General features: G+C 39.4%; 1 protein-coding gene across 5 annotated transcripts; it reads right to left on the reverse strand.

The window, feature by feature from the left end:
• Positions 1-225: 225 nt before the first annotated feature.
• Positions 226-89,687, reverse strand: NT5C2 (5'-nucleotidase, cytosolic II). 5 transcript variants are annotated; one of them, XM_044240416.1, is made up of 19 exons: positions 89,649-89,687; positions 76,020-76,144; positions 44,844-44,917; positions 18,136-18,253; positions 17,231-17,326; positions 16,878-16,901; positions 12,205-12,296; positions 12,007-12,064; positions 10,861-10,954; positions 10,059-10,112; positions 7,919-8,002; positions 6,843-6,884; positions 5,677-5,784; positions 5,325-5,391; positions 4,286-4,456; positions 2,860-2,911; positions 2,675-2,735; positions 2,369-2,545; positions 226-1,615 (listed from the first exon to the last, which is right to left on the reverse strand). In XM_044240416.1, the coding sequence occupies exons 2-19, from the start codon at positions 76,118-76,120 to the stop codon at positions 1,379-1,381; spliced, it is 1,710 nt and encodes a 569-aa protein (XP_044096351.1). In that variant the 5' UTR covers positions 76,121-76,144; positions 89,649-89,687; the 3' UTR covers positions 226-1,378. The 5 variants fall into 5 exon arrangements, with proteins under 5 accessions (XP_044096351.1, XP_044096353.1, XP_044096354.1 ...); XM_044240418.1 differs by lacking the exons at positions 76,020-76,144; positions 89,649-89,687 and adding an exon at positions 58,328-58,408; XM_044240419.1 differs by lacking the exons at positions 76,020-76,144; positions 89,649-89,687 and adding an exon at positions 49,772-49,791.
• Between the last annotated feature and the right edge of the window lie 48,284 nt (positions 89,688-137,971).

The following is a 137,971-nucleotide window of genomic DNA, read 5'->3' on the forward strand; positions in this document are numbered from 1 at the left end:
TGTTCCCTTCCTATAAAATCATTTTTAAGAAGCCTTACCTCAGTCCTATACCAAAAAACTTTCCACAGAAAAGCTGAGACCTCTTTAGGTACTGTAACCATTACGAGGCATGCCAGACTATTTCCTTTACGAGAATGTCAAACCTGATGTCACTAGCCAAACCTAAACCCACCTGAAGACCAAGAGTTACTACTGTTCTGCTACAGGAAGGGGTCAAAGTCAGTATTAGAAATATTATACTTTATTGAATTCTAGAGCAGCTAATCTACACTCTGTGTTCACCAGTAAGAACGGAAGGAAGATCTGAAGGGTCAAGGACAAGTCTACACTACTGCTGGAACGGCTGTAGGCCACTCTGCGCCTGTGGGGCTAATACCCTAATGAACACAGTAATGATCCATTCTGGTTCAAAACAAGAAGTGATTTCTCCTGGGATTCAGAATTTACTCACACTGATTGTGCCCTGTGCTCTAGTAAGGTTCTAACCTTACAGAGCCCTCTTCCCATCCTCTCAAGCTAGACTTTGAGCTCAGCAGTCCACCCTGGCCCAAACTAAGGAATTCACTCATAATGGAAGGAAGTTCCTCCTCTTCTTTTCACAGGGTTTGCTCCTTTGCCCTCTTGCAGCTAAATTCTTTCTATAGATTGATCCCAGATGAGAAAAAGACAGTTTCTGATACATTTCTGCTGTCAAAAAAAATGTAAGGAAAAAAAAAATGTAAGAGATGAAGACTTGTACCTCAAAACAGAATCACTCGCTGCAGTGCCTTCCAGACCAGCCCTACAGCAAACCAAATACTTACACAAGGCCACTAAAGCCCCCAGTCTGCCCAAAGGCACAGAGGACGCTTCAAAGCTTATAAAAGGAAACTTGGCCTTAACAGAAGACTACATTTGATAATGGAAACAATATATTTCTCCACTGATATACAATACTATGTGATGCACTGAAAATTTCAGGATGGATTTCGGAGTAAGAACACAATTTGTAACACAGCATCATTTTGGATCACCTCTTCCCATCGCCCTTGCTCCACTCGGAGACTCTCCACCACCCCAGGGGTATCCAGCGCACACTGAGGAAACAAGACAAGGAAACGGTGTCACAAGCCACGATGGAGCCATCCTCATGCAGTTCTGCCCGGCTTTCCCCTCGCTTGCTTTCAATACAGACTCCATTACAATTTGAACCATCTGCAAAGAGTGCAAACAAAACTAAAAAGTATCTCTCTATGATTAGAATATTTTAAAGTCTTCAGAAACTTTCCAGATGTACCTTTGACAGAGCTCCCCCACCCACCGCTAGAACCCATCCTTTGCTCCTGTGAGTCCTGCCAGGCTTGTTTAATGGGTGCTCAGTTTTGGTTCTTATTCCTCCTTATTCTTCTTCCTCTTCCTCCTCCTCATCATCATCTTCATCATGGCAGTGTGTAATTTCCTGGGGGGCCAGTGGGAAGAGGTTGGGGGGTTTAATCTCACTAATTGACCGCGTCAACTGGTGCCGCTTGTAGTCGGTATCTTTGAAATCAACTGATGTGCGGTTCCGAGTGGCAAGAGGGGACTCCATTTCATTGATGTCTACATGTGTGTGTTCCACCGTTGACTCATGAGGCATCTAGAACAAAGTCAGAGGTTCAGAAAGCCGGTGGAGTAAAACAGTTTTCTAAATCCTCACCCCTCCTTCTCCTGTGTGTGAGGTGGCTGTGCAGAGGCGTGTCTCCTGATCAAAGGCCCAGCCCATTCCGATACTGAAGCATCTTCCTAGAACTACCTCAAGCTGCCGCCTTCTCCTCTTCCACCCTTAAAACTGTCCAGATCATTACAGCCGGAAACAAGAAAAGATGGGGTAGAAGATTCATAATTCACAGCAAACAGAAGTCCTAAACTACAGATCAGTACATATATATATATATATATATATAGTAACACTAATAAGAGAAACACGGTTTTTATATAAATGCTAATGAAAGAGGAACATCTTCCCTACTCAAACTTTTAATGTAGTACGTTGCAGAGTAAAGTTATATCCTTTAACATCTGATCTTGATCCTACTTTCTCAGAGATGCCTTTTATGCAACCATGTAAGCTATTCATGGGCTTTTGTGCAGTAGAAAGGACGGACCCAGGAACAACTGGGTGGCTCAGCTGGTTAAGCATCTGCCTTCGGCTCAGGTCATGATCCCAAGGTCCTGCTTCTCCCTTTGCCTGCCGCTCCCCCTGCTTGTGCTCTGACAAATAAAACCTGAAGACATTTAAAAAAAAAAAAAAGACCCAAACTCTCCTGTGCCACCCCACAAACCCAGTTGCAGATCTCAGTCTTAAAGAGTGTATCTTAATTATAACTGGCCCAAGACTCTATTAACTCACCAAGACGTGGGCAGCTCTGAAGAGGTAGCTGAATGGATAATACAGCAGGTTGATGAAAGACGCTGCGTAGAGATCAGCATATCGCATCACCTGACTGGCAAAGAGGGTCTGCCGGGAGCCACTGCGAAACAGGCTTCCCATCATCCCATAGCACATGTCCATGTCATGAGTTACTTTCTAAAAGAGAGAAAGGATTGAATTCAAATATTTACTGAGTGCCAGCTATGTGCCAACCCCTATATATAACAGAACTATAAAAAGAAAAACTTGATCTTCCAAGTTTTCTTCCAAATTCCATTTGGATACCTTAATACGTCTCTGGATGGAACTAATGTCTGGGCGCTCGTTGCTGCTGCTGTCAAGATGCCTGGAGATGAAAAGAAAACTCCACTAAAAATCTCTAGAAAAGATGTCTCTTACACCTAGCTAACTCCCAAAGAAGTAGAGGGGTTTTAGGGAAGAAATATTTGTCTTGAAAATGCAGAACTTACTTGTAGAGTTCAGCCAAGAAAATATCCAAGCTCTGAAGCTCTTCAAAAAGTGCTAAAGTTTGGAAGGAAAAGAAAAATGTTTTAAGTAAAGAAGCATTCAGTTTAAAACTGCTGCTAGAACTAAATTAAAAGGCTGCAGATAGGATGGAAAAGTAAAGCTACAGGTGAGTGTACAAAATGGCTTCCTTCTCCTACTTCAGGAAAACCCACTCCTGCCCTGTATGGGATCTGGCAGCAGATGAAAGCCATGATTTCTTCTTTAACTGCCTTTCCTCCTATTTCAACATGGCTGGCTACAATTCTCCAAGTGAACGCAGACTCTGAGCTTACAAAGTGCTAATTCACATGCCATCTCTGGTGTGTAGCAAACATCTGTTAGCTGTTCCATTTTCAGATCAAAGAATGAGGAGTAAATGAAGTGTCCGGAGTCACAAGTCTAGGAAATAGAGCCAAATCAACTAGATCTACAGAATTTCCTAGGTGGAAAGTTGAAAATGGGGATGAAAAGCTAGCCCAAGAATGCCACTAAGGACAAGCAACAGCCAGTATCTGTTGCATGCTTTCGAGGTGTTCCAGTCTTTCTCAACCTGGCTTCTCCAAAGAGAATTAAGCCCTAATGGATTTACTGTATATAACAAATTTTATCATTTTGGGGACAAATGAAAATCATGCAAATCAACTTCTCGGTTCTGTGGCTCAGATGAGGAACTCATGGCTGTTACCTGTATTTTCTTTATACACACATTACACCCCAGTTAAGTCTCAGCGAAGTAGGTATTATCCTCATTTTCACATCTGAGGAAACTAAAGCACAAGGTGTTTCAGAAACTTCTAAGGGCGTGAAGATATTAAGTAGTAAAGCTGGGGTCAGTACCTGAGGCAGTACCTTTCCACGTGCTGTGGGTGATGCTAGCAAGGACTCGCTGGAGAGCTTACATGTCAAACATCTTTACATAACTAGACCTACACCTCAATTCAGCATACAGTTCAGAGAATACAATTTGGCCTCATTCTCAGAAGAGCAGGGGAAAAAAAAAAAAAAAAAGACATATTACCACTCAGAGCCATCAATGCCCCCAAATCACTGATACAGGCTTGTGACAGAGACTGGAACTAGAAGGTGTGGTTGGAAAATATGGGACCACAGAGGAAAGTGGAATTCACAGTTTAGTTGCTACAGTAATATAACTCAGGATAGCAACATTCTGTGCTTAACTAGGAAGGAATTCAAGAAGGCGGAACAAGATAACCTCCCTATTTCCTCAAATTCTGGAGTTCTATACCACACCTGGCTAGAGGGAAGTATTCAAATATCTTGGGACTACCTCTGCCCCTTTCTCCCCACATAAAAAGTAATGAGTTCATTAAAGAGGCCTGATACACAGCTGGTCCTCAGGATATAAAAGTAAGAGTAATGGCTCCTTACCACTCTTATCAGTCCAGACATGGAGCTCCTGTGCAAGTTCAGGAATCACCAAGAAAGTTCGCCAACCTTGCCGTTTCTTTGATTTTAAAATGTCTCCAAAAATGTGATCTCCAATATATAAAATGTCTTTGCCCTTGGCTCCCAACAGATCGCAGACTGTATCCGATGAACCTGAAATGATGGAACGAACAATGGGAAAACAAAAATGTCTCCACATTAAAAACCAGCATTTTAGGTACCATAACCATTAAATACTGTACAAATTTTATTCTTATGCAAGGAACAGACTAGAAAAAGGACTCACTTTTCCTAAAGACCTACCACTATTTTTCTTTCATCATTCCTTTTATTGCCTCTAAGGCAAGGCCTTCAGTTCCACTGTGCGAACCAGGCCTCTCAGTTACCAAATCCAAAAGCAACAAAACTACGTCTCAGTTTTAGTGACTATAACCCTCCAAAAGTACCCACCACCATTTTCTCATCACAGATCTGACAAAGTGGCTTCGTTCAACTATTTCTCACTGAAACAAAATCTGCCTATCTGTGTCCATAAGGGCTCCCTGAGGATCCCTTTGAGAACTGACTCAAATAGGGAAAAGGATGAAAAAAAATTGATCTTTTTAGGAAAATCAAAGACTCATTAAGTTGGGGCGCCTGGGTGGCTCAGTTGGTTAAGTGTCTGCCTTTGGCTCAGGTCATGGTCTCTGGGATGGAGCCCTGCATCGGGCTCCCTGTTCAGCGGGGAGTCTGCTGCTCCCTGGGCCCCTGCTCACGCACACACACATTCTTCTTTCTCAAATAAATCTTAAAACCAAACAAAAAACCCCACAAAACTCATTAGGTCATACTTACAGCTGCTCAAACCCATTCCCCCTGACTCCTTTTGCGTGAGTAGGGGACTGAAGCATTTACCTCCAGCAGACAGTATCTTAAGGATGCTAAAGAGTATGGGTCGCACTATGCCACGAGGACACCAAAGCTTCCACAAAGGAGTCTGAACAAAGACTTAAAACTAAATAAAGGGAAATCTGTGACTCACCTCCTGAGTACACAATGCCATGCTGTAACGGGCCTGTGTAGGTACCAATTTTCAGCTTGCCAGTCTTCTGTGAGGAGAGAAGATGGGACTTTGTAATAATTTATTGTTCAGTCACAATTGCCACCCAAATGTGATTTGGATAGGCAGCTAAATGAACAGCACTTTTGAATTATATTCTTTGGGGTTTATTTGGCTCTCTCAACTAAGATGTTTAAAACTTAGATTAAATTTAAAAAAAAAGAAAGATATGGCTGATCAGTTAAACATACCTGTTTCCTTAGGAAGAATAAGAGTAGGGAAAGGAGAAATACGAAGGACAGGGGCTAGCAGACAGATCACCCCCTCGACTTACAGTATCCACCTGGCGTAGTACTGTGCCTTCTCCAAAAAAGAGTGGCTTCCGTGCATCTACCAAGATCAGGTCAAAGTAGGACTGCCATGGTCGATGGGAACTCCCAGGCTGATGAAGATGAGAAAGAGCAGAAGCCAAAACATCACTCCTAACCTTGAGGCACTAGTATTTAATCTCACTCAGATGTAAGGAATGTAGACATATTAAGTATACCCAGAAAATCCCACTCTTCTGTTAAAAACATCGTGTTCTATTATAAGCCACATTCTTTTGGAAGCAAGCAAGGTAAATACATAAATTAACATATTTTAAATCATTTTATCTACTAATTTTTTCACAGCAACTTAACATATGAAGGAAAGTGCTCACACTCTGAAATGGGCTAACAGAGGCACAAAGGGGACAAGGACAGATGCAAATTAATACTCAAGAGAGATTAAGAAAGGCAGATCAGCATTAGAACTGAAGTATACAAACTAACATGGAACTACTACTAGCAAATTTTACTGGTTATGTTCTCAGAATATTGGCTCATAATGCAGGCTTATCACAGCACTAACCTAGAAGTTATGCCCATTAATCTTATTTCCACCCTGAAACAGAACCATGCTATTAAACTTTTAAGGTCAACTGAAGAGCAGTGCATACTGTGCTTTTGGGCGATCTCAAAACAGATTTACTGATATTTACTCAGGCCTAGTAGTAAAATCCCTCAAGCATGTGACTAAATTGCAATGAGTTTTCCTTAAATCTAAGTGTAGTCCTACTGCAGGAAAAAAGACTTCTCTCAAAGTCCTGTTCTCTTGGCACAGAACTCAGCAATAACTAAGACCAGTATCCAGAAGCTTTCAAGAATATATATATTTTCTGTTTCTTTTAATCAGATGTCTTCCTCAACCTGAAAATTCCTATCTTTGCCACACAAACTTAACAATGCTACATAATGTTATTCTGATCCCATCCCACTAAATAACACAAAATATCTCTTTTATTTCTGTCTGCCTGTTTTTCAAAACTTAGCAATGTTATACTATACTAGCTCCTGCATTATTTCTAATGTTAATCAAGATTTCTAGATGAGTTCTGAATTTCCTTACTCTCAATATTCCAAGATGACTAAACGTATTAGTACTGTAAGCAATGATCTATTAAGTTATATATAGTACCTTGGGGCCATGTGGGAAATCAAACAGGTAAGTCATAATTTTCTGGAAAAAAGAAATCCAACGTAAGGTCCATATACTACTTTTACAAAAGATAAAGAGCGCCTTAAAAAAAAAATCAAACCCAAGTTTTTCATGAGACATGTCTTTTTCAATAAAGGACTCATCACATTCTTGTTTCCTCTAAGTTTATGAAACCGTAACAACTGAAGCCAGAAATTACTGCTTCATCAAACAAAACGGACACTGTCAGTAAGACGTAGGCTTCTTCTGGGATGTATTTTTGTATACTTCGTCCATATACCCTTACCCAGTTCTCCTGGAGGGCTGGAACATACATTTGGAATGGTATCTGAGGTAAGGGCACTGAGAAAACTGCTGACTCATGGGAATAATATACCTTGGCCTCCTAACTATTGTTCCTAGATTAACCAAGCCAATGAGCCATTGGATTTGTTGGCTTTGTAAGACTGCTTACTCCAGATCACTTTTCTAAATCAAGATTTTATATAAAGTGAGTCGGGCGGCATGGAGCTGTCTGCTAGTACTATAAACTTGTAACAGTTTTAGCAAAAATAAGATGAGGGCAAGGAGTTAAAGCAGCTTTTCTACATGCTTTAATCATGGTTAAAAAAAAATTTTAAGTTTTATGGTAGTAAATTTTGATGGGTGAGAGTCAAAACATCTTTGCACCATCTACTGCTGTCTGGCTCCCAACAGCAGGGAGGGCATTTACATATGTACAATAAATAAATGTGTGACTTCTCAAATTTATATAAATGCTGTACCACAGAGACACAGAAGCCATTTTAATCAGCACCAATGTTTTAAATAACCTCCAAATTAAAACTTTAAGTTAGCCAACTGTAATCAGGGAAAACAGTCAAATGAAACATTGAGAAAAATTGGAGAACCACTCTGATGTAGCCCTTATACTATAGAAATATTTTCACTCTGCTCTCAAAATGAAATGGCAAAAAACTACCCTCACTTAACAAACTACTGTCCTCAGTATCTTCACAGTTTTTTAGGCCAAAATAATTCTTCTGTAAAGACAAATAGGAATATTAAGCACTTACATCTGTATACTTATAGTCACTGTTGGTGGCAAGAAACACTTTCCCTACTTCCTTCATTCGGCTCAGAAGCAAAGGCAGTTTTCCCTGCAATGTAATATGATTATGAGTGAAACACTAAAACACAAATACATACTCATTTACACTTGGACTTTTGTCCACTGGAATAAGAACAGAGGATGCCCTTCAAGGGTTGATTGGTTTCAGAATTTTATATTTAAAAGATCACATTAGGGGCACCTGGGTGGCTCAGTGGATTAAGCCTCTGCCTTTGGCTCAGGTCATGATCTCAGGGTCCTGGGATCAAGCCCCACATCGGGCTCTCCACTTAGCGGGGAGCCTGCTTCCCCCTCTCTCTCTGCCTGCCTCTCTGCCTACTTGTGATCTCTCTCTCTCTCTCTCTCTCTCTGTCAAATAAATAAATAAAATCTTAAAAGACCACATTATCACTATGCATGAATTAAGTATTAATATATATAGTATACATGGTACATATAATGTATAGGTTTATTTATAAAATTATACGGATGATATGCTTATTAAAAACACCTTGGGGCACCTGGCTGGCTCAGTCAGTGGAGCACCCAACTCTTGCGCTCAGGGATGTGAGTCTGAATCACCCACTGGGTGTAGAGATTACCAAAAAACAAAAAAAAAATTTAAAATTTCTTTAAAAATAACAAAAACATCTCTACCTTCCTCGTGTCTACCTCAGGAAAGAGTTTAAATTACCTTGTAATCTCAAAGTACACGAATGAAGTATGTAAAGGGTCAGAAAAAGCTGACGTTAAATATTCATGTTAAAGAATGCATGCACAATCGCATGTATTCTCCTGAACCCCTCAATGTTCTCTCTTGAAACAACAGAGTGGAAGTGGGAGTAGAGGGTAAATAGGGGGTACAGACTGAAAACAATTAAGAAATCTGTACCAAAGTACCTCGAAGAAATATTGCATTGTGTTACTCTGTGAGAAAAGGAATAAGTATCTCATCTTGGAGCTGTGTATGTTTACTTTTTATTTTAAAATAATTCCCTGAGCCTGATTGGCATGATCCCAGGGTGCTGGGATCGAGTCCCACACATCAGGCTCCTTGCTTAGCAGGGAGCCTGCTTCTCCACCTGCCTGCCACTCCCCCTGCTTATGCTCTCTCTCTGACAAATAAATATTTTTAAAACTATAAAATAAAAATAAGATAAAATAATTTCAGACATAGAGTGCTCAGGTGGCTGAGTAGGTTATGTGGCTGACTTTTGGTTTTGGCTCAGGTCATGATCTCAGGGTTGTGGGATCAAGCCCCAGACAGGGCTCCATGATCAGAACAGAGTCTGCTCGGCACCCTCTTTCCCTCTCCCATCTCCTCTGTTCTCCCATCCCTTTTCCTTCTCCCATCTCCTCTGCTCCTCCCACCAGCTTGTGGGCACAAACTCTCACTCACTACCACAACAAACAAAATCTTCAAAAATAATTCCAGACTTAAAGCAAAGTCGGGAAAAGAGTACATTCAGTATATTCTTCATCAAGCTTCCCTTAATATTCAGATCTTACATAAACATAGCACAGTGATCAAAACTAAGAAATTAACACTGGTACAAACTACAGATTTTTAAAATCTTCCAAGAAATCTTAAAGCTTTCCTCATTATTCCCTACTGATTTAATTTAAATAATGGTCACATATATGTACATTTTTTAGGTTATCTAGTGCTCGGATTTTGATTTGGATCACATTCAGGTGTGACCTGTGGCCTTACCCCTTACTAACTGTATGAACTTGGGCAAGTTATATAACCTCTGTTCTTCAGTTTCTTTACCTATACAACAGAGGTAACAATACCTACTCTCAGGGTTCTATGGAAGATTAAATGGCATATAATCACTTAGTACAGTGATGCGCACACAGTAACTACTCTAGCTGCTGTTATCATTAGAGCTAAAAGGACAAATGAAATACTAGGTCTTCTTGCCTATGAACAAATAGGAAAAACTGTATTAGGACCTATGTTCTGGCTGAAAATTCCTGGTGATTATACTTGATGCATATTATATATAGACAAAGAAGTATCTTCCCTTGTCCATTTCATTATAATAGGCTTATTATTCATTTCCATGATTTGCAAATCTATTTTCCCCTTTATTACTTACATCTTTGACTACATACTTCTCAAGATTTTCAACTGTCTTTTCCTTAAGGGAGCCCTAGGGGAAGGAAAGAAAAAAACTCAGTTATTAACAGTTTATAAGAAAAATTATGTCTACTATCAACCCAAATGCATTTCTTAAGTATTTACCAAAATGGAAAAGTAGATAAACTAGACAGGGCCATGATAAAGCAGCAGATGTGATTTGCTGGACTCTGCCTCCAAAATGTGTTTAAAATCTAAAACTGTTTTTATTTTGAACTAGAAATCTAAAGGAATTTCATATTTTATTCAGTACAATTTATAGTAAATGTAATATTAGTATTACTAGTCAAGCAGGAGGTATCTGGGAAAAAAAGTCCTTAATCATCCTCAAAGAGTAGGGTTAAGTATAATCTTAACACTAAAATCTCTTCTAAGTTGGGGCGCCTGGGTGGCTCAGTGGGTTAAAGCATCTGCCTTCAGCTCAGGTCATGATCCCAGGGTCCTGGGATCGAGTCCCGCATCGGGCTCTCTGCTCGGCAGGGAGTCTGCTTCCTCCTCTCTCTCTCTCTGCCTACTTGTGATCTCTCTCTCTCTCTGTGTCAAATAAATAAATAAACAATCATTTAAAAACAAAAAACAAACAAACAAAAAAAACAGAAGACAAGAACAAAAATATTCTAGAGAGCTGTCACTAGGGGGCAAATCCCATTTTTTCTTTTTAATGGAGGAAAAATTCTGCTGTATTTGCACTTGAAAATGTAACATCAGACCATAAAACCCACACCATTGAGTGAACAGGTAAAACAGTAGCTCCTAGGTACCTTGTAATGAACCCAGTCGACAGCATCTCTTACATCCTGGAACATACTTCGGTAAGACATGAAGAGGTCCCCATCTTTAAATCCTGTTTCACAGCTATACGAAGATGAAAAGAACATGACAGGGATTCCAAAAGAGAGTAAATAAGATGAACACCAAACACTGCCCCGGGGACCCAAAGGTTCCATTATTACATGGATAAAGGCTGCGGCTAATTAGGAAAATAATTACTCCCTAAAGAAAATCCATTTTGATCATGTAGTATATTGACCATATAGTATATTGTATTCAATGGAATACAATAATTGTGAACAAATATAATGTGATAGAATAATATACTGAAGTGGAAGCTAAAAGGTCAGTTCTAAAAATATCATGTTCTTTCATTCATCACTTTCAAGAAACAGGTTCCCATCAAAGAAACGTTTAAAACTTAAAATCGGTAATTTAGGTTCTCTTCATCCTGACTTTTCTGATGTTGTCTCTAGGTAAAGGTATGGCATATTTTCTATTTAACTTTATGACTTAGTGCTCCACCAGATTTAGTGCCTTGAAGCAGACAAGGCCTGGACAGGATAAGAAGTTAGCAAACTCTGACACACATGGCTGAACTTTTAGCAGTAGTTATACAATTCCCCTAAAAAAGGAGAGGATAACTTGTTCCAGACTTAAACAAAATTTTACTTCAGGGAGGATACACCATATTCACTCCTCAATCAAATCTCACTGGGCCTAGAAATAAAACTAAATTACCACCCCTGAATGGCTCCTGGGCTGCTGCTGTGAAATGAGTTGGGGGTTTCAGTGTAATTCTGCTTGGACAGATAATCATCACACAAACCTCCCACTCAGTTGTCACAATTAGCACCTCTGCTGGCCGTCTTCATTCCCAGGAGAAGCCAATCAGAAGTGGTCCCTTCCAAACACGGCTGCAGCACACTGGCAAGGAGGGGGCCGTGTGGGAGCTGAGAGCCTGCATGGAGCTGCTGCCGCTGTCCCATCTCCCGGGCTGGCAATGTGGCATCTCTCACTAGCACTAAATTCACTTCAGAAAAGCAGAAAAGACCTACAATGGCCAGTTCTCTAAAACCCTGTACATTAATTTCAAAAAAATCAATCGGAAAAATAAAGTTATACCATATACATACCTGGTATATCTAGGACAATTAGTAAAAAAATCTACAAGGCAGGCCAACAGGTAGGTCTCTGAAAAATGAAGAATAGATATTCATAAGCTATAAGTGAGATAATTTGAAGTGATCTCATTGTTTCCCTTGGACAAGGACAAATGATCACGAAAAGAAGGGAAAGCATCCGTAATACACAGGCACGGGGAATGAGTCTACCTGGTAGATTGAAAAGTGTGTTCAGAATGTAAAATCTTTCAGTGTCATCTCGTTGGATAAATTTGTTTGGATACTGCTCTCTAGTTTCTGGTCTGAAAGAAAAAAAACTTTAAATTAACTGACAATCAAGGAATGAACATTGTTAATAGCTATGAGAAATAAGCAACATTCAAAGCTTCATTCAAATATATCGGTGGCTATATTCAAGGAAGGGTTCTAAATATTCTATATGAGTAGCTCAGGTTCCAGCTCTTTAAGTTCTCAGTCTGGTAAGGGAGGTGAGTCACATACACAGTTATCACCAGGTAAAAAAAATCACAACTCCCACAAGAAAGGTGCAGAGAGCTATGAGAAAATGGAGGAAGAGGTAACCATTTCAACTAATGGGGTAGGAAAAAAAGTAAATGTGGGAATAAGGAGAGGAAAGTCTAGGAAGGATTCATGAAAAAGGTGGCAACAGGAGCTGGTCCTTAAAGGCTCGGTAGACCAATTCAAAAACTAGTCCAGCTGGAGAAGAAAGAGGGGAGCAGAGGAAAATAAAACTAGAAAGATGAATTGAGGCAGATCATGCTATTGTTATTTTTCATTCAGGGGCAACAGAGTGCCACTGATAGGTTATGGGGGTTTTTTGGTTTTTTTGGTCTATGTTTGGTTGGTTTTTGCCACAGACAGTTTTTAAGCAGAGGGATAAAACTATCAGAGCAGAATTATAAAAATATTCAACTAGTATTGATTTCAGGATAAAAAGTAGAAAGAAATGTGATTACACTGCAAAAGTGGCTACAAATTCTTCCTATGCATTGTAATGTCTCCCTTTGCAGTTCCTCTGATTAAGAGGCTCGGTCTATTTCTCCATCCTCAAATACAGGCTTGAGTAGTAGCAACAGGGATCCAGGCAGAGGCTTGGAAAACACCTGCATATTCGGGTTTGCCTCCTCTTGCTGCCCTTGCGCCTCTGAGACTACTGAGTGAATGAGCGGTATAACCTGCTAGAAGCTAAAACACTACACACAGAAATGAGGCCCGCCAGCCACAGGCTGCCAAATGCCACACATGTGAGTGAGGCTGTGTCAGAGCAGCAGAGCAGCCCGGGAACTGCCCAGATGACTCTCAGAATTTTGAGCTAAATAAAATGGGTACTGTTTTAAGACACTAAGTTTTGAAATAATTTACTATGCACCAAAAACTAACTGACACAAAGAAATCAGTTAAGTGGTTATTGCAATTGTCCAGATGAGAGCAGTGGGTTCTGTCCTAGAGTGCTAGCACGTTAACGCTTAAAGGGAAGCATTAATCAAGAGAGACTGCCAAGGTAAATCAACGAGACCAGGCAACTGGCTGTGGCAGATGAGCGACATGGAGTCAAAGATGATGATGCTCCTAGGAAGGTGCCTCTGAGAGGGTGAGAGGGCGGTGGTACCCTTAAGAGAAATATGAAAACTGGGTAAGAAGTAGCTGCAAGAGGAATTCTACTTTGGATACATTAAGTTCAAAGTAAACATATTTTTGTAGGCAATGAGTAGTAAAGGTCAAGAACTTAAAACAGAGATTCAGACTTCAGAGAGAACTGGGGTCACCTACACACAGGTAACCGATGAAGTCATGAAGACTGATACAGTAGATGAGGCCACTTGCAGTGCAGGGGGGTGGGGGGGGAGACAGAATAGACCCATGGAGAACATTAAGGAGCAAAACAGAAAAAAGTTGTTAGAGATGCCCAAAAACCTTGGAGAGTAAAATGAAACACTCTAAGAAGAGGAAGGGGATAGAATTAATAAACAAAAACAGTACAAAGAAACCTAAAAACAGAAAAACTAAAATTTAAAAAGGCACAATTCTCAGGGCGCCTGGCTGGTTCAGTGTGTGTACGACTCTGGATCTTGGGGTTTTGAGTTCGAGTCTCATGTTGGGTGTAGAGTGTGATTAAAAATAAAATATTTTAAAAATGCACATTTCTCACAATGAATATATAACTAATCTAAATAAAGGTCATCAACTTTAAAGTTCCTATCAATCTGGGTAAATTCCTACTTGGGTCTGTTAACTACCAGTGGCATAAACTCTAGTTACAAATATAAAATCATATTAGCTCCCTGGCTTAGTCACCCTTCTGAAACAGGAGTTCCCAATAAGGAATAAGTTAGTAGAATATCTCATTTTCTAGCCTTCTAATATTTTCTCTAATGAAAATTAAGGTGGAAGGGAATAGTAATGATATGCTTTCCTCAGTCAGGTTTGTCTCCTTGGATATCCTTTACTATTCCCTCCACTGTTAGAGTAATTCCTTTACATAAGGATAGTTAACAGTTATTTATTAGGCAATTAGAACCCAAACTGACTTATAAATATAGCTAGCAATTACATTTTGTTTAAATTAAGTGTCAAATCAGGCTAGCACATATTTAAAATGAAGAAGGAGGGAATGCTAGACTTGGAAGATGGAAGGAACATAGTGACAATACAGAGTACTGCTAACTTTCTATGATTTGCAGAATAAAGATTTGATCTCAGTATTATCCTACTCTAAAACTTGAAAGGCCTTTGCCTTGTCCAAAAAAGAGGCCCCAACTCATTGGCAAGGCAGGTAGGTTATGCCTCATGCAGCCCTAGCCTTCCTTCCAGCCTTGTCTACCAGTATGCTTCATATCTCACTTTCCTTCTCCGTCCATCCTCAACCTCTCCTTTTGCACAGGCTTTTCCTTTGGACTCCGAAGACAGTACAGTGCGTGTTGTTTGAATGATTCTGCATTACCCATAAATGACTTATTTTTGAAACACTACTAAATGTACTTCCAAAGGAACTATTTGGAAACTTTATCGGTTTATTTGAGGAAAGAAAGAAGGTCTGTGGATCCTGAGTTAGTAAATCTAACTGCAATACAAATTGATAGAACTTCCCTTCCTTTTCTTCTCAAACTACCCCTCTTCGCAACACAAAAACCCCTTTCAGACATTAATAAATACAACCTCGGTTTATCTTCATTGGGATTTTGAATTATGGTACAATATCCACATATAAAATAGCTTAGCTTGCTAGCATTATTTGCAATAGCTTCACATTCTAAATCCTGTCTCCTAATATTCGTGAATCTTGAACAAACCCCTCATGAGAGGAATAGTGAAAAAAAAGCAGAGGGGTGCCTGGGTGGCTCAGTGGGTTAAGGCTCTGCCTTCAGCTCAGGTCATGGTCTCAGAGTCCTGGGATTGAGCCCCACATTGGGCTCTGCTCAGCAGGGAGCCTGCTTCTCCCAATCTCTCTGCCTTTCTGCCTACTTGTGATCTCTCTATATAAATAGAGAATAAATAAAATAAATAAAATCTTTAAAAAGAACAAAAAAAGAAAGGCAGATATAATCACTAGCCTGCTAATGTGCCAAGGTGGGGGGTTTACTTCACACTGTTCTTATTATGTATACTTGGAAATATTCAAGCTGGAAAGTCCTGTATCAGATGCTTCACTTCCAAATAGGGCATTGCTGTGACCTCAGATTTAAAGGATACTCTGAGGGCGCCTGGGTGGCTCAGTGGGTTAAGCCGCTGCCTTCGGCTCAGGTCATGATCTCAGGGTCCTGGGATCGAGGCCCGCATCGGGCTCTCTGCTCAGCAGGGAGCCTGCTTCCTCCTCTCTCTCTGCCTGCCTCTCTGCCTGCTTGTGATCTCTCTCTGTCAAATAAATAAATAAAACCTTTAAAAAAAAAATAAATAAAGGATACTCTTATACAGTCACAAAAAGTGTTTACCAAAAAGATATTGTCTCAGGATGCCTGGGTGGCTCAGTTGGTTAAGCCAATGCCTTCACTCAGGTCATGATCCTAGAGTTCTGGGATTAAGTCCCACATCGGGCTCCCAGCTCCTTGGGGAGTCTGCTTCTCCCTTCTCATGCTCTCTCTCCCTCTCTCAAATAAATAAATAAAATCTTTAAAAAAAAAAAAGATATTGTCTCTTTAAAAATTTCAATGCGAATCCTGTGGTTTTTACTACTTTGAGAATAACATATAGAAGAGTTATGAGAGACTGACACATAATCTGTTACAGTTTTACGAGTTGCTCTGTCCAGGGGCGCCTGGGTGGCTCAGTGGGTTAAGGCCTCTGCGCTCGGCTCAGGTCATGATCCCAGGGTCCTCAGACAGAACCCCTCATCAGGCTCTCTGCTCAGCAGGGAGCCTGCTTCCTCCTCTCTCTGCCTGCTTCTCTGCCTACTTGTGATCTCTGTCTGTCAAATGAATAAATAAAATCTTAAAAAAAAAAAAGTTGCTCTGTCCCTATTATAGTGTCAGTAGTAAATTAGGTAGGATAATAGTGGAGAAAATGTGCAATTGTCAAGCCACAGTGACAGAGAGTGACAAACTGTAATATTGTGATTTTTAAAGAAAACGTTGGGACGCTTCGCCAGAACAGTAGACACCAAATTTTATCTGCTGTTTACTAGGGTGGGAAGTCCAAATTAGTGCGAATAGTGGAAATATACTGGCTATTAAAATAAAGCTTACTCTTACTTGTTTAAATATTATCACCCTTATTCATTTTTAACCCATGCTTTCAAAAATTTTAATCATGTGACCAAATATCTGAAGCTACTCATTAGATTAAAAAATAACATATTAGCTGTTAAAAATCTTAGTCATTTACGCTGTTGTAGTTTTAAATTTTTCAAAGCACTTTTATATACATACCTCTTCTGAGCAGCTACCTGAGAACTGTATTAAAAAGGAGAAAATAAAAATCTTAGAATTTCAAATAAGTCAAAGCCACTACAGTTCTTTTTGGGCAAGTTTCAAGATTAGCTTTGTTGGATGCTGTATATTTAGAAACCACTTAATTTACACAAAATGCAATGCTAACTATATTTATAAGTCAGTTTGGGTCCTAACTGCCTGACAAATAAATGTTAAGTATCCTTATGCAAAGAATTGTTCTTTAATGATGAGGGAACAGGAAAGTATATTACATATAGGGAGACAAGGTGATTTTCATATTGTTTCACTATAAAAACACTAGAAAGAGGCTAAAGGTCCTCTATACTCACCCTCTTATGAAGTTAAATCCATGTGCACAGACCAAAAGGTTCCCATAGGCATCAACTTTCAAAAGATTTCCATATAGTGTGTCAAAAACAAGTCCCCTATGTGAAAATGAAGATGTCATCAGTAATCCAAAAATAACAGAGGCAACAATCTTATGTAGTGTTATTACTCAATCATTATAAACCAATGTCATTTTCTTCAAGCTTTATGACAACCATGTCCCCAAAACAATATATTCCCATTGGCTGAAGTGAATAAATAAATTCTTATAAACTAAACCAAGAGCAACTAAAAAATATTTACTCTGTCCAAATAATCACAAGTGTTTTCTATAAGGAATAAGAGCTTAAACAATGTTGAACTGCTCCTCTTAATACAGTGGTTCCACTAAAAGAGTCTTTTAATTGGCTTGGACAAATGAATTGGCTTATATTTCCCTCTAATAGATGCTATATGTGGGACATACATGATGGGATCTCAAACACCATCTATCTTAATCATAAATCTTCCCTATCAAATCCAAAAACACAAACTGCCAAGAAGGCTTCTGATGACCAAGTGAAGTTTATTATAGTAAAGCATGTAACTGCTCTCCAAGAGCAAATGGTAGGAGTATCTGTGATGATTGCCCATAAGTTTTAATCATCTTTCTCCTTTCCCATAAATAGATCTTCAGTAACAATAAACTAAGCTCAATTCAAGAACACAAAAGATATGATGCACAAGAAAAGTCCATGGTAATTTTAGAATCAACATCAACCAAAAAAAAAACCACAACTAGAAACAAACCAAAGAATCTTTTTTGGTTCTTTTCTTTGAAGGTGAGCATGGTCAGAGATGCATTTGGAATTATTAATCTGGAGGATAGAAGGAAGGATTTTAATCCAAAAAAACTTGTAAAAATTACCTGGTAGGGAATGTAGAATCATAAGCAAAGCTGAGAAGTTCCTGAGGGTAGCCAATAGAAACTAATCTCTCCACAGTAAGCTCAAAGCCAAGGGACTCATACTCCGGGGACTTGTACACTGTACAAAGAAGAGGTTCTCATTATAATAATAGTCAATGAAAACAAAGGGCAAACGAGTGAATTTCTACTCTTTCCTAGCTCCTCCCTCTTCCTAAATAAGCCATTTTCTTCCTCAAACTCCATGTTTTGTACTGCCCCAAAAAGCCACAGAACTCAACTGCTGGTCTGTGAAAACAGATCATTATTTTCGTAGGAGTAAGAGCAACAAGATGAATTACCAGACATTTCAGAATAATTCTTTCATTTCTTAGGAAACTTAATGTTTTTCCCTTTATCTGTTCTTTCATGCTCACAATCTAAAGGAAGAAAAAGGAACTAATATGCACAGCTGTGATATTAACCAGGTAGAGAGGTCTATATACTTTAAAGGTTTCACTGATGTGTACAATTGGTGTAGGAATTCTTCAAAAAAGCTTAAAAAAAAAACAACAGTCTATTTTTGCAATCCCTATTTGGCTTGGTAGTTGCTTTAAACTCCTTCTCTAATCAGCATATAATTCTATTTATCAGGATTAACTTCTTTTCTTATCAACGCTAACAATAATATAAAGCCATCAAAATTGAATTTTAAGTTATTGTTGCAATACCAACCATAAAACGACATGTCTGGGACAATTAGGAAAATCTGGATGTGGACTGGGAATTAGATATTAAAGAATTATGACTGGGCATACAGGCAGGGAGAACTGGAGGAAGGTGATCAAAAGGTACAAACTTCCAGTTATAATAAGTAAGTACTAGGGATATAATGGACAACATGAGGACTTCAGCTAACACCACTCATTGTATGATATACAGGAATGTGGTTAAGAGAGTAAATCCTAAGAGTTCTCATCACAAGGAGAAAAAAAAATTTTCCCTCTATTCTTTCTTTTCATTTTATCTATATCATAAGATGGGTGTTAGCTAAAGCTATCACGGTAATTATTTCCCAATATATGTAAATCAAACCATCATGCTGTATGCCTTATTTTCTTTGTATGACTTATACAGTGATACATATCAATTATTTCTCAATAAAACTGGAAATACACATTAAAAAAGAATTAGGACTCATTTTATGAGATGTGATTATGGGAAGATGGGTATATGCAAGTGTGTGTGTGTGTGTGTGTGTGTAGTTATCTGCCAAAGAAGCCTACTGAGTTTGTTACAGGTGAAATAAAATGGATTTTTGAATATGGGGGTTTCTTTCTACTATTATAATCTCTAAAATCTCCTACAATGAGAAAACTTTTTAGAATCATCATTGCAGTTCAGTTCTCCTTTAAATAGGTCTCCTCCAAATGCAATATTTAGGTATCTTCCCATCAGTCTCTAGGAGTGAGTAAGGGGTATTAAAAAGAAAAATAAAAAGACCTTCAACCTCGCTAAATGCCAAATGAGGCAAAAAAAAAAATCCATTCATTTTTATCTCACAATAATGCACTTGTTGTTGTTATATTATTATTGTTCTTCCATCCACAATTAATAAACACCCTATGGCTCAAACTGATTTTTCACTGCAATCAGTCTGTTGACCCAAATTAGTGCTAATATCTTAATAAGTACTATTCAACTTTTCCCTGCCAAAAGCAATCTTTTAGAATACTTCCGGAATACATAAATAGAAATACATAAAAGAAACCAGTAATACTGGTCATCTCCACAGAAGGGAACTGAGTAGCTAAGAGATAGGGAAGGAAGTACACTTTCGTTTACCATCTGTACTTCTATAACTTGTAACATATTACTGTATATATCTGTATATATCTGTTATTATTAAAGTTGAAATGTTAAAAAAATAAAAAGCAGGATGGGCTTTCAAAATCTTTTAATAAACATGTATCATATTTAAAAAGCCTAAAGTTTTTAAGGCCCTTTAGGAGAAGGAGGGCCCCTGGGTCTCACCTCCTCAGAACAATGTCAAAAACAGCTGTCATTTCTTTTATCATCTCAGGGGTAAAAATAATTTAATGCTAATGCTAATACTAATATTCTCAAAACTGACTATTTATTTTCTCTGTTCAATTCCATCCCCATTATTACCCTCGCCCACAAAAAAAAAAAAAAAAAAAAAAAAAAAACACACACACACACACACAAAAACCCTTTTGGAATCCATGAGTGTAGAATTCTTAAATCTAAATGATATATGCTGTGGTAAAGGAAGTGCTTGTATATTCACACATACTAAAAGAGTAAGAGCTGGTGTATTATAATAAAACCAGGAAAGTAGTACTGACTGATGTCAATCTGAGTTATCCTAAGAATATAAAATAATCTCTCTCACCCAACACTGTGCTTCCTCTCCAATTGAGAAGTAAATCTCTTTTAACAAATTCCCATGAAACAAAAATTTTCTCAATCCTAACAAAGCCCCACTTACTTCAAACAATATTTAATGAAACAAAATCCCAGTACGGTTAAGCGATTTGGCTAATCCACTGACATTCATTCTTATAGGATTTGGCCCATATAAAATGTTTTCAGTTATTAATTTTTTCAGAATAAAACAGAATAATTTGCTGTTTATACCTTAAAAATGGGAGTCAAAAACAAACCTTAATCACCCTCCCCCACCCAAGCTCACCCCAAAATGAGCCATTTTCCCTGGTTAGAGATCAGGTCATTATAATGATGGAGTAATAGTGATTAAAAACCTGTGTTTAGGAGATACTCTGGATTGAAACCCAAATCTAATTTTTCAGAATTTTTAGTGAAGAAAAAGAAAAAAATAGGAGAAGGGTAGATATCTCAAATCCCATTTTGCCAGCACAAACCCTAAAACAGCGGAAAATGAAGCACTACACACTTGCCATATTTATCTTTATTCCAGGACAGAACTTCCCAAGCATTCAACTGAGGTGACTTTCTAGTCATTCCACCTACAGAAATAAATACTTTAAACTTCCTTTTACCTAACGAATTTAGGGTACTTTCCAGAAATACAATGTATTTTCCCCATTTGCTGACCTGAAGTTACATAGCAAGTACAAATGTAAACTTAAACCAGAATTTAGGTCTCCCTGAGTCTCACCCAAAACTCTGCGGAGGGACATACTCCCACTGTTAAAAATCAATTTCTAGATTACATCGGCCATCAAAACTTATGCCTAGGTGTTGAAAGACACTACCCTCCCTCCAATTTCTTTCACCTAGTCCAAAATAAACTGCTCTAGTCACAGGTGGGAATGGATTTAGCAAAGAGAGTTCAAATTCCACTTTGACAACACTATCTATTTCACTAAGCTCTCTATTAATTAGTAAGACCTACAAGCTATTGACATTTTCTCATAGCTCCCGGATAATCATTTCAGTAACACGAATTCCCAGGTCATTACATCATCCACTAGTACAGTACAACCAGGCTGGAGAAGCGCAACTGTAGCTGCACAGATCACAAGTTTAGATGTTTTGTTCTAAGTGTCCTTGGGAATGAACTGAATAATCACACTTCGTTCTGATCTGGTAGCAAAAATGACTAGTCCCAAAGCCTAAAAAGTATCGCCATCCCTTGAGAAATAAATAAATAAAAGTAAAATTCCTTTTTTTAAATTACCAAGCCCTTCAAAGTCAGCCTTGATCTCTGGGGAACCACATGCATCACCTCTAACTGTAGAGCTCTACACCTCTCCACAGCTGCAAAGGCTCTAATTCAATTTCTCTTGCAAAACTGGTGAGTAAATGATGCGTAACTTCAAGCTCAATTCTTACAACTGACTTCCCAAAACGCAACCAAAAGATTCAGAGTAAACATAACCTCACACATTCACTGCTTATTTCTTCTTCAAGAAAGTCCTCAGGCCTAACCTAATTTACCCAATGTTCAAAGACAAAGGAAGAAGTTATTTCAAGGGCCAGAGTCCAAAAAAGAGGAGTGGTTCAGCCATCAGAGCAGCACACGGTGTTCTCAGGTTATATAACTAGACTATAAAGAGAACAACCAAAGCTTTGAAAGCTGAAGCTACTGAGAGCATTTAAAGATATTCTTTTCTCCATAATCTGTAAGGAAAAAACAGTTCTCCAAAAAATATCAACCATGTGTTGTGGGGATGACAGTTACAGGCTCTGTTTTGAGAAATGTTGTTCACACAAGATAGAACCTAAGTTAGAGGAGACCGTCTCTGAAATGAGCCAAAATCATTCTGCAGGGAAGTTTAAAATTCTCATGCACTTGTTACCTTTGCCACCAAGACACACTGTGTATAGTAGTTTATAGATTTTAGAAAAAGGAAGGGCAAACCTCTACAGAGGTTCCAGCCTAGCAGAGTGCTGCTGCCAAAATGAGAACTCACATGAGGCAGATGCAGATGTAGAGTGTCACTCCAGTCTTGAAGGAGTTACACTGGCTCTCCTGTTAAAAAAAACAAAACAAAGCAACAAAACAAAAACAAAAACAAAAACTGGTTTTAAAACTGTTGCGATGGGCTGGAACAGAGAGACACCATTTGGATACTGGTATTTACAGGAGTTACTGCCCTCCTATTTAGAAGCCTCTGACCATCACTAAAATTAGTCTAAAAGGCCGTAACAAAACAAGGGTATTGAAGATTAGCCTAAGTATTGTGCATTATTTAAATTTTCTGACACTCAGCCTGGAATAGAAGCCAAGTCTAATCCTGAATTCTTAAGTTAAAAGATAAACAGAAAAATAAATTCATCATTTTTTAGTGTATTTTCTCTAGCACATTTCAGGTTTATATGACAGAAACTGAATGCAGCTGGTAAACAATATTTAAAATTGGACTACAGTAAGGGAACAGGCTAAATAACGGATACGAGAATAAACCAGAGCAGTCTAAATCTTGCTGTTAAGCACCCATTTAAAGTAAGTCTACTTGTACCTAACTACCTACTTTTCTACCCTTCCAACACCTAAATTTGTCATCTTGATACAGACAAGAACCAACTTCACTGCTAAAAATCTAACCAGATGTCTAAATGTGGAATAGAAGGAAAACTTATTTTGATTCTATCAGTGGTATTTGCGCTCAGTAAGCAGGGTCTTACTATTCTACTTTCATAAAGTTAGAGAAACTATCTAGTCTAGTAAAATAACAGACTTGAAGATACATAGAAGATATTGACACTTTTAAGATACATGTTGTGTTTAACTTTATAGGAAGTCACTTTCCCTAGAGACATTTAGGTTTTTAAAAACACATGGTTTGACTCTTCCAACTTTTTTGTGAAAGGAAGGTGGTATAAAATAATAAAAGAAATAAAAGAGAAAGAATGACCAAATATAATGTCTAAAAGTCCTAAAACATTACAACTAGGAAAAACCACCACTACCAATCACTATGAAAAACAAATATACAAACCAACCACCCAAGAATAGTTACTTGCTTTTATGCTGTGCATGTGATTAACATCAACATTCTCTATTTAAGGTTATGCAATGTTGGTTTTCTGAGACTGTAACTAGAAAAGGCAAATTGATTCATATTTTCATTAAGATTTTAAAATAAAACCTTTTCAATTCTCATATAAACAACAGAGGCCTTTTCTCACTTTTCAAAACTATTTGAAAACCCTAACATAATAATACAGACATAGTAAAAACTTCTATCTCTAAACCAAGAGATCACTAATGATCCTAAAAAGATTCTGAAATTTTCTAAAAATGATCTTAATTTTAATTTACTTAAAATACAAAAGCCAGATGCCATGCAACACTTTGAGTAATATAAAGTAAAACCAACTCCCAAATGGTTAAAGCATGTAAATAAATAAGTGGAATTTGGAAGACTGCCAACTTCAATTCACTGCAAAAGTAAAATTAAATGGTAAGCAAGGGATTTGTTCAAAAATTACTATTTTAAAATAAAACAAAAAACATACAATGTTATATTAGTGTCAGGTGCACAACAGATACATTACGCAGTGCTTACCACAATAAATGTAGTTTTCATTCAGAAAGTATGGTTTTCAATTTAAAGTAGAAAAACTGAAAAATTGAGACTAACTTTAAAAATCCTCTTTAACCAAGGGAGGTGCTTGTAATTTTAAAATTGAAAGAGCTACTATGTAATTTCTTTCACCAAAAGAACAGATCACACTCAAATGCTTTTACTAAAACAAAACAAAAACGCCTGTACTGAAGTTACAGTAATGCAACAAACATTTGGATGCCTACCGTGTACCAGGTACTAGATGCTAAGAACAAAAAACAACCCATGGTCAGTGGCTTGACAGAGCTAAAAGGTTACTACAGGGATATACAATTAGGTAATTATAATAAATTTTAGAAGACCAACTCTATAATGTGACTAGGGAGATACAGAGGGACAAAAAAAAAGGCGGCCAATTAACCCAGCAGAGGAAGTCTTCTTAAAAAATAGGTATGATTGGGCACCTGGGTGACTCAGTGGGTTAAGCCTCTGCCTTCAGCTCAGGTCATGATCTCAGGGTCCTGGGATTGAGTCCCGCATCAGGCTCTCTGCTTGGCAGGGAACCTGCTTCCTCCTCTCTCTGCCTGCCTCTCTGCCTACTTGTGCTCTCTGTCTGTCAAATGAACAAATAAAATCTTAAAAAAAAAAAAAAACTATGTATGATTTATTCAACCTTAAACAGATAGTTCCTTTTTATAGCAAGGTACTTTAAAGTTCACCTGACAAACTCTCTGAGACTCAGATTCAGTAATATGTTCCAAACATCTCCATCAGTGTTTAATTATCATGCAAAATGGGCTAATCATTGGCACATGTCTTACCTAAAGAGGAAGTAGCTATTTTGCTACTCATACTCAGCTGCCCTATGGGAACTAGAGGCAAATGTTGGCAATTGTGTAATAACAACCAGCCTAAATTTTTACTTCTAGCTCTCGATTTTTAACTACTTACTCAATTTAAAAAACCAACAAACTCTATTTGAGCCAACTATAGTCTGTGGTCTGAAATGGGTCCATGAACCACCAGTGGGCGGAGTCTAGCATAGACCTTACTTAGGTTATATACTTCCACATAGGTTTTCCCACCTAATTGAAATGTTTTGACTAGACTCCTCAGCGTCTTGAAGTAAACAGAATTTAGGCACTTACTGAATTGTAAATCCAGATGGAAGTAAATTCATTCTTCAATAACCACAGAATATCCTAGATAATCCTGTTATTCTATTCATCTCAAAGAAAACTGAGAGGGTAGATAAAACAAACTTGGGAAAATAAAAGAATCTTTATGTAGTCACTTAATGTGGTCCCCTACCACAGTGCCATAACAATTACGACAGAACTGTAATTACCTGAATTTGATTCCTTTGTATGACTGTCAAACCAAACAAATGTTCCCAAAGATTGAAAGAATCAGAATCACCTCATGATCTGCCCAGATAACACTCACTGTTAAGAGATCCCTGACCCAGAAGGTTTTTATCCACAAGGTTTAACCTTGAATCTTCATTACACAGCTTGACTCCAGTATCATTTTGTCCTTTTCTCAGTGACCATTAACCCCAGGATAAAGCAAACATTCGGAGAACGTATACACAGAAAAGAGATGATAGATCAAAAATAACTATTATGTTAAGACTCTTTTTAAATTAAAAAAAAAATTTTTAAGATTTATTATTTGAGAGAGAGAATGCACAGGGGGAGGGGCAGTGGGAGAGAGAATCTCGAGGAGACTCCACGCTGAGCCCATCAAGGGACTCAGTCTCATGACTCTGAGATCATGACCTGAGCCATAATCAAGAGTTGGATGCTTAACCGACTGAGCCACCCAGGGACCCTTTAAATTTTTTAATTTAAAAAAATTCTTAATTCCATTATAGTTCGTGTTAAGGCTTTTTTTCTCTTAAGATTTTATTTATTTGACAGAGATCACAAGTAGGCAGAGAGGCAGGCAGAGAGAGAGAAAGAGAGAGAGGAGGAAGCAGGCTCCCTGCTGAGCAGAGAGCCTGATGTGGGGCCCGATCCCAGGACCCTGAGATCATGACCTGAGCCAAAGGCAGAGGCTTTAACCCACTGAGACACCCAGGCACCCCCAACGTTAAGACTCTTAAAACGACTTCAACCTTGTTGAAAATAGCAGGCAGTCTTTTTTTTTTTTAAGATTTTATTTGTTTATTTGACAGAGAGAGATCACAAGTAGATGGAGAGGCAGGCAGAGAGAGAGAGAGAGAGAGGGAAGCAGGCTCCCTGCTGAGCAGAGAGCTGGATGTGGGACTCGATCCCAGGACTCTGAGATCATGACCTGAGCCGAAGGCAGCAGCTTAACCCACTGAGCCACCCAGGCGCCCCAGGCAGTCTTTTTTTAAAAAATAAGATCTCAGTAATTTTCCTGATGTAACTAATACATGTCACTTATTCCAAAAAACAATCTGGTTTACATTTGAATGCTCTTATGACTGGTAATGAAAAGATCAGAAACACTGACAAGTGATTATTTCTATCACCTTGTAATGGAGGAGATGGAATTGGATTTTATTAAGCAACCTTTTAAATTTTCTAATGATCGAAGAACCAACCACGTATTATTGCAATTCAGAGAGATGAATTTAAAATCAGTGAAAACCCTAAATGGGAGACTGAAATGACATAAATGGAATCAGAGCTTGGAAATTAAGTGTAGACCCATATATCTATAATAGGGATGCCTAAAAGTAATATATATCTTAATATAAATAATATATATAAAATATAAGTATGTATCTAAAAATGATAGTCTTGAGGATATTTATCTCAGCTAATATAAAAAGCTTTTATCCACAAGTAATATAATGCAGTGGAGTACTATTTCTTTTAAAATTCTTTCCTAACACAGACCACTTCAAAAGCATACTTGGTTTGTAGAAACAGTTCTTCATTTTCTGAGCTTGTTAGTGTATGAAATCCTTAAGTTTAAGAAAAAGCAGTTACGAATACATAAAAATAAAGATTGTAAGTAAAATGAAAATGAAGAATAAAAAATCTTTATATTTAAATGCCTTTTTTTTAAAAAAAATCACTTCAGGGGCGCCTGGGTGGCTCAGTTCTTAAGCATCTGCCTTCAGCTCCGGTCATGATCCTGGGATGGAGCCCCACTTCGGGCTCTCTGCTCAGCGGGGAGCCTGCTTTTCCCTCTTCCACTCCCCTTGCTTGTGTTCCCTCTCTCACCGTGTTTCTCTCTGTCAAATAAATAAAATCTTTAAAAAATAAAAATAAATCACTTCATTGGCGTTTTGTCAGTTTCCTCTATGGAACTGTGTTGTTTTAAAAGGAGGCTCCACTTCCAACATGGAGCTCGAACTTACAACCCTAAGATCAAAACTCGCAGACTCCACCAGCTGAGCCAGTCAGGAACCCCCTCTATCTAGTTTTTAACTTTAAGAATATTTTTTAATCATATATAAAAATACAGAGAATATTAAATCAGTTGCTTTAAAACTATCACCCAAGCTTTAACAATTATCAGTATTCTGGACTTTTTAAAAAAGATTGTATTTATTTGACAGAGACAGAAAGAGAGCACAAGCAGGGGGAGCGACAAGCAGGGGGAGTGGCAAGCTGAGGGAGAGGGAGAAGCAGGATCCCTGCTGAGCAAGGAGCCCCATGCAGGGCTTGATCTCAGACCTCCTAGGATCATGATCTGAGCTGAAGGCACACACTTAACTGACTGAGCCACCAACTGACAGGTGCATCAGTATTGTGAATTCTTGTTTCATTTAACATTCCTAATCATTTCTCTTCCAATTTAATTACTTTTATCAGATCAAACATTTTTAAACTGATCTTTCATAGAATACTGAAATAGTACAATTATACACAAGTTATCATATACATGCACATGCAAAATTATTAACTAGTTTGGGTGATCTTTTAATTACTGCTTAAATATCCTTCCCACTTAGAGGTCAGTGCCATACTAAAACAGTATTTTATCGCCAGTAGTTATAATAAGAACCTTCCAAATTAAGGAGTGATCAGAAATCTTTTAACTACACTAAGTCTGTCAATTTTACAGACTTTTTTTTTTAAGATTTTATTTATTTGAGAGAGAGAGAGAGAGAACACAAGGATGGGGGTATGGAGAGGGAGAAGCAGGCTCCTCACTGAACAGGGAGCTAGATGTGGGGCTCAAACCCAGGACCCCGGGATCATGGCCTAAGCTGAAGGCAGGAGCCACCCAGGTACCCCAATCTTAGAATCTTGAAGAGAAAACCAGTTCTACCAAAGCATTGCTCTTTTGGTAAGAAAGGACTGATTAGTATCATCATATATTAATACTCTGAGGAAATCAAAGTTAACATATAAGGTGATATGTTGGGCCAAAGAAAATAGAAGTATAAACATGGAAGAAAAATTTTTAAATGGGGATGCCATCAACAATAGCTTTAAAAAAAAAACAAACCGCTAAGTTCAGTTAAAGAAAACAAATAAAGAAGGCAAGCATTTTTACCTAAGGATCAGTAGATTTATTCCAAAATAAGTTCTAAGTTCTCTCTCTCTCTAAAAGACGACTATATCAAAACAGAACAGCCGAAGGCCAGATGGCTTCCCAGAGGAATTCTACCAAACATTTAAAGAATTATTAATTCCTATTCTCCTGAAACTGTTCCAAAAAATAGAAATGGAATGAAAACTTCCAAACTCATTTTATGAGGCCAGCATTACCTTGATCCCAAAACCAAAGATCCCATCAAAAAAGAGAATTACAGACCAATATCCTTGATGAACACAGATGCAAAAATTCTCAAAAATACTAGTCAATAGGATCCAACAGTACATTAAAAGGATTATTCACCATGACCAAGTGGGATTTATTCCAGGGCTGCAAGGTTGGTTCAACATCTGCAAATCAATCAATGTGTTATAATACATTAATAAAAGAAAGGACAAAAACCACATAATACTCTCAATAGATGCTGAAAAAGCATTTGACAAAGTACAGCATCATTTCTTGACCAAAACTCTTCAAAGTATACGGATAGAGGGTTCATACCTCAATATAATCTAAGTCATCTATGAAAAACCCACCGCGAGAATCATTCTCATTCTCAAACTGAGAACTTTTCCGCTAAGATCAGGAACACTGCAGGGATGTCCACTATCACCACTGCTATTCAACATAGTACTAGAAGTCTTAGCCTCAGCAATCAGACAACAAAAAGAAATTAAAGGCATCCAAATCGGCAAAGAAGAAGTTAAACTATCACTCTTTGCAGATAATATGATACTTTATGTGGAAAACCCAAAAGACTCCACTCCAGATCTGCTAGAATTTGTACAGGAATTCAGTAAAGTGTCAGGATATAAAATCAACGCACCGAAATCAGTTGCATTTCTATACACCAACAGCAAGACAGAAGAAAGAGAAATTAAGGAGTTGATCCCATTTACAATTGCACCCAAAACCATAAGATACCTAGGAATAAACTTAACCAAAGAGGCAAAGAATCTGTAATCAGAAAACTATAAAGTACTCATGGAAGACATTGAGGAAGACACAAAGTAAGGGAAAAATGTTCCATGCTCATGGATTGGAAGAACAAATATTGTGAAAATGTCTATGCTACCTAAAGCAATCTACATGTTTAAAACAATGCCTAACAAAATACCATCCATTTTTTCAAAGAAATGGAACAAATAATCCTAGAATTTATATGGAACCAGAAAAGACCCTGAATAGCCAAAGGAATGTTGAAAAAGAAAGCCAAAGTTGGGGACATCACAATTCCAGACTTCAAGCTCTATTACAAAGCTGTCATCATCAAGACAGTATGGTACTGGCACAAAAAACGACCCATAGACCAGTGGAACAGAATAGAGAGCCCAGAAATAGACCCTCAACTCTATGGTCAACTAATCTTCGACAAAGCAGGAAAGAATGTCCAATGGAAAAAAGAAAAAGTCTCTTCAACAAACGGTGTTGGGAAAATTGGACAGCCACATGTAGAAAAATGAAACTGGACCATTTCCTTAAACCACACACAAAAATAGACTCAAAATGGATATGAAAGACCTCAACATGAGAATCCATCAAAACCCTGAAGAGAGCACAGGCAGCAACCTCTTTGACCTCAGTTGCAACAACTTCTTCCTAGAAACATCACCAAAGGCAAGGGAAGCAAGGGCAAAAATGAACTATTGGGACTTCATCAAGATCAAAAGCTTTTTCACAGCAAAGGAAACAGTCAACAAAACAAAAAGACAACTGACAGAATCGGAGAAGATATTTGCAAATGACATATCAGATAAAGGGCTACTAGTATCCTTTATCAAGAAATGGGCAGAGGATATGAACAGGCATTTCTGCAAAGAAGACATCCAGATGCCAATAAACACATGAAAAAGTGCTCCACATCACTCGGCATCAGGGAAATACAAATCAAAACCACAATGAGATACCACCTCATACCAGTCAGAATGGCTAAAATTAACAAGTCAGGAAATGACAGATGTTGGAGAAGATGCAGAGAAAGGGGAACCCTCCTACACTGTTGGTGGAATGCAAGCAGGTGCAACCACTTTGGAAAAAAGCATGGAGGTTCCTCAAAAAGTTGAAAATAGACCTACCCTATGACCCAGCAATCGCACTACTGGGGATTTACCCTAAAGATACAAATGTAGTGATCCTAAGGGACATGTGCACCCAAATGTTTATGGCAGCAATGTCCACAATAGCCAAACTATGGAAAGAACCTAGATGTGTATCAACAGATGAATGGATAAAGAAGATGTGGTGTATTTATGCAATGGAATACTATGCAGCCATCAAAAGAAATGAAATCTTGCCATTTGCAACGACGTGGATGGAACTGGAGGGTATTATGCTGAGCAAAATAAGTCAATGAGAGAAAGATAATTACCATACGATCTCTCTGATATGAGGCATTTGAGAGGCAGAGTAGAGGTTCTGGGGGGTAGGGAAAGAAAAAATGAAACAAGATGGGATCAGGAGGAAGACAAACCATAAGAGACTCTTAATCTCACAAAACAAACTGAGGGTTGCGGGGGGGTGGGTAATGGAGAGGGTGGTTGATTATGAACATTGGGGAGGGTAAGTGAAATGTTGAGTGCTGTGAAGTGAGTAAGCCTGACAATTCACAGACCTGTACCCCTGGGGCAAATAATACATTATATGTTAATAAAAATAATTTTTAAAAAGGGGGAGAGGAAAAGGTGCCCTATCTGGTGTAAGAGGTCTTCGGTGACAGCATAACAATAATATATAATATATAATACTTCTTACTTTAGATTGTATTTTCTCCTTTAAATGCTATTAATGCCGATAAGTTCTGCGAGCATGTACAATGGCTGAGAAACACCATCTGAGTGCCTTGGACTTTGTTCAAGTAAATAGACCATGCAAAAAAGTGTTCATTTAAATATCAAGTAGACTCAATTCCAAAAACAATAATACAAGATCATCCAATGCATTTACTATGCATGACAGGATAAGATGACAGATCAAAGGTCCCGAGATCCTGCTAGGAGGAGGATAATCCTCTAATTTAGCAAGAACTAATGTCTCTTAATTTCTTCCCTGGTACTATTTTAATAGCTTTATTCTAGCTTCTCATGCCACTTTAGGCTTATTAGAGATAATTGGATTTCATCCCTGGTGGCTAGTGGTATGGCCTGGAAAGGAGAGGAGGGCAGAAAAATTCAAAAGGGGAGTCTAACATATATTTTCAATTCCTCCCAAGATTAAAAAAAAAAAGTACAATTTTAGAATTTTAACAACATCTGGAACAGAGTATTGAATCTTGAGGCTTCATTCCCTTACAATTACATCTAAAAATTAAACAAAAGAAAAACTGTGCAAAACTTTCTATATTCTAAGGATAAGGATCATATTCAAACTCAAGACAAAGATGCATCTGGCGTACAGAGAATTTCAGTATTTTTGAAACAAAAAAAACAACAAAGGATGATTTTGTTTACGTCCTTCTCTGGGTTTACACTCCAGCTATGAATCTTAAGTCAACTGCTATGTACAGATTTTTTTACCTCTTGATTTCGTGAACTAGTTGTAAAGTGAAGGTAGTAATCTCCACCTCAGAGGGCCGTTGCGAGGATTAAAAGGTGGTACACTGTACATAAAATACATTTTCTAGCACATAAAGTACATGCTTAATAAATGTTCTTTTCCTCCCGACAATTTCTCAGAAAAATAGGAAAGACTGGACACTGACCATGACACCCACCAGTATTAAGTGGTAACAGAAATAAGGAATTTATTGTTGGACTTACCAAAATGGCTCAGAACCTTAAACGTGTTAGAGCCAGAAAAAAATCAGAATGTGTCTTTCTAGATCTTTGAGCTTAAGAGGGGCAACAAAAAAAAAAGAAAAAGGCAGACTTCTTGATTGAAGAAAAAAAAAAAAAGTAAGTCAAGGTGATTTATTTATTTATTAAAGATTTTATTTATTTGACAGAGATCACAAGTAGGCAGAGAGACAGGCAGAGAGAGAGGAGGGAGCAGGCTCCCCACTGAGCAGACGATCCCAGGACCCTGAGATCATCACCTGAGCCAAAGGCAGAGGCTTTTTTTTCTTTTTTCCAATTTATTTATTTTCAGAAAAACAGTATTCATTATTTTTTCACCACACCCAGTGCTCCATGCAAGCCGTGCCCTCTATAATACCCACCACCTGGTACCCCAACCTCCCACCCCCCCCCCCCGCCACTTCAAACCCCTCAGACTGTTTTTCAGAGTCCATAGTCTCTCATGGTTCACCTCCCCTTCCAATTTACCCAAATTCCCTACTCCTCTCTAACGCCCCTTGTCCTCCATGCTATTTGTTATGCTCCACAAATAAGTGAAACCATATGATAATTGACTCTCTCTGCTTGACTTATTTCACTCAGCATAATCTCTTTAACCCACTGAGCCACCCAGGCGCCCCAGTCAAGGTGATTTAAATGAACCAATTCATAGGGGCACCTGGCTGGCTCAGTCAGTAGAACATGTGATCTCGGGATTATGAGGTTCAAGCCCCACAATGGGTGTGGAGCTTACAAAACAAAATAAAACAAAACAATAAATGAACCAATTTAGAAATAATACATTTTCATAATCCTAAAACCAAGAGTCACCCTTTATCTGTGAAGAGCATTAAGTAATATTAACAAACCCTCTTCCTACCCTACTGTCCCCCTTGGGATAAAGACTTCTGAAAATTTAACAATCGTTTGTATAAAATTTTGATGTTAATTCCATGGAACTTACTGCATGTTTATGCCTTTCATGCAACCACAAAGGTCAACTACTTCTTTTCATGTAAAAGAGTTCTTTATTGTTTCAAAAACTGTTCCCCTTGCAGTTATTAGAAACCTATCATATCAGTGATACCTTTGTCATAAAGAAAAAATTTTAAATTTAAATAAGGACCCTTTCTCAGAAATGATCCTTCCTTCACCATGATCCTGCTAATAAATAACTCTTCACTAAAAACAGTAATTTCTGTGGAAACATGATCTGAAGCCAAATTACTTGACATTAAAAATCTATTCAGAAAAAAAGTTCAACTTTCTATTAAGTTCATCATCATCTGCAGTGCTTAAAAAGAAAATTCAAAAACAAAAGAGTGATGAAAGAGTCCATTGTCTAGCATTCCAGGTTTTTCTACAGCATATAGGAATGTAAATGAATTAAAGGTTGATATTTTTTTCCTTATTCCTTAGATTTTCCCTTACAACTCTAGTTCAGTGTATCAATACTTTTACCACCAGTTAGAGCAAGAGAACTACTTTCATTGCATTCATCATTTTATATATATTATTTCATTTAAACCTTATACCAATAGTTTATTGCCTACCCTACCCTCCCACCCCCAACATACACACCTTTTTTTAAATTTATTTTTTTATTTTTTTAAATTAAATGAAGAAACTGAAAGTAAGATGCTGGTAGCCAAGAGCCAGTACAAGACAGAGCTGGGATCCAAACCAGGGTCAATCACACACAGAGGGTTCTGCTTTTTCTACAACCTCAGAACCTTTAAGGTAAAGATAAAAATAAGACTGGGCCTAAACTCGGAGTGTATAGGACTTAAACTTCAAAACAGAAATAGATTATTCCGGAGTTTTCCTCTTAAGTCACTCTCAAGTTACTTTCAGTAGCGGTTAACTAACATTTGCTTGTTAAAGAAACCACATTTTGCAGATCACCAGTCTGTCAGATATTGAACTACAATAATGAGGAGGTGATTTAAATACTTTATGCCGCTCACTGAATCAGAAAAGAATTTCTCGTTTGAAACCTCAGCAATAAATTTCTGGATATAATATTATAAAACTAAGTAACATAATAAGAGTAACGGAACCAACAGGTAGGTCTCTTTACACCTATTTGCCACTTGAAAAAAGAATTAGCACTAAACAACGGAAAATACATCAATTCTCTCTGTTTTCCATTTTCACTCTACTATACACTATAACAATAAATTCAGCAATGTAACATTTTTAACAGTCCTCTAATACAACAAAAGGCAAGAAATTAACAAATAGTACAGATTATTCCCTTCAGTCTAAGGAGAGGAAGTAGCTGAGTTAAAAACAACTTTCTTGCTCTTTCAGAAGTCCAAAGACCTAATCGTAGGTGGACTGTCAAGATTTTTTGGCTTGATTTGTCCTCGGAAATGCACTTATCAGTCTGATCCATCTGCCTGTCCCATGTAAGCAGAAAAAGCCTAAAGAGAGCTCTCAAATAGAGACCCACAAACTCAAAATTCATTGTTTAGAAAGCACCTACATTAAAGCAACTTAGTAAAACAGATAACCAGGGCACCTAACAGGTCTAATAAAGGAAAAAGTGGTCTCAGGAGAAAAGAAAAACATGTATCTGCAGAGGAAGATAAAAGTGCAAAGGATCACTCTATGATATGTATCATGTGCATGTTTTTTCATGTGCATTTTTTATATAAAACAGTCCACTGCTGGTCAGTGGCTCAGTATTACCCAGAATCTAAACATTGGCTTTCATGTATATAACTAATCTATACTTGGTAGACAAACTGGTTAAAGAATAATTAATGTACATACTTCCATTAGAGAAATAAAATGTTAATCTACAGTATTACAGAGAAAAACTGACATTAGCTTTATAGGAGATTTGAGGATTAAAATTGATTTAGGTCCAAGACAATCAGGAAAAATTAGTTTATGTCGGGCGCCTGAGTGGCTCAGTGGGTTAAGCCGCTGCCTTCGGCTCAGGTCATGATCTCAGGGTCCTGGGATCGAGTCCCGCATTGGGCTCTCTGCTCAGCAGGGAGCCTGCTTCCCTCTCTCTCTGCCTGCCTCTCCATCTACTTGTGATCTCTCTCTGTCAAATAAACAAATAAAATCTTTAAAAAAAATTAGTTTATGTCAATAGGCAAGTTCTTTATTTTGAAATTTTAAAAATTTTATATAAAAATGTCAATCTTACATAGAAATCCAGCAAATAAACTAATAAAAACAAAAAATACATAGCTTGCTATAATTATAGTGATAGCTGATGATAAAGAAGATCTTTTCCGAAAAACTTAGAGGTGTGAGGCAGGCTGGCATTCAGAGGAAACGAAGATGATGAGGTTCCCTAGAGAATGGATTATGTTACTGAACACTGTGGCACACTTCAGAGGAATGAATGTACCAAACTGTAAGCAAAATCATAAAATTCTTTATACAAGTAATACAAGTCATGCCAGTAATTTCTCTTCTAACAAGCAAACAAACAAAAAACCCCAACAATCCCTCAACTTAACTTCATTCTACCAAAGATCTATATAGTTCGGTTTTGGAAAATTACAAGTTTAGAACTGTTATAAATATAGCTTAACATTGTTGGAATCCATGTATGTATTCTTGCCTTAATTGTCCTCTTCCTTATTTATCAGTGACAAATCAAAGTTTTAAATTATTTACCACTAAATCTATCAATCTCAACATCTGACATGATGAACAGCACTTTTAAAACATCAGATTTCAAACAAATGTTCTTATCAAAATGAACTTTTAAAAAAGGTGAATAATCAAAACTAAACAAAACCATGACACCCTTCCCATGAAAGAAGGTCTGCTACAGCCATTTTCTAGTAAACCGAAGACAGAATTAAATCCCATCCCCCACAATTACCATGAAAAAGTCATATACATATCCCATATTTGAAAACATGGTGGGTCGGGAACCAACTTTACCTAAATAGCTGTTTTCTCAGAACGAATTCAGGCGAAGTTTACAGTGTGAAAAGGTAGGCTCTAAACCAATAGCCACCTTCTCTCAACAAATTTCTTTTTGTTTCTCCACTCCAAAACATGACTGCCATTCAAAATGTGATGTCCTATCCAGATACTTCAGAAGCATCAATCCTAGCTTCACTATCAATTTCACTATAGTCTATGAAAACAAGTAATCCATCTATGTTTGCCAGTCAATTCACAGATTATGCCAGATATGCAGATTTATAGGACATCTAATAATTTCATTTCAGATAAAATTAACATTTGTTGGGTTATTCCTTCCCTCAATAAAAAAATCAAATGCTTATTAAATGTCTTCTCTACACTCAAAATAGCAGTATACTAAGAAGACAGCCATTTAAACAGCTAATACTTATTAAGCGCCTAATACAAAACAAGCTAATTTTCAAAAACAACTAAGAAACCAATTCTCTCTGTATCCTCCAAATTCTGAAGTCAGAATATACAGGGAGGAAAAAAAATGAAAGAAAGTACACAGTGCCACATTTCATTCTGCACAGAAATTTGGATTTTCCATAAACACTTGAAGCAAGAAAGTAGGTCAACATAACGTTAATGATACTGTTAGAACACAGAAGGAAAACAAACTTAAAAATTATAATCAGAAGTAAAAGTGGTTACTGCCACTACCTATCTTAAAAAATACAAAGCAAATAAAGATAAGGGTGCTTGGAGTATTTAGGTAGTATTTATTATATTAATTTTATAAGAAACTACTTTTTTATAGTCCACAGTTATCATAAAACCCAGTTGTAACTTCATACTTACATATAATTACTCTAAAATCATCTTTAAATTAAAATCCCCCTTATTCTCATTCTCTGAAACCAAAAGCTGGCTCTTAGCAGATGAAAACAAAAAAATCCAGAAAACTGATTAACCTCTTGCTAGAAACTGATGAAGGGAAAAAAAAGACACAAATTACTAATTTCAGGAATGAAAAAGAGAACAGCACTACAGATCCTAGAGACATCAAAAGAATAATTAAAATATTATAAAAATTATGCCAATAAATTTAAAACTCAGTGGAATGGACACAAATGATCAAAACTGATACAAGAAGAAACAGAAAGTCTGACTAGCTCTATATTTAACAGCTGAATGCATAAATTAAAACCTTTCCACAAAAGTAACTTCTGGCCCAGATAGCTTCACTTGTTAATTCTGTCACATACTTAAGGAAAAAATAATATCAATTCTACCCACACTTCCAGAAAATAGAAAAGGGGAATAGTTCCCAACTCATTATATGAGATCAGCATTACTCTAAAACCAAATGTCTAAACCAATGTCTAAAACAGACATTGTAATACACATACAAATCTGATGAACATGATGCAAAAATCCTCAAAAAAACACTGGCAAATCAAATTTGCCAATATATAAAAAGAATACTATATAACCAAGTGGGATTTACTCTAGGAATGTAAAGTTGGTTTACCATTCAGCAATCAATGCATGTAATTCATCCTTTTAACAAACTAAAAAAGAAAAACCATATGGATCATCTCAACAGAGGCAGGAAAACATTTAGTGAAAATTTAGCACTCATATACTACCTGACTTAAAGATTAACAGAAACCTACAATAATCAATCAAGACCATGTGATATTCACTTTGATCAATGAAAGAGAATGTCAACATACAGACCAACACATATTGATCAACAGATTCACAAGACATATATCTGACAAAGGACCAGTACTCAGAATACATAAAGAACTTCTACAACTCAACAATAAAAACACAAGCCAGGAAACAAGGGCATTTGAACAGGCATTCCACAAAAGAAATATAAATAGCCAATAACCACATGAAGATTTTCAACATCACTAGTTATGAGGGAAGTACAAAAAAAAATCACAATAACACTACACATTTACTAAAATGACTAAAATTCAAAGGATTGATGCTATCAAGCATAGGTGAGGATTGGATCAAGTACAATTCTTATGTTTGGTGGGTGGGACTTTAAAATGTTATCAGTACTTTGAAAAACCATTTGTCTATCTCCTGTAAGGTAAATATAAAATCTTGCAATTGTACTCCTAAGCATTTACTCAAGAGAAATAAAAACATACATCCACAAAAAGACTTGTAAGTAATACGTAGACCAATGTTCATAGTAGTTTTATTCATAATAGCCCTAAAGGGAAACAACTCAAACATCCATCAACAGATAAATGCATAAACAAATTGTGATATAAAGAGCATCCCCCGCTTTTTCAAAGTTCAAGTTATACCATTTAACTTATGAAAGACCTACATGAGTACTTGTTTTTGCTAACTGAAATAAATCTGAAGAGGATTTTTGCTTTTATGAAAAAAGATGAAAATCAAAAATGGCATTCAGCATTTGTTTTGTAAGCAGCCCTTACAAAGGCAGTGCGCACCACAAGCACCAAGAGTGGCTCTGCCACACTCCTTCCCCAGAACTTACACTCAACATCTCAGCATCAAGCCATCAGGGCTCTAAATTATGTCTGTAACCAACTGTGCTTTACCTCAACTTATTTTGTGTATCCATTAGCAAAATGGGTTTCAAGGCATCAGAAAACCCTAAGAAAGAGGGGGAGAGGCAGTCTAGAAATCCTCAGAAGTTTTTCCATATAAATTAATGGTAATTATTTCTTTGCTTTATGACATTTCAGCTCACTAACAGTTTCATAGGAAAGCTCTACTTTCAGATAGCGGGGAAGAAAAACCTGTACCCATACAATGGACTACTACTTGACTTCCCCTCCAAAAAAAGTACAGTTTAAAGAAAAATGTGGTAATTGTATAATGCTGACCAGTTAACATCACTAGTAATAAGACTTACCAACATTATGTACCTCTGGTATTATGCTCTGAGAAGAGTATACCATCTTTGTGGTGTTCTTCACAAATATGCATAAAACTTCAATCATGTGAAAAAGTATCAGACAAATCCACATTGTGGAAGAGTTTACAAAAATATCTAACTAGTACTCTTCAAAAGTGTCAAAGCAATGAAAAGACATGACTGTTACAGAAGACACTAAGGAAATATGACAACTAAATGCAATGTGGGATCCTAGAATGGAATTAAGAACTTTAGTGGGAAAATTTGTAAAAACTAAATAACATCTATAGTTAAGTTAGTAGTTCTACACGAATGTTAATTTCTTAGTTCTTATAACTGTACTGTGGTCAACTACAGTCAGGTACAAGGTCACCATTAGAAGAGAATAGAGGCCAAATATTATTTTTGCAGCTCTTCCATAGGTCTAAAATTATTTCGTAACTTTTTATAGTTTAAAAATGTTAGGGGTAAAAAAAAAAAGTGAATGAACTATTTACTGACAGACGGAACAACATCAACGAATCACAAAAACATTACGCTGAGCAAAAGAGGCCAAACACAACAGTACATACTAGATGATTCCATTTATATGAAATTCTGAAAAGGGCATACTATACTAACCCACAGTGACAAAAAGCCCTGAGGCAAAGGTGGAGTAAAAGGGAGAACGGACTTCAAAGAGGCAATGAGGGAACTTTTTGGAATGATGGAAATATTCCTTATCTTTTTTTTTTTTTAAGATTTTATTTATTTAGGGGCTCCTGGCTGGCTCAGTGGGTTAAGCCGCTGCCTTCGGCTCAGGTCATGATCTCAGGGTCCTGGGATCGAGTCCCACATCAGGCTCTCTGCTCAGCAGGGGGCCTGCTTCCCTTCCTCTCTCTCTGCCTGCCTCTCTGCCTACTTGTAATCTCTGTCAAATAAATAAATAAAATATTTTTAAAAAAAGATTTTATTTATTTATTTGATAGAGACAGAGAGAGATCACAAGTAAAGCAGAGATGGGGCGGGGGGGGCGGAGGAGAGAAGGGGAGGTGCGGGGGAAGGCGCGGAGCTTGATCTCAGGATTCTGAGATCATGACCTGAGCTGAAGGCAGAGGCTTAAGCCACTGAGCCACCCAGGCGCCCCAGATATTTCTTATCTTAATTGTGGTGGTAGTTACACACGTGTATACATTTTGTCTAACTACATACTTAAAATACTTAAATAAACTAAACTAAATACATACTTAAAATGCATGTTTGTGATGCTCATCACAATAAGTGTAATCCTGAATCCCCACTCCCTATTTTTACATTCCTTCACACACCGCCCCTCTGGTAACCAGCAGTCTGTTTTCTACAGTTAAGAGTCTGTTTTTCGGTTTCTCTCTCTTTCTCCTTTTTTCCCCCTTTGCTCATTTGTTTCTTAAGTTCCACATAAGTGAAATCATATGGTATTTGTCTTTTTCTGACTGACTTATTTCACTTAGCATCATACTCTCAAGCTCCACCCTTTCACGGCAAACGGCAAGATTTCATTCTTTTTTATGACTGAATAATATTCCATTGTGTGTATGTATGTGTATCACATATTCTTTACCCAGTCATCGATCAATAGACAGTCAGGCTGCTTCTCTAATTTGGCTATCATAAATAATGCTGCTATAAACACAGGGGCGCAAGTATCCCTTTGAATTAGTGTTTTTGTAGTCTTTGGGTAAATACCCAGTAATGCAATTCCTAGATCATTGGGTGATTCTATTTTTAATTTTTTGAGAAAGCTCCATACTGTTTTCTACACTGCCCGCACCAGTCTGCATTGACCCCAACAATGCACAAGGGATCCTTTTTCTCCACATCCTCGCCAACACCTGTTGTGTCTGTGTTTTTGATTTTAGCCATTCTGACAGGCATGAAGTGATACCTCATAGTAGTTTTATTTGCATTTCCTTGATGATGAGTGATGTTGAGTATCTTTTCAAGTGTCTGCTGGCCATCTTTTGTCTACTTTGGAGAAATGGCTGTTCTCCCCATTTTTAATAAGATTACTGAGTTTTAGAAATTCTTCATGTATTTTAGATACTAACCCTTTCTCGGATGTCATTTGCAAATACCTTCTCCCACTTAGTAGATTGTCTTCTACTTTTGTTGACTGTTTTCTCCCCTGTGGGTAAGTTTATTTTCATGTAGTTTCTATAGTTTATTTGCTTTTGTTTCCCTTGCCTCAGGGGACCTATCTAGAAAAAAGTTGTTATGCCTGATGTCAAAGAAACTATTGCCTCTGCTCTCTTCTAAGATTTTTATGGTTTCAGGTCTCACATTAAAGTCTTTATTCTTCTTAGTTTTTAACTAATTATCTAAGTTTTTATTTTAATAAAGTATAGTGATTAATTCTTCCACTGATTTATTAAAACTTAGGTATCCAAACTGTTCATTCAATATATATTTACCGAGCACCTAATACATGCCACGCTTTAGGCAACACATAGGATAGGATATAAAAGTGAAAAAGAAAGCCCTTGTCCTTGAAGAACTCACAGGCCAATGTGAAGACAGGCAAGCAAACAAAAGCTGCAAATGATATATAAATTGCTATCAGCGAAATAAGTCAATTGGAGAAAGACAACTATCATATGATCTCCCAGATATGAGGAAATGGAGATGCAAGGTGGGGGGTTTGGGGGTAGGAAAAGAATAAATGAAACAAGATGGGATTGGGAGGGAGACAAACCATTAAGTGACTCAATCTCAGAAAACAAACTAAGGGTTGCTGGGGGGAGGGGGGAGGGAGAGGGGGGTGGGGTTATAGACATTGGGGAGGGTATGTGCTATGGTGAGTGCTGTGAAGTGTGTAGACCTGGTGATTCACAGACCTGAACCCTCGGGGATAAAAACACATTATATGTTTATTAAAAAATAATTATAAATTGCTATCAGGAAATGATGTACCAAGGTGTCATGACTGCAGAGAAGACAATGTCTCACATGAGGCTTCAGAACAAATACAGACTCTTTCCAAGAACTTATCCTGTGAAGCTATTACATTTATTCCAGGGATGGTTATTCCAAATACTCAAAGCTTTCAAAAAACTTTTTAATCTTGTCTCTGTACTTCACGGCACATTTTCTGATGAAAAGTCCTTAGCACTTCATGGGTGTGGTTTGTTTTTTAAATAACAAAAGTTATTCTCAGATAAATTTAATGAATACTATTCTGGGAAACAGGAGAGAGTATAAGCCAATAAACTTGTTTCCCTATGTGCTTTATAAAGTGAAAGTAGTACCATAAGAGGACTAACAATGTTTTTCATACAACACTATTTGTGGAAATAATGTATAGTCTCTCAAGGGGGACTCCTTTAAAGGGCATTACCCTTTTGAGTGCTTAAGTCCTGATTGGTTGTTTAAGGAAGGGAGCTCAGTACTTTGAAATTATACCACACTATAAACTGTCATTGTTCAAAATGATAATTTAAACTTACCATAATAATATATATTATATATTACCATATTACCAGAATTATAAATATTATATATTTATAATACCATATTTATAAATATTACCATAATTATATATATATTATGGTAAGTTTAAATTATCATTTTGAACAATGACAGTTTATAGTGTGGTATAATTTCAATATATATATTATATATATATAAAATATATACAGGTGTGCATACACTCACATACACATATAAATGTATACTTAGATTTGAATCTCAGTTCAGCTACATCAAAGTTAAACACTCTTGGACAAAGTTCTTAGTGTCCTAGCATCATCTATAAAACGAAGACCACAATAATATCTGTTTCACAGAGTTTTTGTAAATATTAAATAAGTAGCATGAATGAGATAATCCATGTTTTAAGTGAGATAATCTATTATTAGAACAGGACTTCCTTTGCACATAATAAGCACTTAATAAATGTTAATAATTATTATATTTATATATAAGCAAAGTATATTAGTATCTTCACTAAGAGTAATAAGTATTAAAATATGAAGTGGGATTTAAAAAACAAGTGAAAAGAAGCAATCATAAGGTATCTTTAAAGTTTAGAGACTTTTTTCAGTGAGTTTCTCATTAAACAAGAGAACTCATTTTTTCATTGTTCTGCAGGAACATGTAGTTATCTCAATGCTCAGTAACAAAATGTGCCTGAACACCACAGGTTTTCAGTAAATACTAACAACTACCTCAATACAATGAAATTGTCTTAATAAGGGGTTATTTTTCTTCCCATTAACTTATTCTTCCCATTAACGTATATTTCTGCTTTAGGTAGTATCTCTTTCAGCTGAATTATCTTACCATTACTTTCCCTGGAGAGGTAAAATTCTACAAATGAGAGAGACTGTAGGATTTTCTCCCAATCTGGAAAGATCTACCCTGAGAAAGTATAGTACTTCCAACTTCCTTTCTGAGAAGTGATCCTAAAAGTGGCTGTGTCCAATTAGAAAAATATGTAAGAATAAAAATGCAGCAAAAACAACTTTAAGGCAATAGAAAATGAAATAAACAACAAAGGGTACAGAGGGAAGAAAGGGAAATGTAAACCAAGTCAGTGTAGATTTTTAATATATAGTTTGGTACATAGCATGGCCACAACTATGTGAAATGACCTATAAACTGCATGTGTTCATTTTTGCATTATTCTATTATAATACATATTTACATACATTTATAATACATTTATATGTTATAATGCATATTATTATATTAGCCTAAATTGAACATCAAATTGAGATCTAATTTGAGATGGTCTCAGTTTTCTAATATTGTTATAAGAGGTTTCTAAACATAAGTAAATTTATACATTTTAACATTTTTGTGTAAAGACAGTATTTTTTTAGAGAAAATTTCTGAAAGATTCTTTTTCAAGTGTCAAGACAATACACACATGCATGCACATCCATATATACACATGCACTCAACTCAGTCCTTCATCTCTACTACTTAAGTGACTTTTTCACATCAAAATCAAGGAATTTTTAATAAAAACTTCGTAACTTCTGAAAAGATCTTGCAAATATTAGCTAATCCATTGATGATTTCAAATATATCTCAGAGACAGGAAGGGAAAAACAGTATGCGTTGTGTTTAAAGTCTATCTGATAATGAACAAAGCAAATAGCTCTAATTTTTAAAAAGTCTTTACATAGTGTATTTGTAATCATTTCAATGGAAATAAACACATTTTCCATTTGTCTTAAGAATAACATTAAAATTTTTAACTGATAAAAAAGTTTTCCTTTGGAAAAAAAAAAATAGTTTTCCTTGGATAGAACAAAAGATACAAAACTCCACCATTGAAGAACAGTTTTAGAGAGTAAAGCCAAAAGTGCCCTGATATACACATTAATGTATAATTTCATCATACTATTTCTTACTAGGGACTCTAAAATAATTTAGCACTTGTTCCACTTACGCATCTTATGTAAATCTATCTTATGTAAATCTCAAGGATATCTGGTAATCTCAATATTCATAAATATCAATGGAAGGAGCTTTGATAACAAGAGCTTCTAGTAGCTAAGTATAGGATTAAATAAATGTTTACTGAATTGCCTCCTGTAGACTCACTGTGTTATACTTAAAGCAGTTTTTAAGCAGTCAAAAAGTGCTACTCACCAGCAAGTGTATAATCCATATCAAAACCAAAACACTTTATTTTTTCCATCGCTAAACTTCGGTTCACAAACACCCTAAAAAAAGAAGCAAAAAATGGTCTCTCAATTAACACTGAAGCAAATCCTCCACAAAATTCTTAAGTTTAATATAATTATTTGGTTATCTTTCTAGATTTTTTTCATTTAAATACCAATATTAAGATTCATAACAGGAGCACCTGGGTGGCTCAGGTGGTTATGTATCTGCCTTCGGCTCAGGTCATGATCGCAGGATCCTGGGATGGAGCCCCCACTCCCGCAGCAGGGCTCTGGCTCCCTGCTCAGCAGTGAGTCTGCTTCTCCCTCTCCCTTTGCCCCTCTTCCTATTTGTACCCTCTCTCTCCTTCTCAAATAAATAAATGAAATTTTTAAAAAAGGAATGCCTGGGTGGCTCAGTCATTAAGCTCAGGTCATGATTCCAGGGTCCTGGGATAGAGTCCTGCATCAAGCTCCTTGCTCAGCGAGGAGCCTGCTTCTCTCTCTGCCTGTTCCGGCTGCTGTTCCCTCTGCTTGTGTCTGACAAATAAATAAAATTTTTTTTAATCTTAAAAGAAATTCATAACTAGAATTCTTCAAGTCCTTCTTATAAATGAAATCAGATTATTATATGGAAATATATGTATTTTCTTACTGTGCCATGTGCTAAAGACTTCAGAGAATCAGCTCTCTTTTTCTAAGTCTGAGCCCCAAGACAAGCTTATTTTTGAGGTTTTATAATATATTCATTCATTTATAATTTATTTAAACAGTGTTCATTTAAAGCTTACAACATGCCAGATACTAAACACATAAACATAAATGGATTTGTTCAAACACTGAATGCTTACTATGTCCCAAACAAGGTACATGATACAGCAGTGAATGAACAAGAGTACCAGCTATGGAACTTCTATTTTCATTTACATTCTCTGTCCTTGCGGCATTCAGCCTAGTAGGAGAGACACTTACGAATAATTTTAACAACTCAATAAATGCTACAAAATAAGACAGAGGCAAGAATACCACTTCCTTAGAGACTAGAAGAGATGTATGAGCTGAATCTTAAGCAATCAGTAGAAGTGTTCCAATTGGACAAAGCGACAAAGGCAATCCAGGCAGAATAACCAAGCAAGGACAAGGTTTACAATGAACTATAAAACATTTACTACAGCTGGAGCTGAGGAGTTTTCTTTGGTTTTGATTTTCTGATTGTTTCTGCAAAAGGAGGTTTTCCAGAAGGCAGGGGTAGGGAGAAGGGGCAATAAAAGCTATGGAGCTAAAACGGTTAGTAGGAGTTAAAATCATGAAGACTCTGTATGCCACATTAGAGTCTGGACTTTATTGTGCAAGCAAGGACAAATTATCAGATTTTGAAGAAATGAAATAATCAGATTCAAATTTCAGAAAGATCACTTTTGAAGATACATTATACATTTAGGGAAAACTAAATGTGTAACAGAATGGTAAATCATCAAATGATGATGTTTTGGGCTAAGTTTTAATCATCTCTGAAAACAAAAGTATCCTTTTGGGGTACCTGGGTGTCTTAGTCAGTTAAGTGACCAACTCTTTTGATTTCGTCTCAGGTCATGATCTCAGCATCATGAAATCAAGTCCCACATTAGGGTCTGTGCTGGACATGGAGCATGCTTGGGATTCTCTCTCCCTCCTAACCTCTCCCTCTGCCCCCTCACCCCTCTCTTAAAAACACACTCACACACATCCTTTCTAACTCATCTCCAGCTCGACAGCCAGAATTATTGAATGGTTTATCCTCTTATTACCAAACCTTTTCTTTGCCTTCATTTTAGAAGTAACTATGAGAAATGAGAATGCTACAAGTCACCTAGAAAACTTCTTTAAAAAATAAGATGCCTGAGCTGGGCTCCTATTCATGATGTAGGTCACTAATCTCCAAAGAGGAGTGACTATACCAGTAGATGCAGAAGATGTCACTCGGTATAAAAAAAAGACATCAGAACTTTTACTGATACTTATTTCATCATTTAAATACGCCTAATTTGTATATGTTTTCTACTATATATAAATAAGGACAACAGTACACGAAGGGATGAATGTTCTACGTTTTAACTGATGGAATACTGAGGAGTTTGATAATCACTAATCTGGGTAATGACTCTTCAACAACTCATTTACTATTTCAAATTTTTTTTTATTATTTCAAATTTTAACAGAAAACTTTCCCTCTCATCTCAGAATGTATGCACCAATTTTAAATGCAGACCAAAAATCAAGTATTTGCTTAGAAATATTTTAATCAAGGACTTAAAATCAATAGACCCTTAAATTAAGAATGATTAATCTTCTGAAAAATATGAAAATCACTACTTATCTTAGTGTGTTATGCACACTAGATTAGCTCTATAAAACCCTTAGTTCCTGAGAACTAAATCCTGAGAATTAATGCCAGTATTGGCATTTAGCTCCTTATCTCTGTAATACTGTAGATTAACACTTTATTTTTCTAATGGGATTATGTACATCAATTATGCTTTAACCAGTTTATCTACTAAGTACAGATGAGCTATATATGAAAGTCAATGTTTAGAATCCAGGTAATACTGAGTCTTGTGTATTAGCTTTGCCACCGACTAATGGTGGACTATGTTTTATATTATATATATTTATATTTATAATTCTTCTTACCCTCAAATTACTGTAGGAACAGTCCTTTGGATTTTTGGCTTCCTATGCAGATAGATGTTTTTTTTCTTCCCTTTTCTTGGGACTTGTTTTTCCCTTAATTAGACCTATTGGTCTCCTATTTTAAGTTGCCCTAATATAGGTCCTTTTTAATGGATGGGAGGGAGAGAGAAGCCTAATGCATAGCTGAAAGACACAAGGAACTATAAGGTAAGTGACACCCACCCAAATCTTTTTAAACACCCACAAACCCAAATATGTCACCATGATCTTTCTACCACTTCATCAAAATTTCACCCTCCTTTTACTGATAAAAGCATCTACTTTTACTATCAAACCTTTTCTCAGTTACGTAAATCCTTTTGAAGGCCAAGAGGGGTAAGACACAAAGCAATGGTTCTAACTCTGGAAACCAAATGTTGCCACTGAAGATTATGTTTTTCAAACACACTCTCAATTCAGGCTAGAGGCCAACTGGATCAAATCCTTGATCAGAGCCCAAACAGCTGACATGCCTAAAATATTCTATGGGAATTCAGGCAGGAATGACTGGGAAGATTCTTGTGATACAACCCAGGAGGGATATATGCTGGGATCATATGATAAAAGAAACAGCTTTGTTTCTGATAGAATGATGTGAGCTGGTTTCAGGCACAGCTCAAATCACAGGGTAAAAAATAGACTTTGCTAATATCAATCAATCAGTGCTAAAGGCTGAAAGAAACTATCAACAGACCCAGCAAGATAACTTGCCAGTTTCTCTCTTGGTCAGAAAGAAAGTTTAAGCCTGTACTCCTTTATCACATTATTTTAAGGATATGAAGATTATAATGCATCTTAGGTGTATTATCCATAGAAACTCTTGGAATCACATATGTTTGGATTATGAAAATCTATTGTTTTTGCCAAAATTATCACTGCTAAATATCCATCAAATTGCACTCCTTCCCCTTTGATTAACTTGTCACCTTATTAAATCAACGCATTTGTTGAAAACCTACTATACAGCCCACACCACTTTGTTTCAGGGATTAGACTGAGTGAGCAAAGACTCTTTAGATGCCTAACTTAAGGAAATAAGATGTTGTCTTATGAAGACCTTCAACTAAGTATTATCTTTTCATTTTCATTCAAAATAAGTAACCTCATCCACAGAAGCAATTCCTGAATTTAAGAAAGAAGCAATCACTCCTGTCTCCTCTTCTCATTCCTATTACTAAACAACAAGAAAAATCTCACATATGTTTTTTCATCTCTTCTTTCCCTAATTTTTGCTATAAAACATGGGAGGGAAGGGTAATAGGCAACTAAATCTAATCTGTGTGCGTATATCTAAAGTGTATTAAGTAAACCTATAATGACAAAAGGGAACAGCTGGATCATAGAGAACTGCAATAATACATACTCGAAGATTTACAAAGATAATAAACATCCAAAGGCTGGAAGTGTGCACTGACTTCAGGAGAGAGGCAGCCTGGAGCCAGAAATATCATGTCTCCAGGATACAGTCTTCAACAGAAACAATCTCTTGGCCTCAAACTCATCACTATTCTTTACTGTTATAACAAAAGAAGAGTATTAGGCACTCTATCAGTTAAAAGGCTGACTCACTGTCCCACCATACATTTAAAACACAAGATCGAATCTGCTTGGAGAATTCAAAAATTTCTGTTGGTCCCAGGGCCTTGACTCTGTCTTTGCCAATGCCAATTTACTTGTGTCACTTTTCTAAATTATTAACCAGCGGAACACACTCCACTATAGAGCTCCACTTCAAGAATGTGAATACATTTGTGAAATTAACTTTCCAAAACTTACTTTAAATAAAGCACGAAGTCTCCAAAAGCACGAGTGATCTAAGCATCCAACCTTAAAATGCAATTATCAGCCAGAAATTCCTACATATTAAGGCATTTGATACAGATTTGAGCATTAACAAGAGAAACAATCTTTAGGAAACAACACATAAAACCTGGCACTATGAAACCAGGCACAGATTTAGACAGAGAAAAATATAACAGCTTTTACAATCATATCCTACCACAGTAAGGCATGAAATTTAAAGAAATTCTATCCAAGTAAATATACATATTAACCATAAGAAGTAAGACTATGTGTTTTAAGAATAGGGATCTAATATCTTCATATTTAAGGCACATGAACATGCAATTTACTAAATTTGGAATTTTGTAAGTAGCAAACTCTTAGTGGTTTTGAGATTTAAATCGTAATTCAAAGCAGCATTACCTCATCTGTCACTGGTTGCCGTTCTGCAGTGTGTGAAACTATCTGAGTCAATGAGTTCTTGAAGTCACATAACAAAATTCTTCTTTAAGCTCCTAGTATAATTTGATTCTGTGTAACTTTAACCTCACTTCAAAAAGACTGCTTTAGTCTGAACCAAGCCCCTCAACAGCATGTATCTCTGAGACTGTTGGAGAAAACACCTCTGTGTCTAATTTAACTTGTCATTGGATATCACTGTTGCTCCACACAAATCCATTTGGAATAGAGTTTCTTTGGCGATGGTGAACTTTATCCCTAGCTCCTCCCCCTGCCTAGAGTCACAATTTCCTGGCCAAGAGCCCAGCAACAGTTACTGCAACAACAAATGAGACTAAAGATGCAAGTATAAAATCTTCTTAGGCATGTTTTGGTTATGGGTTTGTGTAATAATAAACTCAAAGCTTGTTGCAATGAAAGAAAAGTTACAAGTGCTGTTTCGAGATCAGATCGAGAGTATAAATTTAGATTATGAACCAAACAATGTCTCTTTGTATGTTGTGTGTTTACTTAATAAAAATATGCCGTAATGTGGATCTCTGTTGAATATCTAATTTAGTATCTTTCTCCCCAAACTAGTTTCTATTTCTACTTTTGACACTCTCATTTTACCACTCAACCCTAAAATTGACGTAAATATTGTTTCCTCTCCCTCAAATCCACATCATCTCATTTGCCTTCATTTAAATTTCCAAATGTCAAGGGTGCCTGGGTGGCTCAGTTAGTCAAGCGTCTGCCTTCTGCTCAAGTCATGCATGATCCCAGGGTCCTGGGGAGCAAGGAGCCTGCTTCTCCCTCTATCCCTCCCTCTGCTCATGCTTTCTCTCACTCTCTCTCAAATAAATAAATAAAATCTTAAAAAAAAATACATTTCCAAATGTCTATCAAAACCAAATCTTCCATTTAATTCATACTGCTATCAACTTGTCCAGGTCCTTGTTAACTCATTAACTCTTCAGCAATCACCTTCCAACTGTTCTGCCTGTGCACTAACAGCCAAACTGATTGTTTTGAAGTACTGCTATTCAGAGTGTGGTGTGTGGTCCACAGACCAATACTCTTCTGTGAATGGTTGTGACAAATCCTTAGCATGATACATACAGAAATTGCAAGTATTCAGAAACTCTCATAGCAATTGTGAAACTTTACTTTTGTTGACTGTAATAAAAAAAAAAAAAATGCAGGGGTGCCTGGCTGGCTCAGTCCAAGGAGCAAGCAACTCTTGATCTCAGCGTCATGAGTTTGAGCCCCATGTTGGGTGTAGAGATTAAATAAACTTAAAAAAATATAGAGACCCCCAGGTCTCTTCATTTTCCTAGTAATTCATTTTTACTATATTCTGTAAATGCATCAATTTGAAAAGACTGGGATGAAAACAAAACAAATGATCTCCCATCACTGATAGTTTGAGAAGAACCATCCCGAAGCCCAGCTCCAGCCATGCCACTCCTTTAGACGTTCCCCACTACCTACCCAAATTATACAAGTTTTTGTAACTCAAGGAGTTCAAAGCTTTTCACCATCTTTCCAAAATCAGTTTTATCTCATATTGTTCCATATCATGCACCTTTTGCTCCAATAATCAAAATGAACTACTCACTATTTCCTAAAGGTACCCTGAGGCTTCGTTTACACTGTTCCCTATACCTGACATGTTCTCCTCAGTTATCTCTAATTTTTCAAGACACAGCAATCTCACCTGACTTCTTCAAGAAACCACTCTGGCTGTGCCACATAACTACAGGCAGAGATGCCTCTGGGTCTCAGATTTACTTTTCTACTTAATGAAAGAGTATTATAGAGTTGTGATCCATCTGAGAAGTTTGAATATTCAAAATCCTTTATTTTGGCTTGTGGTATATTTTGTCACATACATAAAATACACAGGTAGTTCTTTTATTCTTTACTGGATTATAAACTTTGAGGCTATGATTTATTGCTTTCCCAAAACTTACCATAAGGCCTTATATAGAGCAGACACAACATTTAGTTGAGTACTGGGTTTCTTTTGGAGGTAGTAAAAATGTTCTAAAATTAAACAGGGATATTGGTTGCACAACTCTGTGAATACACTAAAACCACTGAACTGGACACTTTAAAAAGTGAATTAGGTGGTATGGGAACTATATTTCTATAAAGTTCTTATTTAAAAAGCATAATTGCAAGACCTCGTTCTGCCTTTGTGTCCCTATTCTTCAGAAAAAAGTATGCTTGGTGATATAAAAATATATAGGTAAGAACTTTCTAATTTATGAAATGGATTCCTAAAAACTGAAATTCAAATACCATGGATATACAGACACAATAAAATATTCTGGACTAGATTTTATAAAAGAAAAAATGATTTAAGTAGCATTAGTTTTTGTTTTCATAAACTTCAGCCAATAATTTACTAATAAGTCTGAATATTTTCTCTGAAGAACACCTTCAGGAGGGATACATTTTATCACATTGTGCCAAGAGAACAGCAGCCTGTGCTTTTAGAGCCTGAACACCAGGGGCGCCTGGGTGGCTTAGTGGGTTAAGCATGGGGCTTCAGCGCAGGTCATGATCTCAGGATCCTAAGATCGGCCCCTGCATGGAGCCAGGAGTCAGGCTCCATGCTCAGTGAGGAGTTTGCTACTCCCTCTTCATCTGGCCCTCCCCCAGCTCATGATTTCTTTCTCTCATTCATTCATAAATATATAAATAAATAAATAAATAAATAAATAAATAAATATTTTTAATGACTAAATAAATAAAAGTCTGAACAATAAGCATGTTATCATTTCTAAGATAAAACATGAATTAATTACAATATTCACTTTTCTCAAATATTCAATATAAAAATCTTCTGGTGAAAAGATGTGACTATGATGACATACACAGAAAATAAAAGACAATTAAAATTTGAGATACCATCACTTGTCAATTCACCCATAATATATGCCACTAAAAGGGGGTGATGCCCAAGAAAATTTAGGGCCTCATAAAGCTAGAATCTCACAGGGCTACCCATAACATGAAGAAAAAGAATAAATAAATCTGCAACATAGAAGAAACACACAAAATTTGTACATCTCAGCCCTGACATGATAGAGGACGGGGGGAAAACCTCCCCTTGAGGATCTGAGGAGTCATGTAGTTGGCTTGTGATCTGAATTTACACTACTAGGATGGTTAATATCACCACTAGGTGACTAAAAGAAATACAATTATTTGGAAGAACTCGTCTTAATTCTAGGTGGTATTCTGCTAGATGCAGCCCCATTTCAGAAATGTTTAAGTGTTTAAAAATGTATATAAAATACGATAAGTACTGATCACACTATCTTTCCACTCAAGCTTTTAAAGCAGACTTTAAGGAAGAAGACATTAAAATTCCTTTCACCTTCTTTCCCAAATGAAGGAACTGCAGTAATGAGAGCAGGATGGCAGGGAATAAAAGAAAAGACTAGCAAATGAAAAATACACAAATTAAGAGAGAAACTAAAGACAGTATCAGTACTCTGAATATAAATTTACTGTTCTAGAATCCTGGTCTAATTAAATATAGGTTTTTCCAATCCCTGTTTTCCTATTTTCCAATAAGTTCTTTTTCATTTTTTCTCCACGATTTTTTAAAAATATTTTATTTATTTATTCAAGAGGGAGGTAGAACTGGACTGGAACAGACAAGCAGACTCCCTGCTGAGCACCAAGCCCTATGCAATGCGGGTCTATAATTCAGGATCCTGAGACCATAACCTGAGCCAAAACCAAGAGTTGGAGCCTAACCAACTGAGCCACCCAGGCACCCCGCTCCTCAAATTTTTAAAGTAAAGACCAATGGTACCAGTGTATAGAGGATAATTTATAAAATGCAGCAAAACACAAAAGCTGAATTTTGCAGAATAAAAGTGAAAAGAAAGTATGATTATCCAATGTTATCATTAGGCCAAGTTAACAACTGTACTGACTGTGCCCTTAATGGAAAAGACAGGTCAAAATCTAGAATTTAGGGGAGCCTGGGTGGCTCAGCATTAAGCCTCCGCCCCTCAGTTTCAGCTTAGGTCATGATCCCAGGGATCCTGGGATCCAGCACTGAGACAGACAAGCTCTGCACTAAGCAGGGAGTCAGTTTCTATGCTTCTCTCCTTCTCCCCAGGGCTCATGTACTCTCTCTCTACATACAAAATTAAGGAATCTTTTTAAGATTTTATTTATTTGAGAGAGAGACTATGCACAAGCAAGGGGAGCAGCAGAGGAAGAGGGAGAAGCAGGCTCCCCACTGAGCAGGAAGCCCGACATGGAGCTCCATCCCGGAACCCTGGGATCATGACCTGAGCTGAAGGCAGATGCTTAACCAACTGAGCTGCCTAGGCACCCCTAAAACAAAGAATTTTTTTAAATCTAGAATTTAAAATGAAAGCAAATGATAAAACTCATAACCTAAAGCATCTGTATTTCCCCAAATACCTTCCCTTGAATAAGAATAAACAATAATATACTTAAATACTTGATTTCAGTTCAAGTCAGGATCTCAGGGTCCTGAGACTGATCCCTGTCTGGAGCTCCACACTGGATGTGGAATCTGCTTAAGAGTCTCTCCCTCCCCTTGCTCCTCCTCCCCCCACCCCACTCTGCCCCCGGGGTTCACACTCTCTCTCAAATAAATAAAATCTTAAAAAAAAAAAAAAGTACTACCCAAACTCCTTTCTCTTTTGCATTCTCATCAGCAATAGTAGTACGAGGTTGCTCAATATTGTCTGTGTTTTTAATTTTAGTCATTCTAGTGGGTCTGGAATGGTATCTTGTTGTGGTGGTGTTTGTTTTTTTTAAAGACTTATTTATTTACTTATTTGACAGATAGAGACCACAAGTAGGCAGAGGCAGGCAGAGAGAGAGGAGGAAGCAGGCTCCCTGCTGAGCAGAGAGCCTGATGCAGGGCTCTATCCCAGGACCCTGGGATCATGACCCGAACCAAAGGCAGAGGCTTTAACCCACTAAGCCATCAGGCACCTCTCTTGTTGCGATTTTAATTCCTATTTCCCTAATGACTAATGAGAATGAGGTAGAGCATCTTTTCAAGTGCTTATTGGTCATCTTTTTCTGTGTGAAATATCCATTCAAATCTTTTGTCCATTTTTTTCTTAAAGATTTTATTTATTTATTTGTGAGAGAAAGAGAGAAAGTACAAGCAGAGGGATTGGTAGGCAGAGGAAGAAACAGGCTCCCAGCTGAGCAAGGAGCCCAATGCAGGACCTGATCCCAGGACCCTGGGATCACGACCTGAACTGAAGGCAGAGGCTCTAACCCACTGAGCCACCCAGGCGTCCCTCTTTTTGCCCATTTTTAAACTGGGTTTGTCTTATTATTATGCTGTGCAAATTCTTCATATATTTTGGATGTAAGTCCTTTACTAAATATATATGTACTGAGAATACCTTCTCCAGTCTGTGGCTTGCCTTTTCATTTTCTTTTTTTTTTTTTTTTAAAGATTTTATTTATTTATTTGAGAGAGAGACAGTGAGAGAGAGCATGAGCGAGGAGAAGGTCAGAGAGCGAAGCAAACTCCCCATGGAGCTGGGAGCCTGATGTGGGACTCGATCCTGGGACTCCGGGATCATGAACTGAGCCACCCAGGCATCCCCCGCCTTTTCATTTTCTTAATGGTGTCTTTCAAATAGAGTTGTTTTGCTTTTGTTATTATTGATGTCGTTGTTTTGATGAAAACAAACAATTGATCAATTTTGACTTTCATGTTATGTATTTTACCTAAGAAATTTTTAGCTAATTCAAGGTCACAAAGATTTTCACCTATACTTTACTTTTTACTTTTATATTTAGGTCTAGGATCTATTTGTGTTATTTTTTATATATAGTTTGAGGTAAGGGTTGAGGTGCATTTTTTTCCTATATGAATATTCAGTTGTTCCAGCCATTGAAATACCTTGGCCTCACTGCTGAGAATCAATTGACTATATATATATATATATATATATATATATATATATATATATATGGGTCTATGAATTCACTATTAGGTTTCACGATCCACATGTCTCTCCTTACACTAATATCACACACTGTCACCATTACCATTGGTTTACATTATATTCAAGTATAGTTTTTGGTAGCTTAACTGTAATAACAAACTTTTCCTATTACTACTAGAAAAATATTTCATAGATATCAAATGAAAGACTATCTACATGTCCAAATATCACACATATAAAAATTGTGAATATTAGAATTCTTTTCATACAAAGTACAAAATGTATCCATTTATTTCTAAAGCTAGCAAAGGAAAATGAAATCTAACTGACTTCATGTGCATCTCAAATGAACTTGCTCAAGGGTACCTGTCTGGCTCAGTCAGTGAAGCATGGAACTCTTAATCAGGGTTGTGAGTTCAAGCCCCACAGTAGGGGTAGAGCTTACTTTTTAAAAAATAAATGCATGGGCAATTATAAATGCAAATATAAATGCACATCTTAAAAAAAAATTTAACTTGCTCACTTATCTATTCAGACAGTATGGGAATTGTCCCAGTTGCTCCTAAAAATAAAGCTAAAAGAGTATCTTAGCCCTTACAGTATCCTTTGGTTTATACATATCTTTTCCTAACTAACCAATTCTAACACATACTTTACCATAGGGGAAAAACTAATACTAATTACCTTCTAAGAATTTTGACTGCAGGGACGCCTGGGTGGCTCAGTTGGTTGGACGACTGCCTTCGGCTCAGGGCGTGAGCCTGGAGTCCCGGGATCGAGTCCCACATCAGGCTCCCAGCTCCATGGGGAGTCTGCTTCGCTCTCTGACCTTCTCCTCGCTCATGCTCTCTCTCACTGTCTCTCTCTCTCAAATAAATAAATAAAAAAAAAAAATCTTAAAAAAAAAAAAAAAAGAATTTTGACTGCACCTAGAAATATAGTTCCTAAATCTACAAACCAGCTTTATAAAAAATCATGTGGGGGCGCCTGGGTGGCTCAGTCAGTTAAGCAGCTGCCTTCGGCTCAGGTCATGGTCCCAGCGTCCTGGGATCAACCCCCACATTGGGCTCCCTGCTCAGCACCTGCTTTTCTCTCTCCCTCTGCCACTTCCCCTGCTTGTGCTCACTGGCTTTCTGTTAAATGAATAAGTAAAAATAAAAATAAATTTAAAAAATAAACAATCATGTGTACAAGAATGACAAATATTACCAGCATGTGTGATAACCTTTATGAAAAAAACTGTTCAACAACTACAGGTTTATAGCCAGTGCCAGAAGGAAAGAAAACATAGAAACCCTAAAGAGAGAGCCCTTTCATGACGTTTACATTTAAAGAAAGCTCAAGATTCTAGTGCTATCATGAGAGGTTTAAAAATAATACAGAATTATTATGTCCACAGTTGTTCTCTTCATTCAATAATGAGATTTAAAATAGCAGGAAAATGGCCAATTTTGTTTTGCTCACAATCAATAATTAGATTAAAATTAATTCTAAAAATGTGGCTCTGAGACATTCAATCTCACAAAACAAACTGAGGGCTGCTGGGGGGCAACGGGTGGGTAGGGATAGGGTGGCTGGGTTATGGACATACGGGAGGTATGTGCTATGGTAAGCGCTATGAAATGTGTAAGTCTGACGATTCACAGACCTGTAGCCCTGGGGCAAATAAAACCTTATATGTCAATTTATAAATAAATAAATAAAGGGACTCTGAAACTATTTCAAAATTTCTAATAGAACCAAGGACTAGAAAAAGAAGTTAGAGCTTCCAGAAAATAAAAATTAAAATTTTACTGACTTCTGAAAAAATTTTTGAGATCTCTGTACTACTTAATCAAAGGGAATGGCTCTCTGAAACTAACCAGGTCTAGTTATGCTTGAAGGTTAGGAATGAAATAGTTACTATTCAATCATTAACTTACATGTCACCTATTAGTAGTTAAAAAAAAAGAATTTCCATAACAATTCAAACTCAGGCATAAGAGACAATAATAATTTTCTTAAAAAGACAGTAATATAGAAACAATAAAAACCTTAATAAAAAACTATTCTATACTGCAAAGTAAGAAGAATACAGGATTCTACTCAAAATTACTTTTTGCTTACACTTCCCCAAAAGAAACAAAATCACAAGCTGTGTTTCAATCTTTCACACCATCTTCCAAAGGTACAAATTATTTGAAAATGCATTTAAGTTTTAATTTCACTCATTTCTATGTAAAATTCTTTGGCAAGACATCACTATTTGTTTCCAATCTTCATAAACACGTCTACAGAAAAAGAAAATGAGTTTACCACAAACGGGATGCTTAAAGCTCACTAAATTCCTACAAAGAGTATCCATCCCCAAAGCTGTCTTTCAAAAAACAGCAAATAGTAACTTTACAGTAGATTACACGTAAAACATTAACAATCAAAGCTTTCGGCTAAATTTCTTTTACTCTCTCCCTCTACCTTCCCTGGTGGACTGGTAACACTGCTTATTAATCTTCCAATTCACAGACGACTAGAACATCTCTTTGCTGGAAAAAAATGAAGGAAAAAGAATAATAAACTCGCTTACCCTTCCTTAGACATTCTCAAAGATCTACTTCCTCTGGATGAGAATACAGGATCAACAAACAAGCTTCACTGATCTCTTGAGAACTGTAGCTCATTTGTTAAAGCACAGAGAACTCGGGCCCTGAGAGGCCCAACAGATTCGGGCACAATGCCGAACCCTAACCAGGCAATATCTCAGTGACCAATAACCTCAGCTTTAAATACTTGAAAACCTAAGAATAATAGAAAAAAAACTGGAGGGCAGAAAAAATAACTAATGGTCTGAAATGTTTAAGACTGGCCAGTTTAGAAAGGCGACAATCCAAATGGCAAGTTCCCCTAAGAGACAGGAATCATTACTGGCAAACACACAGAAAAAGCAAATTTACCCCCTAATGAGGCCTGCCAATAGTACGCAAACAATGTGAGTTTCACAGAATGGAGCGGCCCTAGTCAGTCCAAATCATTTTTAGTTTACTCTGGGAGAAGAAAAAAAAATAACAGGATAAATAATACTATGTTTTAATTCTCAATTTAGTTATTTCCTCCCTTAGAAAATGAACAATGTGAACTACAAAAAAGGGGAGTATTTATATATCCCGATCATATTACAGGAGGAACATAAAGTATTTTCAAACTGAGGTCTTTTTTTCTGATCATTTACTGCTTTTAAGGAAAACATCTGTGTTCACAAATATTTTACTCGACTGCCTGAAAATTTCAGCTCATGTGGAAAGAAATTTACAGATCTCTGGCATATCCGGGATAAATCCAGAACATTCTAAAGGTTAATTCCAAATATCAGAGCAAGTTGGAATGTTTAAAGAAAAACATGTGCAACATTCCTACCTCCTGACTAATATAATGTATAGGGATTATGCAACAAGGGGAGAAATAAACAAGTGTGCTAACCTCCAAGAACACTGAAATGACAAGTATATCCTCCTACTGGTGATTCAAATTAAAAATATACATACCTTAAAGAAATACTACATGAATTAAAACTTAATTTAAAAAAATTCTCTCTTTAAGTATTACCTAAATATCTTACTAATAAGGTTTCTATTAGTTATTAATATGTGCAGTCATCAATAACTGAAAGTATATTTTAGTATATCTGAAATTAAAATAACACTGTATGTTAAGTATACCTGAATAAAAAAATTTTTAAATAAAGCCCTATTAAATGCTATAAATTTCAAGCTAGAATTTTTTTCAGTTTATTTAGAAAAGCAGTTGGGCATAATGGAAGGAGAATGAGCCTTGGATCAACTAGGTTTAAATTCTAGCTTCTTCACTTTCTAGCTCTGGATCCTTGAAAAACTTACTTATTCTAAACCTCAGATTTTTTATCTACAGATGACAGGTTACATCTGGTAGGGTTGTTGTCTGCCATTTTTGAGCATTCAAAGAACTATTTTAACTTCAGGTGTGGGGGATACAGGAAAGCAACTGGGTTGCTTGTCAAGCATTATCTCACCAAAATATCTCTTGGGAAATATTTTTTTTTAAAAACCCCATTCTCGGGGCGCCTGGGTGGCTCAGTGGGTTAAGCCGCTGCCTTCGGCTCGGGTCATGATCTCAGGGTCCTGGGATCGAGTCCCGCTTCGGGCTCTCTGCTCAGTAGGGAGCCTGCTTCCCTCTCTCTCTCTGCCTGCCTCTCCATCTACTTGTGATTTCTCTCTGTCAATAAATAAATAAAATCTTTAAAAAAAAAAAAAAACCCATTCTCAAATTCTACATGAAAATGAAGGACTTTCACAGACTCTCCTCAACCCAAATTCCATAAATATAAGAATACAAACAATATGGAAAAATAATCTAATCCTGAAAACTGCCAATTTCCCATGGCTTCCTGGGATTTTCAGCATGTGGCTCAGTGTTGTGGAAATAAATGTAATTAGCAGTTTAAGGCTAGTTTAAGGCTTTACCACTTGCAAAAAGAAAGGAAAACAACAATTCTCACTTGAACAAAAGGGTATACACATTTACACAAGTCTCCTATGCAAATGATAATGCACTATCTGAGATGATTAGATCTTTCAAACTCCATTCATATAGTCAAGAAATATTCACTGAATCTGTATGTGCCTGGTACCTATAATACAAAGATGAACATGGAAGTCCTTGACTTTAAGGAGTTTGAAGTCTAATGGAGTAGACCCACTCACAAAGCTTTTTTTTTTTTTTTTAAGATTTTATTTATTTATTTATTTGACAGACAGAGATCACAAGTAGGCAGAGAGGCAGACAGAGAGAGAGGAGGAAGCAGGCTCCCCACTGAGCAGAGAGCCCGATGCAGGGCTCGATCCCAGGACCCTGGGATCATGACCTGAGCCGAAGGCAGAGGCTTTAACCACTGAGCCACCCAACTGCCCGCCGACTCCCAAAGCTTAAAAGCAGTGTGGAATTACAGTATTAGAGATATGCACAACAGAGAGATGTATCTATATTCTCTTGGCTGAGTCTTACTGAAGGGCAAAATACCCAAGTTGGGTTTGTTTCTTTTTTTTAAGATTTTATTTATTTATTTGACAGACAGATATCACAAGTAGGCAGAGAGGCAGACAGAGAGGAGGAAGCAGGCTCCCCGCTGAGCAGAGAGCCAGATGCGGGGCTTGATCCCAGGACCCCGGGATCATGACCCGAGCCGAAGGCAGAGGCTCTAACCCACTGAGCCACCCAGGCGCCCCCCAAGTTGTTTTTTTAAACTGACAAAAAACTGGGTTTTTTTAAACCAAGGGTGCCCGGGTGGCTCAGTCAGTTAAGCATTTGCCTTCACCTTGGGTCATGATCCCAGGGTCCTGAGATGGAGCCTCATGACCATATCCCTGCTGAGCAGGGAGTCTGCTTCTCTCTCTCCCTATGCCCCTGCCCCTGCTCACTTTCTCCCACTGTCTCTCTGATAAATAAATAAATCTTAAAAAGAAGAAGAAGAAGAAGAAGAAATTAAATGGAATAATGCTAACCTAAGGCCCAGGCTCTTCACCAAGGTAAAGGATTAGCAAGTGTTAATCAGGCTAAAGGGGAAAGAGTGAGGGGGAGAACATTTCAATAAAGAGTTACTATGAATGAAAAGCAGCACAGCAGACATTATGACGTATGAAAAAAATCTAGACTCAGTTCAGAGGTAATGAAATACAGAGTTGAGGAAGGGAACTGGTCAAAATGAAATGGTAAGAAAAGAATCAAATCTTACAGGGCACACGCTCTCAGTCTCTTCTCAAATAAAGAAATAAAATCTTTAAAAATAAATGAATAGGGGCGCCTGGGTGGCTCAGTGGGTTAAGCCTCTGCCTTTGGCTCCGGTCATAAACTCAGAGTCCTGGGACTGAGCCCCACATCAGGCTCTCTGCTCAGCAGGGAGCCTGCTTCCCCCTCTCTCTCTGCCTGCCTCTCTACTTGTGATCTGTCAAATAAGTAAATAAAATCTTTAAAAAAAGAAATAAAAATAAATGAGCAAATAAATAAATAAAAACGTATTGAGTAGGGACTACAAAGATGATCGCCAAACTACTAATGGTGCTCACCTATGAGAGAGGAGTGAGGGTGAAACGGAAAGTGAAGGGGAATTTTCACATTTCAGTCTGTACCTCTATACTCCTGAATATTATACAATAATAATTTATTTAGATGTCATCTAAATATTTTTAAATACCGTTAAAAAATAATTAAGAGGGACGCCTGGGTGGCTCAGTGGGTTAAGCCTCTGCCTTCGGCTCAGGTCATGATCCCAGGGTTCTGGGATCAAGCCCCACATCGGGCTCTCTGCTCAGCGGGGAGCCTGCTTCCTCCTCTCTCTCTGCCTGCCTCTCTGCCTACTTGTGGTCTTTGTCTGTCAAATAAATAAATAAAATCTTTAAAAAATAAAAATAATAATTAAGAGGGGCGCTTGGGTGGCTCAGTCATTAAGCCTCTGCCTTTGGCTCAGGTCATGATCTCAGGGTCCTGGATCAAACCCTGATCCAGCTCCCTGCTTGGCAGGAAGCCTGCTTCTCCCTCTCCAACTCCCCCTGCTTGTATCCCCTCTCTTGCTGTAGCTCTCTCTCTCTCTGTCAAATAAATAAAATCTTTTAAAATAATAATAATAATTAAGAGATTAAAAGTTGGGATTATCGTTTTGAACTGAAATGGTTTAACTTCTGAATGATACATTGACAATAAAAATTCTCGTTTAAAAAGTACTGAAAGGAGGGGGTCGGAAACAGAGCCAGGATATACTTCAGATCTTTTGACTCTTAAACCAAAGTTCTTTAAGATTTAAATGTTTACTATATAACTGGAAACTATAAAAAGTAACACAGCATATTTGATAAAAGATTCCAAAATGAAACTCTGAAACAAAAAAATTATAAAAACCAAAATTTAAAATGTGACAGATTCAGGTCAGACCCAACTAAAAGAGAATTAGTGAACTGAAAGGCAGGTCTGAAATACCTTACAGAATGTAACACGGAGAGAAAAAAGGATAGAAAATACAAGAGAAAGAATGAGAGAAGAGAGGACAGTGCTAAAGTCTAACATATGTTTATTAGAGTTCAGAGGGAGAGGATAAGACAATAGAGTAAGGACAATATATGAAAAGATAATGACTGAGAATTTAGAAAACCAATTAAAGACAAGTACAGAATCAAGAACTCAAATGAATCCCAAGAAAGATATATAAAACAAATCTAAAGTTTATTAGTCTCTAACTTGAGAAGGAATGTGTATGAGAGTAATACTTTCAATATGTCTTTTGCTTCATTTTAACTTTGAAAGCTCACTACTAGTTTATTTAATAACATATATAATGTGATGAAACAGGATATATTATTATGTAATATTATATATACTAAATTATAATATAATTAAATCAGTAAGAATGGAAAGAATAAAAAAACAATTACAAAGCAAACTAACAAATGAACCTAATTATACTGCATACAACAACTCTAACCACACTGTATAGAAAAACAGCAAGAAATAATCCAAATAACTAAAAATGAACAAACAGACAAACCAGCACTTGATTATATACTGTTAGTCATGGGCAAGGTAAGTAAGGAAGAAGAAGTACTGCAAAAAAAATCCTGTTTTGTTACGGTATGAGCAAAGCAATTATGAAACTACTGTAGATGTATTATTAGATTGAGCAAATGAGTAAATATGTTGATGTCGTGAAGAGCCAGGTTTCTTGCTGAAGAACAACAGGTAATTTCATGGAATTAAAGTAAACAAAAAAGAATCTTGGGATAAACTGGAATTAGAAGCAATAGCATGAATTTATGATTCCAAAAATATGTGTAAGAACGTGTACTCAGTAAAAATAACTGACAAAGGTAAACATATCTCTATGGGGATGCCTGGGTGGCTCAGTTAGTTAAGAGTCCGCCTTCAGCTCAGGTCATGATCCCAGTGTCTTGGGACCAAATACATCCTGCGGTTCTTTGCTCAGCAGGGAGCCTACTCCTCCCTCTGCCTGCCATTCCCCTGCTTGTGCTCGCTCTCTCTCTCTCTGGAAATAAAATCTTATGTGTGGGATGGGGACATCTCTATGATACCCCACCCAAAATAAGCAGAACATACTTTCTTGTCAAGTACATACAGAAGATTATACAAGATAGACCACATGTTAGCCCATAAACCAAACCTCAATAAATTTAAGAGGACTGAATCATACAAAACATGTTCTCCAAACTATAATAGAATTAGGTACAAATCAATAGCAAAAAGCATCTGGGACATTCACAAATAGGTGGAAATTCAACAACACATTTCCAAATAACCAATGGATCAAAAAGAAATCACAAGAGGAAATAGAAAATACGTAGAGACCACTCAGAACAAAAACAAAGCCTATCAAAATTTAGGGGATACAGCAAAAGCTTACTGATAGCTAAATTTATAGCTTTAAAATGCATTTATTTAAAAAGAAGAGAGGCACCTAGGTGGCTCAGTCAGTTAAACAGCCAGCTCTTGATTTTAGTTCAGGTCCTGATCTCAAAGTCCTGGGACTGAGCCCCACGTCAGGCTCTAAGCTTAATGAGGAGTCTACTTGAAGATTCTCTCCCTCCCTTTGCCGACCGCCCTGCTCAAAGATGCTCTCTAAAATAAATAATAAATCTTAAAAAAAAAAAAGTGGGGGCGCCTGGGTGGCTCAGTGGATTAAAGCCTCTGCCTTCGGCTCCGGTCGTGATCCCAGGATTCTGGGATCGAGCCCCACATAGGCTCTCTGCTCAGCAGGGAGCCTGCTTCCTCCTCTCTCTCTCTGCCTCCCTCTCTGCCTACTTGCAATCTCTGTCAAACAAATAAATAAATAAAAATCTTTATTTAAAAAAAAAAAAAGAAGAAGAAGAAGAAACATCTCAAAGCAATGACCTAACCTTAATCCTTCAGAAATTAGGAAAGAGCAAATTAAACTCAAAATGAGCAGAAGGAAGTAAACAATAAAGATCAGAGCAGAGATAAATAAAACAGAAAAACACTGGCAAAAAAACATCAGTGAAACAAAGGTTGCTTTCAACAATTTAACAATATTTAGCTACTATAATGAAGAAAAAAAGTCTCAAATTACTAAAATCAGAAATGAAAACAGAGACATTACTACTGACCTTTAAAGAAATAAAAACAAATATAAGGGTATGCCAAGAAAATAGGTAACAAATAAAATGGACAACTACCTAGAAACACACAAACTAGCCATACTGACTTGAAAAGAAATAGAAAATCTGAATAGACCAATAATTAAGTAAAAAGATTAAGTCAGTAATAAAAAAATCTTCCGACAAATATGAAAACTGATAGCTTCACTGGTGAACTCTATCGAATGTTTAAAGTAACACCAATCCTTATCAAACTCTTTCCAAAAATGGAAGAAGAGGGAGCACTCCCCACATCATTCTATGAAGCCAGTATTACATCTTTTTTTTTTTTTTTTAAAGTAGGCTCCATGCCCAGCCTGGAACCCAACAAGGGCCTCAAACTCACAACCCTGAGATCAAGATCTGAGCTGAGACCGTGAGTCTGATGCTCAACTGACTGAGCCATCCAGGTACCCCAAGACAGTATTACATCTTGATACCAAAGCCAGATAGAACATTACAAGAAAATACAGAACAATATCCTTTTTGCAGATACAAAAAAATCCTCAACAAAATACTAGCAAACCAAATCAACAAAGTACAAAACTACATGATCATTTCAATAGACACAAAAGGACATGTGACAAAATCCAATACCCTTTCAGGATAAAGACAGTCAAGAGACTAGGAATAGAAAGAAATCTCAAATTAACAATAAAAAGAAATTTCCACAACCTGATAAAGGACAGCTATGAAAAACCTTCAGTTAACATCATACTTAATGATGAAAGACTGGAAGATTTCTTTCCAAGATGAGGCAAAAGAGAAAGATATCTATGACCCAGCAATTGCACTACTGGGTATTTACCCCAAAGATACAAATGTAGTGATCTAAAGGGGCACCTGTACCCCAATGTGTATAGCAGCAAGGTCCACAATAGCCAAACTATGGAAAGAGCCTAGATGTCCACAGACAGATGAATGGATATAGATGATGTGGTATATATATACAATGGAATATTATTACACGGCCATCAAGAAACTGAAATCTTGCCATTTGCAACAACTTGGATGGAACTAGAGGGTATTAGGCCAAGCAAAGTAAGTCAATGAGAGAAAGACAACTATCATTTTCTCAGTCACCTGTGAAATTTAAGAAACAAGCAGAGGATTATAGGGAAAAAAGGAAAAAATGAAACAAGATGAAACCAGAGAGGGAGACAAACCACAAGAGACTCTTAATCTTAGGAAATAAACAGAAGGCTGCTGGAAGGGGGGGATGGGGGGATGGGATAACTGGGTGATGCACACTAGGGAGAGTATGTGTTGTAACGAGCATTAGGTATTCTATAAGACTGATGAATCATACACCTGTACCCCTGAAACAAATAATACATTATGTTAACTGAACTTAAATTTTTACAAAATAAAATAAAATATTCAAAATCCTAAAAAAAAAAAAAGGAAAAAAAGAAAAGAAAAGGATGTCTACTCTTAATAGTTTTATTCAGCACTGTACTGGACAGTCTATCCAAAATTAGGCAAGAAAAAGGGCCTTCAAACTGGTAAAGAAGTAAAGCTATCCTTATCTGCAAGTGACATGATCTTATCTGTAGAATCACTAAAGAATCCAAAAAAACTATTAGAGGCAATAAACCAAGTTGAAGAATACAAAATCCGTATATAAAAACTAGTCATACTCCCATAAAATAGCAAAGAATAACCCAAAAATGACATTAAAAAAACAATTCCATTTACTATAGCACCTGAAATCATAAAATACTTAGTGATAAATGTAACAACAAATAGAAGACTTACACACTGAAAGCTACAAAATATTGTTTAAAGTGATTAGAGAAGATTTAAATAAATGGAAAGATAGCCCATATTCATCAATAAGAAGACTTAATACTGTTGAGATGGCAATACTCCCCAAACTGATATATAGATTCAATATAATCCCTATCAAAATCCCAGCTAGCTTTTTTATAGAAATTGACAAGATAATCCTAAAATTCTTTGGTACATAGGTGGGCCACAGAAGAGCCAAAACAATCTTGAAAAAGAAACACAAAACTGAAGGACTCACATGATCATTTCAAAACTTAACACAATGCCACAACAATAAAGACTATAGTATTGACCTGAGGATAGACAAATAGATCAATGGAATACAAGTGGGAATCCAGAAATAAACATACATATCTATGACCAACTGATTTTCGACAAGGGTATCAAGATCATTTAATGTGGAAAGAATAGTCTTTTCAATAAATAGTGCCAGAATAGCTGGATATTAACATGCAAAAGAATGATTTTGGACCCCCATCTTGTACCAAAAAAAACTGGTCAAAAGCCTAAATATAAAACTATAAAACTCTCGGGGCATCTGGGTAGTCTTTGGCTCGGGTCATGATCTCGGGGTCTGGGGATCAAGCCCTGCATCAGGCTCCTTGCTCGGCGGGGAGCCTGCTTCTCCCCTGCCTGCCGCTCCTCCTGTGTGTGCTTGTTCTCTCTCTGTGCCAAAAAAATAAATTAAATCTTTCAAAAAAAAAAAAAAACTATAAAACTCTCATAAGAAAACATAAGTATAAATCTTTGTGACCTAAGATTAAGCAATGGTTCTTAAATATAACATTAAAAGCACAAGCAACAAAAGAAAATATAAACTGGACTTCATCAATATTAAAAAAAATTTGTGCTTCAAATGACTCTACCAGGGAAGTGAAAAGACAATCCACAGAAGGAGAAAATATTTGAAAATCATGTAGCAGACATAGGTCTGGTATCTAGAATACATAAAGAACATATAAAACTCAGGCACCTGGGTGGCTCAGTGGGTTAAGCCACTGCCTTCGGCTCGGGTGCTCGGGTCATGATCTCGGGGTCCTGGGATAGAGTCCCACATCGGGCTCCCTGCTCAGCGGGGAGCCTGCTTCCCTTCCTCTCTCTCTGCCTGCCTCTCTGCCTACTTGTGATCTCTCTCTGTCAAATGAATGAGAAAAATCTTAGAAAAGAAAGAAAGAAAGATCTCATATAAAACTCAGAAATTAAAAAAAAAAACTAAGAAATGGACAAAAGATCTGAATAGACATTTCTCAAAAGAAGATATGCAAATGATAAAAACACTAAAAAATGCTCAACGACATTAATCATAAGGAAAATAGAAATCAGAATCACAATGAGGGGGCGCCTGGGTGGCTCAGTTGGTTAAGTGGCTGCCTTCGGCTCAGGTCGTGATCCCTGGCATTGGGCTCCCTGCTCAGTGGAAAGCCTGCTTCTCCATCTCCCTCTGCCTGTTGCTCTGTCTACTGTGCTCTCTTCCCTGTCAAATAATAAATAAAATCTTTTAAAAAAAAATCACAATGAGCTACCACTTCTCGCACATGCTAGGACAGCTCTAAAAAACAGCAAATAACAAGTGTCACTGTGAGGATGTGGAGAAATTAGAATGCTCATCAACTGCTGGAAGGAATGTAAAATGAAGCACCTACATTGGAAAACAGTTTGACAATCCTTCAAAATAAATTAAAGTTACCACAGATCCATCAGATCCATTATGCTAGATAATACAGCCTAAAAAACTGAAATTATGTCCATGCAGAACTTGTACACAATGGTCACAGTAGCAGTATTCATAACAGCCAAAAAATGGAAACAATCCAAATATTAAGCAACAGATGAATAAACAAAATGTGGTATATGCATACAATGGAGTATTACACAGTCATTAAAGGAATTAAGTACTGAGTCATGCAGCACATGGATGAATCTCGAAGACATTACGTGAACAAGCCAGATACGAAAATGACCATATATGATTCCATTTATATGAAGCACACAGAACAGTCAATTCCAAACAGAAAGTAGATTAGTGGTTGCCAAGGGCTAAGGGAGGAGGAAATGAAGAGTTATTTCCAGTGGGTAAGGGATTCCTTTTTTTTTTTTTTAAAGATTTTATTTATTTATTTGAGAGAGAACAGTGAGAGAGAGCATGAGCGAGGAGAAGGTCAGAGGGAGAAGCAGACTCCCCATGGAGCTGGGAGCCTGATGCGGGACTCGATCCCGAGACTCCTGGATCATGACCTGAGCCGAAGGCAGTCATCCAACCAACTGAGCCACCCAGGCGTCCCCCTGCCCTTTTTTTTTTTTTTTTGGATTGATTGATGTTCTGGAATTAGTGGTGATGATTGCACATTCTTGTGAATATACCAAAAACAGTAACTTGTATACTTTACAAGTGTAAATATTATGGTATGTGAATTTTAACTCAGTAAAAAACTACATTTTTAAAGTAAAGAACATCTGTTCATCAAAAAATTATTGAGAATAAAAGCCAAGACTTTGGGACAATCACAAATATCTCATGTCAAAAAAGTATGTACAAAAAACTCGTATACAAATGCTCACAGCAGCATTATTCATTAAAGTAAAAAAACAGAAACAACCCAAATGTCCACTAAGGAAACAAAATGTGATACATCTGTAAAATGGGTGTGGGACTCAATCCCAGGTCTCTGGGATCATGTCCCAAGCAGAAGGCAGACGTTTAACCTATTGAGCCACCCAGGTGTCCCAAGACTGGCTTCTTAGAATCAGCATTACGTCCTTGAGAATCATCCAAGTTGCTGTATCATCAACAGTCTCTTCCTTTTCCCTCAGTTATATTTCACTACAGATATACTGCATTTTATTTATATATTCACCTGCTAAAGAATATTTGATTGTTTCTAGTTTGGGGTAGTTATAAATAGAGATACTATAAACATTATTCACATAGTTTTTTGTGTGTGAACATAAGTTTTCATTTGTCTAGGCCAAACATCTAGGAGTAAGATTTCTGGGTCATATGTGTCTCTGACTTCAAAATAAACTACCAAACTGTTTTGCAGAATGGCTATACTATTTTGTCCTTCTACCAGCAATGTATCAGAGTGCTAGTTGCTCCATATCCTTGGTAATATCAAGTACTGTTTTATTTTAGCCGCTGTAATAGGCATATACATTGTAGTTTTAATGCATTTCTCTAATGGCTACTGATATTATTACACATGTGTTTTTACACCATCCACATATCTCTATAGGGAAGAATCAGTCTTCTGCCCATTTCCTCACTGGGTTGAATTTAAACTCCTTTATACATTCTGGATACAATTCTTTTATCATTTATCATTTTATAACTTACAAATATTTTCTCAGCCTGTAGCAGCCTTATACTTAATAGCTAAAATCTGAAAAAAAGCCCAAAGGTTCATAAACAGAAAATGGATTAATAAATTGTGGTATGCTGGTACCATGAAATGCCACATAGTAATAAAAAGAACAAATTACTGATACACACAAAAATATGGATGAATCTACTTCTCAGACATTACTTTGAATAAAAGAAGCTATATACAAGAGTCTTTGAAGGTGAAATATGCTATCTAAATTTGAGTAACATTTCCTCAAACTGAGTTTCATATCACAGGATTTCATTAAATCAAAGATCTGCTATCTCTTTTTTTCTCTCTCCCTTGTCACGACCACCCCTTTTCTATTTTACTTTAAGGCAGGTATTTGGAAGGAGCATATAGGGAATGGTGGCAGAGAATCAAACTAAGAATGTTTTAGGATCCAGTATCTTCTTCTGATCAATAAGGTTTAGAGAATTTGTATTCCATAAAGTAGTATCACCTTGAATTACAAAAAGCACTTATAGTTAGAAGATGCAAGGAATACCTATGATGTTTAAAAAAAAAAAAAAGTTGTGTGACTGAATTTATCTTTTTATGTTAAATAATTACAGATTCATATGCAGTAATAAGAAATAATACAGAAAGATTCCCCCTTACTGTTTATCTAGTTTCCCCCAATGAAAATATCCTGCACAAATATAGTACAGTATCACAACCAGGAACTGACATTGACCTAGTTCACCAACTTTATTCAGATTTCACCAATTTTACATGCAGTCATGTGTGTATAGCCTTCATGTAATTATCACTAGAGTCAAGACAAAACAGTTTCAATCACAAGGATTCCTTGTGCCATTGTTCTACAGCTACGCCCACCATCCTCCACCCACCCCAATCCCTAAACCCTTGCCACCATTACTCTGCTCTCAATCTCCAGAATGTTCTCATTTCAATAATGTTACAGAGACGGAATCATATACTAGGTAACCTTTTGAGATTGGCCTTATTAACTAAGCATAATTTTCTTGGTATAGCAAAGTTGTATGTACCGAGAGTTTAATCCTTTTTATTATTGAATAGTATTCTATAAATCTAATGTTTTAAGCAAAACAAACAGGCTAAAAAACAAACAAACAAAAAAAAACAACTTACCAACCCCTGAATCTTCATTTGTCACTCCTTAGGAACATGAAATACTAATCAAAACATTAGAATGAAATAATAGCACAAGAAGTTTAACACAGTTCCGATAACTCTACCTCACTCTTATTTTGACAAGATATATGCCATCTACACATTATTTAAGGAACACAGCTCCTTGACATTCCCAAGGACCTGTATTTTCCATGTGATTTTGAATTCGTAAGATGGCTACTAAAATCTTAACTTAGCCATTTGAATGTGAGAATCCAAACTAAAATGGCAAGTTAATTCAGCTTAATCAATGATACAACTAAAAAGCTGAATGACATTCATGTGATATCCATAGTGGTTAAGTGACAAAGAAATTAAAATTTATCAAGCTGGCAGTCTCTCTTCTGTATAAAACCTCATACCTGTTTTTTTATTTGAAGTTAAAAAAAAAATCATAACCACTTCTAATTCTATCAGTGTGCCAAGCTACAGGTACTACAAAATGATTTTTTTTTTAATATGTACAAATTCCTTTTTATTCTTTAAACATATATAATAATTTAAAGCTTTGAGTGAAGAAGAAACTATTTTTCAACAAGTTCAAATAATTACTGGTATGGCTTTGGAAGTGTAAGTTTCAATTAAAATTTGGGGGGGCATAAATATATATAAAAAAATTCAAAGAAAAAGTGATTGCAACGTCTTTTAAAATAAGGCAAAAGACTGATTAACCAAAAATTCACATGCTCAACTGCTTACCAAATTACAGTTCAATGTGATAATATCACTGCTGAATTCATAAGCTGTCTTCATAATTCACTTACAGAATTTCTTCCATACTATAATTACAGAAATCTTCTATACTATAATCATCAAAATTTCATTTTTTTTAAAGGTTTTACTTATGTATTTGGCAGAGATCACAGAGAGGCAGGCATAGAGAGAGGGAGAAGCAGGCTCCCCGCTGAAAGCCCGATGCGGGGCTCAATCCCAGGACCCCGGGATCACGACCTGAGCCGAAGGCAAAGGCTTTAACCCACTGAGCCACCCAGGCACCTCTAGTCATCAAAATTTTAAAAGAAAAAAAAAAAAAATACCTGATTTCAGTATCTTGAGCACAAACATGGAGAGCAGATGAAAAATCTAATTGCTCCATTGTTGGATATAGTAGATACAAATTCTTACCTATTTTGATCCCTTCTCAGATTCTAGGTGTTAAACAAGAGACTATTTAAGAGGTAATTATCTAACTTGCCTCCTTCAAGCCACTGTAACATCTGAGCATCTCAGCCTATCTTCTGACCACACAGTAAAACTATTCCAAAGGGTTTGGCCTGATGATTATCCTCAGCCTAGAAGACTCAACAACCATTATAAGGAAATGGAAGAAGATCAACAGGCATACCTTCTGGAGACCAGTTTCTTAATAATGACTCATGACCATCATTTTTAAAAGACTAACATTAGCAAGGAAAAAGCCGGAAGTTAGATGTTTATTTACTTAACTAAAAATATTTAGCTTCTTCTAAAAAGGGAATTCTAAAGCATCACATACAAAGTAGTTTATGATAAATGATCATCATAGGCTGCCTAATTAACCCAATGTTTAATTACCCACTCCAGTAAATGCCTTTAATAAAAAACCCCAGAAACAGAATATTCTACAAACTGACTTAACTGAAAAACTAAGATAAATGCCTTTTAAATGGCTTCTATTAAAATTTTTTAATTAACAAAAGCAAATACTTGCAAGAATTCAAGAACCCAAATTTTACATTAAAAGGAAATTCTGCAACACACTATGACATGAATGAACCTTGAGAACATTATGCTAACTGATACAAGTTTGTCACAAAAAGAAAAATACTGTATAATTCCACTTCTATGAAGTTCTTAGAGTAGCCAAAATTATAAAGTCACAGTATAATGGTGGTTGGTTGTCAGGAGCTGGGGAAGAGAGAACAGGGACTTACTCTTTAACAGATATAGTATCAACTGTACAAAATGAAGTTATAGGGATGGATACCAGTGATGGCTGCAAAACAGTATGAATATACTTAATACTACAGAAGTGTACACTTAAAAACAGTTAAGATAGCAATTCTATGTTATATATACTTTACCACAAGGAGAAAAAAAAAAAGTTTCAAATGATCTAAAAATTTAAACCTTGGAGGTGTTTTCCCCACCGTTTCTATGATTTCAGAGTGCACTCTACTATATAAAGAATGTAGGGTGCAGAGCCAGTCTAAAATCTTCCAGGAAATATCATTCTAAATGAGTCAGAAGGACTCCGGTTATGACATATTAAATGCAACTAGGATACCTGATGTGTACTAGATGACCTCTCCTCATTGCATAATTCTAGCCCTTGTTTCCATTGATAAATATGTTACATCATAGCCAAACGTATGTAGCATGAAGACAAATAACTGAATGAGTATAAAATACCAAATATTTCCTCCTTCCTTTAGCTTAGAAACAAATGAGTAATTTTAAGTTGCTGTAGATTCCTGGAGTTCCCATGCAACTTATTAGCACTACCAGTACACCAGCATTTCTACTTATCCCTTGCTTTCCCAACATGGGAAGCAGAAGTATTTAATAGGGGCCAGGTCTTTCTAACTTATTAACTTATGGGAAGTGTAAGCCTCTAATTTCTGTCCAAAAGGAAGTGATTTCTAAAGGCAGTACCTACTTCCACAAATCTTAGCTACTTAAGATTAGGCAGAAATAGCCATTTAATTCAAACTATTAGAAGTGACAAATAAGGGGTGCCTGGGTGGCTCAGTCAGTTAAGCATCTGCCTTAGATGCTCATCCCCTGATGAATCTGCTTCCTCCTCTGTCCCTGTTCCTCCCCTGTCCCTGCTTCACCCCCACAGCTCGCTCGCTCGCTCTCTCTCTCTCTCTCTAAAAAGTAAATAAACTTTTTTAAAGAATTTATATTGTGTCTACTGGCTACTTAATTAGATTGAATGTGGATAATACTGGGTATTAGCAATATTTTCTTGTATTAACATTTTCTTTAACATTTTTTTAACTTTAACATTTTCTCTGAATCATTTTTAAAGTTTAAAATATGGGCATTTTAACATTAATATTTTTTAAAATGACAAATAGGGGTGCCTGGTGGCTTAGCTGGTTAAGCAACTGCCTTTGGCTCGGGTCATGATCCTGCAGTCCCGAATACAGCTCCCTGCTCATCAGGGAGTCTGTTTCTCCTTCTGATCCTCCCCTCTCTTGTGCTCTCTAAATAAAATCTTTAAAAAAAAAAGTGACAAATAAATTTAAAATATTTACATTTTAAGCTTTTTAAAGATTTATTTATTTGAGAGACTGAGCCTGAGCAGGGAAAGAGGCAGGAGAGAATCCTCAAGCAGACCTGAGCACGGAGCCTGAAGTGGTGCTTGATCTCACCATCAATGAGATCATGACCTGAGCCAAAACCAAGAGTCAGGCATTTAACTAACTGAGCCACATTTTTTTTTAAGATTTTATTTATTTATTTGATAGAGAGATTGAAAGCAAGAGCAGGAACACAAGCAAGAGAAATGGGAGAGGGAAAGCAGGCTTTCCACTGAGCAGGAAGCCTGATGTGGGGCTCGATCCCAGGATGCTGGGATCATGACCTGAACTGAAGGCAGATGCCTGACCATCTGAGCCACCCAGGCGCCCATGACTGAGTCACATTTTAAACTTTTTTTTGGTGGACAGCAAAGCAAGGTTTTGAGCAATAGTAAAATTACAGAATAATGGCCACAAAGCTCCCAAAAAGGGAAGGGACCCAAGAGAGTTGCCCACATTTTAAACTTTAAAAATGATTCAGAGAAAATGCTGAAGTCTTAATACAAGAAAATATTGCTAATACCTAGTATTACCCATATTCAATCTAATTAAGTAGCCAGTAGACACAATTTTAAAAATCTATTTACGAACTATAATCGAGGGGCTCCTGGGTCACTCGGTTAACCGTCTACCTTTGGCTCAGGACATGATCCCAGGGTGCTGGGATCAAGCCCTGTGTCAGGCTCCCTGCTCAATGGGGAGTCTGCTTCTCCCTCTCCCTCTGCAGCTCCCCCTTCTTATGCTCTCTCTCTCCATCAAATAAATAAAATCTTTAAAAAACAAGCAAACAAAACACTATTATCAGTTTGTGGAAAATGTCAAATAAGTTTATTCTTAAAAAAAAAAAAAAGAATTTCATTCTTACTAATTAAGGTACAATTTTGCAGCATCTGAAGACTTTCTTCAGTTAAGGACTTTTTTTTTTTTTTAAGATTTTATTTATTTATTTGACACAGAGAGAGCTCACAAGTAGGCAGAGAGACAGGCAGAGAGAGAGGAAGGGAAGCAGGCTCCCCGACCAGCAGAGAGAGCCCGATGCAGGGTTCGATCCCAGGACCCCGGGATCATGACCTGAGCCGAAGGGAGAGGCTTTAACCCACTGAGCCACCCAGGTGCCCCAAGGACTTTTATTAGCAGATGTAAGAAATAAGAAATCTCCTCTTAAAATGCAGCAGTTTGATATACTAGTGGTTAAAAGTCTAGACTCTTGGGGGCACTAACTGGCTCAGTCGGAAGAGTAGAGCGTGCAACTCTTTATCTCAGGGTTGTGAGTTCAAGGCCACAGTGAGTGTAGAGATTATTTAAATAAATAAATACCCCCCCCCAAAAAAAAAAGATGCAGACTCTGGACTGGGTTTGAACCATGAACTAGCTATATGATCATTAAACTGCCTAACTTCTCTACACATTAAAACTTCATCATCTGTAAAATGAAGACAATATGTGCCCACTTTATAGAGATGTTTTGAGGATTAAATAGACAAAATACTTACCGATGATAGGCTTCTCGCCGATACTTTTTCAGGGCATGCTTATCCATGTTAGCAGGCATATCCGCTGCATTCTGTAACCGATCACTCCAGGAGGTTGTCATTTTATTTCAATTGTATGCTGAATTCTAGAAAAGAAAATCAGTAATTTAGTGGCTTAATGTTAGTATCTATTTATTGTTGTACTGTTTTAATTAGAAAAATTCTAGGGGCACCAGGTGGCTCAGTTGGTTAAGCATCTGACTCTTGATTTCAGCTCAGGTCATGATTTCAGGGTAATGAGCTTGAGCCCCGCATCAGGCTCTGTGCTGAGCAAGAAGCCTGCTTAAGATTCTCTTTGTTCTCCCTCAGCACCCACTCCCTCACACTCGCGCACTCTCTCTAAAATACATATATATATATATGCAAAAGATCCGAACTGATGTTTCATCAATAAAGATATACAGATGGCAAATAACCACATGAAATGATACTCAACACCATTTATCATCAGGGAAATGCAAATTACCACCACAGTAAGATTCTACTACATGGGGGTAAAGTAGTACTGGTGTACAGTAGTGTGGTATACTGTAGTACTGGGTGGCCCAGTCAGTTAAGCGTCTGCCTTCAACTCAGATCATGATCCCACAGTCCTGGGATCAAGCCCTATATAGGGCTCCCTGCTCAGCGGGGAGTCTGTTTCTTGCTCTGCTTGCTGCTCCCCTTACTTGTGCTCTGTCAAATAAATAAATAAAATCTTAAAGAAAAAAAAAAGATTCCACTACATGCCTGTTAGAATATTTAAAATTTTAAAAAGACTGACCATGACAAACTTGGGTGAGGAAATAGAGCAACTAGTACTTTAATACACCACCAGTAAGACTATAAAAATGGTACAAGCACTTTGGAAAAGTTTCCTATCTCTTTAATAAAAGTTAAACACGCATCTACTTTATGTCCCAACCCTTCTAAGTAATTATCCAAGAGAAATGAAAGCATGTATCACATAAAGACTTATACACAAATATTCACAGCAGCTTTGTCTGTAATACCCATAAACTAAAAACAACCCAAATGTCTATACAGGTGAAAGAATAAACTGTAGTATGCTCGTACTACTTTGCAATAAAAAGAAATGAACTACTGAAAACATGAATAAATTTCAAAATTATGCTGAGTGAAAGCAGACAAGACATATAATATGATCCTATTTACATAAAATTCTAGAGAGTGCAAACTAATCTACAGTGACAGAAATAAGATCAGTGGTTCCCTAGGGCCAAGCAATAAGGCCAAGAGGGACCCAGGGAAACATTTGGGAGGGATATGTTCATTATCTTAATTATGGTGACTGTTTCATGAGTGTATATATGTCAAAACTTACTGTATACTCTAAATTTGTGAAGTTTACTGTATATATTTTTAATACATTTTTTTAAAGGATTCTATTTAATTGAGACAGATACGGAGAGAAAGAGCATGAGCAGGGGGAGGAGCAGAGGAAGAGGGAGAAGCAGACTCCCCACTGAGCCAGGAGCCTGAAGTGGAGCTAGATCCCACAAGGACGTTAGGATCATGACCTGGGCCAACGGCAGACACCCAGCCATCTGAGCCACCCAGGTGCCCCTACTGTATGTATTTATACCTCAGTGAAACTTTTTTAAAATTTGGGGTTTTTTGGGTTTTTTTCCTTTCCTTAAAAATTAAAGGTTGTAATTACACTAAGAAAGATTTCTCCCAAGTATTTTAACTTTTTTATTACTTTCTTCAAATTATTTGTAGCAAAAATTCAAAGCACTCTCAGGTCAATCATGGACTAAACAAAATATATTTTAAGAATTCAAGTTACACACTCTCAGCAAAGGTAACATCCAACTTCAGGGGTGCCTGGGTGGCTCAGTCTGTTAAGCTTCTGCCTTCAGCTTGGGTCATGATCTCAGGGTCCTGGGATTGAGCCCTACGTTGGCCTTCTCTGCTCAGTGGAGAGTCTGCTTCTCCCTCTTCCTCTGCCCCTGCTGTGAGCGCACTCTCTCTCAAATAAATAAAATCTTTTAAAAAAAAAAACATAAAACTAGGGCGCCTGGGTGGCTCAGTGGGTTAAGTCGCTGCCTTCAGCTCCGGTCATGGTCTCAGGGGTCCTGGGATCGAGTTCCGCATCAGGCTCTCTGCTCAGCAGGGAGCCTGCTTCCTCCTCTCTCTCTTTCTGCCTGCCTCTCTGCCTACTTGTGATCTCTCTCTGTCAAATAAATAAATAAAATATTTTAAAAAAAACCCATAAAACTAAAGTGTAAACATAAAATGATTATCATTAATATGGGATAAAATCTGCCATGATGTCTATACAGTTATGTGAAGGTAAGGGGGTAAGATTGTCTTAAATCATCATCTTCAAACAATTCCTCACATATGACAATTTTACTATGATCTTATCATACATCTTAACATTACATGACAGACTTCTGAACTCTATCCACAGAATCAATCTATCTAATGCTTAACTATTTTTCATAGTATTATTAAAGGTAAAGATGAAGACACTTTATCAACTGGCCAAAAAAAAGAAGAGATTTCTATTAAGTAAGATACATTAAGTAAATATACATTTGACACCTGTTTACAGTGTCAAGCTCGAGTAGTTCTTTCACTTAGGTACAGCAATGACTAATACCGAATAAAAAGCTCAAATTTTAATTCCTTTCAAAAAATATGGTAGGTAGAAAAATTCTTTGTTTCAACATAAAATAAACAATCTGAATAGCAACAAGAGAAATGAACTTTCAAGCATTTGAAATACAAGAGTTTCACGCTTTAAAAATATTTCAGGCAAAACATACTCCTTTCACCACTAACACCACCCTCCCCCCCAAAAGGGAAACCAGCTGCCCCAACAGCTCCAGGCAACTGCGAAAAACAGGAAGCAAAGAGTAACTGAAACTGCAGGATAAACCTGGGTAGCAAAACTATTTTAAATGTTTCAGATCACATCAGTAATTCACTCAGAAAGGAGCAGCACTTGAGGGGAACCTGGGTGGTTCAGTCAGTTAAGCATCTGCCTTTGGCTTGGGTCATGATCTCGAAGTCCTGGGATTAAGCACCACTTTGGGCTCACTGCTAAGGGATGAGTCTGGTTCTCCCACGCCCACTGCCCCTCCCCACCCCCCATGCTTTCTCACAAATAAATAAAATCTTTAAAAAAAAAAAAAAAAAGGAGTAGCACTTAAACACATTATGCAGCACAAGCCTATTCGGCAAAGTGTTTTACACTGCATATTGAACCAAATACTTATTTTTCAACAGATAATAGGGTAATGATAACAGTACATAAATATGAACTCTCAGAGTTTTACTAAACTTGACTGGAATTTATTCTGTTTGAAATATAAAACTTGAGATTGCTAAGTTTCATAATCAACCATTCTAAGAATACTGCTTTGAAACTTGAATAAAAAGGATCACTTTGAATGGTTTCTTAAAATTTTCTCACCAGCTTGAAATTTATTTTAAGCTTCATAAATACAAATTGAGTTGCATATTAAACTAGTTTATAGAAAAAGAAGAGGTAAAGTCACATCCTTCATTTGTATGCCTGGTACTGAACTGCACATGTGTTTGTGTATGTGTGCGCACACGTGTATAAAGTAATAAAATCACTTTATTATAGCTGACTTTTTAAAAACATTTCCAGGCATCTGAGCGGCTCAGCTGGTTAAGCATTTCTCTTCGGCTCAGGTCATGATCCCAGGGGCCTGGGACGGAGTCCCATTGTCAGGCTCCCTACTCCACAAGGAGTCTGCTTCTCTCAAACAAAGTAAAAAAAAAAAATCAAAATCAAAAAAAATTTTGTTTAAATAAATAAATAAAAACATTTCCTTTGTGGGGTACCTGGATAGCTCCATCAGTTAAGTGTCTGCCTTTGGCTCAGGTCATGATCCCAAGGTGCCGGAATGGACCCCCACATGGAGCTTCCTGCTCATGGGGAGTCTGCTTTTCCCTCTCCCACTACCTCTACGCAGCCCCAGCCCCACTTAGGAGCACTCTCTCGCTCTCTCTTAAATAATCTTAAAAAAAAAAAAAAATGAAAACATTTCCTTTGTTGTGATACAAAGGATACTTAACAAAATAACTGATATGACCTTATTTCTGCTCTTATGTTCCAGCAACTTGGTAACAGCTTTAAATGTACAATCCATATAATTAACATAGGTTATATACGAACTATAAGGTATGTTGAACCGAAAGATACTGATAATACTGACTATATAGTAAGCCTTACCAATTAGTGCTATGGACCATTTCTACCAAGAGGAAAATGCACATATGTACAGCCAGCTTTACAAGCTGCTGCTGACAGTAAGGGAGACTTTTTCCCTACTACAATCCTTGATAAGTCTCTACTGTGGACATCTGTTTGGTAAAGAGGCACATTTTACACATAGCCCTTAAAAACCCTATTCCTTGACCAATGAGCAAGTAAAACTAAAGAAGTATAGTGGTCAGTTTTGGGTTTTTTTTTGAGATTTTATTTATTTATTTGACAGATCACAAGTAGGCAGAGAGGCAGGTAGAGAGAGGAAGGGAAGCAGGCTCCCCACTGAGCAGGGGCTCGATCCCAGGACCCCAGGATCATGACCTGAGCTGAAGGCAGAGGCTTTAACCCACTGAGCCACCCAGGAGCCCCAGTGGTCAGTTATTTTTAACAATATGTGTGGCTTAGCATCCCCTCTGTAACATGACCCCAAATAAACTAACTTACAAATACATTCCCTAGAAAACAAGGGAAGTCAGATCCAGGTTTAGATTAATTCATCTAAAAATACTGCTAAAAATCTAAATCATAGTATCTATAATTAATAGCATAGAGGCCAAGGGCTGGCTGCCCCAAGATGGGCCTCTTTGACATGAACATTATTTTGATTTAAAAGCAGTCAAGGGGCACCTGGGTGGCTCAGTAGATTAATGCCTCTGACTTCGGCTCAGGTCATGATCTCAGGGTTCTGGAGTGAAGCCCCACATTGGGCTCTCTGCTCAGCAGGGAGCCTGCTTCGTCCTCCTCTTGCCTGCCTCTCCACCTACTTGTAATCTCTATCTGTCAAATAAATACATTTTTTAAAAATTGGGAAAAAAAAAAAGCAATCAAAACCCAGCAGGTTCAGGAAAGCTCTTTACCTCTCCCTCAACTGCCTGCTTGCACCAAGAGAAGAGCTATTAACAGAGATTCCCCTAAGACGCTTAGATACATAAGGCAATCTTTGTTTCCCAACCATTTTCTCTCAAGTCCTTGCTAAGAGTGTTTCTGCCCTTTGTATCCTCAGGCCCTTAGCCCCCTCCTCAACTCACACAAGCATCACGTTGCCTGTCTCTGGAATCTCTATGTCTGTGTGGATTGTCCCTATGTATGCTATTAAATTTGATTTCCTCCTGTTAATTTGTCTCATGTCAATCTGATTCTTCATCCAGCTAGGACTCTAAAGGGCAAAGAAAATTCTTTCTTCCTGAAAATGGTGTCATCTATAATCCAAAGAATTGCGCTTTGAAAGAAACTATAGCTCTAAAAGTACTTTTGTAACTTTTGCTCCTTCTAATACTACTAAAATACACGGAAGAAAATAATCACATAAAGTATTTTAAGATGTAGTAGTCTATTTTTCCCCCAAAGGGAGACTTCTTAAAACTGCTATATATAAACCGTGTTAAATGTTTCATTAACTTCTTGCCTTTTGAATAGTTCATGGCGGTTTTTTGTTCATTTTTCATTCCATTAGTTTCATTCAGTTCTACCTGAATGGACTTTTGCCCTGGACTATACATTTCAGGAAAAGGCAAGCATTCATAGTTTGCACGCCAAGTGATATACACAGCTAACAAATTTCAACTAATAAACTCACACTTACCTATCCATGCGTATTATTTGCTATCCTCTTACCTTGCTTTCTTTTTCTCTTTTTTTTTTTTTTTTGCACATTAACACTTCCAGACATGATATAGTTTGACAGTTAGAGTCAGACCCTTTCTCTAAAATGTAAGCTCTGTAAGGGTGAGATTTGTTTCATTTGTTGCTGTAACCCCAGTTCCTTTAACAGTAGACTTGATACAGACAGGCAGAAAGAAATGGAACTCCTAAACCTCTACACTTGGAAGTCTTTGCTTTTTAGAAGTTAATTCTTGTATAAGCCTGAAAATGCAAGAATATTGCACAAGTTCCTTTTAATGCTCTAAATGAGTCTTTGTGAAATCTTACTTTTGGTTCAGAAACACAAGATTCTTGGCTTGATTAACGTAATATTTTGCTAACATTTCGACATCAGGCCTTGGAACAAAAGGTTCCTTGTTCTCTGATGGAAAATAACAAAACTGAGAGGAGATCTTGTCAAGTGAGAAATGCAGTACCTGTTGCCTTGACAATTGGTTTTTCTTCAAGCAATAACATGCTCCAATCTCTAGTCTGAAACTGGAAAGTATAAATTTATTTCATCTATTCCTAAAGTTCCTAAATATATACAAACAAGACCTGAATTTTGTTAATGTTCTTCTCTTCACCATTCTACTGCTGCTACTCCTAGAATTGTTACCTCAGCCCTATCACACAGAAGGCTATATATCTGTTCTACATCAGCATATGAAGGCTGCCTTTTTTTTTTTTTTTTTGACAGAGAGAGATCACAAGTAGGCAGAGAGAGAGGAGGAAGCAGGCTCCCCGCTGAGCAGGGAGCCCAATGTGAGGCTCGATCCCAGGACCCCGAGACCATGACCCGAGCCAAAGGCAGAGGCTTAACCCACTGAGCGACCCAGGCGCCCCTGAAGGCTGATTCTAACTAAATGTTTTGAGTAATATAAGACCTTCTACAATAATGGTCATTGACACAAAGAACAAGTATGTAAAGAAAACATTTTAAATGAATGGGCAGGAGGATATGTAGCATGCCATCTATTTTTTCAAAATATTGCTATAATTAACTATGGTCTTTCAAAAGCATACAGGTAATGAAGCCTAACAGTTTTTACAATCAGCCAATATAAAATATTTTTCACCTTCAGCAATGATTCTTAAATACTCTTTTAAAAAGGAGGCAAAAAAAAAAAGTCTAATTTCAAAATGAACGAATTCTTTTACTGATGATTTCCTGGCTCACAATTATACTGTTGTACCTATTACCTTTCCTCTCACAAAATAAAAAAATAAAAATCAGAAAGTCAGAAATAATCACAGTATTTCTACTTCTTGGTTATAAATTCACATTTATGGATTAGTCTGCTTATTTGGTAAAAATTCAGAGATGTGTAAGTTCAATGCCTTAATAACACTAACTTAACACCTAACATTTAACATTTACTAAGTGTTCACATTTTTCACATATTATTTTAAGCACTATATATATTTTTCTGACTTCTCACAACCATGTGAGTTAGGTGCCTCTGTCATACGAAGAAGAAAAGAGCATACTGAAATTAAATAATTTGACCTATGTCATAGAATTATACGTGTGATGAAGAGCACAGATTCTAAAGCCACACTGCCTGGGTTCAAAATGTGACTCCAACACTAATTAGCTCTATGACTGAGCAAATTACACAATCTATTCAGCTTCTTCCACTCCAAAATGGTGAGAGTTGGAACAAGGATTCAATCCATTAATAAGTGCAAGGTACTAAGAACAATGGCTGATACATAGTGCTTAATCATTTATTATTTATAACGGTAGAGGCTGCAATGTTTAACACTTGCAGCTTCTGCACAATGTAGAACAGTAGTTCCGGCCCCTTATCCATGGTTTCCCTTTCCACGGTTTCAGTTACCCATGGTCAGCTGCAGTCCCCAGAAGCAGATGATCCTCCTTCTGCCATATAGGCAGAAGGTCAATAGTAGCTTAAGGTTATGTCACAATGCCTACGTCATTCACTTCATCTTATTACGTAGATATTTTATCATCTCGTGTCATCACAAGAAGGGTGAGGGCAGTACAAGAAGATAATTTAGAAGACATTACATTCACAGAACTTTTATTATAGTTTTGTTCCACAAAACAACTGGCTTGGGCTCTTCAAATATATTAATATTATGAAAACAAACAAAAAGCTGGACCTGATGTGGATTAAAAGTAATTACAGGGACATGACAACTAAATGCAATTCATGATCTTTGACTAGATCCAGGACCAAGGGTTAGAGTGGAGAATAACTATAAAGTTCATTTGGGGCAGGAGGGGGGGGGGCTTAGAGAACTTAGTCAGTTAAGTGTCTGACTCTTGATCTCAGAATGGTGAGTTCAAGCCCTGCATTGAGGTCCACACCAGACCTACTTAAAAAAAAAAATCAGACTAAAAATAAAATCTTTAAAAAAGACGGGGGCGGTGCCTGGGTGGCTCAGTGGGTTGAGCCTCTGCGTTCAGCTCAGGTCATAATCCCACATTGGGCTCTCTGCTCAGCGGGGAGCCTGCTTCCCGCTCTCTCTCTGCCTGCCTCTCTACCTACTTTCGATCTCTCTTTCTCTATCAAATAAATAAATAAAAATATTTTATTTTTTTATAAATAAATAAATTATTTATTTATTTATTTTTAACATCTTTAAAAAAAAAATCAGAAACACTTAAAACTCCATAAACAAACTGGTTTATTCATATAATGCAACACTACAAAGTGATTAAAATGAATGAACTAAAGTCTTATCAACATGGACACATATTATAAACAACGCTGGGGTGCCCAGGTGGCTCAGTCAGTTAAATACTTGACTCCCGATTTCGGCTCAGGTCATGATCTCAGGGTCCTAGGATTGAGCCGCGAGTTGGGCTCCCCAGGAGTCTGCCTCTCCCTCTATCTCTCCCGCTTCATGCTGTCTCTTGCTCACTCACTCTCCAATAAAATCTTTTTTAAAATGTTTAACCAAAAAAAAAAAAAAAAGTTGCAAAATCATATGTATAATGTATTAAATAAGAGGAGTATATGTACTAGTCGTGGCTGGGTGGCTCAGTCAGTAAAGCACCCAACTCGATCTCAGCTCAAATCCCGATCTCAGGGTTGTGAGTTCAAGCCCCACACTGGGCTCCAAGCTTGGCATGGAGCCTACTTAACACACACACACACACACACACACACACACGGTAGGAACTAATAGTTCAACACTCTCCAAGTCAATTTAATCCTTCTGATTCTGTATTCCACCTAAAAAGAGGGCAGTTTTGCTGCTCTGCTGACAATTTTGCTATTTTTATTGTTTTTCATTGGCTTATTGCTAAAGTTGTTTTCCATTTAAGAAAGAATGAGACACACATGGGTGGCTCAGTCGGTTAAGTGTCTGCCTTCACCTCAGGTCATATTCCCAGAGTTCTACCTGGAACTCCCTATTCAGTGGGGAGTCTGCTTCCCCCTCTGCCCCTCCCCTTGCTTATGCATGCACACACACACTCTGTCAAATAAATAACTAAAATCTTTTTGGAAAAAAAAATGAACAAAAAGCCACTGCAAACTCTGGTAACCAATCACAGAACACAACCAAATTTCAAATAATAAAAAGTCATATAAGATTTACTGTGTCAGGTGACAAGAAATTCAGTAATCTGTAACAATTTGCAATCAACATCCTTAAAGCAAAGAACTTTTAGGGGCATCTGGGTTACTCTGTCCATTGACCAGATATATCTGACTCTTGGCTTCAGGTCATGATCTCAGGGTTGTGAGACTGAGTCCTGAATTGGGCTACCAGCTCGGCAGGGAGTCTACTCAAGATTCTCTCACCTTCTCCCTCTGCCCCTCCCCCCATTCACATTTTTTTTTCCTCTCTCTCTAGAATAAATAAATCTTTAAAGGAAAGAACTTTTTTAGGTCTGAACCTAAAAAACAACACAAACATCTACCACTCATTACAAAAAATTATCTTGGGGCACCTGGATGGCTCAGTGGGTTAAGCATCTGCCTTCAACTCAGGTCATGATCCCGGGATCCTGGGATAGAGCCCCAAAGCCGGGCTCCCTGCTCATTAGGGAGCCTGCTTTTCCCTCTCCCCAACTCTTGCTCCTGCTCTCTCTCTCTCTCTCTCTCTCTCTCAGAATAATAAATAAAACATTTATTTAAAAAAAAATTATCTTACTTCATTGTGCTGTATCTTCCAAAAATCTACATAGCCTATCTTATAAGCAGCTTATCAGAAATTCTATCTCTAGGTTTATCTATTTATCTATTACTCTACCACATACTTTTAGTGAGAGCAATCTATTAATTAAACCCTCAATATATCCACCTTCACATCTTCTTACTCTCCTGTCATCATCACTCATGCTTTTCTGATCCCACCAACATGCAGTAACATCCCCACTCTGAACAAAAAAACAGTGAGAGTTAACATTTATAATTTAATGTATACCAGTATTGCTTCAATGGAATTATCCCACTTAATCCATACAACCCTGTGAAATTTGTTCTATTTCCCCGTTTTTCGTGGTGAGAGAAACTAAGTGAGGTCTTCCATCTTCTCCAAGGTTGCATGGCTGGTTAAGTTGCAAGCCAGATCTCAAACCCAGACTCCAAAAACCACACTCTCAAACGTGATGCTATTTCCTGGCTCAAAGTATTGAAGGACTTTATTGCTCAAATGTCACTGAGCATATGCCCTGTGATATTTAACATGTTGTGTTCCCAAATGTTGTCCAAGTGGCTCAAAATACTACATTCCTTCAACAAAAATTTACTGAGAGCCTGTACGCCAGGCAATGTTGACCACTGGGTATAACAGTATGTTACAGAGCCTTTACAAATGAAAAGTAGATGAATTCTTCAGATACATGGACATCCCAGAAAGTGGGTAAATGAAAATTAAAAATATGTACATAGCAAGTGAAACTACATAAAAACTATGTTTAAATAAGAATTGGAAAAGAGGGACGCCTGGGTGGCGCAGTTGGTTAAACGACTGCCTCCGGCTCAGGGCGTGATCCTGGAGTCCCGGGATCGAGTCCCACATCAGGCTCCCAGCTCCATGGGGAGTCTGCTTCGCTCTCTGACCTTCTCCTCGCTCATTCTCTCTCTCACTGTCTCTCTCTCTCAAATAAATAAAAAAAATAAAAAAATAAAAAAAATAATAAAAAAAAAGAATTGGAAAAGAATTTAGTTATACATCATATGATAAAGTTGGGGTCTGTTTCTTGTTCTGCTCTTTCATTGAATTAAGCTTTTTGTTAAAAAAGCTAAGCAATGAAAAGATGTATTTAAAGAAAAAAGGCTTAAGTGCTTTCTTCTATAAAACAGCAAAAACAGGGATGCCTGGGTGGCTCAGTTGGTTGGACGACTGCCTTCGGCTCAGGTCATGATCCTGGAGTCCCAGGATCGAGTCCCGCATCGGGCTCCCAGCTCCACGGGGAGTCTGCTTCTCTCTCTGACCTTCTCCTCGCTCATGCTCTCTCTCACTGTCTCTCTCTCAAATAAAAATAAAATCTTAAAAAACAAAACAAACAAAAAAAAAAACAGCAAAAACAGGGGCACCTGGGTGGCTCAGTGGGTTAATCCCCTGCCTTCGGCTCAGGTCGTGATCTCAGGGTCCTGGAATCGAGCCCCACATTGGGCTCTCTGCTCAAGGGGAGTCTGCTTCCCCCTCTCTCTCTGCCTGCCTCTCTGCTGACTTGTGATCCCTCTCTGTCAAATAAGTAAATAAAATCTTAAAAAACAAACAAACAAACAAACAGCAAAAACAGCCTAGAGACAGACAAATGAACATCCCTAACATTCCACTATAATCTGGCTTTCTTTAGGAAGATACATACACCTATTGTCAGTACTAAGGCTTGCAGATACCATCAGTAAATATCTCTCTATACAAATCTTCCTACAATAATAAACTTTTGGAAACCTGTAGCTAATTGTAAATTTTCATACCATGGGATCAAATTTTAGTACTGAAAGAAACCCGGGTGTCTGGGTGGCTCAGTCCCTTAACCCTCTACCTTCTGCTCAAATTCTGATCCCAGGGTCCTGGGAGCAAGCCCTCCATCTAGGTCCTGGCTCAGCGGGAGCCTACTTCTCTGTCTGCCTCTTCCCCAGCTTGTGTGCTGACAAATAAATAAAATCCTCAAAAACAAACCAAAATACTGGAAAAAAACCTTGCAGAACTCTCCTTCAGCCCTCTCATTTTACAGACTGATTTACTAAATTCTTAAATCTAAATGCAGCAACAACCTATAAGAGCTGAAATTGTAGCAGCTTATATTGCAAAAGAAATGCATTTCAGAAGTAGTCGGTGTGTGCTAGCATCAAGCCATCATGCAGAGGCCTGGATGTCTTCATCTGGATAAATTCTAACCATGGTTGAGAAGTGTCCCAGTAAAGACTCCTAGATGGCTCAGGGGTAGAGCAGGCAACTCTTGATCTCAAGGTTGTGAGTTGGAGCCCCACATTTGGGCGTGAAGCCTACTAAAATAAAATTAAATTAAGAAAAAAAAGAGTGTCGTGGTAACTATCTAAAAGGACCTCAATCACATTAAGTCTCCACGGTAAACGGTACTGTTTCAACATTCTTCCTTGTGGGTTACACTTAGAATTTGCATCCGCTGTCTTAAGAGGCAAAATGAACAATGTGCAGACATTACAAAACAAGCACAGTTCAATCAAGAACCTGTCTGCACCCGGACACGCATGGGCGCACGCACGCACACAACCCTACAAAGGTGACCAGTCACTGCGGATCACTGTACTTGACATCCGTCAAACATAACGGCCCCAACGCCCACAGCTCTACCGACTGCTTTTAAAAGCTGAGGCCTACTGGCGTCAAAACCTCCAAACGTTTTGCTTACAACGAATGGTTCAGGCCTCTGATCTGCATCTCCCCTCGGCTTTCACCAGCTTCAGGGGACCCCAAGAAAAAAAAAGGGGGGGGGAACGGTCCGCCCCCAGACAGCTGACGCCTGACTTGGGAGCCGTTTAGAAATAACGAGCTTGGTTTTGTGGCGGCTCGCGATTCAACGTGAGCTTTCCAGGAAGTGCTGCAAACGACAAAACAACGGGAATGTGGTCTATCAGGCCGGCAATTTCCTGCGGCTCTGGAGAAAACGTTGTCAACCTCGCCTCCTACCACCGCGGTCGGCTAGTTCCTTGGGGGCCACTCGGAACGCGCAGGGGGTGAAGCCCTGGAAGGGGGACGGAAAGACTGGCCTCCGCTGCCTACGGGAGGAAGGCGGCGTCCTCCGGGAAAAAATAACCAGAACTCAGTAAAGAAGGGTCCGCCTGAGGCGAGATGGGGGCTGCCACGGGCGTGAGAAAAGCGGGGGGACCGGACACGGCGAGGCTGGCTCTGAGGAGACCAAGGGCCGCGCTCCGAGGGTAAGGCGGGTCCCCGCGAGCCGACGGCAGAAACAATGGCGCGAGCGTGACGTGGGGCTGGGGGCGTCGCCGCGGAGGCTGGGGCCGCTCTGAGGCGGGGGCCAGCTGGGGACAGGTTTGGGGGTGGGGGGCGACATGCGGCCACAAGTGTGTCGAGTCCGCGGGCGCTGGGATGGAGGAGAGGGGCCAGAGGGGTGCAGCCGCCCGGGTGGGGCCGGGGCAGGGGCAGGCGGCGTCTCCCGGTCCCAAGTCGCGCGCTCTCCCGCGCACCCTCCCTGCCTCTCTCGCTCGCTCTCTCGCTCGCCCGCTCCCTCCCCGCCCTCCCGCGAGTCCCGCCGCACTCACCCGTCCGCCGCTCGGCAGCAATCCCAGCGCGCAACTGCCGCAGCCGCCGGGGCGCGCTCCTTCCCCGCCCCCGCCGCCCCGGCGCCGCCCCCAGCTCGCGCCCGGCCAGGGACCGGCGTGCTGTTCTTTCCGCAGCTCCGCCGAAGAACCAGGCCGCCGCGACGCTCCCTAGCAGCACTGACTGAGAGGAGCCCGGTTGCGGGCGTGCGCCTGGGGCCCTAGCGCGGGTTTTCGAGATCCACAAATAACAGAACCAGTTGTTGACGACCTGTGGGATAAGGCACATTGACAACCCTTACATGTCATTTAGGTCTCCATCCCTTGGCTTTGTGTCTGGCCCCTCAGCAAGGCCCCACCACCTTGCCTGGGTCTATACACCAACACTTTCCCTTAAAGGGATGGGGCATCCTTTATCTCCTGGTGAAACAGACCTTAGACCACTTCTGGTTCAGAAAGGACACACTGAGCCACCCAGGTGCCCCTGTAATTGAATATTTTAGGAGTGTTTTGTTTTGTTTTTTTCCTCAGTGATAAGATTCGGGGTAGTTTCTTTTCTTCTTTATACTTGTCCATAAATTTCCCAGATTTTCTACATCATTTATACTACTTGTATAATCAAGAACTTTGTCTCCAAAAGTCAGAAAAAATAATTTAAAAAATCTGGGACATGTGGGGTGCCTGGGTGGCTCAGTGGGTTGAGGACTCTACCTTCGGCTCAGGTCATGATCCCAGGGTCTTGGGATCGAGCCCCGCAGTGGGCTCTCTGCTCCGCAGAGAGCCTGCGTCCTCCCTCTCTCTGCCTACTTGTGATCTGTCAAATAAATAAAATGCTTAAAAAAATAAAAATCAGGGACATGTAATAACTTAAAATATTGGGGAACAAGGACCTCATTCAACTGGGGTCATGATCTCAGGGTCCTGGAAATGAGCTCAGCATTGGGATCCCTGCTTATCCGGAAGAATGTTTCTCCCTCTCCCTCTGACCCTCCTCCCTGCTTATGCCCTCTCTCTCTCTCTTTCTCTCTCTCTCCCCCTTTCTCTGTCACAAATAAATAAAACCTTTTTAAAAAATTGGGAAACAAACTTAAGAAATAACAAATGAAGAGAATATATCTGTAATACATAAAAGATTTGTATCTAGAACATACAAAGGACTCAACGAATCAATAAGAAAAAAATCTAGTGGAAAAATGGGCAAATAATATAAATTGGCAGTTCACAGAAGGAAGTTGCTAATCACAAATTGCTAATAAGCACACAAAAACATGCAATCTCAATAGTAACCAGGGAAATGGAAATTGAAACTGAGATTGGCAACAATTTTCAATCTTCATAATATCAAAAGAATATAAATTGGCACAGCCACTTTAGAGGGCAATAGGACAACATCTATTAAATCCATGTTTCATCAATGCCACTTCTAGTTATCTACCATACTCCATGTGCATATGGAGATGTATGTAAAGATAATTCCTATGATGTTGTTAATAAATTTTGGAATCAGCCTAAGTACCCACCAATAGGGGAATAGCTAAATAAAATGCACAATACTCGGGGCACCTGGGTGGCTCAGTGGGTTGAAGCCTCTGCCTTCGGCTCGTGTTGTGGTCCCAGGGTCCTGGGATCGAGCCCCGTGCTGGGCTCTCTACTTGGCGGAGAGCCTGCTTCCCCCTCTCTGCCTGCCTCTCTCTGCCTCCTTGTGATCTCTGTCAAATAAATTAATTAATTAAAAAATTAAATTAAAAGAAAATGCACAATACTCATAATGCAATTCTGTAGAGAATTTAAGAGAAGTGACCTTGATCTATAGTCCTATAGTTGAGGGACACCGAGATGGCTCAGTTGGTTAGGTGCCTTGGCTCAGGTCCTGATCTCAGGGTCCTAAGATCAAACCCTGCCTCAGGCTCCATGCTGGGTGTGGCGCCTGCTTAAGATTCTCTCTCTCCCCCTCCTCCCTTTGCCCCGCCTCACTTGCTCCCTCTTGCTTAAAAAAATACACAATATAGTTGAATATAAAACCCAAGTTGCAGTATAATATATAACATGCAAATATTATATATATATATATTTGATATATTTTTAAAAATCTTCCTCAAAATGCTTAACTTCAGAAAAACCTAAATTAAGGGCTATTCTATAAAATACCTGACCTGGACTCTTCAAAAGTGTTATGGTCAGGGCACCTGGCTGGCTCAGTTGAGAGAGTATGTGACTCTTGATCTTGGCGTCATGAGTTTGAGTTTCATGTTAAACTCAATTAAAATAAATAAATAAATAAGTGGACTATTTTTAAAAATAAATAAATAAGTGGACTATTTTTTAAAAAGAACTGGAAGCCTTCAAAAAAAGAAAGTGTTAAGGTCATGAAAGCCAAGGAAAACATAGATTGGACGAGACTAAAGGGACAAGACAACTAAATGCAACAGAGGATCCTGGAACAGTTAAAGCACATTAGTGGAAAAACTGGTGAAGTTCTAATAAAGTTTATAGTTTAATTAACAGCACATTGCACCAGTGTTCATTTCTTAGTTTTGATCACTGAACCAGAGTTATGGAACCCATTAACATTAGGAGAGGCTGAGTAAGGGTATACTGGAACTTTCTGTGACTTTTTTTTTTTTTAAGATTTTATTTATCTATTTGACAGAGAGACAGTGAGAGAGGGAACACAAGCAGGGGAGTGGAAGAGGGAGAAGCATACTCCCCGCTGAGCAGAGAGCTCAATCCCAGGACCCTGGGATCATGACCGGAGCCTAAGGCAGATGCTTAATGACTGAGCCACCCAGGTGCCCGTTACTATTTTTGCAGTTCTTCTATCTAAAATTATTTCAAAATAAAATGGTAAGGCACTTTGCAACTCTTCTGTAAATCTAAAATTATTTTCAAAATAAAATGTTAAAACACAGACATAAATACCATTTTTTTCTTATCAACACTGTTATAGACAAATTCTAAATTCATGTGTTGAAACCTAATGCCCAACGTGATGGTATTTGGAGGTAGGGCCTTTGAGAGAGAATTCGGTCATGAGGGCAGAGCCCTCATAAGTGGAATGAGTGCCCTTATAAAAGAGAACCCCAAAATCCTCCTACCCCTTCCACCTTGTAAGTACACAGCAAGAAGATAGCTTTCTCTGAACCAAGAAATAGGCCTTCACCAAATCTGTTCTTGCCTTGCCCTTGGACTTCCCAGCCTCTGGAACTGTGAAAATTTTCTTATACCAAGTCTCTGGTATACCACTATAGCTGCCCAAACTAAGAAAACCACACATTGTTTGTAAAGGATTTTTAAAACAGATCATAAGGCTACATCCCAAATGTTTATTAGAAGTTATTTAAAAAAAAAAAAAAGCGATCTCTGAAGATGAGGTAAAGGGCCAAGTGCGAGGGTAAAAGGGAGTTTAGCTTCATTTTACTGCGGTTTTTTGTTCCTTTTTTTTCTTTTTCTTAGAGAAAGAGAGAGCATGTATGTGGAGGTAGGGTGGGGGGGCAGAGGAAGAGAGAGCGAGAGAATCTTTTTTTTTTTTTAAAGATTTTATTTATTTATTTGACAGAGAAAGATCACAAGTAGGCAGAGAGGCAGGCAGAGAGAGAGGAAGGGAAGCAGGCTCCCCGCTGAGCGGAGAGCTCAATGCGGGCTCGATGCGGGGCTCGATGCGGGGCTCGATGCGGGGCTCGATGCGGGGCTCGATGCGGGGCTCGATGCGGGGCTCGATGCGGGCTCGATGCGGGGCTCGATCCCAGGACCATGGGATCATGACCTGAGCCGAAGGCAGAGGCTTTAACCCACTGAGCCACCCAGGCACCCCAAGAGCGAGAGAATCTTAAGCAGGCTCCATACCCAGTACCCAACCCAAGGCGGAGCTCTGGGGCTCATCTCATGACCTCTTAAGATCATAACCTGAGCTGAAATCAAAGAGTCAGACACTTAACTGCTTAACTGACAGCCACCCACATGCCCCTATTTTATTGTTTCTGAAGATAAATGTATTCGTGTATTATTTTTGTAACCAGAAATTAATGTTTTAATTACAATAGAAAGGAAAAAGGCAGGACATTTGGATTTATGACTTTCTGGAGAAAGAGAAGCCATACCAACTATGAAAGAACCTTCCAACAGAAGACTGGGGAGCCCGAGGAAGCAGTGGGCCTTATGTGGCTTGCCTGGGGTCTCTGACTTGGCATTGGCTGAAAGGCCTGGGCAGTGAGTGCTTAGCAAGAGAGGCCATCTTACCGAGGCACTGGATGGCCTCTCACCAAATTTTCTGCCCAGTACCCACATGGCTGTCCTACTCCTCTGATCAACATGATTTTTCCCCCAGAATACCATAAACTGTGAGTCACCCAGAATGTAAGCAGCATTCACAGGTCACTCATCAGTTTTCTTCTCGTTGGCAGAAGCTCCCAGAGAAATGAAAACATTGCTCAACACCCTGGCCTGGGGCCTAGAAACAGCCTCCAGCTGCCCAAAACTCTTTCTCCCAGGAAGTGTTCAGTGTTAGATCCAATCCGCCATCTCAGGTGTCGCCTCTGTTTTTAGTCCTTCTTTCTCTGATAGCACAGGGTCAGCACTTGGGTGATTAGTGCCAGCACAGGCACTATGAAAGGAGACAATGAGAAAATGTTTAGTCTAGTTAGAAATGTTCACTCCAACTTGAGAGACAGGATATCCATGTAAGACTCAGGAGCACGGACATTTCTTCAAAATTATGCAGTGAGTTCCTACCTTGTGCCCAACACTCATCAACAGAGACATGGGTTTCTGCCCTTTTGGATGTTTCCAACTGCTTGGGAAGATGAGCTTTAGATAAATAAACAATTATTTTACCACAATTTTAGGAAAGAGAAATGCAGGAAAAGAGAAAGATGCTATGAGAGAAAACAAAATAGGGGCTAGGTTTTGGGATAGGGAGAGGCTCAGGGAACATTTCCCTATGGAAATAACATCTCAGCTGAGCCCTGAAGGATGAGTAGGACTTAAGCGAAAGAGATGGGCTTGCTTGGATGATTGGAAGAGTCCTGAAAGAGGGACCAGTAGGTACAAAGGCCGGAAATGAGTCACTATCTGATAGTGACTCAATACTGCATAAAGGCTAAGAATAAGGTCAGCCGGATCCCCATTTCTTTTTTTTTTTTTTTAAAGATTTTATTTATTTATTTGATAGACAGACATCACAAGCAGGCAGAGAGGCAGGTAGAGAGAGAGAGAGAGAGAGGGAAGCAGGCTCCCTGCTGAGCAGAGAGCCCGATGTGGGACTCGATCCCAGGACCCTGAGATCATGACCTGAGCCGAAGGCAGCAGCTTAACCCACTGAGCCACCCAGGCACCCCCGGATCCCCACTTCTGCTTCAACACAACTCTACTTTTACATGTTTTTAAAAAAGATTCCAAAAAAATAAAAATAAATAAAAATAAAAACAAAAGAAATAGGGGCACCTGGGTGACTCAGTTGGTTAAACATCTGACTCTTCATTTTGGCTCAGGTCATGTCTTGGGGTCATGCGATTGAGCCCCACATCAGCTCAGCAAGGAGTCTGCTTCTCTCCCAATCCCTCTGCCCCTCCCTAAGCGGGTGTGTGTGCTCTCTCCCTCTCTTTCTCTCACAAATAATTTTTTTTTTTTTAAGTGTGTTTGAAAGCTAGCATTCTAAGCTCTGGAGGACCTCTCAGAAGACCTTTGCATGGACTCAAGGCTCCATGCTACGAGGGCTTGCTGATCTTAACCAAAGTTCATTGATTTGCCACTGTTGTCTTGCCAGGCTCTTTCAAAGGGCCATCTTCCCACTCTGACTCTCCCAGTGGTGGTGTGGAAAGGCCTCAAAAGAGATCATTGACAGCAGCTCAGTACAGATCAGGCAGCTTAGTCCACAGACAGCTTCTGTCTATGGAATCAGAGGCTGAAAATAGATCATTACATGCCACTAAAGTTCTAAATTGCTTCTAACCAGGCAGCATGCTGTAGGGATTAAGAAAATGGATTCCAGAGCCAGACTCTCTGGCTTCAACTTCTGGCTCCGCAGCTAACTAGTTGTGACCCCAGACAGGTGTCTCAATGCCCTCATGTCTTAGTTCCCCCATCTTTAAAATGGAGATGAGGATAATAATAGTATCTACCTCATATGCTTGATAAGGATCAAATGAGATCACATTTGTACAGCATTTGAGATAGGGCTGGGCATCCAGTAAGCACTATATAAATAAACTGGTTAAATCAAACCAAAGTGGCAATAGTGCATTTCATTTTTTATGAATTTATGGGTGGCAAAGCCCAAATCCAGGCATTTTAAGTCTTCTATTATTTGATGTTTTACCACTGTTGTCAAGGGAGGCTCTCTGTGGCCTCCCCCACCTCTGAGGAATTGGGGTCACAAGGCCCTCTGAAATGGTAAGTGGTTACCAGATTCAGGATTCCTTCACTCAGTGATATTTTAATAGTACGTCTGGGCATTCACGAAGGTGGCCATCTTTGGACTATACCATTCAGGACATTAAAATAAACTGCCATCGGGATGCCTGGGTGGCTCTGTGGGTCAAGCATCTGCCTTAGGCTCAGGTCATGATCCCGGGGTCCTGGGATGTGGCTCCACATTGGACTCCCTGTTCAGTGGCGGTCTGCTTGTCCCTCTCCTCTGCCCCTCCCTCCACTTGTGTGCACCCCCTGCAAATAAGTAAAATCTTTTTTAAAATAAAAATAATAATAAAATAAACTGCCATCTACTGCCATTACTATTTCTTAAAAAGCAATTTTAACACCAAAAAAGGTAGGGAAAACATAATCTCAGAATAAAAGGCAGGGCCTTAAATTAAACTGAACTTGGTAAAAAACTGATGCCCTTTTCTGCTTTTTTTCATTTCATCTTGAGCCAGGACCTAAGAGCTGACCCCTGTCTAAGACCCAGCATTTGGCTAACACTCTACCTGGCCCTTCTGAGTGTTCCTGGGCACACTGGACATTATAGTGAAACACATCTCCACCTCTCAAAGGCAGTCCTGAACACCCCACACTTAACAAAACTGAAGGCATTTGCTAATAATCCCAGAGAGTACTGCTGTGCTCAGAGGTTGAGGGGCCGCAACTGGGAGGAGCTTTTTCAGTTGTTCCCTGTAGCACTTAATGGGGCAATTTAGAACCTTGGCTCTAATTCCAAGGAGTCAAGGACTCTGAGCCACCCGGGTGTTTCAGAAAAACCTCCCCAAACTTCTGTGCCTTCTTTACTCTCATACCTTTCCCACACTCAATAACACTTCTGAAATCAAATGCGTGAGGGTTTTCCCACACAGAGAAATTCTCTGGGACAATTGAGTGCTAACAATTGAGCTTAATTCTGACACTGTCTGCCTGGAGACAGTGTCAGATCCGCAAGGGTACGGGCTCAGTCCTACAAGATTGCCCCCCACTACAGACAGAGGTCACAAGTAACAGATGCCCATGTTTCCCACAACTTCTGTCTGACTTGGCTACAAATCAGAGGTCCCCATGACCTCCCCCTTGGATTTGATTGTTTGTTTACAGCCACTTACAGAACTCAGGGAAACACCTACTTGCGTTCACCAGCTCAGTAAAGGACAAGATAAAAGTCAGCAGCCAGATGGAGAGATACAGAGGGTGAGGTCTGGAAGGGTCCCAAGCACAGGAGTTTTTGTCCTTACAGAGCTGGAGGGCCACCCTCCCAGGATGTGGATGTGTTCACCAACCTGGAAGCTCTCTGAACCCCACACACTTTCATGAAGGCTTCATCCCACGATTTTGGCTTCAACACATGATTTGTTCTGCCATCACTCATGATTGATCATTAACTCCATTTTCAGCTCCTTGCCCTTCTTAAGAGAATAGGGTGGGGGGAGGACTGAAAATGCTGAGCTTCTAATCACGGCTTGCTCTTTCCAGTGACCAGCCCTCATCTATGACTCGACAAGAGTCACCTCATTAGAACGAAAGACATGCCTATCACCCAGGGAGTGCCAAGGATTTCAGGAGCTCTCTACCAGGAACCAGGGAAAGAGACCAATGTCTATTTTCTACTATCTCACGCTGGGTGTGCAGTTTTTCTTCCCAGACACAATGAGAGTGTCCAGGAAGGAGAGTTGGGGGCAGGGGCTGGCATGCTGACGCTGCTGCGAATCTACTGTGTAATTCTGGTGCGGCCCTCAACCGTTCAGAGACCTAATTTACTCTTCTTCAAAATGGAGGCAGTAATACCTGTTTTGCATTCCTCAAGGTTGTCTTGGGAGTGAAATAAATAATGGCTACGGATATGGTGTTAAAGCATTATAAAGGAATGGGTGTTTGCTAACTCTCGGGCCCCACGCCTTCTGGTCAGGGCCCCAAGATTCCCTACTGAGTTTATACCAAGGATACTCCCCTCCCCCTCTCCTTTGGCTTGACTAGGACTCCATAGCACAACACTCCAGGGGAGACTCTGAGGTTAGAGCAGTGTGGTAGGGAAGAGCTCATTTGTTTTTTCTCAGAGCCCTGGTCTACCAGGTCTCTCCAGGAGGGAATGAGCTCCTAAGTATTAAACACTCCAGGAGTCCACAAATACTCTTGGAGTTCCAGCTTAGTGAGCCTGTCCAAGAATGCTTCCTGCTAAACTAACAAAGGGTGATGGCAGGAGAATGCCGGGAGACATTCCATTCCCCTGCCTCCAAGGAATCCTGGCAGCTGGACTTCCTCGTGTGTTATATCTGGAAGAAACTTTAGATCGGTGGTTCTCTATTCTGGCTGAACATTAGAATCACCAGGGGAGCTTTTAAAAAATACCCATGCCAGGCTGTAAACTCATACCAACTAGATCAGAATCTTTTGGGGAGGGACCTAGACATCAGTATTTTTAAAGCTCCCCAGACGACTGAAATATGCAGCCTCGTTTGAGAACCAATGCTATTGATAATCCAGGTCAAACAGCTCATTTTACTGGGCGTTTAAGAATTTTGTCCAGGGGTACCTGGGTGGCTCAGTGGGTTAAAGCCTCTACCTTTGGCTCAGGTCCTGATCCCAGGGTCCTGGGATCAAGCCCCAAATCGGGCTCTCTGCTCAGCAGGAAGCCTGCTTCCCTTCCTCTCTCTCTGCCTACCTGTGATCTCTATCTGTCAAATAAATAAATAAAATCTTTAAAAAAAAATAATTTTGTCCAAATTCATACAACAGATTGGAGCCTGAAAAGTCAATTCAATAGGTTGATGATAATAACAGCTAATTTTTGTGGAGCATTTACTGGCAAGCAACCTCCACTTTGCAAACATAATCTCAGTTTGCCAGCACAATCATCTTATGAGAAAACTGAAGCTCAAAAGGTTTAGTTTGCTCAGAGTCAAAGCAACTAAAGCGGCAGAGATCCCTGTTCAACTGTTGAACTAAATTTGAGAGCAGATGACAAGACAGGGGTAGGGCCTTTGCCTTTAAGGAACTTATAGTCTATCTGGAGGAAGAGGAAAACGGTGAGTCAACGCTAAAGCGTTGATAGTAAAAGTAAACAATGGAAGGCCAGGGAAGTCATCTAACTCTGGGAAAAGTCAAGGAAGTCTTCTCAGAGGAGGAGTTACCTACAGAAGTCTTAAAAGGTGAATGAAAAGTAGTTTATGAAAGAAAGAAAGGAGAGAAGTGGGAGTAGCAAGCGCAAAGACATGACACGTGAGAGAGCAGGGTGCTCCGCGCATGCTCAGAACTCTGTAGTAATTCAGAATGACCCGGTAAGTCCATTTGGGTAGAGATAAGAGTAAGCGGTGAGATTGAAGAAGTACAGAGACCAGATCATTCAGAAGTCTGAAAAATGGAGTCATCAAATGATTATAAACTACTCAATGAAAGGATATAAATGTGTTTTGAAGATTACTGAAGGATTAGAGATCAAAAGCCCAGGCAACAGAAGAAAAAAAGTGGCCTATATCAAAACTTAAAAACTTCTGAGGGAAAATGGCAAGTAGGAAGCCCCTAAACTCACCTCACCCCTTGGCTACAACTAGATAACACTCACGTAAGGGCAAATAACCCAGAAAACTACCTGAAGACTGGCAGAACAAACTCCACATCTAATGTAGAGACAAGGGGCACCTGACTGGCTCAGTCAGTAGACCATGGGACTCTTGATCATGGGGTTGTGAGTTTGAGCCTCACACTGGGTGTAGAGATTACTAAAAAAAAATTAATAAATAAACTTAAAAAAAAATGTAGAGATGAGGCCACACTGAAGAGGGTAGGAAGAGTAGAGACACAGTGGGGAGCTAAACCCAGCAGGCCTGGCTGCCAGGGGAGGGAGCCACTGGGTGCTGAGAAGAATAAGAAACAGACTGCCGCACCCAGTAGTCTATCTGCCTGGGGAAGACCAGTTCCCGCAGCATCTGGTTTTGAAAATCAGAGGTGCTGAATTTTGTGAGTTTTCACAATCAGTGGGACTTAAAGCCTAGAACTTTATTATCATTATTATTATTTTTTAAATTTTTATTATTGTTATTGGGGTGCCTGGGTGGTTCAGTTAGTTTTAGGTGTCCAACTCTTGATCTCAGCTCAAGTCTTGCGTTCAACTCAGTCTTGAGTTCAAGCCCTGCATTGGGCTCCATGCTGGGTGTGGAGCTTACTTTAAAAAAAAAAAAAAGGTAAAAATATTATTATTTTTTAAAATATTATTATTTAAATATTAGTTGTTCAGTAATACCCCATTGTGTCAGCCAGAAACATGAAAACAGAGGAAGAATAAAAGGTTACTTGATCTCTCAAGAGGTAATACAGTTCAGGGGCACCTGGGTGGCTCAGTGGGTTAAGCATCTGCCTTCAGCTTAGGTCATGATCCCAGGGTCCTGGGATTGAGTCCTGCATCAGCCTCCCTGCTCAGCAGAGAGCCTGCTTCTCCTCTGCCCTGTCCCACCAGCTTATGCGTTCTCTCTCACTCATTCTCTCTCAAATAAATAAAATCTTAAAAAAAAAATAAGACAGAAGCAATGGAGTTCATTTTTTTGCCATACAAAATTTAACATATTGTGACATTACAGGTAAGTTTTATTTTCCTTATTACACACCTCCATATTTTACAAGCTTTCTAGAATGAACATGTCTCATTTTTAACATGAGAAGTTTTAGGGAAAAAATGAACTAAAAATTAAAAGAAAACATTTTTTAAAGATTTTATTTGACAGAGAGAAACACAGAGAGAGGGAACACAAGCAGGGGGAGTGGCAGAGGGAGAAGCAGGCTTCCCGCCAAGCAAGGAGCCCAATGTAGGACTCGATCCCAGGACTCTGGGATCATGACCGGAGCAAAGGCAGCTGCATAACGACTGAGCCACCCAGGTGCCCCTAAAAAAAATGTTTTTAACTAAAAAGAAGTTCTAGGAAAAAAGTGAACGTGATTTTATTTTATTATTATTATTATTATTATTATTTTTGTGTGTGATCATGATTTTAAAAAATCATTTTTTCAGGGGTGCCTGGGTGACTCAGTCATTTAAGCGTCTGACTCTTGATTTCAGCTCAGGTCAGGAGTGGAGCCTGCTTAAGATTCTCTCTCTCTCCCTTGGGGCACCTGGGTGGCTCAGTCGGTTAAGTATCTGCCTTCAGTTTGGGTAATGGTTCCAGGGTCCAGCTTAGCATGGAGCCTGTTTCTCCCCCACCCTCAACTCCTACCCCTTGCTCATGCTCTCTCTCAAATAAATAAGGAAGATCTTTTAAAAAAAAAAAAAAGAAATCTCTTCTCCTTCTCCCTCTACCTCTCTCCCACCCACCCCTGCTCAAGCTCTTTCTCAAATAATAAATAAATAAATAAAATCCTTTTTTTAAATTTCTTTATTTGACAGGCAGAGATCACAAGTAGAGAGAGAGGAGGAAGCAGGCTCCCTGCTGAGCAGAGAGCCCGATGTGGGGCTCGATCCCAGGACCCTGGGATCATGACCTGAGCCAAAGGCTCAGGCTTTAAAGCTCAGAGGCTTTAACCCACTGAGCCACCCAAGAGCCCCAATAAATAAAACCTTTTAAAAAAAATAATAACTTCTTGAAATAGATTCACATCTCCCTACCCTTCTGTGAAAAGGGATATCATCTTCCTCCCCGCTGTACAAAGTGGGGAATCTTGGCACAGATTGCAGAACAAGTGCATAGAGACTCAGTATCTGAGCTCCAGGACCTGTTCTCCAGCGCTGCACCTACACAGGTTTATGTGCAAGAATTTGTCTCCCAAAGCCCACAATCTCAGGATTGGAGATGTTAAAGCCTACATTAGAAGCTGAATCTCTGTCCTTAAAAAGATACCACAATAATCTAGAGATACAGTTTGGAAATAAGTTTGAAAAATGCCTACAGCATGTGGGAGGGAGAGTTAGTTACTAATCTCAGAGTTCCCTGAGGGACTCCTCCAGGAATAAAAAAGACCTAGCAGGTGCCATTTCCCTCCTCCTCCCTCTGCCCCCAGCATAATCACATGGCCACCTGCTGGAACCAGTGCAGCACCTGGCACTGACTTCCTAACTTGGTTACACCACACCCCACCCCCTCCAGCTGGGCCTATCTCAGTCCCAGCACTGTGGGTGCCGCCCCCAGAAGAATGATGCAAACACTGTCAACACTACATTTCCCAACCTCCTGTGGAGGAGACATGCACCTTCTTAAAACTGTTCACCGAGCCAGCATGTGCTTTACAGAGCAGGCCCAGCTGGCCCAGTCTCCACGGTGGCTGCTACATGTCTGTGGAAAAGAACCAGTGCCACCTTGTTAAAAGTGTGCACCCCACCCAATACTTTCAAGAGCAAGAGAGCAGCTAACTTTCCTAACACAGAGAAACAGATACAGAGAATTAGGCAAAACAAGGAGACAGACAAATATGTCCCAAATGAAAGCAAGATACCTAACCACAGCAAGATACTTACACAAAACAGAGATAAGTAATATGCCTGATGGAAAATTTAAAGTAGGGCACCTGGGTGGCTCAATGGGTTAAGCCTCTGCCTTTGGCTCAGGTCATGATCTCAGGGTCCTGGGATCGAGTCCTAATTCGGGCTCTCTGCTCCTCAGGGAGCCTGCTTCCCTCTCTCTCTCTGCCTGCCTCTCTGGCTACTTGGGATCTCTGTGTCAAATAAATAAGTAAAATCTTAAAAAAAAAAAAAAAAAAAAGCATGTGTCAAAACATCTTAAAAAAAAAAAAAGAAAATTTAAAGTGATCACAAAGATATTCACTGGACTGGAGAGGAGGGCATCAGTGAGACCCTTAACACAGAGAGAAAAAAGGACTAATCAGAGATTAAGAACACAGTAACTTAAATTAAAAATACACTTGATGGCGTAAATAGCATGCTAGAAGAAGCAGTAGAATGAATTAAAGACCTAGAGCTAAGGTCATTAATGACAGAGTTAAGTAAAGTAATCAAGCCAAACAAAAGAGAGGGAAAAAATATGCAAAATGAGAACAGACTTATGGAACTCAGTGACTCCATCAAATATAATAACAGAGATCCTAGAAGAAGAAGAAGAGAGAAAGGGAACAGATAATTTATTTGAAGAAATAAAAGCTGAAAACATCCTAATCTGGGGTTAGAAAACAGATATCCAAACCTAGAAGGCACAGAGCTCCCCCAACAAAATCAGCCCAAGGAAGTCCATACAAAGACACAAAGTAATTAAAATGGCGGGGCACCTGGGTGGCTCAGTGGGTTAGGCCACTGCCTTTGGCTCAGGTCATGATCTCAGGGTCCTGGGATCGAGTCCCACGTCAGGCTCTCTGCTCAGCAGGGAGCCTGCTTCCCTCTCTCTCTCTCTCTCTGCCTGCCTCTCTGTCTACTTGTGATCACTCTCTGTCAAATAAATAAATAAAATCTAAAAAATAAATAAATAAATATAAAATAAATAAAATGGCAAAAAGCAGTGATAAAGAAAAAAAAATTCTAAAAAAAAAAAAAATTCTAAAGCAACAACAGAGGGGCACCTAGCAAGCCAGTTGATGGTGCATGTGACTCTTGATCTTGGGGTCATGAGTCTAAGCCACCATGGGTAGAGAGATTACTTAAAAAAAATATGGAGGAGTGCCTGGATGGCCTAACTGGTAGAGTATCTGACTCTTGATCTCAGGCTTGTGAGTTTAAGCACCATGTTTGGTGTAGAGATTATTTTTTCTTTTTTAAGGATTTATTTATTTACTTTAGAGAGAGAGAGGGAGAGAGAGGGAGGGAGAGAAAGGGAGAGAGGGAAGGGGAAGGGCAAAGGGAAATGGAAATCCCTAAGCAGACTCCCCACTGAGTGTGGAGGCTGACACAGAGCTCTATTCCAGGGCCCTGAGATCATCACCTGAGCCAAAATCAAGAGTCAGACACTCAACTGACTGAGCCACTCAAGCACTCTGTATAGAGATTACTTAAAGAAAGAAAGAAAGAAAGAAAGAAAGAAAGAAAGAAAGAAAGAAAAAGAGAGTTTAAAAGCAGCAAGAGGGGAAAAAAAGACATTTACACACAGGGGAAGCCCCATAAGTCTATGAGCAAATTTTTCAGCAGAAACTTTGCAGTCCAGAAAAGAGTGGAATGATACATTCAAAGTGCTGAATGGGAAAACTCTGCAGCCAAGAATACACTAACCAGCAAAGCTATCATTTAGAATAGAAGGAGAGATAAAGAGTTTCTCAAACAAACAAAAACTGAAGGAGTTCATGCTCACTAAACCAGCCCTACAAGAAATATTAAGAGGGACTCTTTGAGAGGGAAAAAGAAAAAGACCACAAGTGAGTAGAAAAACTAGGAAACACACATATATACATACCAAGTAAAAACACAAAAGCAGTAAATACAAGTATATCTTTAAAAATTAGTCAAGGGATTCACAAAATAAAAGAATGTAAACTTTGACACCATATACCTAAAACATGGGGAGAAGTAAAGAATAAGTTCAAACCATATAGCATAGACTGCTCTATGCAGAAGATATTATATACAAACCCAATGGTAACCACAAATCAAAAACCAATGATAGGCAAAGAATAAAGAAAAAGGAATCCAAGTATATCACTAAAGAAAGCCAGCAAACCATGAAAGGATCGGAGAAAAACTACAAAACAAGTAACAAAATGGCAATAAATACATATCTCTCAATAACTATTTTAAATGTAAACAGACTACACACTCCAAAAACCCAAGACCATTTATATATTTCTACAACAGACTCGTTTCAGACCTAAAGATACCAGCAGGGGTGCCTGGGTGGCTCAGTGGGTTAAGCCCCTGCCTTTGGCTCAGGTCATGATCTCCAGGTCCTGGGATCGAGCCCCACAGAGAGCCTGCTTCCCCCCTTCTCTCTCTGCCTGACTCTCTGCCTTCTTGTGATCTCTGTCAAATAAATAAATAAAATCTTAAAAAAGATATATATACCTGCAGATTCAAAGTGAGGGGATGGAGAAACATTTATCATTCAAACAGATGTCAAAAGAAAGCTCTGGTAACAATATTCACATCAGGGTGCCTGGGTGGCTCGGTGGGTTAAGCCGCTGCCTTCGGCTCAGGTCATGATCTCAGGGTCCTGGGATCAAGTCCCACATCAGGCTCTCTGCTCAGCAGGGAGCCTGCTTCCCTCTCTCTCTCTGCCTGCCTCTCTGTCTATTTGTGATCTCTCTCTGTAAAATAAATAAATAAAATTTAAAAAAAAAAAGCAATATCGGGCGCCTGGGTGGCTCAGTGGGTTAAATCGCTGCCTTCGGCTTGGGTCATGATCTCAGGGTCCTGGGATCGAGTCCCACATCGGGCTCTCTGCTCAGCGGGAAGCCTGCTTCCTCCTCTCTCTCTCTCTGCCTGCCTCTCTGCCTACTTGTGATCTCTCTGTCAAATAAATAAATAAAATCTTAAAAAAAAAAAAAAAAGCAATATTCACATCAGAGGTGCCTAGTGGCTCAGTCAATTAAGCATCTGCCTTCAGCTCAGGTCGTGATCTTCAGGTCCTGGAACCGAGCCCCTGTGTTGGGGTCTCTGCTGAATGGGGAGTCTGCCTCTCCCTCTCCCTCTGCTCCTCCCCTGCTCATGCTCGCTTGCTCTCTCTCTCTCTAATAAATAAATAAAATATTTTTAAAAATTTTACATAGACAAAAGAAACTTTAAAATAAAGACTATAATGAGAGACAAAGAAGGACACTATATAATAATAAAGGGGACGAGGGGCACCTGGGTGGCTCTGTCATTAAGCGGCTGCCTTCAAATCAGGTCATAATCCCTGGGGATCCTGGGATCAAGCCCTGGATCTGGCTCTCTGTGCTCAGCGGGAAGCCTGCTTCTTCTTCCCCCACTCCCGCTGCTTCTGTACCCTCTCTCACTGTCTCTCTCTCTCTCTGTGTCAAATAAATAAAATCTTAAAAATATATATTTTAAAAATAAAAAATATATAAAGGGACAAGATTCCTGGGTGGCTTAGTCAGTTAAGTGTCCAACTCTTGATTTTGGCTCAGGTCGTGATCTCGGGTCATGAGATCAAACCCCACTCTGGACTCTATGATGGGCAGGGAATATGCATGGGATTCTCCCCATCTCCCTCGCATCCCACCACACTTGCACTTGTACACTCTAAATAAATACATACATACATACAATCTTAACAAAAATAATAATGGGGACACTTGGATGGCTCAGTTGGTTAAACATCTGCCTTTGGCTCAGGTCATGATCCCAGGATCCTGCAATTGAGTCCCCCACTGGACTCCTTGCTCAGCGGGGAGCCTGCTTCTCCCTGCCTGCTGCTCCCCCTGCTTGTGCTCTCTGTCTCTCTGTCTCTCTCTCTGACAAATTAATAAATAAATAAAATCTTTAAAAGTAATAATAATAAACAGAGAAATTTAAGAAGATATAATAATTGTAAATATTTATGCACCCAACATGGGTGTACCTGAATACATACAACAATAACAAAAATAAAAGAACTAACCGGTAGTAACACAATAACAGTAAGGAACTTTAACACCCCACTTTCATCAATGGACAGATGATCCAAACAGAAAATCAATAAGGGAGCAGTGTCTTTTTTTTCTTTTTAAAGGTTTTATTTATTTGACAGATCATGAGTAGGCAGAGAGGCAGGCAGAGAGAGAAGGGGAAGCATTCTCCCTGCTGAGCAGAGAGCCCGATGCGGGACTCGATCCCAGGACCCTGAGATCATGACCTGAGCTAAAGGCAGGGGCTTAACCCACTGAGCCACTGAGGCACCCCACAGTACTATCTTTGAATGACACACTGGACAGAAGGATTTAACAGATATATTCAGAACATTCCTTCCTAAAACAGCAGAATACACATTCTTTTCAAGTGTACATGGAATATTCTCCAGAATAGATCACATATTAGACCCCCCAAAAAACCTCAACAAATTCAAAAAGATCGAAGTCGTAGCATGGATCTTTTCTGACCACAATGCTATGAAACTAGAAATCAGCCACAAGAAAAAATCTGGAAAGAGCACAGATACATGGTGGTTAAATAATATGCTATTAAACAATGAAAGGGTCAACCAAGAAATCAAAGAAGAAATTAAAAATTGCATGGAAACAAATAAAAATGGTCGAAAATCTTTGGGATGAAGCAAAAATGGTTTTAAGAGGGAAGTTTATAGCAATACACACCTAACTCAAGAAGCAAGAAAAGTCTCAAATAAACCATCTAACCTTACACCTAAAGAAGCTAGAAAGAGAAAAACAAATAAAACCTTGAACCAGGAGAAGGAAGGAAATAATAAAGATTAGAGTAGAAATTAATGATAAAGAAACTAAAAAAGCTAATAGAACAGATCAATGAAACCAGGAAGCGATTCTTTGAAAAGCTCAACAAAATTGATATACCTCGGGGCGCCTGGGTGGCTCAGTGGGTTAAGCTGCTGCCTTCAGCTCAGGTCATGATCTCAGGGTCCTGGGATTGAGTCCCGCATCGGGCTCTCTGCTCGGCGGGGAGCCTGCTTTCTCTTCTCTCTCTCTGCCTGCCTCTCTGCCTACTTGTGATCTCTCTCTGTCAAATAAATAAATAAAATCTTTTAAAAAAAAAATTGATATACCTCTAGCCAGACTGATCAAAAACAAATAAATAAATAAAAAGAAAGAGAGAGAACTCAAACAAAATCCAAAATCACAAATGAAAATCACAGACAAGGGGCACCTGGGTGGCTCAGTGGCTTAAGCCTCTGCCTTCGGTTCATGTCATGATCTCAGGGTCCTGGGATCAAGCCCCGCATCTGGCTCTCTGCTCAGCAGGGAGCCTGCTTCCCTTCCTCTCTCTCTGCCTGCTTCTCTGTGATCTCTATCTGTCAAATAAATAAATAAAATCTTTAAAAAATCACAAACAAAATCCAACATCACAGAAATACAAACAATTGTAAGAGAATATTATGAAAAATTATATGCCAGAAAATCTGACAACGTGGAAGAAATGGATAAATTCCTAGAAACATACAAGCTATGAAAACCAAATCGGGAAGAAACAGAAAATTTGAGCAGACTAATTACCAGCAATGAAACTAAATCAGTATTTAAAAAGCTCCCAACAAACAAAAATCCGGGACTTGTGGGCTTCACAGGTGAGTTCTACCAAACATTTGAAGAAGAGTTAATAACCATTCTTCTCAAACTATTCCAAAAAATAGAAGAGGAAGGAAAACTTCCAGATTAATTCTATGAGAGCAACATTACTGAAATACCAAAACCAGACAAAGACACAACAAAAAAAGAGAAATATCTCTCATGAACATAGACACAAAAATCCTCAACAAAATACTATCAAACAGAATCCAACAATACATTAAAAAAATCATTCACTACGATCAAGTGGGATTTATTCTCAGTATTCAAGGGTGGTTCGATATTCACAAATCAATCAACATGATACATCACATCAATAAGAGAAAGGATAAAAAACATATGATCATTTCAATAGATGCAGAAAAAGCACGTGACAAAGTATAACATCCATTCATGACAAAAATCCCCAAAAAAGTAGGTTTAGAGGGAATATACCTCAACATAATTGAGGCCTTTCATGAAAAACCCACAGCGAACATCATCCTAAATGGGGAGGAACTGAAAGCTTTTACCCTGAGGTCAGGAAAAAGACAAGGATGTCCACTGTCACCACTTTCATTCAACATTGTACTAGAAGTCCTACCCACAGCAGTCAGACAACAACAATCAGGAAAAAAAAAAAAAGGCATCCAGCTGGTAAAGAAGTTAAACTTCTACTATTTGCAAATGACATGATACTACTATATATAGAAAACCAGAAGGACTCTGCCAAAAAACTACTAGAACTGATAAATGACCTTCAGTAAGGTCATTGGAGGGGTGCCTAGGTGACTCGGGCATTAAGTGTCTGCCTTCAGCTCAGGTCATGATCTCAGGGTCGTGGGATCAAGCCCCTCATCGGGCTCCCTGATCAGCGTGAAGCCTGCTTCTTTTTCTCCCCCTAACCCTCCCCCTGCTTGTGTTCCCTCTCTTGCTGTGTCTCTCCCTATCAAATAAATAAGTAAATAAAATCTTTTTTTTTTAAAAAAGTAAGGTCATTGGATATAAAATCAATGTACAGAGATCTGTTGCATTTCTTTTTTTTTTAAGATTTTTTTTTTTTAAGTAATCTTTACATCCAGCATGGGGCTCAAACTCACAATCCCAAGATCAAGAATTGGATGCTCTGCCAACTGAGCCAGCCAGAATACAAAAACACTAATTCTGTTGCATTTCCATACACTAATAATGAAGCAGCAGAGAGAGAAATTAAGAAAACAAGCCCATTTACACTTGTACCCCAAATAATAAAATACCTAGGAATAAACTTAACCAAAGAGATGAAAGACCTGTACTCTGAAAACTATAAAACATTGATGAAAGAAATTGGAAGATGACACAAAGAAATGGTAAGACATTCCCTGCTCATGAATTTGAAGAATAAATACTGTTGAAATGTTCATACTATAGATTTAATGCAATCTACAGATTTAGTGCAATCCCTATCAAATACCACCAGCATTTTTCACAGAATTAGAACAATCCCAAAGTTTGTATAGAACCACAGAAGACCCCAAACAGCCAAAACAATCTTGAAAAAAGGAAAACAAAACTGCAGGTATCACAATTCCAGACTTTAAGCTATATTACAAATCTGTACTAATCAAAACAGTATGGTACTGGCACAAAAATAAACATATAGATCAATGGAATAGAATAGAAAACTTAGAAATAAACCCACAATTATATGGTCAATTAATCTTTGACAAAGGAGAAAAGAATATGCAATGGGAAAAAGACAGTCCTCAGCAAACCATGTTGGGAAAACTGGACAGATACATTCAAAAGAATGGAACTGGACTACTTTCTTAATTCAACGTGGATTAAAAACCTAAACATCTGCTTGGCTGACTCAGTGGATAAGACATGTGACTTTTGATCTCAGGGCTGTGAATTCAAGCCCCACATTGGGCATAGAGCTTACTTAAAACAAACAACAAACAAATAAAAAACCTAAATATGAGACCTGAAACCATAAAAAATCCTGGAAGAGAAGACAGGCAGTAATGTTTCTGACATTGGCTGCAGCAACATTTTTCTAGATAGGTCTTCTGAGGCAAGGGAAATGAAAGCAAAAAGAAACTTTAGAACTACACAAAAATAAAAAGTTTCTGCACAATGAAGGAAACAATCAACAAGACTGAAAGGCAATCCACTGAATGGGAGAAGATATTTGCAAATGACGTCTGATAAAGGATTAGTATCCAAAATATATAAAGAACAGATACAACTCAACACCCCCAAAACAAATAATCCAATTTTAAAAAGGGCAAAAGAGAAGAGCAGACTTTTCTCCAAAGAAGACAAACAGATGGCCAGTAGACTCATAAAGATTCTCAACATCACTCCTCATCAGGGAAAGGCAAATCAAAACTATGAGATACCACCTCACGTGTCAGAATGACTAAAATAAAAAAACACAAGAAGCAACAGATGTTGGAGAGGATGTGGAGAGAAAGGATCTGCCATTCACTGTTGGTGGCAATGCAAACTAGTGCAATCAGTGTGGAAAACTGTAGGGAGCTTCTTCAAAGAGTTAGAAATAGAACTACCCTACAATCCAGCATTTGCACTACTGGGTATTTACCCACAGAACACCAAAACACTAATTCAAAGGGATACATGCACCCTTACATTTATAGCATTATTTACAATAGTCAAATCAGGGAAGCAGCCCAATCATCCATTGATTGATGAATGGATAAAGAACATGTGTTGTATATATACACAATGGAACATTATTCAACCAAATAAAGAATGAAATCTTGCCATTTGTAATGACATGGACAGAGCTAGAGTATTATGCTAAGTGAAATAAGCCAGTCAGAAAAAGACAAATACCATATGATTTCACTCATATATGGAATTTAAGAAACAAAACAAATGAGCAAAGGGGGGAAAAAAGAGAGAGAGGGACACCTGGGTGGCTCAGTTGGTTAAGCAGCTGGCTCTTGAGCTGGGCTCAGGTCATGACCTCAGGGTCCTAGGATTGAATTGCACGGTGGGCTCGTCACTCAGCAGGAAGTCTGCTTCAGGATTCCCTCTCTACCTCTGCCCCTTCTTTCACCTCTCTCTAAAATAAATAAGTAAATCTTTTTTTAAGATTTTATTTATTTGAGAGAGAGAGCGCGCACGAAAGGGGAGAGAGGGTCAGAGGGAGAAGCAGACTCCCTGCTGAGAAGGAAGCCAGATACAGGACTCGATCCTCGGACTCCAGGATCATGACCTGAGCCGAAGGCAGTTACTTAATCAACTGAGCCACCAAGGCGCCCTAAAATAAATATAAAAAAAAAAAAAAAAGAAAGGCAAATCTAGAAACAGAACCTTAACTATAGAGAACAAACTGATGGGTACCAGAGAGGAGCTAGGTGGGGAGATGGGGATTAAGAGTCCATTTATCATGACGAGCACTGAGTAATGTACAGAATTGTTGATTCAAGGCACTTGGTGGCTCAGTGGATTAAGTGTCTGACTCTTGGTTTTGGCTCAGGTCATTATCAGGGTCATGAAATCGAGCCCAATGTGGGGCTCCACACTCAGCATGGAGTCTGCTTGAGATTCTCTCCCTCTCCTTCTGCTCCTCTGTCTCCTCACAAGCTGTCACTCTTTCTCTCTCTCAAAATAAATAAATAAATAGAATTGTTAAGTCACTATATTGCACACCTGAAACTAATATAACTGGAATTAAAACTAAAAAAACAATTAAAAAAAAGTTTATCCCTTTCTGGCACTGAGGTCTTAAAACCCTTGGAATTTCCTAGGTGCCCTTTGCTATGTTAATGAGGTGACTTTTGGACCATACTTAACTGGAGGTTGGTTGTTGTCGGGGAACCAACCTTGTGAGTCCCACCCCACTGGTCTCTGGGGTGGAGAAGGGGGCTGCAGATTCAATCAATCAGCAATAGCCCATGACGGAATCAATTGTGCCTACATACTTAAGCTTTCATAAAAATCCAAAAGGACAGGGTTTCAGAGAGCTTCTTTCCAGGTTAGCAAACGTGGACACTTGGGGAGTCCCTCCCAAAGGAGACACGGGGACACCCTCAAAGAGGGTGCAGAAGCTCCTCACTCCCCTTCTCCATGTCTGGCCCTATGCCTCTCTTCCATCTGGCTGTTCCTAAGTTTTATCCTTTTGTAATAAACTGGTAATCTAGCAAGTAAAATGTTTCTCTGAATTGTGCACTATTTTAGCAAATTAATCAAACCTGAGAAAGGAGAGGATTGTGGGAAGCTCTGATCAATAGCCAGACGGTCAGAAGCACAGGTAGGGACCTGGACTGGTGAGTTGCATCTGAAGCTGGGGAATGGGGGTACAGGGACCTGTGGCATTTGACACTGTCTCTGTGTAGACACCATCAGAATTGAGTTGAAATGTAGGATCCCCAGCTGGTGACCGAGAATTGCTTGATGGGGTGAGGAGACCCCCTCCCCTTGGACTGGTCCTAGAACCTGAACACACCAGTAGCTAGAGGAAGGCAGCCATAAAGATGAAAGACACCTGACTGTGTTTGTGTTGCAGGAGGAGAACCAGAAGAGAGACTGAGGGTGGAGGAAAGGGAGGGGATCCTGACGGTGCAGAAGGTGCTGAGGGCATTATCTGGAGGACAGGAGGAGGAAGGGCACGTTTGGTTGAAGGGGAAGAAGTAGGGAGGCCACTCCTGGGCTGGGCCTGAGAACAGAGATCCAGGGAACCATGATGTCAGTCAGAGAGCAAGTGCACTGGGAGTGGGGCAAGTGAGTAAACTGAGGGCGATGGAGTCTGGCCAGAGAATTGTAGGTGAGCATTTCTGAGCTGGAACAGTCATGACAATGTCCAGGGTGTGGCTGGCTGAGGTGGCAGTTATGTCCTGGAGCCAAAAGGTCAAAAATTATGAGTTGGCTTATCCTCAGGAACAAATCTGAGATAGAAAAAAGAAAAGAAAAAGCCTGTTGGGTTCTATTCTCAAAGAGATCAAGAGAAAGCAATTCCTCAGCCTGACACGGAATCACATGTAGAGATTTAAAAACATAATTCCAAGACCTCAGTTATGGCTGATCTAACTACCTCTTGCCAAAATGTAAATGGATTGCTTCATCAAGGGTAAACCAAACATTCAGGCTGAGAAGCCTGAATCTACGGGATTCCTGCAAAGCAGGAATCTACGGGACAAATCACAGCTCCATCAGCTACAAAATGAGTTAAATCTACCTTTCTGAGTTAGACTAAGAACAGGTCTCTACTCATTCACTCACTCATTTACGCATGCATCCAACAACTGTGTCTTCTTTTTGCCAGGTACTTTTGCTAAGCCCTGGGGATGCAAAAATGAGTCATCGGTGATCTTTATGGAGCTTACAAACAAGTATGGGCGCCAACCCTAAGCCAACATGAAAATTCTAGAGCAGAGGTAGGTAGAAAGTGCAGGGGGATTATGTAAACACAAAGAAAGGGACCTAGATTTGGGGGAAGCAGCACAGAAGAGCTGATATATGAGATGAACCCTGATGAAGGAAGAGAGAGTCCCAGGCAGTACTGACAAGAACCTGGAGGGAAGGAGGGTCACTACACCGAGGCAAGACATGAGGGGTTTCTTCAGGGAAACATGCATTAATCAGAGATCAAACCACAACCAGGATCCTGATACCACTCATTAGCAGGGGGCTGCCGGGATATCATTAGGCTCCTAGCGGACAACAATCTCCCCTGAGCAGAGAGCAGTAACAGCAACCGTGGCCCACATAACTGCACAGGGGCCCACTCCAGATCCGGGCTGAGGGAAGCTCCCTGCGGTGCTGAGGCTTGTGCTGAGTCATCCCTCACAGGAACGAGTTTCTCGGGGCCCCTGAGATCTTGCTTCACAAGCTGCTGCTTGGCTTCCCTGTGGTTTCCAGGCCAAGCAAGGAGAAAAAATAAATATTAACCAAAGGTACTTCTAGAGCTGGGTGCCCAGGACCCCTCCCCATGCTAGGATTAGCTGCTGATTGCCCAGTTTCACAATCCTCTTGGCCACTCTGCTGCGAAAGGGCAAAGGTGAGCAGCTCTCGGGAGGGATCTGGGGCTGGGAGGGACGTGAGGGCAGACAACCTGTTTCCCTGGGAGGGCCCCTGGCTGACTTGAAGCTCCCTTCACCACCCAGGCCTGGCTCCCAGGGAGGCTCACACCACACCACACAGCTTTTTAGGGGAACTTCCTGGTTGACTGGAGCCAATGGCGGGGACCTGACACAAAACAACTCTCTCTCTTCAGCTTCAAAGAACTTCAGCCAGTCCTATCCTTCCCTGAGCTGAGCTGACCAGACCAAATACCGTCTGCTGGTTGCCCTCCAGCACCCCAGGAGGCCCGGGAGCTGCTTCGGGTACTCTCCCCGGAAGAACCCATCTGTTTAATTTATTATTTTCTGAGGGCTTATTTGCTCACCACAACAACCCTATGACATGGGTACTATTATCTCTATTTCACAAATGAAAAAAGCGAGGCCCAGAGAGATTAAGTAAGTTGCCCCAGAACATTCAGCTGGTAAAGCTGTGGAGTCCCCATCAGCTCTAGGGCCAAAGACCTGGGTCCTCCCAATCCATTACACTTCACAGTGCTGGTCGACCAAGGGTCAGCCAGGTGCAGATCACGGCCTATACTTGAGTTGTTGGGGCCGGGACTAGGGTGTCAGACCAAAGGACAAAACAACTTGTTGGGCTTTTTGTATTTTTGATTTTATTAACTTATTTGACACACAGAGAGAGTGTGTGTGTGTGTGCTTGCACGCACAAGCAGGAGGCATTGCAGAAAGCGAGGGAGAAGCCGACTCCCCACTGAGCTGGGAGCCCAACGTGGGGCTGGATCCCAGGACCCTGGGATCATGACCTGAGCCAAAGGCAGACGCTTAACCCACTGAGTCACCCAGATGGCTCGAAATGACTTGTTAAATGGGAATAATGATAGTACCTACCTCAACTGGTGGTTGTGAGGATTCAATTAAATAATTTAAAAATTCATAAATGCTTTAAAAACAGCTACTAATGGGATGCCTGGGTGGCTCAGTCAGTTAAGCATCTGCCTTCGGCTTGGGTTGTGATCTCGGGAGTCCTGGGATCGAGCCCTGCATCGTTCCTGGTCAGTGGGGAACCTGCTTTGCCCTCTCTCTCTGCAGTGCTCCCTGCTAATGCATACTCCCTATGTCAAATAAATAAATAAAATCTTAAAAAAAAACATAAACCTTACAAGTCGTTTTGTCCTTTGGTCTGTCTTGACTCCCCACTCCCTAGCCCAACAACTCCAGTATAGGCCGTGATCCGCACCTGACTGACCTGCTTCTCCCTCTCTCTGCCTCTGCTCCTGCTTGTGTGCTTTCTCGCTCTCTGTCAAATTAAATAAAACCTTTTTAAAAATCAATAAAGTAAATAAATAAAAACTTACTATTGTTAATGAATGTTATATAGTAGTTGCCACTTTAAAAAAAAGATTTTAGTTATTTATTTGACACAGAGAGATCACAAGTAGGCAGAGAAGCAGGCAGAGAAAGAGGGGAAGCAGGCTCCCTGTTAGAGCAGAGAGCCCGATGCGGGGCTCGATCCCAGGACCCCGAGACCATGACCTGAGCCGAAGGTAGAGGTTTAACCCACTGAGACACCCAGGCACCCCAGCAGTTGCCATTTTTATTTATTATTTATTTTTTTTTCCTTATATACCCTTTTATTATACCCCTGGTTTCTCTTGGTTTAGAGAATTGAACATTGCCTTGGTTCTTTTGCTGTTTTTGTTTTTTGTGTTTTTTTTGTTTTGTTAGTAGTGGCCATTTTAAAAAATTTATTTGTTTTAGAGAGAGCGTGAGCCAGAGCCGAGGGCTGGGGTGGCGGTGGGGCAGAGGAAGAGGGAGAAAGAGAATATCAAGCAGACTCCCTGCTAAGCCTAGAGCCCCATGTGGGGCTCAATCTCACAACCCTGAGATCATGACCAGAGCTGAAGCCAAACGTCCAAAGCTTAACTGACTGAGCCACCCCGGTACCCCAGCAGTCACCACTTTTAAATTGTGTAACATATACATAAAATTTAACATTTTTTAAAAAAGATTTTATTTATTTATTTGACAGAGAGAGATCACAAGTAGGCAGAGAGGCAGGCAGAGAGAGAGGGGAAAGCAGGCTCCCTGCTGAGCAGAGGGCCTGCCTGATGGCAGGACTCGATCCCAGGACCCTGAGATCATGACCTGAGTCGAAGGCAGCGGCTTAACCCACTGAGCCACCCAGGCGCCCCAAATTTACCATTTTTTTTAAAAGATTTTATTTATTTATTTGACAGAGAGAGATCACAAGTATGCAGAGAGGCAGGCAGAGAGAGAGAGAGGAGAAAGCAGGCTCCCTGCTGAGCAGACAGCCCGATGCGGGACTCGATCCCAGGATCCTGAGATCATGACCTGAGCCGAAGGCAGCGGCTTAACCCACTGAGCCACCCAGGCGCCCCCCAAATTTACCATTTTAACCACTTTTAAGTGCACCGCTCAGTGGCATCAAGCATATTCACACTGTTGTTCAACCATCACCACCAACCATCTCCAGAACTTCGACGTCTTCTCAAACTTAAATTCTGCCATCAGCTTTCAGTAACTACTCACAGAACTCTTACGTTAAATATTTTTATGCTCCTATCTCCTTAACCGCGGAATGGAGATTACAACCCTGGGTTCAGATTCAGATTCCCTCACTGTCCGTTCGAACTGAATAATCGCGGTAAATCTATGAACACCAGTTCCTCCTTGCATATAGAGAGAACACACAGTGTTGTGGTTAGTATCGGAAGAGATCACAGAGGGAAAAGTACGTTGCATCCTCCATGCAAAGCACTCCACAAACATACGGTCTTTAGATTGGTGGAGAGATCCTACTTTTAAGCTCCTAGCTCAGCTCCTGGCGCGTAATAGGAACTCAGAAAAAGTTGTTAAGGAACCAGGTAAATTCCGAGGTGTTGGGTCATACTGCCCCCTGGTGGTATCCAAGAAAGGTGCAGCGTCTCTGGCCTCGCGGGTACTCTTGGGGCTGATTGGGTAAGATCAGGGGCGGACTGGGAACTGGAGGGAAACCCAAGGTTCCATGCCCAAAGGGCCTTTCCTTTTCGCCTAGACACACACATTATTCCCAGACATTCCCCAGGTTCCACTCTCCATTCCAAAAGGGCTGGTCTTCTTTCCATACTCCTAACTTTCTCTTACTGCTTTTGCTCATGCTATTACACTTCCCCACCGGTGGCTCACCCAAATCCTCAATCTTCAGACCAGCTTAAACATTGCCTCCTCCAGAAGGCCTCCCTGGAGTCCTCTCCCTCAATCCTTTATTGTTTTGTTTTGTTTTTTAAGAGAGGAGGTGGGGAGACAGAGAGAGAAGAAGGCCAGAGAGAGAATCTTAAGCAGGCTCCATGCCCAGCACTGAGCCCCATACAGGGCTGGAATCTCACAACCCTAAGATCGTGATGTGAGCCAAAATCAAGAGTTTGGACTTAAGGGACTGAGCCACCCAAGAGCTCCTCCCCCAACCCTATTTTTAAACCTCTGCAGAACTCATAGTCTATACTTGATTATATGCTGGTGTGTAGTTTTCTCCACACTTTGGTTCCTTGTTATAATTTCTTGGTTTTCTTAATGTTTCCCGGGTTTTCAGAACATGAACTGAAGGGATGAACTGGATTTCTTAAAAGCGGTACATTTCTGAGAGCCTAGGTACATGCTTCGATACACGGCACTGGGTACTTTTATAAACATGCTTTTGTTCTTCATGGTAACTGTGATGCAATGTTACTGCACATTACATATTTCAGTTCGTAGAGAACAAAACTGAGATACAACCAAATATAGTGTGTGATCCAAAAACAAAACCCGAAAACAGCTAAAAAGACAACTGGGAAATCTGAATATGGATATATATTAGAGCATTCATGGGGCGCCTGTGCAGCTCAGTCAGTTAAGCGTCCAACTCTTGGTTTCAGCTCAGGTCTTGATCTCAAGGTCATGAGATAGAGCCCTGTGTCACGCTCTGTGCTCACCCTGGAGTCTGCTTCAGACACTCTCTCCCTCTGCCCTTCCCCGCTGTGTGGGTGCAGCTGCAGGTGCTCTCTCTTTCAAAGATATAAATCAATTAAAAAAAAAAAAGTAAAAAATTTTGATGGGTCCTCTGGCTGGCTCAGTCAAGAAAGCATGTGACTCCTGATCTCAGGGTCATGAGTTTGAGCCCAAATGCTGAATGCAGAGATTACAAAAAAAAAAAAGTAAAATTTGTGAATAATTTTTAAAATATTTGAAGACTATATGAACACAGAAAATACATGATAAAAGTTAAATTTTTAAGAAGCAGAACACAGAATTATAACAAAAAATTTGGGAGGAAAAAATAAACCTTTTTTTCTTTTCACACGGCTGAACAGAAGCTCTGAGACTTATTTCTCTAATTATCACAAGAACTTTTAATTCTTTTTTTTTAAAGATTTTATTTATTTATTTGACAGACAGAGATCACAAGTAGGCAGAGAGGCAGGCAGAGAGAGAGGAGGAAGCAGGCTCCCTGCTGAGCAGAGAGCCCTATGCGGGGTTCGATCCCAGGACCCTGAGATCATGACCTGAGCCCAAGGCAGTGGCTTAACCCACTGAGCCACCCAGGTGCCCCCCCCTTTTTTTTTCACAAAAGTCTTAATTCCAAGAGAATCTCTGAAGGAGTTGCTGCAAGCTACCTGTTACTTTGAACCTATTTTTATGAGAGAGGGAATATATCCATCTAAATCAGGAAACAGAGGGGGAAAAAAAGAAGCCTTCGGATTAGGTCCTGACAGTGCCTGCATGTCCAGGAAACATTCCAAAGCACTAAGTCAATCATTAATCACAAGCTCTTATAGCAGGAATAACATAACCTAATTAATTTCTTAAAAATGTGTTTACTTGTGGCACCTGGGTGGCTCAGTCGGTTAAGCATCTAGCTTCAGCTCTGGTCAATATCCCAGGGTCCTGGGATCGAGCTCCCCACATCAGCCTCCAGCCCCACGTTGTTGGGTTCCCTGCTCTGCAGGGGAAACTGCTTCTCCCTCTCCCCCTGCCTGCCACTCCCCCTGCTTATGTGCATGCTCACTCTCTCTTTCTCTCTATCAAATAAATAAATAAATAAAATCTTCTGAAAAATGAACTTACTTGAGCAATGATGGGTCAGTAAATACCCATAACAGAACACTAGCATTTGTCCACCTGAGGGGACAGAGAGGCAGCAACAAGAATGGAAAGGCTGGGAAGCAAATTGTCTCAAATGATGAGAAAATCATGTAGCTCTGATGAGCAGGAAGTGGGTATGGTCCTGTTTCAGAGAACACTAAGACACAGGGGTGGGGGTAGAGGGTAGGAGACTGGTGCCAAGACAGCCTTCTCTGAAGGATAAAGGCCCTTCTGCTCACTTCAGGATTCCTGTTTTCCACTATCCTTATCCTGCTCTCCAAAGAAACAAAGATATATAGATTTTTCCCACTATCAAAAAGTAGAGCATCCTTAGGAAACCTTTTAAAATGGTATAGAGGGACGCCTGCGTGGCTCAGTTGGTTGGACGACTGCCTTCGGCTCAGGTCATGATCCTGGAGTCCCACATCGGGCTCCCAGCTCCACAGGGAGTCTGCTTCTCTCTCTGACCTCCTCGCTCATGCTCTCTCTCACTGTCTCTCTCTCAAATAAATAAATAAAAATCTTTAATAAAAAATAATAAAATAAATAAATAAATAAAATGGTATATAGAGTCGGGGTGCCAGGGTGGCTCAGTGGTTTAAGCCGCTGCCTTCGGCTCAGGTCATGATCTCAGGGTCCTGAGATCGAGTCCTGCATCAGGCTCTCTGCTTAACGGGGAGCCTGCTTCCTTCTCACTCTCTCTGTCTGCCTCTCTGCCTATTTGTGATCTCTCTCTGTCAAATAAATAAATAAAATCTTTTAAAAAAAGATTTAAAATGGTATAGAGTGAAGAAGCAATTGCCATTCATTTATATGGAAATTTTTTTAGAGTTCTCAGACCCCAAAAATAACCTCTCTTAGGCTTTTCTGATACCTTAGGACACATCTTGCCAGTGATGCACAAAATGAGTTGTGATAAAGCAAGCATGCTCATAGACAGCTTGACGCTCAGTTGCTGAGTGTGGTTCCCCAGGAAGGAGTTCACCTGGGCCATGCCTGTTGCCCAGAATGCACACTGCCTCTCTGGGGCTCGCTGCAGAACAAACCCTGCACATTACTTTCGATTCTCGCCTTTTTCCCATAAAAGCCAAAATCCTCTTTGGATTCCTTCTGGTTAGGGAGACCAGAAATTAATGTAGGTCTTTCCTAAAAACAAAGCGGTAATAATGCGAACTTTGGAAAAGTAGGGGATACCTGTAATGACAAGATAGGCAGCAACTGTTTCTCAGAAGCCCAGTTTTAATCTATGTGACCAGCATGACCCAAAACAGCCAGAACCACTAGCCTAGGGGATAAATATGGTCACATCTCTTCTACTTTTCAAAACAAAATCAGCTAAAAAAAAAAAAAATCAGCTTATCACCTACTATGCCGGATTAGCAGAGAAAGCCCAGTATCTGTTTCTCCACTTAATTTGTCCAACACGCCCAGTTTTACTCAAACCAAAGGGGCCAATATTATCTCTGAGTAATTTAAGGACAGATAACTAAAGACACATTTCCATTTACCAGAGAACCAGTTTCGGGGAGCTGTTGCCTCTCTCTCTCTGCCATGCATGCAGCTGATGAGAACCCTCCATGCACAGTCCGAAACATTCTGTCCCTCCCTGCCGGTAGCTTGCTGTTCTAGATCTCTCTGATGCTCTGAGCTGGACCTCCCAGCTCTGAGGTGACTCCCACATACTTGACCATCACATGCCAGTCTCGTTGTAAGAAGAGGAGATAAGGACACAGACATGCACAGAGGAAGGACCATGTGAAAACAGAGGGAGAAAATGACCAACAACAAGCAAAGGAGAGAGGTTTCAGAAGAAATGAACTCTGCTAAATGCCTTGATCTTAGACGCTTAACCTCCAAAACTGTGAGCAAATTAACTTCTGTCATGTCAATGACAGTCAATACTGTCATTTCAGTCTATAGTATTATGGTAACCCTAGCAAATTAATACAGGGTCAACTTCATTCTTTTGCAGTCTATCCAGTTGTCCCTAAACCATGTGTTGGAAAGACTATTATTTCCCCCATGGAATGTTCTTGGCAGCCTTGTCAAAAATGAAGTCACCTAAAATGTCCAGGATTATTTCTGTACTCTTAATTCTATCCCATTGATTTACAGGTCTAGATTCATGCCAGCACAACACTGTTTTGATCAGCATAACTTTGAAGTTAGTTTTGAAATCAAGAACTGTGAGTCCTCCAACTTTGTTCTTCTTTTTCGGGATTGTTTGGCTATTCAGCGTACCTTGTAATTCCATATGTATTTTAGAATCAGTTGGTCCGTGTCCAGCTATTAAAAAAAAAAAGCCACTTAGATTTTGGTAATTATTGCACTGAATCTACAGATCAATTTGGGGGAGTGCTGCCATCAGATTAAGTCTTCTGATACATGAACAATGGGACATAATTCTATTTATTTAGATATTTAATATCTTTCAGTGATATTTTGTAGTTTTCAGTGTATAAGTCTTGAATTTCTTTTGTTAAATTTATTTCTAAGTATTTATTCTTTTTAATGCTAATATAAGTAGAATTTTCATTTTACTTATTTTTTTAGTTTTTATTTTAAGTAGGCTCCATGCCCAATGTGGGGCTTGAACTCACTACTTTGAGATCAAGATTCACACATTCTACTGGCAGAGCCAGCCAGGTGCCCCATAAGTGGAATTTCTAAATTTTAATTTTCAGATCGTTCATCGTTAGTTTATAGAAGTACACCTGGTTTGGGTACACTATCTTGTCTCTTACAATCTTGATGAACTTGACATCAATAGGTTTTTCCAGATTCTCTAGGTTTTCTCTATATAAAAATCATGTCATCTGTGAACAGAAATAGTTTTATTTCCTTCTAATCTGAAGGCTTTTTAACTTCCTTTTGTTGCCTAATTCTTTGGCTAGAACTTCCAATACAATGTTAGATACATACGGAAAGAGTGGATATCTTTGCCTTGTTCCTGATCTTAGGAAGAAAGCTTTCCATCTTTTACCATTAGGATATTAACTATGGGTTTTTTGTACATGCTTTTTATCAGGTTGAGAAAGTTCCTTTCTTTTATTTAAAAAAAAAAAAAAAGACCCTGAGTTCAAGCCCTGAGCTGAGATCAATAGACACATGCTTAACCAACCAAGCCACCCAAGGGTCCTGAGAAAGTTCCTTTCTATTTCTAGTTTGTTGGGTGTTTTATCATGAAAGGGTGTTCAATTTTGTTGAGCCGTATTCCTGCATTGATTGAAATGAAACCATGTGTAATTTCACACTTTGTTCTATTAATATGGTGTGTTGTATTGATTTTCACATGCTGAGCCACCATTGCATTGTTAGGGTAAATCTCACTGAGTCAAGAGGTGTAATCCTCTTATTTCGTTAAGGATTTTTGCATCTGCATTCATAAGGGATATTGGTCCTGTAGTTTTCTTTTTATGTGTTATCTTTGTCCGACTTTGGTATCAGGACAATACTGGCCTCATATAATGAATTAAGAAAGTGTTCTTTTGGGGCACCTGGGTGGCTCAGTTGATTGTTTGCCTTTGGCTCAGGTCATGATCCTGGGGCCCTGGGATCAAGCCCCACATTGGGCTTTCTGCTCAGAGGGGAGCCTGCTTCTCCCTCTGCCGCTCCCCCTACCTGTTCTTTCTGTCAAACAAATAAATAAAATCTTTTTAAAAAGTGTTTTCTCTTCTTGTATTTTTTTTGTGAGCGTTTGAGAAGGATTACTGCTGATTCTTCTTCAAATATCTGATAGAATTTACCAGTGAAAGCACCTTATCCTGGACTTCTGTCGTTTTTGTTCAAAGTTTTTTATTATTGATTGAATCTCATTACTTATTATAAGTCTATTAGTGTCCAGTGTTCTGAAAAAGTTGATTCTGACAGTTTTGCCATCTTTTTTGTTGCTATTATGAAGGGATGAACTTTTGGAGATCCTTACTTTACTGTTTCGCTGATGGGACTTCAATATGAGTTATTATTGGTAATATTAACCTGGTCACTTAGTGAAGGTAGTGTCTGCAAGGTTTCTCCACTGCAAAGTTATTTTTTTTTTCTTTTTCCCTATGCTATTCCAAAGGTCAGCAAACTATGGCTGGAAGGCCAAATCCATCCCACTGCCTGTTTTTGTAAATAAATTTTTTTAAACTTTATTTATTTAAATAAAGTACACAGCCACTCATTTGCTTACACATTTTCTGTGACTGCTTTCATGTTACAATAGCAGAGGTGAACTGCTACAAAAGAGACTGTGTGGCTCACAGAGACTAATACAGATCCTACCTGGCTCTTTGCTGACTCCAATTATATTCATTAGACGCATATCACTAAACTTAGCCCACGTGTAAGGGGAGGGTAATTAAGGTCTAGGTTGTGGAGAAAGAAACATCAAAGCATTTTTGGACATATGTTTTAAAAAGATAATAAATATTTGGGGGACTCTATTTTGAAGCTATGCAAATATCCTGTTTCTCAAAGCTTTGCCCACTAATATTAGCTTCATCAGCAGATCTTGCTTGCAGCAATTATTACTGTAGTGTTCTAATAGTGATTTTCTGTTTCTCTCATCTCTTTTACATGTATTAATTGAAATCTTTCTATAAGGGAGATTTGTCCCTTCTTCCCCATTTACTTATTCAGTCTTTTAATTATGCAAGAATTGGCTCATAATTGGGTATTATATAAGACTGATGGATCACTGAACTTTATCTCTGAAACTAATAATATGTTGTATGTTAATTAACTGAATTTAAATAAAAAATCTAAGTATGGGTTCACAGATATTTATTTATTCTTTGGGTCATAGTCCAGCACTATCATATTTATGTATTATAATTTTATTTATGTATCATAACCATCATCATTTACTTCATGGTATGGGAATTGTGGTACTTTCTCTTGTTGGAGAGACAAATGAGAACACAGTACAAGATTTTGAGTTAGAAACCTCAATTTGTGACCTTGAGCAAGTCCCTTGACCTCTCACACTTTTTTCTCATCAGCAGAATAAAAATACCAACAGCCACCTCACAGTCTTCTCATGAAAATGCTGTTTGAACTGAGAAGAAGGATGTAGATGTTAGATTCTTCAGTAGTGAATCTCCCTTACTATTATTTTCCTCTTCACTTTTCTTCTCTTCCTCTTTCTTTCCTCCATTCTGAGTCCACTTGTTTTCTCTTCTGCCTGTGTCATAGGCCCAGCAGATGTCCTCCATGGCACCATAGGGGTGAAACCGGTAGGGTCTAAGTCACAGCACTTCTTTGAAGAAGGGCTGTTTCTAGGGCCAACCCAAATAACCAGTCTCCTTCTGCCACTACCCCTAGAAGCCACTTTAAGGACTTCTTTGCGGTTCAAAGAAGTCTGCTTCCAGCACACATTTCCCCAGCTCTCATTCCCTGGAGGACAGGGAGCTTGCCTTAATCTTTGTAACTCCCTCACCTCCCTAATTGCACAATGCCCTTCAGATAGTCTTCAATCATCTTTAGATGTAGATTTTAACACATATTCTGCATTTTAACATACACATATTCTGCCTGTTACCACTGTGCAGAACAGGCATACTACTGGCAAATGTCATCAATGAAATTCATTTGATGGTTTCTATCATTTTGTTAGAGCCTCATTCCTGGTTTGGAGATATCTGACTTTCTACTTCAGTAGGAACTAGCTGTGTGGGATCTAAACTAAATCAGGAAGGCATGGCACTGGACTTTCAGGAACCCACAGTACAGGTGAGGGAAGAGAGCTCTGAACAGATAAACAACCATAGATTATCAAGGACTTCAAGTTTTTATTTATTTATTTGTCAGTGAGAGAGAAAGCACACAGTGGAGGGAGAAGCAGGCAGAGGGAGAAGCAGGCTCCCTGCTGAGCAGGGATCCCAAGGTGGGACTCAGTCTCAGGACCTTGGGATCATGACCAGTGCCAAAGGCAGATGCTTAACCAACTGAGCCACCCAAGTGTTCCTATCAAGGACTTCAAATATCAGACAAATCAGACAAATATCAGACAAAAGCCTTTGAGGAGGAAGGTGATGTAATCCATACTGAGGAAGCGGAAGGGATGAAATGCATGAGCCTGGGTACATGGGGGCAATCAGAAGGTTTTTAGAATGATCACATGAGAAATAATATACATCAATGGCAGTAAGAATGTAAAGAAGTAGACAGAAAACCTTGCAACAGGACATGATCAATTGGGAATCAGAGAATCTTAGAAGGTGACCTTTGAGATTATCTGGGACAACTCTTACGTTTTAGAAGAGGAAGATGAGAACTGAGAACACTGATAACTTGCCCAAGCTCACACTGTTAGTTAGAAACTGTACTAGTCAAGGTAACTCTAGGTTATGCTGCAGTAACGGTCAATCTCCAGGCTCCAGGGCCTAACCCACAGAAGTTTATTTCCTACTCACAAAAATTTCACTGTGAGCCCGAAGGCTCCCCAGAGCAGCACCATTCTGAACAATGATTCAGGGATCCAGTCTGCTCTTGTAGGTTCTGCCAACTCAACTCATACCTTCCAGGATGAGAAAGTATGGAGGATATGTATCACTTCCTCTCACAACCTTTGGCCAGAATTAGACGCATGTCCCAGCCTAACTGCAAGAGAGGTTGAGAAATGTAGTGGGAAGAAAGTGGGCATGAGATACTTACGTGCTGTTTGGTGAGCACTACAGTCTCTGTCACAGTCACAGAACTAGGAATGGCCTTATCCCCACAATCCAGTCCTTTGTATGACAGCTTATGGTAAGGGGAACCCACTGCATACATTTGCTCACACCTGTGTTCTATCTTCTTGTTACTGTAGACTTGGCAAGGGAACTGAAAACAGATTTTCAGTCTTGAGAGAAACAACCTCATTCAGAAACTGTAAGTAGACAGCTTGAAATAAGCTGGGGATATTTCAAGCAACTCCAAACTACATATCACCATATGGCAATTATTCACACAATTTAAAAAATATGTGCAGAAATATCTGCATAGTACACATCAACTCAGAATATATACCTGTGCTCCATGACTTGTGAAGTCACAGAAGTAAAGACAGGCCATAATAGACAATGGACAGCCTCACCACAAAGCACAGGAGAGCTGATCTAGAAGGATGAAGTCAATGACTCCCTGGGCACCACCCTGTCGTGCTCCCAACCTCTTTCTGAGAGAAGAAGGCCTTTACCATTAAAAGCCAGATTCAATAGCATAGGACTTATCACTCTGGCCCCCACTGATTAGAGAAGAGGAAGATGCTTGACTCGAGGGCAGCTAATTTCTTAGGCAGGCCAGTGGCTTATGAAGTGGTATGATAGGAGATGATTGGAGATTAACCAGGCCAATCAGAAAAAGAGATTTTTGAAGATAGTCTGGAAATGAAGGGCACAGGCAAAAGACAGCATGTCCTTGAAGTAGTAGAAATCTGAAGTCAACAAAAGCCTGAGTGTTGCTGCTTCTCAAAGAGTGAGAGAAGTAGGTAGTTCATAGTGCCAGACCACACAGAAGCTGTGGAAGCAGAATATCACTGAGTTGGCAAAATGGCTGAGTATCAGAAAACGAGCAAATTCCTGCTATTAAGGGGGCAATGAGATATTTGGGTCCCTAGAGTTGTGCTGATTAGATTCCAAACTGGTAGGGGCGCCCGGGTGGCTCAGTGGGTTAAGCCGCTGCCTTCAGCTCAGGTCATGATCTCAGGGTCCTGGGATCGAGTCCCACATTGGGCTCTCTGCTCAGTAGGGAGCCTGCTTCCCTCTCTCTCTCTGCCTGCCTCTCCATCTACTTGTGATTTCTCTCTGTCAAATAAATAAATAAAATCTTTTTTTAAAAATGCAAACTATTAGATTCCAAACTGCTTTTAAGTCCCCAATAAGCCCAGTCATAGAGCTATTCCCGAACTTCTAGCCCTGTTGCTGAGATTTCTGTCTTCCTTAATTCTCTAAGGTTGCTTACAATCACCCTTCATTACTTGGGTGGCCTGAGTGAATCTGTCCTTTGCAGTCACAAGACTCTGTTAGGCCATAGAAAGAAATGAAGTTCTAATACGGGCTATGACATGGATGAATCTTGAAAACATTATGCCAAATAGAATAATTCAGACACAAAAGAATAAATATGGTATCATCTCACTTACATGAGGTATGTAGAATAACCAAAATTAAAGAGACAGAATGTAGGATAGAAGTTACCAAGGGCTGGGGTCTGGGGGAATTGGGGAGTTATTACTTAATGTCTAGGAAGTTTTTGTTGAATGATGAATGATGAAAAAGTTTTAGAAATAGTGGCTGCTATCTAGTGGTAATGATTACACGACATTGTGAAAGTACTTAACACCACTGAATTGTATATTTTAAAATTGTTTAAATAGTAAAATTCATGTAATGCATATTTTACCACACACACACACAAATCCATTAGGGATGCAGTATGATGGAAGGAACGGCAGCGTAGAGTCAGAGAAACTGGGTTCAAGACTCAACTCTGCCATTTTCTACCTGGGTCAATTTCGTCAAGTTACCCAACTTCTTAGTATATTCATTTGAAAAACAGATAATAAAACCCTTTCTAAATTTGTTATGAGGAACAATGAAGAAAAATGTATTAAATCATTACAGAAACATCTTTTGAAAACGGTCTAGTTACTTGCTATGCATATTTGAAGTGGAGACAACAGGTCTCTGTATTCTCATTTTAAGAAAGTGTATTCTCATTTTAGGAAAGAGTGAGGCTTCTCCTTTATATGCTCAGGGCACACTGGTGTGAACATTGTGAAGCTCACCATGTCTGCCTTCAAGGACCCGACTTCACTGAATGCCCCTCTTCTCCACTTCATTCTTCTACTTCCTTTCTAGCCCCTTTTGGGTCCCCACTGCTCTGCTGTTCTCCCTTCCTCCAATCCCTATGGAGACCAGCCCTTAGGAAGAATTATTTTTTCATTCAAACTGAAGTCCCTTTATACCCCTTCCCAGAGTATTCCTGTGTTTAGGTCATATCTCTTTCCACAGAGGGAAAAACTTAATCTGTTTAAGTTTGCTGACTTGAACTGAAAGATTTTTTTTAGGCATCGGGGACATGTAGGTGTAAGAAATGCTGGAATAAAGAGAGGCCTCCAAGCCCTTTGTATCTCCCACAGACAGGCTGTTAATAATCCTGAAATATTTGCTGACTGGGATCTTTTCTCTGGGCATCAGCAAAAGGCAGCGGTGGACTAAATGTTTCTCAAATTTGATTCCATTCTGACATTCTAAGAAGTCTACTAAGTAGGTGTGTACACTAGGAAGGCTGAGGAGCTGTCCAAGGTGCTGAAGTGTAACTGAACAGCAATTGTAGGCTCTGGAGGAGCAACACTGGTTCAGCTTTAACTCAGAAATAGAAGAGGTGGATGAACAGATAATTCCGGGAAGGGGAAAGGAGGAGAGAGAGAGAATTACACAAATTCACAGACTTTCAGATAGGTTTAAGCACAGAGAGACTGATGAGGTCAAAATACAGAAAACTTTTTTTTTAACCTAGAAACTTTTATTTTCATTTTATTTTTAAATAAGAATGGTTACCAAGATAGGCCAAATGTCTTAAGCAAAAATATGGCACAAGTGAAAAGGAAAAGAAAACTGTGTCAAAAAAACGCAACACAAAGCCATCTAAACACAAATTTATAAGCAAAACTACAACCACATAGATTGATGTGTTGCCATCAACTGAGCCATACCAATGGACTCATAGCTCTTTATTTTTATCTTCTATAGATGGAAAAAGTTGTATTTTATGAACAGAAGACAACTGGAAGTATGACCTAGCCTGATGTCACATTATTTCATGGGTCTTTGCTAAAAACATACACCCTTCTCCAGAAGTTTGAAGCATGATCCTCCTTACCTGCCTTAACTATATGCTCAAGCAAGCATCTTTTCATCAAGGCTAAAGAAACTTTGCTGAAAAAAATAACTAGTCTAAAACCAGACACAGAGAGAGGATGGGTTTCCCTCTGAGTACCCAGCACTTATGGTCTGCAGTCAAATACATACTGCCTAATGTTAGTCCTTGGGTTAGGAACTGAAGTTAGACATAACTCTCCAACTAATCGCAAGTTCCTTAGGAGTAGTGACCATGTCTCACATCTTCTACACAGACCCAAACAGCACCAAACATGCAGCCGGACACACAACAGGTTCTCAATAAATGTTGGTCGGTTTGACTGCTTAAGGCAAAGTAGAAATGGAAGCTGGATTTTATTCAGGTGATGTATTTTCTTTTTCTTTCTTTTGAAAAATTAAAGTGTTTTTAATAGGGAAAAACTAAAAACAACATAAAAGTCCAACAAGACACTGAGTAAACAAATTATGGCACATCCATGCACTACACTGAATTGTAGAAAGACGTAAATAGATCCAGACACCTGCTATGGGAAAATGGCCACAATTAATGACATTTTAAAAGGCTCCAGAACAGTATATAAGATGCATATGATTCTATACTTATAAAAATTTAATCTAAGAATAGTGACTACTTTTTATCACTTCTATATTCATTGCTGTAATTCTAGCAGCTGGCATAGGGCCAAGGTTCAGTTAATGTTTGTTAAATGACTAGGACAGTGCCAAGCTCTCCGAGTAGCACTTAAAATACTCCCAACAAAGTGTGAATTCTGATCTTTTTCTGTTATACTAGAAAAAGCAGGATTTTCCTATTGTTGGGTAAAAGGAGAGAGGAGAAGACTTCAAATTAGATGAAGCTGGGAGAGCATTAGATTGAAGGTCATCAGTTCAATCCTAGATTTGGGTGACACTTTCTCTTTTTTAATTTCTTATTTGAGAGGGGTAGCAGGGCAGATGGGGAGGGAGAGAGAGAATCTTTTTTATTTTTTTTTTAAGATTTTATTTATTTGTCAGAGAGAGAGAAAGAGAAAAAACAAGCAGGGGGAGCAGGGGGAAGAGGGAGAAGCAGGCTCCCCACTGAGCAAGGAGCCTGATTCGAGACTTGATCCCAGGACCCTGGGATCATGACCTGAGCCAAACAGACACTCAACTGACTGAGCCAACCAGGCATCCTGAGAAAGAGAATCTTAAGCAGGTTCCACAACCAGTGCAGAACTGGATGTGGGGCTTGATCCCACAACCCTGAGACCATGGCCTGGGCCAAAATCAGGATGTTTAACAAACTGAGTCACCCAGGTGCCCCCCTCCATTTTTTTCCTACTTTATCTGCCTAACCATCTATGTATTAACCAATCTTCCTTTTTTTTAAAGATTTTATTTATTTCTTTGACAGAGAGAGAGAGAGATCACAAGTAGGCAAAGTAGCAGGCAGAGGGAGACAGAGAAGCAGGCTCCCTGCTCATCAGGAAGCCCCATGCGGGGCTCAATCCCAGGACCCTGGGATCATGACCTGAGCCGAAGGCAGCCACTTAAATGACTGAGCCACCCAGGGACCCCTCTTCCTAACTTTTTATTTTGAAAAATTTCAAACCGAGAGAAAAGTTGCAAGGCTAATAAAATAAACACCTGTATTCACCAACTGTTAACTTTTTGTCACATTTGCTTTATCTCCTCTGTGTGTGTGTGTGTGTGTGTGTGTGTGCGTGTTTGCTAAACCATCTGAGAGTAAGTTATATAAACCATGACATTGCAACCCAAAATACTTCAGCATGTATCTCCAAAGAACATTTGCCTATTTATATATTTTTTCCCAAAGAACTATTTCATACTTTGAAATAGTTTAAGACTCACAAGAAGTTGCAAAAATAGTACAGAAAGTTCCCAGGTATCACTCACTCAGCTTGCTCTCCATGATAACATCTTATATAACTATAGTACATTATCAAAACCAGGAAAATGACACTGACACAGCAAATTTATTCAACTACAGATCTTACTTGGATTTCACTAGGTTTCCCAGTTTCTCTCTTTCTCTCATTTATGAAATTTTCACATGTATAGATTTGAGTGTCAACTGCTCCATCACCATGAAAAAAACAGCAACCTTGTTACCCCTTTATAGTGACATCCTCTCTCAAACCCTAATCCACCAACCACTAATCTGTTCTCCTTCACTATAATTTTGTCACTTTGAGAATGTTTCACAAATGGAGTCACGTATTATGTAACATTTTGAGATTAGCACAATGCCCTTGTGATTCATCCAAGTTGTTGAGAATTATTCATCAATAGTTGATTCATTTTTTAATTTTAATTGTTTTAATAGTTGATTCTTTTCAATACTGAGTAGTTTTAAATTGGACAGTTGGTTTATTCACTCACCTGTTGAAGGACATTTGGGTTGTTTCCTGTTTTTGTCTATTATCAAGAAAGCTGCTATGAATATTCAAGTACAGATTTTTTGTAGGTTTTCATTTTTCTTTTTTTTTCAGATTTTATTTATTTGAGAAAGAGATAGAGAGCATGCGTTGGGTGGGGAGGGGCAGGAGGAGAAGCACACTCCCTGCTGAGCAGAGAACCTGATGTGTGTCTCAATCCCAGGACCCTGAGATCATGACCTGAGCCTAAGGCAGCTGCTTAACCGGCTGAGCCATCCAGGTGCCCAGTTATCATTTTATTCTAGGCTAAATACTCTGGAATGAGATTGCTGGGTCATATGGTAAGTATATGTTTAACTTTATAAAAAAAAACAGCCAAAGTGTCTTCCAGAGGGGCTGTACCATTTTACAATTCTACAGATAAGAGATCCAGATGTTCGGAATTCTTGTAAGCGGTTTGTATTGTCAATATTTTGTTTCAGTCACTCTAGGAGGTGGATAATATATATTACTGTGGTTTTCACTTGCATTTCCCTAATGGCTAGTGATTTGAACATATTTTCATACACTTATTTGCCATCTGTATATTCCCTTTGGTAAAAAGTCTATTCAAATCTTTTGCCCATTTTATATCTTTTTTTTTTAAAGATTTTATATATTTACTTGACAGAGACAGATATAGCGAGAGAAGGAACACAAGCAGGAGGAATGGGAGAGGGAGAAGCAGGCTTCCCGCCAAGCAGGGAGGCTGATGCAGGGCATGATCCCAGGATCCTGGAATCATGATCCCAGCCAAAGGCAGACAATTAATGACAGAGCCACCCAACGCCCTTTTGTCCATTTTCTAACTGGAATGATTCTTACTGCTGTGTTTGGAGTTCTTTATATATTACGGATACAAATCCTTTGTGATATATATGATTTACAAACATTTTCTCCCAGTCTATGGTTTATCTTTTTATCATCATCATCTTCTTATCTTCTTAATAAGGTCTTTTCCAAACATTTTTTAATTTTGATGAAGTCAAATCTATTGATTTCTTTTGTGGTTTGCACCCATGGTGTAATGCTGAAGATTCTTCCCAAGTGGTTGTATAAAAAAGAATTTTTTTAAAAGATTTTATTTATTTACTTATTTGAGAGAGTACAAGCAGGGTTAGGGTCAGAGGAAGAGGAATAGGGAGAAGCAGACTCCCCGCTGAGCAGAGAGCCTGATGTGGGACTCAGTCTCAGGACCCTGAGATCATGACCTAAGTCAAAGGCAAAGGCTTAACCAACTGAGGCACCCAGGCAACACCCAGAAAAGAATTTTCAACCATTTTTTTCACCTTACATGTGTTTAATACTGTGTTCGAGGCTGAGAGAGATTCACAGATGTAGAAGAGTTGTGCTCAAGGGATTTTCAGTTAAGTTTAGACAAGCAAACAATTAAAAGCAGAAGATGGTAGGTCATTATGAGTTATGTGAGTATTGAAAAGGCTATGGGTGGGCGCCTGGGTGGCTCAGTAGGTTAAGCCTCTGCCTTCGGCTCAGGCCATGATCCCAGGGTCCTGGGATCGAGGCCCGCATCAGGTTCTCTGCTCAGTGGGGAGCCTACTTCCCCTTCTCTCTCTGCCTGCTTCTCTGCCTACTTGTGATCTCTCTCTCTCTCGCTGTCAAATAAATAAATAAATAAAATTCTTCAAAAAAAAGAAAAGAAAAGGATATGGGTAGGAGGAGTTGAGTTCATGGGAGGGAACCATCATCTTACATTTGAAATAACAGGGAAGTCTTCATGGAGGAGGTGGCATTTGAGCCTTAAGGATTTGAAGAGTTGAAATAGGGGCAGAGGAGGAAATACCAAGAAGAAAGAATTGCATATGTGAAGAAAAACAGGGGTACGACAGAAAAGTCAACATCAAGAAGTGGGCTGGGGTGGGGATGCTAAAGGCTAGATGAGTTCACTTTTAGATATACAAGATTTGAAGACCAGCAAGATTGATGAGGAGATGTCCAACAGGCAGTTGGAGATGTGAGATTAAATCTGTACAGTGGAGGGGCGCCTGGGTGGCTCAGTGGGTTAAGCCTCTGCCTTCAGCTCAGGTCATGGTTTCAGGGTCCCGGAATCAAACCCGGCATCGGGCCCTCCACTCAGCAGGGAGGCTGCTTGCTCCCCACCCCTGTCTGCCTCTCTGCCTACTTGTGATCGCTCTCTGTCCAATAAAAAAAGAAAATCTTAAAAAAAAACATTAAGTTGGACATTGGAAATAAGGATTTGAGCATCATCAGCACAGGTCAGGCCTTCTGTTATACACCCCACAGCAATCCGTACTCTCCTTCAAAGCCCCTGTCCCAGTGATAATTAATAATTCACTGTGTAATTAGTTGTTTAATCTCTATTTGTCTTGTTAGGATTCCAGTCTCAAGGAGAGGGTCCATATCTACCTTATACGTTGGACCTAGTCCAGTGCCTTGCACTCAGAGAAATATTTGCTGAACGAATACAGAGATGATTCTAATAGCCACCATTTATTGAGCAGGCACATGGCAGGCACAGTATACCAATTCTGTATACATAATCTCATTGAAACCTCAAAGAAATTTTATGAGGCAGGTCAAGGCTTCTCAGAACTAAATTCCAGGGTCTGAGGGAAGGCCCCAGGATCTGAATTGAAGCTCCCAATGACTTCTAATGAGCAGTCAGGCTTGGAAACCACTCAGGTGCATAGTTCCATTGAAATGGTACAGATAGGGACGCCTGGGTGGCTCAGTTGGTTAAGCAGCTGCCTTCGGCTCAGGTCATGATCCCAGCGTCCTGGGATCGAGTCCCACATCGGGCTCCTTGCTCAGCAGGGAGCCTGCTTCTCCCTCTGCCTCTGCCTGCCATTCTGTCTGCCTGTGCTCTCTCTCCCTCTCTGACAAATAAATAAAAAAAAAAGAAAAAAGAAAAAAAAAAGAAATGGTACAGATAAAGAAACTAAGGTTCAGCAAGTAACAGTGATTGATTCAAAGTCCCATGGCTGGAAAGAGCCGTGATACAAAAGTAGATCCCTTAGGGAGAGAATTTTACCACAAGCTTCCTTGCCTCTGTGAGACATAAGATCTGGAAAAAAGAGTTTGTAAGGGAAGAGCAGAAGGCCAGAAACTGGCTCTTTGAAACCAAGGTGAGTAGTGAGCACTGCCAAATGCCACCCAGAGGCCACAGAGGATGTGGCATGGGGGAGGACCGGGGGATACCCAGTCCATGTGTCTGCAGCGCCTGGGTCTGACATTACAGGAAGATCAAGATATGGCCTTTGCATAGGGCAGGGCACTCCCTCAAGAAACCTGGCCAGGGGCACCTGGGTGGCTCAGTGGGTTAAGCCGCTGCCTTCAGCTCAGGTCATGATCTCGGGGTCCTGGGATCGAGTCCTACGTCGGGCTCTCTGCTCAGCAGGGAGCCTGCTTCCTCCTCTCTCTCTCTCTGCCTGCCTCTCCATCTACTTGTGATTTCTCTCTGTCAAATAAATAAATAAATTCTTTAAAAAAAAAAAAAAAGAAACCTGGCCAGCTGGAAGAAATTGTCATTTGAGGCTCAGCCAAGATCACTTCTTGGTAATAGAGCTTTGTGCTAAAAATATTAAAGCCAAACATCTGGGCTATGGGGTAGTATGCCAAGAAAGGGGAGGTACACGAGCCCCATGGGGGAATCTCAGTTTGGAATCAAAGATCGACTGTTTAGAAATTACAAAATGCAGCCCACTCTAGATTTTCCAGACCATTAACCCTTTGTTGGATTATTCAGGCCTTTTGCCTCACCTCTGCTTTGGGTGTGTTTAACCTTTGGGGTACTACTTCTATTGGAGGATGGAAAGAGAAAGAAAGGTAAAACTCCAACTAGGACATTTTGCTGATACGTAGTTATTCAGTCCTGAATAATAGAGGAGTTATACTCATGAGTTATTCTCAGTTGAAATGAGACTGGAACTAGAGCCCAGAAGATCTAGTTTTCTGAAGCTATTTCTACTCACTACGCGGTCATGCTGGCCTCAGGTACCCCAATCAAGGTTGGCTGTATTGTCTTTGCCAAGGGGCAGCCTCAAGGCCTGTGCAACGAAATGGTGGACAGTTTCCTGCAATCCCATCACTAACCCCAACTCATACCCTTTTGATGGCAGATGGGAAGCAATGTCCCTTTATTTGAAAGAAGACAATGATGACGAGAATCCTTATACCCATACAGCTTACAAAGCACCTTCACACGCATCAGCTCAATCTTTCATGACCTTGGGAAGTAGGTGTTGTTATTCCTACAAGCTTGGTAAGTGCAGAAGCCACAACTCAAACCCATCACCCTGATTCTTTGAATTATAAAACAAGCTGCTACTTTGTTATTGGCCAAAACTCTTCGGAAGCCCACCATTACCACTATTACCGTTACACTGGCCGCATGGAAATTAATGAGACAAGAGCCTCATTGCTGTAAGAAGCAGAATTATGTAGTGAGGAAACAATGTATGTTTGCTTGCTAGCTACCTTGTACAGAGTGCTGCAGCTGAGCCCTGGTGTCTGATCTTTAAGATGGGGGTAAAGGGACACCCTGAAGAGTGGCCAGAAGGAAGCAAACCTATATACAAAAGTCCTGGCCCAATGGCCAACAGAGAGTAATCACTCAGGAGTGTTAGCGAGCACTCTTCCATCCTTCACTTCACCAGGTATTTCTGAGCCCTGTGAACATAGAATTAAGCTCAGGTCTTGGTCTGTGATAAGGAACCAGGAGGTACAGGCTGTGGCATGGCCTGACCATCTTCCACGACATCAAGCATAAAGCCAAGAATTATATTCCAAAGTCCCATAGGACTCCTATTCTCCCTTCCTCTAGTGGCCTGTCTCAGGTACTATTTCCCTGTGTGAAGTTAAAACTTGTCCTAGATCATAATCTCAGGGTTCTGGGATGGAGCCCCACATCAGGCTCTCTGCTCGGAGGGAGCCTGCTTCCTCCTCTCTCTCTCTCTCTGCCTGCCTCTCTGCCTACTTGTGATCTCCATCTGTCAAATAAATAAATAAAATCTTTAAAAAAAAAAAAAAAACTTGTCCTAGAACTACATCCTTGAGATTCCAAATCAAAAAGGACTTCAATCTGGAATTCTGGAGTGTACTAAAAAGTTCTTCCTAACTCCCTCTCCTAAGCCATAGCCACATCCGGAGAGATAGGATAAGCTAGAAGGTGAGTACACACTACAGAGCCTACACTGACTCCTCCAAGCCTTCATCTCTCCAGATCCCGGTCTTTGACAACCCCCACCTCCACCCTGTGTTTCCAACGAGGCCTGCCCTGTGGCCAGCACTCTTCCCCACTCCTGGAGTTTAATGCCTCTTTTGTTCAAAGAGAAATGTCCACAGGAAGGGCACCCCTAAACCAGACCAGGATTTACACAACCTGAAATCGCTAATACCTACAGGACCACATAGGTAAACTAAATGAATTAAGAAGGTGGGTGTTAAGGACGCCTGGGTGGCTCAGTCAGTTAAGTCGCTGCCTTCTGCTCAGGTCAAGATCCCAGCATGCTGGGATCCAGTCCCGCATCCGGCTCCTTCCTCACTAGGGAGCCTGCTTCTCTCTCAGCCTCTGCCTGCCACTCTGCCTGCTTGTGTGATCTCTTGCGCTCGCTCTCTCTCTGACAAATAAATAATCTTTAAAAAGGAGGAGGAGGAAGGGAAGAAGAAGAGAAGGAGAAGAAGGAGGAGGAGGAGGAGGAGATGGTGGTGGTCGTTATTAAATGGAGAGTGCTGGGGGCTGTGGTGAACCCATCCTCATCCGGAGCTCCCGGGGCGAGTATGAGCATACAGGCCACCTCCCAGAAAAACCCTAACTCCGGGTGGAGGCAAGGAGGACAGGGTCAAGACAAGCGACAGAGCCGCGTGGTCTGCGGATGGGAAAGCCGTTTACTTATACAAATGTCGGAAGCACTTCAGTTTTGCCCACTACAGCGTTCCAGCTCTTTCCCGCGCGTCCCTCTACTATCCGCAACTCAGGCTCGTGTTCTTTATCTATCTCCCATCTTTTCCAGGGCGTCACAAGCATTCCGCCCAGCCACCCGCCCTGGGCGCTTCCGAGAGCTGCAGAGGAATAGCTGAGGAGATGCTCTCTGACGTAGACCCACTCTACCCCCTGGGAACCCCGAACTGGCTGAGGAAAGGGACAAAGCCTGAGGGAGGAGACAAAGTCCCCATTCTAACTGAAAAAACAGGGCCTCACCCTCAGGAGCTCCCGGGGAGGGATGGGCGGGCGTACGGGACCCCTCCCAGAAAACCCTAGCTCTGGGTGGGCTAAAGGTGGCAAGGAGAACAGGGTCAAGGGCAGCGACAGAGCCGGGTGATCTGCGGATGGGAAACCCCAGTCGTTTAGGCACCCCTCCGCTCAAGTCACTCCCAAACCAGACAATTCTTGGGGAGGGGTGCCGCGGGCAGGGAGCGGCTTCTAAGCAAATCGCTTTGTC

The sequence above is a fragment of the Neovison vison genome, chromosome 2 (genome assembly GCF_020171115.1).
Source record: "Neovison vison isolate M4711 chromosome 2, ASM_NN_V1, whole genome shotgun sequence".
Classification (NCBI taxonomy): domain Eukaryota; kingdom Metazoa; phylum Chordata; class Mammalia; order Carnivora; family Mustelidae; genus Neogale; species Neogale vison.

Bases quoted from the DNA above. Each gene is read 5' to 3' on its own strand.
- NT5C2 (XM_044240416.1), bottom strand. From the start codon at position 76,120: ATGACAACCTCCTGGAGTGATCGGTTACAGAATGCAGCGGATATGCCT. The intron at 17,327-18,135 runs GTAATTTTTACA...ATTTTCACATAG, and splicing joins GATTCTACATTCCCTACCAG to GGGACTTGTTTTTGACACAC. The intron at 6,885-7,918 runs GTAAGTGCTTAA...TCTTTTTTCCAG, and splicing joins GTGACTATAAGTATACAGAT to AAAATTATGACTTACCTGTT.